The sequence below is a fragment of the Pogoniulus pusillus genome, chromosome 15, assembly GCF_015220805.1.
Source record: "Pogoniulus pusillus isolate bPogPus1 chromosome 15, bPogPus1.pri, whole genome shotgun sequence".
In the NCBI taxonomy this organism is placed as follows: domain Eukaryota; kingdom Metazoa; phylum Chordata; class Aves; order Piciformes; family Lybiidae; genus Pogoniulus; species Pogoniulus pusillus.
Window position 1 is genome coordinate 458,282 of NC_087278.1, and position 105,719 is coordinate 564,000.

Below are 105,719 nucleotides of genomic sequence, written 5' to 3' on the forward strand. Positions count from 1 at the left end.
GCCTGGCCTCAAACACCTCCAGCCATGGGGCCTCAACCACCTCCCTGGGCAACCCATTCCAGCCTCTCACCACTCTCCTGCTCAACAACTTCCTCCTCACCTCCAGCCTCACTCTCCCCACCTCCAGCTTTGCTCCATTCCCCCCATGCTTGGTGCTCCCTGACAGCCTCAAAAGTCCCTCCCCAGCTTTTTTGGAGCCCACTTCAGATCCTGGGAGGCCACAAGAAGGTCCCCTGGGAGCCTCCTTTGCTCCAGCCTGCACAGCCCCAACTCTTTCAGTCTGTGCTCACAGCAGAGCTGCTGCAGCCTCTGAGCATCCTCCTGGCCCTGCTCTGGACATGTTCCAGCATCTCCACATCCCTCTTGTAGTGGGGGGTCCCCAAGAGGAGGCTGCAGTGAGTTCAGGTTGGGCTCTGCTGCCTAGGAACGGGACAGGAGCACAGGAAATGGCCTCAAGCTGCACCTGGGTCTGGATTGGCTTCTAGAAGAAGCTTCTCCACTGGAAAGGTTCTCAGTCGCTGGAGCAGGCTCCCTGGGGGCGTTTCAAAGGGTAGGGCAGTGCCTTTGTGCAAACCTCCTTTCCTCAGTACTTTAAATGTCCTGGCAGGCTGTGGCCTGGCACAACGAGGGTATTGCCCCCCCCCCCGTTGCCTTCTGCCCCACCACACAGTGGTGGCTGGCAGAGAGCTGCTTGCCTTCATCCGCCCCTTGCCAGCAGGTTCTTGTTTGATTGCTTCTCCTTCTCTCCACAGCACCACCCTGGCCATTGTCAGGCCCTGCAGCACCAGGGTTTGGAAGAGCGCCGTGACAGGAAAGAAAAGGTTACAGAGCAGTTGAAAAGAAGAAGAGAAAAAAGCTTTTAATTATAACTGTGCCCAAAAGAGGCTTGAGGTCAGATGCAGTCACACGCCAGGAGCGTTCTCCCTTCTTCCCGAGCAGCACAGTTTGCTTCTGCTTTGCTTTTCTCTTTTCCCTCTCATTTTATTTGCAGAGGCAGCTGGAACAGGAGAATGACTTCAAACCTTTCCCACTCTTGCTTCCCAGCTTGAGAAGGGCCCAGGACTTGCCAGCTGGGGACCTGTGGTGAGCATGCTTTGGTCAGACGCTCTGCCTCCCGCGGGCGGTGAAGTTCCTGCTGCTTTGGCAAGGAGCAGCTCAGGTCCTGGTTTGCGTCAGGGCAGCCCGAGGGCAGCTGCTTACGGCAGTTAGCCTGATGCAAAGAAGCAGCTGGCAGCAGCAGGGCTGTGGAACAGAAGCTCTGCCCAGTTTGCTTCCTTCTGCATTGGATTTCCTTCATTTCGGTGCTGCAGCTGAATCGAGCGAGGTGGTGAACACAGCCTCAAAAGCCTCTGAAGGAGGACAGGATCTGTAGTGAGAGACTCAAAGTCCCTTCTCTCCCACAGAATCAAGAGCTAAAGCAGCTTTCCCAAGGGTCTAAACCTTTGAAGCTCAGGAACCTGGAGCACGACCTCCTTCCTGCCTTCTCATCTTAATATGTGCTCTAGGTTCAGAGATTCATGGAATGTTTTGGCTTGGGAGGGACCCCAGAGATCATCCAGTCCCCTTGCCCTGGGCAGGGACACAGGTTGCTCAAGGCCTCATCCAGCCTGGCTTTCAACACCTCCCTGGGCAACTTGTGCCAGCCTCTCCCCACCCTCACTCTCAACAATTTCTTCCTCCTCTCCACTCTCCCCTCTCCCAGCACACAGCCATTGTCCCTCATCCTGGCACTCCCAGCCCTTGTCCAATGCCCCTCCCCAGCTCTCCTGGAGCCCCTCCAGGTACTGGAAGGCTGCTCTAAGGTCTCCCTGGAGCCTTCTCTTCTCCAGGCTGTCCCCACAGGGGAGGTTCTGCAGCCTCTGATCACCTTTGTGGCCTCCTCAGGACCGTCTCCAGCAGGTCCATGTCTGTCTTGGGTTGGGGCCCCCAGAACTGGATGCAGTACTGCAGGTGAGGTCTCCCCAGAGGGGTAAAATCCCCTGAGCTGCTGGCAGTGTTTTAGTAGGAAAATAATGATGTTCAGCCCTTAAATGAGCTCAGCAAATACACCCCAAGAGAAGCAAAGGGACACCAATGCCTGGGGTTGTGTCACTCTGCTAATCTCCAGCTTCATCAGTGGACACCCCAAATCTCCCCATGTGTGAGCAGTGTTGGTGAGCACACAGCTGTGCTTACACAGAGGGACTTGGCTTGGCTGATGAAGAAAGAGAGGCAAGTTTAGATCTGAAGCACTGATGCTGATCTGGAACCTGGCTTGGTCCCAGCCAGCAGTGACTCTGAGGCTTGGACTGTTTGGTCTTCCCTCCCTAGAAGTCTGCAATCTTTTCCATGTGACTGAGTTGGATCAGATGGATTTTCTGGAAGCTGAGCTGTGATCCATGCACCAAGGAGAGTGCTCCAAGCAGGGGTTTATGGAACTGTGTTCTTGGAACAAAAGTGTTGTGATGCTTCCCAAACTAATTCCACAGGGGTAGGGAGAGGAGATGCAGGGATGCTGATGGGACTGGAACAGCTCTGCTGGGAAGAAAGGCTGAGAGCCCTGGAGCTGGTTAGCCTGCAGAGGAGAAGGCTGAGAGGGGACCTGAGCAGTGTCTACAAATACCTGAGGGGTGGGTGCCAGGGTGAAGGTGCCAGGCTCTGTGTGGTGGTGCCCAGGGATAGGACAAGGCACAACAGGTACAGGCTGCACCTCAGCCTGAGGAGAAAGTTGTTTGGTGTGAGGGTGCTGGAGCCTGGAGCAGGCTGCCCAGAGAGGCTGTGGAGTCTCCTTATCTGCAGACTTTCCAGACCCACCTGGTTGTGCTCCTGTGTGCCCTGCCCTGGGCGCTGCTGCTCTGGCAGGGGGGTGGATGATCTCTGGAGGGCCCTTCCAGCCCCTACCATTCTATGGTCCTATGATCCTATGCCTCCCATTCCCAGCACATTCCTCTCTCCATCTCTTTCCCTAGAGGGCCTTCACTTAGCATCTGTGGTGGTGACAGCCTAATGAGTTCTCAGGGCTAAGCCCAGGTACTGCAGGTGAGACTCAACCCTGCTGCTGTTGCAGAAAGCAAAGCAACTCTGTTCAGGTCCTAACTGACGAAGCACAAATGCAAGCACTGCAGGCTGGTGCTGAGAGCATTTCCCTGGCAGGGGCCTTTCAGACTGTCTCTGCAGTTCTCTGCTCTGTTCTGAGCCTCGCAGCTGAGCCACAGCTTCCACTCTCCCAGAGCAGCTTTCTTTGCACATCCTGCACTGCTGAAGGGAAGCTGGGAACGTGCTGGGCTAGCCCTAGTTGTGTTTGCTTTGGTACCACTGCTCGTGATCAACGAAAGACGGGGAGAGGAGCAACAACTCTCCACAAGAAAGGGCTTTGGCTGCTGACTAACCGTAGCAAATTACCTGGTAACCTTCCCAGGGCAGTGCCCCCCAAGCCCCTTGTGACCTTTACAGCCACTGGAGAGTCGCAGGGGTCTGCATTTGACAGTGCTGTGATTGTCCTCCTCAACCTGCACCCAGGCTGCTGCTGGCCTGTTGGACTGCAGATGTGTGTGAGAAGAGCAGAGATTTAGCTGTGGTTTAAGGGACACAGAAGCAGAGGCTTGCTTTGAGAGGAGGATGCTTCTCTGGATTCTCTAGGAGGGAGGTGGTGGAGTCCCCAGCCCCAGAGATGCTCAAGAAATGTGTGGTCATGGCACCTGGGGACATGGTTTGGTGGCCATGGTGGTGCTGGGTTGATGGTTGGACTGGATGACCTTAGAGGGCTTTTCCTACCGAAATGGGTCTATGAATCCATGGTTGATCCTGTGAGTGACTTTCATGGAACTAGGATCCTATCTGCTGCTTCCGTTCACCCTTTGCCTTGGTATCACACACGGGCTGGGCACATGGGCACAGAAGACAAAAGCAGTGCTGTCGACGCTCGCTGTGTTCTCAGCTCTGTGCAAGCTTCTCTGCATGTTGTGAAGGAACAGAAAGTGTTGAGGCTGAGATCTGTCAAGAGGCCCAAGAGAACTGTTTTGCCCTTGAGGTGCTTGGGTTTGGTAGCGTCCTCTGTCCTGGAGCAGAAAGCTTGCTCACTGTGAGGCATTTCGTTTGGAGGAGGGGAGTGCACTGGTCCCCTGTGCCCCACAGAATTCAAGTGGTACTCGTTTCAGCAAGAGGAGCCAGGAGAAGGAACAAAAGCTCTTTGCTGGGACAGGAGGAGAGATGCAATGATCTGTCTTGTACAGAGCTGTCAGGCCAGGTGTCTGCTTTTACCGACATCCCCCTTGGGAAGGAGCTGCAGAGATCAGCCGCTTCGGCAGGGTGTCCAGCAGGAGACTGCCGCTGCCAGGGGAGCCTTCCCTGCCACAGCTGGCTGGAGAAGCACCACACCACCCACCACTGCACAGACACACGCTGCCAGCACTGCGACTCATCTCCGCCTAGCTGCGGCCCCATCTCTTGTCACCACACACCGCTCAGCGCTTCACACCTCCTGCTGAGGCTTTGTTCTCTGCAGTCCAGGAGAGCTCCCTTACAGAGAGAAGAGAGTAAAAAAGGAGCTCGAAGGCTCAGGAGAGGTTTGAGAACTTTGCATTTGTATAAAATTCAAAACTTCACCAAGGAAGGCTTAGTGTGCTGCCTGGCCAAGCCAGTACAAAACGACCCCCCCGCCCGCTCTGTCCGTTGCCCAGGGGCTCCGCGCCTCCAGGAGGGCTGCGAGCGCCGGCTGCGGCGGCGAATGGCACCAGCTGCGGTACAGCTGACTGAATGCCCACGGCACCTTCGGAGGTGGCTTTATGGGTTTGGGGTCTGAGAAGTCCAGATGCTAATGCTCCTAATGATCAGCCACTCCTTCTGGCTTTTGGTGACAACTATTCTCACGCAGCTAACATCAAACAGGACCTTGTGCTCTACGTCTGTCACTTCAAACTTCCCGTTCCTGAACTCCCCCAGTCTCAGGTACGTGCTGCATTGCCTCCCTTTCTTACTCCCCACCACCTTTTCCCCTACTTCCAGGGCCCCGTGGTGCAAAATGTCATTTTGCCTGTCTTCGGTCCCCGTCACCACTTTGATTTTGCTGATTTTTATGGGCTTTTCAAACACAGCCCCATAGAAGTCCCCCGTGGCAGGGGCTTTGCCCCAGAAGTACTCGTCGCCGCTGCTGTACGCCTTGCTGGCCTCGTAGTTCTCAAAGACGTTCATGTTGGTGTGCAGGTTGGCCGGGGGGTTGTCGGGGAGATCGAAGGACTCCTCCTCGAAGTCATCATCCTTGAGCTTGTTCTCAGCTCCCCTGTAAGAGGAGTAGTATCCCATGTGCTGGAACAGAGAGGGCTTGAAGCGGATCACCTCCTTCTGCGCCAGCAGCCCGCGGAAGTGGATGAGCAGCCAGTCGCAGGGCATCTCCTGGTAGAACATCAGCAGGAAGTGTGCCAGGCGCGGCAGGTCATGGGAGTGGTAAAGCTTCCCGATGTAGCCCAGCTTGGAGAACTCCAGGGTCACCCAGTAGGAGCCCTCTCGGGAGGTGATCACTTTCTTAACAGCAGTCAGGAAGTTCCTGGAGCAGCGGACGTCGTCCTCCAGCATGACGTAGTAGTCGGAGAGGTTGGCGCAGAAGTTGAGCAGGAAGGCGTAGTCCACGTTCTGCTTGGAGCGGAACTTCACCCGCTCCACGGGGTCGTTGTAGTTCCTCTTGAGGCCCTCCAGCGCGGGGTAGTGCTCCTCCGGCACGTGGATGACCAGCAGCCTGCCGGCGATGATGTGGTGAGCGAACCTCTGCGAGATGTCCTGCGCCATGCCGGCGCACCAGGCCCAGTCGAAGTCTGCCAGCTGCACCACCACCGCGATCTCCTTCAGCTCCTCGTAGCTCGACTGCTCGAAGATGGACTTGATGGTCTCCAGCAGGTAGTTGCCCTTTTTCCTTTTCACAGAGGAGAGCCCAATTGTCAGGTACCCTGCAGAGGAGAGTTCAAATGGACCCGAGTGGGCACTTGCAACCCGCGCTGCCAGCCTGCAGAGCTGTGCTCAGAGCAACCGAGCCTTTGGGAGGGGAAGGCTGAGAGCTTTGCCCTGTGCACTCACAGAGCTGCATGCAACAAAGGATGGCTGTGGCCTTTCCGTCAGAGAAGAGCCCTGCTGCAAGCAGAGAGACACAGGGAAGCCACTGCAAGCCTGCAAGGAATGTGGTGGAGAAAAGCCAAAGCAAGGAGAGCAGAACAGCAAAGCCAAGGCTGGGATGTCCTGCTGAGAGGAGGAGGAAGATCGGAGACAGCCACATCAGGGCCTCAGAGCAAGGGACTACAGCATGCAGCACAAAGCTGTGAGGGAGGGGGGCAGTGTCCAAGCACTGTCGCTTCGAGCTCTCTGCAGCACTGGCTGGACTCAAGCGTAAAGGTTGGGCTGAGTGAGCTTGAAGAGCTCTTCCAAACAAAACAGTTCTATGACTCTGAGTCCCCGTGTGTGAGTCCCTGTCTGTCCCTCTGAGTCCCTGTGTGTCCCTACACCTATGCATAACTCCAGTTGCATGGATTTTGTTCTCTGCTGTTCTGTTAATTTTTAACTGATGTCCAATTTTCCCTTGCTTCTTGTTGTTCCTCTGCCCCTTGCTATGGTCTCGATGCGCTTCGTATAGGGAGCTCCCTATTGCCAGAGTGGATGTAGAGGTTATTTGAAAGTAGAGTGAAAGCAAAGAACTCTTTGAAAGCAGAAGAGCTGCTCTTGCTCACCTGTGCTGCTAGAAAGAATTCGTTACTGCTGCTCCATCTTTCTAGGGAGAGATTCATCCTAATTATAAGGGACAAATTTCCATCTCTGCTGTTCTGGAGTCACTGCCATTGCATTTTCCCCAGCAGACTAAGTCATTCTATTTTCTCAGCTGCTACTACAGCTCCCTTTGCCTAACTTTAGATGTGACACAAGTTTCTGCCTGACAGGGCATGCCTCAGCCGACCCTGCCCCAGCTTTCTTGAAGCATCTGGCTTAGTACAAGACTGCTAAAGTGATCCAGAGCTTCTTGTGAAGCTTAATTCTGCTTACAATGTGGTTGTAGGGTGAAGTACAAGCCCCAGGAGCCAGCCACACTGCCTGCAGAGCCTGCAGTTCCCCACATCTCATTGCAGCAACCTTTGCTGGCTCCTATCACAGCCAGCAACTCACAGAGGGTTTTGTTTTACCTTCTCTGCTTGGACTTCTGAGGCTTGTTGAGCTGTGTGCAGTGATTGGTTTGGAAGGCAGAGGACACCTGTCTGAAGGCCACATTTCACTTGAAGATGAAGTCCTAAGCCCTGCCTGGAGCCAGAACAAGCAGAGTGTCTGCTGCAGATGGCTGAGAGAAGGCTCCTGTGCTGCCTCACAACAGCACCATTCACCTGAAATCGTGCCAGGGGAGGTCTAGGTCTGGATTGGAACAGGCTGCCCAGGGAGGCGGTGGAGTCCCCATCCCTGGGGGCATTCAAGAGGCTGCAGGTGTGGTGCTCCAGGATGTGGTTTAGTGCTGGTGGCAGCGGGGTCGTGGCTGGATGTGGTGATCTTAAAGGCCTTTCCCAACCCTAATTCTGTGCTTTGGCCAGGAGGTGACCAGGCTGCAGGGCAGCCACTTCTGGGGCTGAAGTAGCAGTTGCCCAGGCACAGCCTACACCAAGCAGGGCTGACCGCGGGACTCTGAGCTCCTCACTGCCCCGCAGCCCCTCCCAGAGCCCCCGGAGACTCTGCCCAGGTCACCCCTGTGCAGTGCCCCCGTGCCAGGGCACCCAGGTGGCAGGTACTTACTCTTCCTCAGCAGAGGTGTGCCAGCCAGGTAGTGATAGGAGACGTTCCTGGCTGCGGAGAAGTTGGACACAGGCCGAGCGGCGTGCGGGGGGCGCTCGGCGCCCGGCGGGTGCGTGGCTGCCTCGCTCAGCGCCTGCTTGTCCCCGTCCTGCTGCGGAGAGAGCGAGACACGGACCGGGAGAGGGGAGAGGCAGACAGACAGTGCCGAGTGCCAGCCGCAGAGGAATCACGGCCGGGCAGCTTCCCGGGGACAGCATTCCCCGGCGGCAGCTCTTGGCAAAGGTGGAGAGGTCACCTCGGGTCTGTGGTAACTCGGTGCTGGGCACTGCTGGCTGCAGAGAATCTGCCAGAGCCCTTCAGGTTGTAGTCACAGGGAAAGAAAGGGAGAGAGGAGTTCTGGAAGCTGATTCTAAGTTCATTTAAGGTTATTATTTTTCTTTGCTAGAATTAGTAAATAATCAACTTCTGAGCTTACTACATATCCTTGGTGGGCATACTGGGGCATCTACCTGCCCTGGTTTAGGCCTCTTCACTTGCCCTATTTGCCCTCTTCACTCTGCCCTGTTTGCCCTCTCCACCTGCAGTGTCTCTCCAGGAACTTCTTGTGCTTGTCTGCTACTTTGCCTCTGCTTCTAAGTTATGAGAGGAAAGTTTCTGCTGATCAGAATCCAGATTAAAATGCAAGCTCAAAAGGCTAGGAAGGCTTCCCCTCTTCTCTGCCCTGCTGAGCCCACACCTGCAATACTGTACCCAGTTCTGGGCTCCCCAGTTCCAGAGAGACAGGAACCTGCTGGGGAGAGTTCAGCAGAGAGCTAGAAGGGTGATGAAGGGACTGGAACAGCTCTGCTGGGAAGAAGGGCTGAGAGCCCTGGTGCTGGTTAGCCTGCAGAGGAGAAGACTGAGAGGGGCCCTGAGCAGTGTCTGAATATCTGAGGGGTGGGGTCAGAATGGTGCTAGGTGCCAGGCTCTGTGTGGTGGTGCCCAGGGACAGCACAAGGAACCCAGGAGGTTCCACCTCAACATGAGGAGGTTCTTTGGTGTGAGGGTGCTGGAGCCTGGAGCAGGCTGCCCAGAGAGGCTGTGGAGTCTCTTTCTCTGCAGACTTCCCAGCCCCGCCTGGCTGTGCTCCTGTGTGCCCTGCCCTGGGTGCTGCTGCTCTGGCAGGGGCTGGAGTGGATGATCTCTGGATGCCCCTTCCCACCCCTCCCATGGTGTGACTCTGTGATCAGCTGGGGCTGGCTCCTGTTGTCGCTCCGTGGCCATTTCTCCCGCCTGAGGGACTCACCAGCACGTGCCCATCCTCCATGTAGAGGTTCACGAAGAGCAGGCAGAGGACGAGCAGCCCTAGGCAGGGCACCGCCGAGCGCTTCCGCAGGCATCGCATCTTCTCCAGCTGCTTCAGGCTGTGCCTGCTGGGAGACAAACGGCAGCGTCACCCTGGGAGGGGAGCGCAGCTCTGGCACGGCCTCACCTCCCTCGCTGCGACGCATTTCTCCCTAATCCGCAGCCTCAATCTGCTCTCCAGCTCCAAACCGGTGCCTGCTTGGCAGCTTCAGAGCGGCACAAAGCGCAGGCCGAGCGCTGCTGCGCCCGCGGTGTGCCGAGCACCGCGCGGTGATCTCCTCTGCCGCGCAGGAGTCAGCTCTAATCCAGGGGCAGAGGTGACCAAGAGGTGTGCAGACCTACTGACTCGGCAGCAGGGCTCCAGCTCGGCCCTCAGCGGCTGCCTGGCTGTGTGTGCTGCTGGCAGAGCTCACCAGACAGGCTGCGGTGTAAAGATGAGCTCCGGAGACACTGAGCTCCTGGCACCGGGGAAGAAAAGGACAAGGACGTCTGAAACGGCCCCAGGCCTTTCCCGAGCTAGGAAATGCCGGAGCAGAGGAGGTCTGCGGTCCCTTCCCAGCAGAGCCATTCCGTGAGCAGCCTCCAGCGTTTGCTGCTGCCTTGCTGCTTCTGCCAAGCCACAGGAAACCCTCCCGTGGTGCTGCCTTGCAGCGCGCAGCGACCGCCAAAGCAGTGCAGATGTGGCAATGGCTTCATTTGTTGTTATCCATCCCTAAAAGGAGCAGCCTCTGGGGCCGAGTGGGAAGCAGAGCACCTCTGAGTGCAGAGGGGTGTAGCCAAAAGCAAAATGGGTCGCAGGAGTTCCCCCAGGAGTGGCATTTGACCGAGCAGAATGGAAATGAGCTGTGCCCAGCTCCTCAGCTGAGCGCTGCAGCCTGGCGCGCTGGGAGCCGGGGACTGGACCTGCTGCTTCCAAAGGCAAGATCTGGAGCATAAAGAAGATAAGAAAAAAAGGGAGGGGAAGGAAAGATAAAATAGGTGGAAGATGGAGAGAACAGAAGGTGTGCTTTGATTACTGGAAAGGTTAATTACTGCAAAGCTTCCTCTGTGCAGCACCCTGCTAATTAGAGGGGCTGAGTGCTGTGACTTCAGCGAACACTGCCAAAGGCCAGCAGGAGACAGTCGACTGCTTGGTCCTTGTGGCCAGGAGGGCCAAGGGCATCCTGGGGTGCAGCAGGAACAGTGGCCAGCAGGGCTAAGGAGGGTCTCCTGCCCCTCTGCCCTGCCCTGCTGAGCCCACACCTGCAGCACTGTGCCCAGCTCTGGGCTGCCCAGCTGCAGAGGGACACAGACCTGCTGTGGAGAGTGCAGAGGAGGCTGTGAGGATGCTGAAGGGACTGGAACAGCTCTGCTGGGAAGAAAGGCTGAGAGCCCTGGGGCTGCTGAGCCTGCAGAGGAGAAGGCTGAGAGGGGACATGAGCAGTGGCCATGAATACCTGAGGGGTGGGTGCCAAGGTGAAGGTGCCAGGCTCTGTGTGGTGGTGCCCAGGGACAGGACAAGGCACAACAGGTACAGGCTGGAACCCAGGAGGCTGCACCTCAGCCTGAGGAGAAAGTTGTTTGGTGTGAGGGTGCTGGAGCCTGGAGCAGGCTGCCCAGAGAGGCTGTGGAGTCTCCTCCTCTGCAGACTTTCCAGACCCACCTGGCTGTGCTCCTGTGTGCCCTGCTCTTAGTGAGCCACTCCAACCCCTCCATTCTGTGACTGTGATGTTACTCAGTTGAGTCTCTGCATAAAGTGAAGTGCTGAGGTAGAGAGTGGTGAAGGTCCTACAAGCATCATTCATCCTCCTGTTCTCTTCAGGGGGGTGCCAGGAGCCTTGGCTACGAGGTGCTACTTCTGCTGATCAAGCAACCCCTCCGTGCAAGGATCAAAGTTTCAGGTAACAGCAGTCTCAGTCCAGTGCCATCTCTGTTGTACTTTGTGTTTCATCTCTGTTCCCACAGCTGAATCCCCTTTCTGTGTCCTGCTGCCCTGCTGGGCGGGTCCTGTTGCCTGCAGGTTGGGCAGCTCAGCGAGGGCCAGGCCCCAGGGCTGGTGGCAGCCTTGGGAAGCAGCTGAGTCTGTACTGGGGCTCACCTTGTGGGCAGAGCTTTCCCAGCCTCACCTCCTTCCGTGGGAGGGTGTCCAGCAGGCAGGACGTAAAGAACACTGCAGTGCTCGGAGGGAACTCTTGACAGCTTCCAGGCCAGAGAAGGGTCTCCAATTCTTAGTGCAGTGCTCTAAGTGTATCTAACAGCCCCACAGCTGCTGCAGCACAGCTTTGCTCTTCAGCAGAGCTGTTTACAGGCTGCCATCTCCTTTTGTGTCCCCTGCCGGCACAGCACTCTGCAGAAGGCTGCTCCTCACGTGGACAAAGGGACAGAGGAATGGAGCAAGCCAATGACAGCTGCATGAGTTAGCTGGAGCCACAGGCAGGCACAGACACCTACCCAGTTGCCATGGTGATTACAGTGTCTGCTGCAGACAGAGATCTCCAGTGGCTCCTGGCTGAGTGCTGCTGGACCCACTGAAGGGCAGGGATCCAGCCAGAAGGATCTTGACAGGCCCAGAGCCAACTGCACAAGGTTCAACAAGTCCAAGGGCAAAAGTCTGCAGCTAGGTCAGGCCAGACCCTGGCACCCGACCAGGCTGGGTGCAGAGGAGGCTGAGAGCAGCTCTGAACAAAGAGCCTTGGGGGTGCTGGGTGCTGAGCAGCTCCCCAGCAGTGCCCTCCTGCAGCCCAGCAGGCAGCTGTGTGCTGGCTGCAGCCAGAGCAGTGTGGGCAGAGGGCAAGAGAGGGCATTGTGCCCCTTGGCTCTGCTCTGCTCAGACCTCACCTCCAATCCTGCCTCCAGGGCTGCTGGCCCCAGCAGCAGGAGGACACAGAGCTGTGGAGAGAGCCCAGAGCAGGCCACAAAGGTGCTGGCAGGGCTGGAGCAGCTCTGCTGTGAGCACAGGCTGAGGGAGGGGCAGCCTGCAGAGGAGAAGGCTCCAGGGCACCTCAGAGCTGCTGCCAAGAGCTGAAGGCATCCTGCAGGAAGGCTGCAGAGGGAGCTGTGCTGAGGGGGTGTGAGGCAGGCCAAGGGGCAATGGTTTGGAGCTGAGGCAGAGCAGGCTGAGAGTGAAGCTGAGGCAGAAGCTGTTGAGTGTGAGGGTGGTGAGAGCCTGGCCCAGGCTGCCCAGGGAGGCTGTGGCTGCCTCCTTGCTGGGGGTGTTGCAGGCCAGGCTGGGTGAGGCCTTGAGCAGCTGAGTGTAGCTGAGAGGTGTCCCTGGGCATGGCAGGAGGCTGGAGCAGCTGAGCTCTGAGCTCCCTGCCAGCCTGAGCCAGTCTAAGTGTCTGAGCCTGGCTGCATCACCTCCTCTGGTCTGCCAAGCCTGGGCTCTGCTGGAGCAGAGCTGCCTGGAGATAGGCAGGTCAGGTTCTGCCCAGGCTGGGGCCATGCCCAGCTCTGCACAAATCCACCTGTGACTGTGGCTAGTCAAGGCTTGACAGACTCCTAATTGCTGGAGGAGGGGAGAGGCTGAGCTAAAGGAGGCAGTTCCTCCATCTGAGGAGCTCAGATCTGCTGCTGCAGCCCTGCAGTACCTGGAGGGACCCACAGGCAGGCTGGGCAGGGCTGTTCAGAAGGGCCTGTGGGGATGGGATGAGGGCAATGGTTTGGAACTGGAGCAGGGCAGAGATAGGTTGGGCATCAGGAGGGAGTTGTGCACAGTGAGGGTGAGGAGAGACTGGCACAGGCTGCCCAGGGAGATGGTGGAGGCTCCATCCCTGGGGACATCCAGGGGCAGACTTGAGTGTCTGAGCAACCTGGTCCAGCTGGGGATGTCCCTGAAGGAGGTGGCCTGCATGACCTTTAAAGGTCACTTCCAAGCAGTGCATCACACTGCAGCAGGCTGCCCAGGGGCTGTGGAGTCTCCCTCTCTGGGGATATTCAGGACCTGCCTGGATGTGTTCCTGTGTGATCTGGTACAGGTGATCCTGCTCTGGCAGGGGGATTGGACTGGATGATCTCTGGAGGTCCCTTCCAGCCCCTGACACTCTATGGCTGTGAAAATCTTGATGGGCACTCCTGGGCACTGCCTGTCTGGGCAGCTCCTTGCATTGCTCCATGGCCCTTGCAGTGGACGTTTCTTTCCCAGGTGGCTCCCCTGAAGGTCTCAGGCTGGAACCCCTGCCATGAGCAGGGAGCTAGATCTGCCACTGTGCCACCCAAGTTAAACAGAAGAGCTGCCACATTAATAAAGCCACTTACATCATCTCCTCTGGGCCACCAGGTGCAGGGACTGAGACCTTCAGTGCAAAGCCTTTTCCCAGCAGCTCACAAGGAGGACAGGAAGATGCTCCTAGCAGGAGCTGGTGCCATTGATGGGCCAAGCCAGAAACTGAAAGACAAGAAGTGAAAACAGACTTCTGAGATCTGGCCAGCTTCACAGGGTGTCTGTGGGAATGGCTGACAACTCCACTGGGAAGGACACTGAGCACCCCAAATGCCACTGGAACACAGGGACTGTTCAGTCACCTCTGCTTTAGAATCCAACAATCAAGGCCCATCAATAACCATGCTCAGTTAGAAGCACAACCTCACCTTGCTGCCTGCTGGAGAGCGTCAGCAGTGCTACAGGCAGTGGCACTGAGCCACCCTCAGCAGGTTTGCAGGTGGCACCAGGCTGAGTGGTGCTGCTGACAAGACTGAAGGGTGGGATGGAGATAGCCAGGGGGTCCTGTAACAGGCTGCAGAGGTGGCCGAGGAGAACCTCATGAGGTTCAATAAGGCCAAGTGCAAGGTCCTGCACTTGGGTCAGGGCAACCCTGGAGTGCAGGTGATGAGATGAGAGCAGAGAAGGACCTGGGGTGCAGGGGGGGTGTACAGCGGCTCTGGGAGAGCTGGAGGGGGACTTTGGACAAGGGCTGGGAGTGACAGGATGAGGGACAGGGAGGCCGCCCAGAGAGGCTGTGGATGCCCCTCCCTGGAGGTGTTCCAGGCCAGGCTGGATGAGCCTTGAGCAGCCTGTGCTGGAGGGAGGTGTCCCATGGCAGGGGGCTGGCACTGAATGTCTTCAAGGCCCCTTCCAACTGTAAATTCACAGTGAAGGATTCCTTGTAAAAGACAGGATTTAGCATGAGGACACAACAGCAGAAAGATGTGGGGGGGAGGTGTCCCCTGGGTGCTGCTGATTCCAGACGTGGTTTGGTGGCCATGGTGGTGCTGGGCTCAGGGTTGGACTCGATGACCTTGGAGGTCTTTCCCAACCCAAACAACTCTATGACTCAGAAGGAAATGAAAGATGAGACCTCCCACAGTGACGACCTCCACTTGCAGCTGCAAAGAAGTAGGTAAGTGACGATAAAGACTTGAGCTGGGAGCAGATAGGATTCCGCTGCCAGAGGCGAGCTGGAGAGCCCTGGAGAGAATGACTGACAAAGCAGTAAGAGAGAGAAGGACACCGCAGCATCGGAGAGGGGAAGCCGAGAGGGACAGCAAATGGAGGGACCGCTGCAGCTGTGCTGAGCTGTCCTGCTTTAAGGACAGCAACCAGAGAGCAGCAAGGCAGCGAAGCCAATTCCTCACATCACAGCAGCGTCGCTGCCGGCGCCGAGAGCCAAGCGGGCGGCAGCCAGCAGCAGCTCGGCGGTGCCTGCCTACTGACTCAGCTCGGCCCGGGGCAGCCCCAGCACCGCCGCGCTTCGCTCGCAAGCGGTTTGCTTCCCTGCGCCCCGGGCAGCTCCGTGCTGCTGCTTCGCTCGCAAGAGGTGCGCAGGCAGCTGCCGAGGGCTGCGGCAGGCAGGTGAGGGAGCCCCTGCGCGCCTGCTGCGCATGTCTGCGCGGTGCGGGGCACCTGCGGGCAGCCGGGCAGCTCCGCGGGCACCCACGCACAGCTGCTCCACCCGCTCAGGCGTTGGTGCTGGGTCAGTAAGGTGCCGTGTGGGGCTGCCTCAGCAGAAGCTAGAAGAGCAGCACCCCTGAGCCCCACGTTGTGCAGGGGACTCACTGGCTGGGTTCGCAGAGTGGTGGAATGGCTTGGAAGGGAGCTCAGAGCTCCTCTGCTCCAACCTGCCACTGGAGCAGGCTGCTGACGGCCCCGTCCACCACGGAAGTTCTGTGCTGCTCTGTGCACGGGGAGAGGTGCTGCCGTGCTCACCTGCTGAGCTGTGCCGTGGCAGAGAAGGTGAGAACCTATCCCAGCAGGCTCAAGGCTTCCGTCTCCCTGCGGAGGGCTCCGCGGCGGCAGCGCACGGCCAGGCAGCACCCCGGGGGAGTCCAGCCCCAGCCTGCAGCGCTCCTGAGTGCCTACAAAGACAGGGAATCAATAAGGCTCCTAATTATTGGCACGGAGGTTTAATGAAGTGGAAAACTTCGGTGTAGCAACAAATTAAAACTCCATTAATGTCCAGGGGTAATGAGGAACAAAAACTGATGAGGACGAGGAGGCAGCGCTGGCCGCGGCTGCTTTCCCCTCCGCCTCATTCACGACTGGGCTCTTCTGCCTGTGACAAACAGCTGAGCAGGACTGAAACTGCGATTTTAATGCAAAGTAGCACTTACTAGGGCACAGCAGCTCCAGTGCTGCAGGTGGGGTCCCGGCAGAACAGAGCAGAGGGGCAGAATCCCCTCCCTGCCCTGCTGCGCTCCGTGCCTTGGCCAGCACGCAGCTGGCTCTGGGCTGCCAGTGGCCAGAGCTGGCTCCTGGGCAGTCTGGCACCAACTGACACCCCCAAGGCCTTCCCAAGGCTCCTCTAGAGCCATTCCTGTTTGGGATTGCCCCAGCCTAGCTGTAGGGCATTACACCTGGCCTTGTGGAACTTCATGAGCTTGGCTTGAGCCCACGTTAGTTTGTCATTATCAGCTCTTCATTCCTAACTTTCAGTGTATAGCCTGGCACTGCCGGCTGCCTGTTTATCTGCCCTGGGCAGTTGCTCCTGGGATTGCCAGTGTCTCTCCAAGAGCTCTCCTGCTGCTGTGAGGTTTGCTTACAGCTGAGCTCCCAAGGGATTGGTTTCCTTAGTTCCAGTGTGTGCTGGTTTGAGGCGAGTTGGAACATTGGACTGAGAGGAACTGGATCATTGGTTGTGCAAAGAAAATGCTGGTGAGGTCTGTGTCCTTCATGGGTGTGCTGGGAGGGATAAAAAGCCCAAATGTAAACAATCTCCACCTGTTCTGTGTCTGGATCAAATCACTTAACTCTGCTCTCACCTTGGCTTACACATAACAGCCTAAGCTTTGCTGCTGCTTTTGTTTGGCTGGGAGAAAGGAGAGAGAAGGAGAGTGGGAGCCTTGAGCCCCTTCTGAGCAGTCTCCTTTGTCTGGAAGGAAGCTTGGATTCTGTCTGACTTGTAACTGCTGTGCACTGGGTTCTGTCTGACTTGTCAGCAGCTGTAACTGCTGCGCATTGCTGCCTGTGAGCTCTGCCCTGCTGGAAGCAGAGCTGCAGCTCATTTCCAGACCCTCTGAGCTGTGCTGGTAAATTCCCATAGTGTGTGCGGGGGAGATTCCTAATCCACCTCACAGTGAGTGGACAGGAGACTCCTGATCTGCTCCCCAGATCTGCAGCTGTAGCACAAAGAGCCTGGAAGGGTACCCTGGAAGAAGGCCACACTGGAAAAGCCACCGGCATGGAGCCAGTGGGCACCCCAGGGCCAGGCAAGCTGAGCTCTGCACTGCTCCACAGCTGCACTGCAGGAAAAGCTTTGAGCCAGTGCCAGAGGCTGTGGGGAAGGGCTGCAAGTGGGCATTTCCAGTGGTCTTAGGGCCACTTCTGCTCTGCACTTGCAGAGGGAGAAGGGAGAACTGCAGAACACACCAGCAGCCTCAGGAAGTGTCTCAAAAACACTGAGATGCTGCAGAGAAATGCATGGTTGGGGCTGCAGCACAGAGTCTGCTCAGCAGAGAAATGCATGGTTGGGGCTGCAGCACAGAGTCTGCTCAGCAGAGAAATGCATGGTTGGAGCTGCAGCACAGAGTCTGCTCAGCAGAGAAATGCATGGTTGGAGCTGCAGCACAGAGTCTGCTCAGCAGAGAAATGCATGGTTGGGGCTGCAGCACAGAGTCTGCTCAGCAGAGAAATGCATGGTTGGGGCTGCAGCACAGAGTCTGCTCAGCAGAGAAATGCATGGTTGGAGCTGCAGCACAGAGTCTGCTCAGCAGAGAAATGCATGGTTGGAGCTGCAGCACAGAGTCTGCTCAGCAGAGAAATGCATGGTTGGAGCTGCAGCAGAGTCTGCTCTGCCTGCTGCTGAGCTTCAGGGCAGTGGAACTGGGGAAGTTCTCAGCACCTCAACAGCCTATGGGGACATATGGCAGTGGTGAGGTCACACCTCTAATCCTGGGGTCAGTTTTGTCCCCTCACTCCCAGAAGGACATCAAGGGGCTGGAACAGGTCCAGAGAAGGGCGACAAAGCTGGGAAAGGGTCTGGAGAACGGGGCTGGGCAGGAGCAGCTGAGGGAGCTGGGGGTGGGTTAGTGTGTAGAAGAAGAGGCTGAGGGCAGAGCTTATTGCTCTCTGCAGCTCCCTGAGAGGAGACTGGAGCCAGCTGGGGGTTGGGCTCTGCTCCCCAGACTCAGGTGATAGGAGAGGAAATGTCCTGAAATTCTGCCAGGGGAGGGCTAGGTCGGAGACGAGGAAAAGTTTTTTTGCTGACAGAGTGGTCAGGGACTGGCACAGGCTGCCCGGGGAGGTGGAGGAGTCCCCATGCCTGGAGATGTCCCAGAACCCTGTGGCCATGGCCCCTGGTGGCCATGGTGGGGTTGAGTTGCTGGTTGGACTGGGTGATCTCAGAGGTCTTTGTGGCCTCCTCTGCATTCACTCCAGCAGGTCCTTGTCCCTTGTGCTGGGGGTCCCAGAGCTGGCCACAGCAGTCCAGTGTCACTCTGCTGTCAGGAGTCAGTAAGAGTGGGATGGGGCTGAGGGTAGCTGCTCCTGCCCTGCCTCACTGAGGCCAGCAGGGAAGCACTGAGCTGACGGACACATTGCCCTCTGCAGCCACAGCTCGGTGTGCAGTCAGCTAATTAACTGCCCTCTTCTCCCGCTCTTTAGGGCACGAAGCCTCCCATTCACTGCAGCTGTTTCCTCAGCAAGTGCCTGTGGCAATCCCACTGCAGTGCCCTGCAGCTATTCAGAGAGGCATGGAAAGGGCTGGGTTGGAAACGCCCTTAAAGGTCCTCCGGCTCCAGCACCCCACCACGGGCAGGGCCAGCTCCACTAGACCAGGCTGCTCAGGGCCCCATCCAGGCTGACTCTGGGGACCACCAGGGCTGATCTGGATGTGGCAGTCAGGGGTGCTGCCTGCTCTCTGCTAATGCTCTCTGTCTTCCACCTGCTGCTGCTGACACAGATTGCATTTTCTGTTCCAGCAGCAGGGGCACCTAAGGTCAGTATTTTACCATTTTGCTCTTATCCTTAGCTGGAGAATTTCTGCACTGATAGTGTCACAGCCAATATCTGCTGGCAATGGAGTGTAATTCGTCATGCCCCACAGCCTCTCTCTCCCACCCAGCAGTGTGACTCCACCAGCTCCAAAGAGCCACGGCCAGGTGTCCCGTGGGGCTGCCCTGTGCAAGCAGGGGCTGGCTTGCAGCTGTGCTCTCAATATCCCAACTTCCACACCACCTCCTTCCTTTAGCTTCTAATTCCACCCACCAGACTGCTCTGGAGTTCAGAGACGAGCCCCCAGACCCAGCTGTCATTAGACTGCTTAGGGCCCCAAACATCTTCCAGTTCCAGCTCCCTGCCATGGGCAGGGACACCTCCCACCAGCACAGGTTGCACAGGGCCTCATCCAGCCTGGTCCTGAACACCTCCCTGGGCAGCCTGTGCCAGTGTCTCACCACCCTCACTGTCAGGAATTTCTTCCTCTCCCCTCAGTCTTTCCCCTCTCCCAGCTCACAGCCACTGTCCCTCACCCTGGCACTCCCAGCCCTTGTCCCAAGTCCCTCCCCAGCTCTCCTGCAGCACCTGCAGGCACAGAAAGGCTGCTCCAAGGTCTCCCTGTAACCAGGCTGAGCAACCCCAGCTCCCTCAGCCCTATCCTCACAGCAGAGGTTCTCCAGCTCTCTGATCACCTTCGTGGCCTCCTCTGGACCCCCTCCAGCAGCTCCATTCCCTCCCTGTGCTGGAGGCACCAGACCTGGATGCGGTGCTCCAGATGGGGTCAGAGCAGAAGGGCAGGATCCGCCCCCTGTGCTGCTGCTCTCCCTGCTCTGGCTGCAGCCCAGGGTCTGGTTGTGATCTCTTTTCTGGAGTCACATTTTGCCAACCACCTTCTCTGCTGTGAACTCTCCAGAGCCAGGAGTGTCTGCAGGAGCTGCCTGCCAGATGACATGGTTGTAACTGGTTACTGTCTCCTGGAGGGGACACCACCTACCCTTCAGCAGGTGCAAACCCAGCAGTCACCCCCGCGGCCATCGCCAGGTTTGGTTCGTGCAGCTTTACAGCTCTGTGTCCTGCTTCAGCCAAGCTGGCAGCCTCCTCATGCCATGGGTTTGCTCTGGACTGCTTCCTTTTGCGCTTAAAGTGCTCAAATATTTATCCTGCTGTCACAGCCCACGTCCCCAGCAAGGCTGAGGTCCTGCTGTGTTAATTGCCAGGCACAGTGCAAACACAGAGCTCCATCACCTTCATTACTCAGGAAGAATGTGGGTAGCTTTGTGTGAAGGGCTCCTGGCTCTAGGACATACCTGACAGGAACAGGACCCTGCTCATGGAGATGGCTTCCTGCTGAAGGGAAAAGGATGGTCTGGATTGTCAGGGTGTGGGCTGGCTGCGTGTGGCAGCAGCCACAGCCTCCCACCTGCTGGTTAGGAGCATGCCTCTGCCCCATGGCCAGCAGCCACTGGCACTGCAAGGTGTGCAGTGAGCAGCACAAAGCTGTCCCTGGGTGCCTGGCAGCAGAGCCCAACCCCAGCTGGTTACAGCCTCCCTTCAGGGAGCTGCAGGCAGCAATGAGCTCTGCCCTGAGCCTCCATGTGTCCCTGTGTGCCCTGCCCTGGGTGCTGCTGCTCTGCAGGGGGCTGGACTCAATCTCTAAAGGTCCTTTCCAACCCCTAACATTCTCTGCCTGCCTCTGCCAGCAGCCATTTGGTCCAAGACCTCTCTGAGAGGGAGGCTGAGGTGCAAGTAGCTCGCAGCAAGGAGCAGCTGAGGGGGAGATGAGCTGCAAAGCTCGTTTGGGGTGCCTTAGAAAGCAGTTAAAGGCTTCTGTTTCTAACTGACTGCTGCTGAGATGGGGTAAGGGTTTGGAGTGTAAAGTGTGTGGAGATGGCTGAGGCAAATGAAATTCATGAATGAGTAACTGATCAGTTCCAGACAGGAGTGTGTAAATCTGTGCCTCTGGGCATGGCAAACTGAATTCACCTCCACTGCTGCTTCACCCAGAGGGGAGCTCACACTGGCACCCAAAGTGGCACTGCGCAGGAGGCGTTTCCAGAGCAGTGCTTCTGACAGCCCTGCAGCTGCATGGCAGTGAGAACGGTGCTGGGAGCCAGCCAGGGGATTCCACCTGACAGCTGCTGCTGCAAGCACCTTGCTGCAGGAGCAGGCACCCCTGCTCCTAGGGGACCCCACTCGTGTGAGCCAGCAGATGGGAAACAAACAGCAATGCCAAATGCACCCCCAGCACGTGTGGGGGTGGCACTGAGCTCTGGGGCACATCCAGCAGGCACGCTGAAGGGAAGGGATCCACCCAGAGGGACTTGGGAAGGCTTTAGAGGTGGGCCCAAGGCAGCCTCATGAAGCTGCACAAGGCTGAGTCTGAGGACCTCACAGACCATTCTTCTCACCCCCTGCCACGGGCAGGGACATCTCTCGCCAGCACAGCTAGCTCAGGGCCTCACCCAGCCTGGCCTGGAACATCCCCAGGGAGGTTGTGGATCACAGAAGCACAGAATATGGTTGAAGATCACATTCTGTGCTGTGCTCCACAGCCTCCCTGGGCAGCCTGTGCCAGTCCCTCCCCACCCTCACTGCCAAGAATTTCTTCCTCTCCTGTCCCCTCTCTCCTCTCCCAGCTCACAGCCATTGTCCCCCGTCCTGGCACTCCCAGCACTTGTCCAAAATCCCTCCTCAGCTCTCCTCTAGCCCCTCCAGGTACTGGAAGCTGCTCTGAGGTCTCCCTGGAGCCTTTTCCTCTGCAGGCTGAGCGCCCCTGTGCTGCAGGGCAGTGTGACTCTGGAGCAGGCACACAGGCTGGCAGTCTCTGAAGACATCTGGAGGCACAGAGCAGGGGGGCCTGGGCCATTATCTCCTCTCATTCCTGTGACTAAACATCATTACTCAGTGGCTCAGTAACTGTCTGTCCCAGTCCCAGTGATCCCCCAGCTCCTGACACTCCAGAGTCACTCCAACCACTCCTTGCAGTGGAAGTCTCCTGAAATATTGGGAGGCCCAGGAGGGAATTCGGTGCCAGGCTGCAGGGAGCTGATGTCTGCTCTCCCTGGCACAGGAAAGGAGCTAACAAGCCCCTTGGGAGCTGGGGCTGCTCATTCTCTTGTCTGCTTCTCATTTAGAAGCAACCTGAAGGTCTCTGTCAGATACCAGGCAGAAACAATTCCCCTGCTGGGACTGAAACATTTACCTGCTAAAACTTCTGGTGGACCCAAAGAAATGAATCTGCTTAGAGACCTGCATAAAGCCTGAGCTGGAGACAGGGCCCTGAGCTGTTGCTGCTTCTGACCCCTGGAGAGGGTTTGGTGTTGAGCATGGAGAAGAGAAGGCTCCAGGGAGACCTTACAGGGAGATAAACCAGAAACCTGGACCCAGGATGGAGCACGGAGGAGCTCCTTTGTCTCCTGCACCTCCTCTAAGCTGAATGCAGAAGCAGCTGAGTTGCTGCAGTTGCACTTCAATTTGCATCTGCTAAGGATCGCTCTCCTTTGCCAGCTCCAGGGGAAGAGCTCCCTTTATTTTCTGTGACTCCTGGTGGCATGGATACTCCTCCAGCACTCCAGCTAATTATCATATTTCTGCTTAGCTGACAGCTTTATTCTCCTTCAGAAATATCAAATGCTTTGAATTTATACATGTGGAGAAAAAAACAATCCCCATTTGTCACTCCACTCCAAACCACCTGACAAAAGAAGTGTCTGCTGTAGGAGGGATGACTCAGAGCCTCGTTGTGAGGGCTGCTACCTGATAGCAGTGTGAAATGTGTGACCTGACTCATTCATAGAGCTCAGGCAAACCAAATGAGCTGCTCTTGCCGCCAGGCACCCTGCTGCTGCCTCCCCCCCTCCCGAACACGGATGGGCTCTGGACTGCACAGGGTTGCTCTGTGGACATGGCAGGCACGGCAGGAGGGGGACCAGGCCAAGGGACAGCCTGCTCTGCAGCCCCCGTGGGGGGGCTCATGTGCAGCCTGTTAAAGGCAAAGGCTGCGACTCTCTGACCCAGGAAATGAGATGGAAGAGAAACTCAAGGTCTGAGTGAAGCTAAGCACAGCCCCCACCCATATTTTTCCTGGGAGATGGCCCTGCAGGAATGATTTCTCTCCCCTTTGAAGGATGAAACTAGAAAGTCTCATTTCCTAGCAGAACGTGATTGTTATCTCTCTGGATTATCATCTCATTGAGCTTGCTTGGCTTGCCTGGCTCTGTGATTACTATCTAATAAAGCAATACTTGCAGGGACTCCTGTACTGGGAGCAGCCTGGGAACACTGGGCACAGAAGAAGGTGAGAGTGTGGTAAAGCAGCCTGAAATCTGTGTTAGAGCCACCAGCCCCTGTCTGAGCAGAGGCAGCAGAGAGCCTGCTCACAGGTCAGCTTTGGCTGAATGGAGCAGCAGGAACACCGTGAGACATGCGTGGCATGCAGGGAGGAGGCACTGGCAGGTGGCATGGCCCTGTGCAATGTGTGGGCATCAGGCCTGGGCCAGACACCACAGAGCTTCCTCTCTCTGACTGGAAGCGGCAAAGGGGTGAGGCTGCCTGAAGCTACCCTTTAGTTTAGTCAGATCATGCAGGGAGAGCAAAGCACTAAAATGCCAAGCACTCCCTGCCTGCCAGGCCACGGGCAGCTCACGTCTGAGCTGGAGCATCTGCCTCTTGTCAGCAGGCAGGCAACAAAACAGAAGGAAGCTTTCGCCTTCACAAAAAGCTCTTGTTCGGGTCCCAGCCCCCTGGGCCAGTGGCCACGGTGGGGTCATGCAGTGGCTCGCCTGGATGATCTTAGAGGTCTTGCCCAGTCCAAACAGTTCTATGCTTCCACGATTTAATAGAAGCTTGGGATTGTTTGGGAATGTTGAAATCCAGAGCTGAACTAACACTGGCAAATGCCAGGAGCTGCACAGACAAGGCTGCAGCAGCAAGGAGTACAGAGCCAAGAAACCCTCCCAGGTCTTGACTGTTTTGCTGCCAGTGATCAGAGCAGACCTGGCCACAGCTGGGCTGAGGGCAAGGCTCAGCTTTGCAAAGCTCCCTGCACAGGACCTTATTTCAGCTTCGTGTCTGTAGTCATCTGAAATAAACAGAGAGAGGTCCCCGGGGACCTGGGCTGGGAGAGAATCCCAATCGCCGTGAAACAAACATCCTCAAGCGTCCCAATTAACGGCAGCCTGCTGGTTATGGCTTCCCATTAGGCACCACTTAAACTGGTTATGGCTCCTAAGCTGGTTAGTGGCTTCTAAACTGCTTAGTGGCCTCTTCAGACAGTAGCCCCTGAACTCCTCCAGTCGATGGAATCCTTTATTGCAGCTGATTTGTCACTGTCGGCGACACTTCTAATCTCTTAAATCCACACCGGTTCCAGAGCTTTAAGCCTGCCGATTCTGGTGCAAACCCAGGAAGTTAGTCCTCTCCCTCCTCCTCTTCTGCAAAGCCAAAGCTGCTAACAACGTGAAAGACAAAACCCCTGCTCCGTGTGCACAGAGCTACAGAACGAGACAGGTTTTAGTATGAGCTACAGGATGCAAAGAGGAGAAAGAAACCAACCAAGCTGTGCAGGGTGCTCTGCTCCCAGCAACACTGCACAGGGACCACCTTGGCTCGGTTTGTTACTGCTCTGAATCCGACAGATTGGCAGAACAAAGCAAAAGGAACTATTCCCAGAGCTGGGAACTTGCACATCCTGGGATTAATCTTCTCAGATTTGTGACCTAGACCGGCAAAAGTTTTCCAGATCTTTTATGAAGTTGGCATGCAAGCTTAGGACAGCCTCTGCTGACAGCTCTCCAGCTCTCTGCCCACCACCCAGCTGGGTCTGAAGGGGAAGCACAGGTGGAAGAGAAAGGGGAAGAGCACAGGGGAAAGAAACACGGGGGAAAGGGGAAAAGAGGAAAAAGCACAAGTTAAAAGGGGGTAGAAGAAAGGGGAAATACAGGGTAAAGGGAAGAGAGAGCTAAACCAGAGGGAAAGGGGAGAGAAAGGGGAACGCCCCCCAGGTTAAGGAGCAAACGAGAGGCTGGAAAAAGGAAAGCAGAGGCCAAGAACGCAAGCAGAGGGCAGAGGGGCCGGCGGCAGGAGCAGGGCGTGCGGCGCTGGCTCCGTGCCGGGGCTCGGCGCAGTGCCCCCGGGCTCAGCCGGCGAGCAGCCGAAGCATGCAGGTGATCGATTCCCGTGCGCTAGAGCAGAGTTCGCGGCCACAGACCTGTTTCTGCTCCCCAGCATCGTCTCCTCCTCGCCAGCAAAAGCCTCTCCTCGCACACCGCAAGCCCCTGGCGTCGGCGAGCGCTGAGCAGCGCGGGTGGGCTCCGGCCCTGCCCTACCGGAGCCGGGCCCGGGCAAGCGGCGCTCGGCCGAGCCTCAGGCGTGCGCCGGAGGATCCGCTCCCGGCGGCGAGCTGCGGCCGTCGCCAGCATCCATCAGCGGCTGGGAGCTGCCGCCCGGGCTGGGGGCTCCGGGACGGATGATGTCAGACACCACCCGGCTGCAATCTCATTGGCTTCCCTCACCTGGAATCATCTCTTAACCCTCAGCTGCCAGACGCTCCGCAGGCAGCCGCCGAGCCGCGGGCAGATGCGCGCAGCCTGCCCCTTGCTGCTTCTTTAACTCTTTGCTCTCCTCCGGCTTTCCTTTTTCCCTCACAGAATCAGCCAGGATGGAAGAGGGCTCCAGGCTCACCCAGCCCAGCCTAGCACCCTGCCCTGGCCAAGCAACCAGACCATGGCACTAAGTGCCCCAGCCAGGCTTGGCTGCAACACCTCCAGCCATAGAGACTCCACCACCTCCCTGGGCAGCCCATTCCACTCTCTCTGCCAACAACTTTCTCCTCACATCCAGCCTAGACCTGCCCTGGCACAGCTTGAGGCTGTGTCCCCTTCTTCTGTCCCTGTGTGCCTGGCAGCAGAGCCCAACCCCAGCTGGCTACAGCCTCCCTGCAGGCAGCTGCAGACAGCCAGGAGGTCATCCTCTACCCCTTCCCCATTCTTTTCTTCCTTTCCCCTCTCCGTTTTTTCCCCACAGAATCACAGAATGGTAGGGACTGGGAAGGACCTCCAGAGATTATCCAGTCCAAACCCCCTGTCAGAGCAGCAGCACCCAGGGCAGGGCACACAAGAGCACAACCAGGAGGGTTTGGAAAGTCTGCAGAGAAGGAGACTCCACAGCCTCTCTGGGCAGCCTGCTCCAGGCTCCAGCACCCTCACACCAAACAACTTTCTCCTCAGGCTGAGGTGCAGCCTCCTGGGTTCCTTGTGCTGTACCTGTTGTGCCTTGTCCTGTCCCTGGGCACCTAGCACTGGGTGACCCTGCTCTGGCAGGGGAGTTGCACTCCAGGTCTCCCCCAGCCCTGCTGCTTTGTGAGTCTATGATTGTGTCTTTTTAAGCCCTTCAAACTAGCAGGAAAACTAAAGAGCTGCACAAGTGCAGCTGCCAACCTGCTCTTTGCATGCTGAGCAGCAGCCCAGACCTTCTGTGGGAAATGAGGCATAAAGCACATGGGCAGATAGCTGCTGTCCTGACTCCAGTGGCACTGCCAGCTGTGCTGTGTCACAGGCAACATCATCAATCCTGGGAGCTGGTACAGGAGGCAGATTCACTGCTTAAAGAATTGATTTGTTTTCAGTAAATGGACATTTTCATCATGTTCAGCCTGGGGAAGGCTCCAGGGAGACCTCAGAGCAGCCTTCCTGTACCTGAGTGGGCTACAGGAGAGCTGGACAGGGACTGCTGATGAGGGCTAGGAGTGCCAGGACAAGGGGCAATGGCTGTGAGCTGGAAGAGGGCAGATTGAGACTGGATATTAGCCAGGTTCTTTACAGGAGCCCCCCCTTGGCTGTGCTCCTGTGTGGCCTGTGCTGGCAGGGCTGGGACTGGATGCCCTCCAGAGGTGCCACCCGAGGCCTGCCATGCTGTGATTGCATGGTGGGGGAAGTCAGGGCACGTTCCGGCCAGGTGGAGCAATGCAGCCAAACTGCTGTTTGGTCTGGGCTATTGCTGGCTCTAAGTGCCAGGAGCACACACCCTGTGGGTGTGACACCTGTCACCACACCCCACACCAGCCACCGTGCTGCTGCTCAAGGCTCCTACCCCCTCAGCAATTCCTGCTGCTTACCTGTGCCATCAATCACACAGCAGCAAAGCTGCCTGCCCCACTGTCCAAATCCATCTCTCCTGCTCTGCAATTCAGTTTTGTCACTTTGCATGGCAATGAGCCTCCTTTTGATACCCACTTCCAGCTGCACTGCTGTGCCTTCTGAGCAGAAAGAAATGGCCAGAGGCTTTTGCTCCAGCCTGCAGTACAGTCTGACTAATGGCTCACCCTCCAGATCCCCACTGGCAGGAGCTGTGCTCTGAGTCCCCAGGATTTAATCTCCTGAGCCTCCACAAGCCTGACAGAGACAGAGGGCAACAGCAGAGCTGTTCATCAGGCTGCTTCTAGAGACCTGCTGGCTCCTGCCCTGCGCATGGAGCTCACCGCCTCAGATGCCCTTTCCTTGGGCTCCCCCTGTGTGCTGGACTGGCTGTAGCTGGCTCCTTCCTCTCACTTCGTTTTCTCCAGGGAACAGACTGAGGCAGTCTGTAAAAATAAATCATGTGCTGGAGTTGGGTTTTTGTTGTTGTTTTGTTTCCTGGTTGTGGTTTTTCAGCCAAGTGGGGTATGAGTTTACTGTAAATAAACACGCAGCCACCTTGCTCTCCAGTGAGAGGGAAAATTCCTTTCCCTAGGTGAAAGAAACCCCAAGAGGACAAAAGCTGCAATCCAGCAGGTGCCTTCTGCACAGAGCAAGAGGATGTGGGAATGGGGCTGAAATACCTGAGAGGAGGCTGCGGGGAGCTGGGGCTGGGCTCTGCCCCCAGGTGCAGGTGATGGGAGGAAAGGAAATGTCCTGAAGTCGTGCCAGGGGAGGCTTAGGTTGGAGATCAGGAACGATGTCTTTGCTGCAGGAGTGGTCAGGGGCTGGCACAGGGAGCTGGTGGAGTGCCTATGCCTGCAGGTGTTCCAGAGCTGTGTGGCCATGCCCTTGGGGCCATGGCTTAGCGGTGCTGGGCTGCTGGTTGGACTGGGTGACCTCAGAGGCCTTTTCCAACCCAAAGCATTCTCTGGTTGCATGAGAGTGGATATTTTCGTTGCCAGCAAAGCAGAACTCAGGTTTATTGGTGTGGATTTCCCAGGAGCTGCAATCATGACTGCATTTAATTGCTTGACAATTATTTCTGTCACATCAGTTTAATGGTTAAAGCAATTATTTATACTACAAACCAGAGCTCTGCACCAGGCACTAATTGAAACCCACAAGTGGCTGCTTCAGGCTTGCTGAACCTCTGCATTATTGATGTGGACAGGGCTAGGTCTGGAGATCTGGGGAGGACCAGAACTCAGCCAGGGGAGGAGAGGGCTCAGACACTCAGTGTGCAAGCTCCCAGCTGCAGCTCCCAGTGCCGGGACTGAGCTGAAGGCCAAGCCAGGCACAGCAGAGCACTGCTGCAAAGGTGATTTGCTTCTGCTCCCTGGCAACCTGAGCCACCTACTCTGGGGAAGCTTCATCCAGGAGATGGCAGCTCTGTTGGCATGGCCACTTCTGGCACTCCTCCAGCTGGACATCACAGCAAGCTCCTGCTGCTCCCAGAGGGGAGAGAGTGCAGAGGAGGAAGAGATTCCTGCCAGTGAGGGTGGGCAGACACTGGCACAAGCTGCCCAGGGAGGCTGTGGGTGTTCCCTGCCTGGAGCTGTTCAAGGCCAGGCTGGATGAGGCCCTGAGCAGCCTGTGCTGGTGGAGGTGTCCCTGCCCAAGGCAGGGGCTGGCACTGGGTGACCTCTGAGGTCCCTTCCAACACAACCCATCCTGTGACTCTTTGATATCTGAGACGTAACCTTTCCTGCTGCCTAAGCCCAGAGATTGCTGCGGTGGCTGTGCAGGCACCAGGATGCTCTTACAGGGAAGGGGGAAGCATGGAGGTGCTCCTGCAGTGAGCAAGGCAGGTGCCTGTGCTGTGTGCCCCGTGAGGAGCAGTGCGACCTCTACTCAGGGCACAGCCTGGCCCTCCTGTGCAAGTTGGGCACCGTGGCAGCTGGCTGAGCTCCAGAGGAGTGTGACACAGACACCCTCTGGGCAGTTTCAAAGAGAGGTGAAGATGCCTGAAGCATGGAACGACCTCCTGCTGCCCTGAGGGTCGCAGCAGCACAGCGCTTCAGCCCCGCAGCTCTGCTCAGCAGCACTCTGGGCTCTGCCGGCGGTGACGGCGCAGCTCCTGCTCCTCCTGCGCCAGCCTCAGGGGCTCTCATCACTGCATCCTGGGAAAACCGAAGCCAGAAATGGTAGGATGCAGGCAGCCACAGTCTGTGCATGAGCTGAGCTGCTCAGCCCTCTGCAGTCACCCCCCGGCACCCAGCCCCAAAGGGGATGGACACTCTGTTACTCGCTTGTGTTTGGACTAATCAATAACTTCATTATTGACTCCTGAAGAAGCCGTTCAAAGTTTAGAAGCTAAGATGAGATCGAGGTAGGACAAACATCAGAGGAAAGTCTCCTAACGACTTCACACCCAGAAGCCAGAACACAGCCACCACTTCGCAGCTCTTTCCCCCCTAATTTCTGTTTAATTAACACTGCCTCTGGTTGTCAGCTGCAGCGCAAATAGAGATCAGAAACAGTCCTGAGAGACACAGCTGCTGTGCTACAGCTGGGCCAGGGCACAGGGACCAAAGGATGAGGAGAGCTGCAGAAAACAGAGTTCTGAACAGTAAACACTCAAAGGTGAGCAGCCTGCCCTGGGGCACAGTTGACCATCCTGGAGCAGCCTTTGCAGCTACCACTGCAGCAGAGCTCAAACCAGCAGGCAAAGAGCAGTTTGTGCAGCCCCCAGCCTGAGACCCTGAACACTGCACATCACGACGCAAGCATCCTGCACCTCAGCTCCAGCTTTCCCTCCTGGGAGTGCCAGCTGCCAATTCACAGGGCATGTGGAAGGCAGCAGGCACCAATGCCAGCTCCCGAAGGGCACACACTAGGTGAGAATGTGTCAGATGGCAGAGGATCACAGAAGTGTTTGGCTTGGCAGAGCCTCTGAGACCATCCAGTCCAACCAGCAGCCCAGCACCACCATGGGCACCAAACCATGCCCCCAGGTGCCATGGCCACACCTTTCTGGAGCACCTCCAGGCATGGGGACTCCACCAGCTCCCTGGGCAGCCTGTGCCAGTCCCTGACCACTCTTGCAGCAAAGAAATTGTTCCAACCTAACCGTACCCTGCACAAGTTCAGGACATTCCCTCTTCTTCTGTCCAGTTCTGGGCTCTTAGTTCAAGAGGGACACAGAACTCCCTTCAGTCAGTTTGTCCCCAGTTGTAGTGAAATGAGAGAGTTCTGTGCCACTTCCCTTGCCCTCACCCCCTGCTTTCAGTGAGGGTCTAAAAGCAACTTGCTAACAGCCACATCCCTTTAGACTTGCCTGCTGCCCAGTGTCTTGCTTTGCACTTTCTCTTGCCTCACTGTCCCCTCCCCATCCCCTTGCCCCCTTCCCAACCCCCTACGACCCCCAACCCGCTGTCCCTTTCCCAACCCTCTGCCCCCTTCCCAACCCCCTGTCCCTCTCCCAACCCCCTGTGCCCTTCCCACCTCCCTGTCCCTCTCCCATCCCCCTGTCCCTTTCCCAGCCCCCTACCCCCTTCCCAGCCCAAATGTCTTTGCAGCTCCCAAGTCCTGCCTTGTCACTGCCTGACTTCTGTGAACTTCCAGAGCTGATGCAAAAGCTTTATCTAAGAACTAAGCCACCAACCAAAGCTTGCCAGTGCTTGGCAGTCTCCTCCCTGGCAAGGCTGCCTTCTTGGCTTGTGCTGTGATGTGTTCATTTGCTGTGGAGTCGTTGGCAGGAGCTCAATTTCTTTGTGCTTTCCTCGTTTGTTTCTGTCTTGTCTCTGCAAGGTGCAGGCTGAGCCTGGAGCTGCACAGCTCTCCCCCAGCTCCTCTCTCTGCACATTTGCAGCCTGGCTGGAATTTATCCCTGTGGCAAAAGGTAAGAACAAAGTCTCTGAATCACCTCAGTCCAGATGAAGCCTCCAAACAGGCTTTATCTCATCACTCTGCATACAAATGAGTTTTATCAGCAGAGCTTCCCCCAGCTTATTTGTGTGTAGCTGTTTGATATGTGCAGAACTCCCCACGGGAGATAAAAAAGCAGCAGAGAACAACCAAAACTGCCTCACTTTAATGAACTTCCAGAGCTGCTGTACATGATTTGTCTTAAAACATGTAATAACAGCAAAGTCACAGACCCCAGGAATGGCTCAGGCTGGCAGGGAGCTCAGAGCTCAGCCCCTCCAGCCTCCTGCCATGCCCCAGGGACACCTCCCAGCTACACTCAGCTGCTCAGGGCCTCACCCAGCCTGGCCTGCAACACCCCCAGCAAGGAGGAAGCACAGCCTAAGTGAACCTGGCAGGAGCCGTCCCTGCTGGCTGTGGGTCAGCCTTGCAGCTCTGAACCCACCTGTCTCATAGAGCCCTTTCTGGACTCCACTGAGCCATCGGCACCTTCAGGGGCTGCAGCAGGTCCAGAGAAGGGCAACCGAGCCTGGGGAGGGTCTGCAGCGCAGGGCTGGGGAGTGCAGCTGAGGCAGCTGGGGGTGTGCAGCCCGGAGCTGAAGAGGCTGAGGGCAGAGCTCTCTGCAGCTCCCTCTTCTGTGGTCGCTATTTCTCAGCCTCCTCTCTCCTCCTCAGCTGCCTTATCTCAGCCCAGCAATCGGCTCTGCTTCCCCTCACTGTGTGGCGTCTCCCTGCCTGGCACAGCAGCTGGGATTAACCAACCCACCCCGGAGCTCTCACATCATTTATTCCAAAAGCTGATGGCTTTGTCATCTCTGCTCCGAGAGATTCCACCTAGGCAGTGAGATCTCTGCTCGTGAGCAGCCAGCTCTCGGTAAACAACCCTTCTGCCCGAGCAGAGGGATTGCCAGCAAGGGACCTGCCTCCTGGGAGGATGCTCGGGGCTGGAACTGTGCCTCCAGTGCTGGAGCCTGCTCCACGCTGCCCTGGCCAGCAGGCTGGGCTGCTTGGCCCCCCGGGGGCGAGGGGCGGAGGTCCTGAAGGCAGCTGAAAAGCTTTCTGGTGCGACAGGAAGGGCAAAGCCCTGCACCTGGGGAGGAGCAGCACCAAGCACCAGCACCTGCTGGAGAGCAGGGGTGGAACTGGATGATCTTTAAGGTCCCCTCCAAGCCAACCCACTCTGCAGCTGTGAGCCAAGTCCCTCTCAGCTGCTTAGCCACTCTGGAGCTGCACGGAATGGGGGAGCAGAAAACGTGTCCTGAACTGCCCTTCATCAGCCTCCAAAGCTGCGGGATCAATTGTCTAGCAAAAGGTCATTTCTACCTGCCCAGCACAAAATCAGCCACAGACTGCACTGGCTTGGAAGAGACCCTCCCAGGGCATCCTGCCCAGCCCCCAGCATCCGGCAGGGACCCCCCAGCCAGAGCAGGCTGCTCTGGGTGCAGCCCAGGCTGCCCTTGGCCTGCTGGGCTGGCAGTGCCCATGGCTGGCTCCTGCCCAGCTTCTCCCCCACCAGCAGCCCCAGGCTCTCCTCTGCAGGGCTGCTCTCAGTCTCCTCGCCCCAGCCCTGCACTGATGTCCAGGACTGCCCTGGCCCAGGTGCAGGACCTTGCACTTGGCCGTATTGGTCCTCAGGAGGTTCTCCTCAGCCCCCTCTGCAGCCTGCCCAGGTCTCCCTGGATGGCTCCATCCCATCCTTCAGTCTTGTCAGTAGCACCACTCAGCCTGGTGCCATCTGGTGCAGAACAGGTTCTGCATGGCACAGCAATGTGCCCTGGGGGCCAAGAGGCAATGGGGTCCTGGGGGGCATTGAGCAGAGTGTGTCCAGCAGAGCCAGGGAGGTTCTCCTGCCCCTCTGCTCTGCCCTGCTGAGACCTCATCCTGAGCACTGCCTTCAGCTTGGGGCTCCCCAGTTGCAGAGGGACAGGAACTGCTGGAGAGAGTCCAAGGGAGGCTGTGAGGATGCTGAGGGGCCTGGAGCAGTGCCTGGTGAGGAGAGGCTGAGGGGCCTGGGGCTGCTTAGTCTGGAGAAGAGAAGACTGAGAGGAGATTGAATCAATGTCTCTAAATCTCTGAGGGCTGGGGGTCAGGAGGGGGGGACAGGCTCTGCTCACTGCTGCCTGGCACAGGACAAGCAGCAATGGGTGGAAGCTGCAGCACAGAAGGCTCCAGCTCAACACAAGAGGAACTTCTTGCCTGGAAGGGTCCCAGAGCCTGGCACAGGCTGCCCAGAGAGGCTGTGGAGTCTCCTTCTGTGGAGCCTTCTCAGGCCTGTCTGGATGTGTTGCTGTGTGCCCTGAGCTGGATTGTGTGGTCCTGCTCTGGCAGGGGGTTGGACTGGATGAGCTCTTTGGGTCCCCTCCAACCCCTGACACCTGTGAGCTGCACCCTTGCTGGGAGGTCATCCTGGCCAGCTCCCAGTCTCCATCAATGCTTTTTTGTTCTGAGGAGAAAAGAACAGAGCAAGTCCCAGTGCCTCTAGGAGCCTACCTGGAGATGACTCAGGCTGAGGGCTGGAGCAGCTGCAGTGCCCCTGGCAGCCTGGAACTCACAGAGGCTCTCCCTGCCTCCACTGCTTTCCACCCCGAGTGCTGCTCCGCCCTTAATGAGGACACCTGGCAGCAGTTCCAGAGCTGCACACCACTTCCCTCAGGTACTGAGAGCTTCCCTGGCAGAAGGAAAATGGAACAGCAGCTGGGAGCTCTCTGTTAACAGTGAGGGAAGAGGAAAGTGAAAGCAAAGACTCTTGGGAGACTTCAGGGCTCTTAGGGTGCTGGTAATGAATGAGTAATGTGCTCTGAGGGGAGCTCACTGCTCCCAAGGGCAGCAGCAGGCAGGATCAGTGTGGCATAGGAACTGGAGATCTTTAGGAAATCACATGGCTGCCAGGAAAAGTGTCAGAGCTGGAGAGTGGGAACCCTCTGTGTGTGGCATCAACCTGGGCACAGCTGCCAGGGCATCGGCATGCACAGCAGAGATGGGCTGGGTTGGGAGGGACCTCAAAGCTCCAGGGAGGCGAATGGAGCCCAGGAGCAGCTCCAGCTGCTGCTGGGGACAAGGGAAGTCCTTGGGGCTCCTCTGCCTTGCACTCCCACTTTGTGTCTTGGGCACGGCTTGGCTTGGTGCTGGAAGCAGCTGGGCTGGCAGTGCTGGGTGGGCACAGGCAGCAGGCAAGTCACCTCCTGCCTTCCACTGGTCTGCCCTCCACACACCTCCTGCCCTCCACACACCTCCTGCCCTCCACAGAGCTGTATTCATAGAATCACACAATCACAGAATGCAGCAGGCTAGCAGAGAGCTCCAAGCTCAGCCAGCCCAGCCTAGCACCCAGCCCTGCCCAACCAACCAGACCATGGCACTAAGTGCCCCAGCCAGGCTTGGCTGCAACACCTCCAGGGATGGGGACTCCATCACCTCCCTGGGCAGCCCATTCCAATGCCAATCACTCTCTCTGCCAACAACCTCCTCCTGACATCCACCCTATTCCACAGGCCTCCTGCCTTCCACAGACCCCTTGATTCCAAAGACTTTCCTCCAGCAGCTTTAAGGGGCACCAACCCCCGAGCTCAGTGGAGGACAGGTGCTGCCTTTGCAGGAGCCCAGCCTGGGGGGCACACCAGTGAGGTGCTTTGGGTTTGTTGCTTTGGGGCTTTTTCTTCTTTCATTTCCTGTTTGTTTTTCTCTTCTATCCCCTTTTAGCTTCTCCCAGACAGTGGAGCCTGCTGAATCCAGATTATCAGAGCTTGAACTAAATGGCCACAAAGAGCTTCTCAGTCTCTCTCTGGCCTCTTTCCCCCTCCCTGCAGTGGCAGCCACTCAGCACTGAGGATCCTACGCATTCCTCATGCTCCAGATCTGCCTGCCTAAGCACATTAGGGATGGATGGATGGATGGATGCTCTTCCCTACCTTTGCTTCAGTGTGAACCCTCTTGGTCTTCCCTCATGGAATTGAGAAGCTGGCTTCATTTGTCAGCTCCTCCTCGCCTGCTTCCAAGCAGATGTCAGCAGACAGCAAATCAAGCTGGAGTTCACTGTGGAAGCCATGGACCAAACTTCCCTTGTGGGGCCAGAGCAGGCACAAAGGTGTCCCAGAGCCATGGCAGCTGCCAGCACAGCAGGAGATGCAGCAGCAATCCCTAAGTACAGCTGGGAGCAGGCTGTGACACCCCAGAGCCTTGCTGCTCCCTTGCACTCTCCCCAGCACATCCTGGCCCTCTGATCTGGACACAGCACTCCAGGTGTGCTCACACCAGGGCAGAGCAGGGGAGAACCTCCCTGCACCTCCCTTTGCCTTTCTCCTGCAGGGAACTGTTCATTTCCACCACTGCCTCCCATGCCAGAGCCAGCAGCTCTGCTGGGAGCAATCAGCTCTGCCTCAGCCTCCTCTTCACCAGGCTAACCCCCCCAGCTCCCTCAGCTGCTCCTCCCCAGCCCTCTTCTCCAGACCCTTCCCCAGCTTGGTTGCCCTTCTCTGGACCTGCTCCAGCCCCTCAATGTCCCTCTTGGAGTGAGGGGCCCAAAGCTGAACCCAGCACTCAAGCTGTGTCCTCAGCAGTGCCCAGTCCAGGGGCACAATCTCTGCCCTGCTCCTGCTGCCCCACCACTGCTGATCCAGGCCAGGCTGCTGGTGCCCCTCTTGGCCACCTGGGCACTGCTGGCTCATCTCCAGCTGCTGTCACCCAGCACCCCCAGGTACTTTCCTGCTGGGCAGTTTCCAGCCTCTCTGCCTCCAGCCTGGAGCATTCCAGGGGTTGTTTTGCCCCAAGTGCAGGAGGCAGCACTCGGCCTTGTTGAAGCTGACACAGCTGAGCTCAGCACATGGATGCAGCCTGCCAGGAAACAATGCTCCTCACAGCCAGGGGCACACACATCAGCATGTGCCAGCAGGGACATCCCCCATGCACTGCTGCTCTGCCTCCTCCCTGCACTGCTGTTCTCTGCCCCCTTCCAGGGCACCACCAGACACAGGGGTCAAGGATGCAGAAAGGGCTGAGGACCTCCACCCCTGCTCTACCTCCATCAGCAGGAGAGGCAATGGCCTGAAATTGTGCCAGAGGAGGCCTAGGTCGGAGATGAGGAACAATGTCTTTGCTGCAGGAGTGGCCAGGGACTGGCACAGGCTGCCCAGGTGGTGCAGTCCCCATGCCTGCAGGTGTCCCAGAAAGCTGTAGCCATTGCCCCTGGGGCCAGAGTTTGGTGGCCAGGTGGGGCTGGGTGGATGCTGGCTTGGATGACCTCAGAGGTCACTACAGGATGAGTTTCTGAGCTTTACTAGAGGATCATTATGGTCTGTACACCTCTCTTAACGATAACTCAGTTTTGCTCTGTCAGAGTGGCACTGGTGGAGCACTTGGGAGCAGCCTGTGGGGGGACAGGAGACAGAGAGGAGACAGAGAACAGAGCCAGGATCTGCCCTGGGCTGGCTGCAGGCAGAGCCAGTGGTGGTAGAGCAGAGTCCTCTGCTGCTCCTGCCGGAGCTGCAGGAGACCAGGAGGGACTGCAGCGCTCACAGCCTGCCCGAGGAGCGCAGTGCAGCTCCACAGCCCCCGCGAGACAGCAGCAGCCCTGGCAGGGCACCAGCAGGAAGGGGCTGAGCTCTTGCCCTGCTTTCTCTGCCAGGCTACCACAGACAAGGACAAACCACAGCAGTGCAGGCAGGGCTCTGGTTGCCCTCCTCTGCAGCAGGGGTGCAGTGCCGGGGCCCTGCCCTGCCCCTCTCTGCTCTCTCCACACGCAGCAGGGCCATGGCAGTGCATGGGAGGCGTTGCCTGGCAACAGCACCGTGCCAGTATCTCTGCAGCCTGCGGTGTGTGCCCGTGGCCAGAGTGCTCCTCATCTTCATTAGACCAGAGCCACCTGGGCTGCCAGGCCCCTGGTGCCAAGAGCTGTGTGCTCACAGCCTGCTCCCTGCAGCCAGCTGCACTCACGGGCAACACAGAGCCAGCAGCAGCTCTGCCCCTCCCTGCCAGCCACAGCCTCGCTAACAGGGCACTGCTGCCTCCCCTGGCACTGCTCACTGCTCTGACTGGCACCCACCAACTCCACCATGCCCACAGACAGGGAAGGCCAACCTTGATTCCCAGCCCTCCTTTGGGAGTGGCACTCTTCCTCCCTGCCACAACCATGGCTCTGGCACTCCAGCCACAACTTCTTCAGGTGCTTTTTGCCCACCCCCAGGCACTGGAGGCCAGGCTGGGTCACTGCTGCACAGCTCCACTCTGCTGCGAGAGGAAACAAACAAACAGGCAAGATCCAGCCCCAGACAGCAGCAACAGAGGTGCTGCAGGGCTGGGCAGGGCTGGGCACAGCTGGGTATGGCTGGGCAGGGCTGGGCACCTTCCACCAGCACAGCTTGCTCAGGGTCTCATCCAGCCTGGCCTTGAGCACCTCCAGGGAGGGGGCAGCCACAGCCTCCCCGGGCAGCCTGTGCCAGGGTCTCACCACCCTCACTGCAAAGAATTTCTTCCTCCTCTCCACTCTCATCTCCCCTCTCCCAGCCATTGTCCCTCATCCTGGCACTCCCAGCCTTTGACACAAGTCCCTCCCTGGCTCTCCTGGAGCCCCTTCAGGCACTGGAAGGCTGCTCTGAGGTCTGCCTGGAGCCTTCTCGTCTGCAGGCTGAGCAGCCCCAACTCTCCCAGCCTGTCCCCACGGGGGAGGTTCTGCAGCCCTCTCGTCACACCTGTGGCCTCCTCTGGACCCTCCCCAGCAGCCCCAGGCCCTGGTGCTGTGTTCCCCAGAGCTGGAGGCAGTGCTGCAGGTGAGGTCTGAGCAGAGGGGCAGGACCCCCTCCCCGTGTGCTGCTCTCCTGCTTTGGCTGCAGCCAGCACACAGCTGGCTCCGGGCTGCCGCTGCCCAGTGCCGGCTGCATCCCTGCTGGAGCTGCTGCAGGTGACTCTGCCTTGGCAGGGCTCCTCTAGAGGTCCCTGCCAGGGCTGTCCTTGTGTGGCTCTGTGGTGCCAGGCTCAGCAGCAGCAGGTCTCTGAGTCCCACCACTGCTTTGGCTCAAAGGCTGCCGCAGAAGGGGTTTTTGTTTCTTACCTCCTGTCCCTCTCCAGTGGACGTGCAGCAACCTTGGCAGGACAGCAGCCTTTGACTGCTGCACCTACATGTCCAGGTCCTGCTCCAGAGAATTTCCACTTCTCATTTTGCAACATTTGAGGCTTGTCTCCAGTCACCTGCAGCTGGCACAGTGTCCTGGCTTCAAAAGGAGGGGAAATCAGATGTTAATTTATTCACAGCCAGGTGGGGTGGAGGTTTCAGGCTCCAGAGGCCCTTCCCTGTGATGAAGCTGTCAGAGACCTGCTGGAGTTTCTCCACCCCTGGAGGAATGCTGATGCCTCTGACCAAGTCAGACTGCATTTGTGCTGGGAAGACTTTGCCAAGGCAGCAGGAGGCTCGCTGGGCTTCCTCTCCACCTTGCCAGCCTCTCTGAAGAGATGTGCAGGTATTTGTCTGTCTAGTTGTGCCTTGTCCTGCCCCTGGGCACCACCACACAGAGCCTGGCACCTTCACCCTGGCACCCACCCCTCAGGTATTCATGGCCACTGCTCAGGTCCCCTCTCAGCCTTCTCCTCTGCAGGCTCAGCAGCCCCAGGGCTCTCAGCCTTTCTTCCCAGCAGAGCTGTCCCAGTCCCTTCAGCATCCTCACAGCCACCTCTGCACTCTCCCAGCAGGTCTGTGTCCCTCTGCAGCTGGGCAGCCCAGAGCTGGGCACAGTGCTGCAGGTGTGGGCTCAGCAGGGCAGAGCAGAGGGCAGGAGAGCCTCTCTGGCCCTGCTGGCCACACTCTGGCTGCACCCCAGGCTATCTCTTGGCCCCAGGGGCACTTTGCTGCCCCATGGAGGGTTTGCTGCCCACCAGGACCCCAAGGTCCTTCTCCACGGAGCTGCTCCCCAGCAGGCAGTCACCAGCAGAAAGGTCTCCATGGGTCACCTGCTCATTTAAATCCGCAGGGGGGAGGACAGGGCAGAATGTGCTCTGTGCTGCAGGGTGTGTGGCCGGGCTGAGAGGAATGCAAGGCAGCTGTTACAAATAAGCCCTCAAGCCTCGTTCCTTCTGTGGCAGAGTCCCTAGCACAGCCTCTGGTGCTGCATCTTGGGGAGATTTATGACAAGCAGCCTTCCCTCTTGAAATTTATCACCTAATTACAGGAGGAAATGAATGGGGACACTGTCCTGGAGCATGTAAGTTGTGGGTACCAGCTCTGCCTCTCCCACACATCATCCCCAGCTGCGGACTTCCCCCCGCAGATCTCAAGAAGAAATGAAGTGGTAATTACCCTGGCGTCAAGCTGCTGCCGGAGGGACAGGACAGGCTGCTAACGTCCTGCTTTGTTTGCTTCTGCTCCGCTCTCACCGGCAGTGATGGCAGGAAGGGGGAAAGGAGGAGAGGCAGAACCGCTCTAAGACCTCTGCTGGACGTGGGAGAGGATGAGAGCAGCCAGAAGTGCAGCTCTGGGTTCTGCCGGGAGATGAAGGGACACAGGGCAGCTCAGCCCCTCAGGTGACACAGGGCAGCTCAGCCCCTCAGGTGACACAGGGCAGCTCAGCCCCTCAGGTGACACAGGGCAGCTCAGTCCCTCAGATGCACGCAGCAGGTTGGGCTGCAAGGGACCCTAAAGCTCAGCCGGTGGCAGCCCTGCCGTGGGCACAGACACCTGCCTCCAGCCCAGGCTGCCCGGGGATGGTGACTCCTCCACCCCCTGGGCAGCCTCTCCCAATGCCTGGAGCAAAGGACTGCTTCCCAGCGCCCAGCTCCAGCGCGGTGCAGCCCGGCCCCACGGGGGCAGGGTCTGAGCGGCTGTGTGGAGGGGCTTAGGCTGCCTGAGTGCTGGCTCCTGCTGTCTGTTTTGCCCCAGGCTGATTCCACATCCCAGCTGCTGCCAAAAACAGCTCTGCAGAGCTTCTCCCTTACAAACCTCAGGCCAAAACACATTCTGAAGCCCTGTCTTGCAAAATGGAAGCAAGGTTGGGGGTGGTGAGTCTGAGAGCAGCCCTGCAGAGAAGGGCCTGGGGGTGCCGGTTGGGGAGAAGCTGGGCAGGAGCCAGCCACGGGCACTGCCAGCCCAGAGGCCAAGGGCAGCCTGGGCTGCATCCAAAGCAACTTTGGCAGAGATGGAGAGAGGGGATGCTGCCCCTCTGCTCTGCTCTGGGCAGACCTCACCTGCAGAGCTGGGGCCAGCTGTGGGCGCCCAGCACAAGAGGGACATGGACCTGAAGGAGCAGGTCCAGAGGAGACCACAAAAGTGCTCAGTGGGGCCAGGCTGAGCTGGGGGTGTTCAGCCTGGAGAAGAGAAGGCTCCAGCAGAGCTCAGAGCTGCATTTCAGTGTCTGCAGGGAGCTGCAGGCAGGCTGGGAGGGACTGCTCAGAAGGGGCTGTGGGGACAGGCTGAAGGCAGTGGTTTGCAACTGGAGCAGAGTTAGGTTGGGCATGAGGAGGGAGTTGTGCACAGTGAGGGTGGGCAGAGACTGGCACAGGCTGGCCAGGGAGGGGGCTGAGGCTCCATACCTGGAGGCATTCAAGGTCATCCTGGCTGTGTCCCTGTGCAGCCTGCTCTGGCTGGAGGTGTCCCTGCTGCCTGCAGGGGCTGGACTAGATGCCCTGGGAGGGTCCCTTCCAAGCTGATGCACTCTGAAGCTGTGAGCCTGTGAAGTGGCAGGAGCACAGATGAAATGTGTGAGACTTGCAGGCAACTGCCCACGAAGGCTGAATCAGTAAATGGCACTAGAATGCCCCAGCAAGGGACAGGCCCAGAGCCGTCTGCTGACAGCACACAAGACCTGGAGTGTGGCAGACGGAGCTGGAAGGAGGATCAGCCTGAGGGGAGATCCCGAGGGCAGTGCCCGTGTGCAGTGCAGCTGCCTGGGGAGCCACACTGCCGGGAGAAGGGGCAGGGGCAGCCTGTGCCAGCCTCTCCCCATCTCTATTTCCTCCTCCTCTCTCATCTCCCCTCTCCCAGCTCACAGCCACTGTCCCTCGTCCTGGCACTCCCAGCCCTCCCCAGAAGCCCCTCCCCAGCTTTCCTGTAGACCTCTTCCAGCGCTAGAGGGCTGCTCTAGGGCCAAGTTTTGACTACCAGACCTACTTTTGCCTTTAATGGTTGGGGGGTTTGATTTTATTTTAACCTCTCCTGTAACAAAACTCAACTAAATACCAGATGCAGAGTCCCAGGGGGCCCTTCCTCAAGGCTGACTTCTCAAGGAGCAAAAAGAGAAAACCAAGTCCCTCTCATGAATACAGGAGCAGCCTTGGCAATGCCATCTTCTTCACCCCCCAGCAAGGGTGCCAGCAGCTGCAGTTACAGGGATTTTCTGGCTTGCAAACTTAAGCTGGAGCTTAACTCATCTTCGAGCACAAAATCAATCAAGAATAAGAATGGTCACAAGGAGAGCAAATTTTCTTTTCAGATCTGCTTGGCCCCAAGGCAGCAGAGGGAGGGAGATTAATTTAGGGAGCTAAATTATTCACAGGAGTTTCACTGAGCAGACTGGATCCAATCGAAGGGAAAAGAAAACTTCCGATAGGATAAGGTCTAAAAATGGATGCTGGAAGTGTCCTAGAGCTGTCCAGGGGCTGGAGAGCCTCCCCTTGGAACAGGCTGGGAGCTGGAGCTGCTCAGCATGGAGCAGAGCAGGCTCTGGGCAGACCTCAGAGCAGCCTTTTGACAGGAAGGTGACTCCAAAGCCCCTCTGGGCAGCCCCAGTTGCCCTCACGGCCAAATGTGCAGAACCCCCAGGGGTCCACCTTGTCCGTCCTGCCTCTGCTCCTGTCCCCCTGTGCTCCTTGCATTCCTCTTTCAGACACTCAGACCCTTCAGCCACTTTGTGCAGCCCCCTGAGGCTGGACACCAGGAGCAGTTTCTCTGCTGCAGGAGTGGTGAGGCATTGGCACAGGCTGCCCAGGGAGGTGGTGCAGTCCCCACCCCTGGAGGTGTCCCAGGAGCTGCAGGTGTGGTGCTCCAGGGTACAGTTCATTGGCCACGGGTGCTGGGCTGGGGGGGGGCTGGATGTTCTGGAGGGCCTTCTCCAGCCTTATGATTCCAGGGGTCTGTGGAATTGTCTGGGATGAGCTTCCTGCCAGCCTGCCAGGCCTCTCTGGGCTGCAGCACAGCCCAGATGTTTGGGTAACACCTGAACACTTCTGGAATGCTCTTTATGGCACCCAAGAGCAAACCTCCCCAGCTCGAAAGCAGGACATAGATCAAGCCTGCTGGGTCTGTGTGCACTGACGTTGGGAGGCCTGTGGAGAAGGGGCACAAGCAATGAAGACAGCAGAAGAGAAGTCCTCTAATTGAAGCTGGAGGTGATGTACAGGTGAGAGTGTTTGCTCCCAGCACAGCATCACAGCCTGCTGCAAACCAGGGCTGTGCAGCACCGCAGCTCCTCAGCGCCAGCAGCTAAAGACAGGGGGATGTGACTGACCTCTGCCACTGCAGCTGTTTGTCGAAGCTCCACACCAAAGCCACAGCTCGCCACAGCTCCCCGCAGCTGTGCTGTGCTCCTCCGGAGCTGCTGCAGCCCCTCAGCGCCCCAGGCAGCCCAGCACCTGAGGTGTGCCCCAGCAGCGCACACTCAGTGGCGCCTCTGAGCGCTGCAGTCTCAAGCCACTCTCAGGTCCCTACAACAGAAGAGGAGCATCCCAAGCCAAGAGTGTGGGATCCTCTCCCTTCCCTAGGCAAGTTCTGCTGGAGGGTGAGCACTGCCACCCTGGCTGGCACTGCCCTTGTGATGCACAGAGCATCAGAATGGGTTGGGTTAGAAAGAGGCCTTAAAGCTTATCCAGTTCCAACCTCCTTCCACCAGCCTGGGTTGCTCAGGGCCTCGTCCAGCCTGGCCCTGAACAGCTCCAAATCTTTGATCCCATTCCGTGCTTCTGAGATCCACAACCTCCCTGGGCATCCTGTGCCAGTGTCTGCCCACCCTGACTCCTCCTCTCCAGCCCAACCTCCCCTTTGGTTACCTTTTTTCTCCCTTTCCAGCTCAATTCCTTTTTCCCCTGTGATGAAAACAGCAGCCTGGAAATAAAGGCTCTCTTGAAGCTCTGATGTCTGAGTGAGCAAACACATTTAGACTAAATTCAATTCCAAGCCAACACTTAGTGAGCCAAATAAACTCAATGTGGATAAGCTCTAATGCCCTGCTTTTGAAATGGAGCCTTTGCCATATTCAGAAGAACTCATGCATGAGAAAAGCAGGGGGTGGCCTGAGCACACTGCTATGGCACTGGGGCACCAATCAGATCACACACAGCGGCCTACAGAGGCTCCACAGCCTGGGAAAGGCTCCAGGGGCAGCATCAGGAAGGTGCTGCTGGTGCTGTGTCCTGCAGCTACTTGCTCCTCACTCAGACCTGGCAGCTGCAAGCAAGGGAGTAGCTTGGCTGGGTGCAGGCACAAGAGTCACAGAATGGGTTGGGCTGGAAGGGACCTTAGAAATCACAGAATGCCAGGGGCTGGAGGGCACCTCCAAAGCTCATCCAGCCCATAAGGAAAGCTCTTTGCCAGCAGGTGATAAAATCTGGGAACTATGATGAGTGAAGTGACAGAATGGCAGAGGCTGGCAGGGGCCACAGAGGATCATCTGGCCCAGCCCAAGCCCTGCCAGAGCAACACCACCCAGAGCAGCTCACACAGAACACATCCAGGTGGTTATTGAGTATCTCCAGAGAGGGAGACTCCATAGCCCCCCTGGGCAGCCTGTGCCAGGCTTCTGGCACCCCCACAGGGAAAAAAATCCTCCACACATTTAAATGATACTCCCCTCAGCTCCCACCCCCTTGTGCTGGCACTGGCATCCCCCAGCAGAGCCTGGCTGCAGCTCCTGCCACTCACCTGCACACACTGATAACCATTGCTGAGGTCCCCTCTCAGCTCCTCCTCTCCCAGCACACAGCCCCAGCTCCCTCAGGCTGTGCTCCTAACAGAGCTGTGCCATTCCCTTCAGCATCTCTGTGGCTCTGTGCTGGACTTTCTCCAGCAGTTCTCTGTCCCTCTTGAACTGGGGGGCCCAGAACTGGGCACAGTACTGCAGATGTGGCATCAGCAGAGGCAGAGCAGAGCAGAGGGGCAGGAGAACCTCTCTCGATCTACTGAGCACAGCCCTTCTGACCCACCCCAGAATGGCATTGCCCTTCCTGGACCCCAGAGCACATTGCTGGCTCCTGCCCATCCTCCCATCCACCAGGACCCCCAGAGCCTTTTCCCCTTCACTGCCTTCCAGCAGGTCAGTCCCCATCCTACCCTGATCCTTGGGGTTGCTCTTTGCCAGGTGCCAGACTCTGCCCTTGCTGAATTCCATTCCATTTCTCCCTGCCCACCTCTCCAGCCTGTCCCAGTCTGGCTGGATGCCAGCACAGCCTGCTGCTTGGTGCCATCAGCAAACTTGCTGCCAGTGCCCTCTGTGCCCTCAGCCAGGTCACTGATGTGCCTTTGTGGCTGTTCTGCTCTGGACAACTTCTGCCTCAGTATTCTGCTGTGCTTCTTCACCAGAACCTCTGCCCTGGATGCCTCTCTCTGGCAGGGGCTGGACTGGATGACCTCCAGAGGTCCCTTCCAGCCCTGTCCATTCCGTGAGCCTGTGGCTCAGGGACAGCTGTCAGCAGCAACCAGAGGAGACACCAAACAAATCCTCCACACCAAGAGCTGAACTTTCTGCAGCTCCACACAAAGGTGATCCAGCACAGGCAGAGGCATTTTGCCTTCATCCTGTGCTTGAGTAAGAGCAGGAAAAGCTGAAGAAAGTATTTCACTGCTTGTTTTGATAGAACCTGAGCCAATATTTGCTGCTGGGAGAGCTTTGAGCCTGTGCCCCTGAGGCTGCTGTATTCAAGGCAAACTGGAGAGCATCTGCTCCAGGCTCTGCAGTGCAGGGGCAGGCTGCCCAGGGAGGCTGTGGGTGTCCCCTCCCAGGAGGTGTTCAAGGCCAGGCTGGATGAGGCCCTGAGCAGCCATCCAGCAGGGCACAGGAGAGGAAACAGGCTCTGAGCAGGAACATTCTGAGCCCTGCACAAACACTGCAGCTCAAAGTGAAGCCGAAGAGTGAGCTGTGAGGACATGCAGCAGAGCCGTCCCCGGCAGCTCCTCTCCTCCACCCCCAGCCAAGGACAGCCTTCTCCCCCGCGGCTCCTGGGAGCTTAGCAATTACTTGCAGCTCTAACACCAACCAATTTCTTCTGGGACTGCAATCTGTTAGAGTTCAATTTTCTCAGCCAGAGATGAAATGATCAGAATGAATTTGTTCCTTCAGAGTGAATAAACTAAATGTGATTGAAATGAACTCGGGAGCAGTCCTGCCTCAGCTGCCTGCAGCAGACACACGTCCCGCGGCCGCTGCAGCTGCTGCAGCTGCCTGCTCCCCGCTCCTGCCGCTGCCTGCCCCCACACCTCCCCTCACACGAGGAAGAAGACCCTTAGGAGTGGCAGCAAAAAAGTCCTGGCTCGACTCGGCGGGGCAAGATCAGGAGGCCACAAGGGACACATCCAGGTGGGGCTGGAGAGGCTGCAGAGCAGGAGACTGCACAGCCCCTCTGGGCAGCCTGCCCCAGGCCTCAGCCCCCTCACATGGAAGAAGCTTTTTCTTATGCTGGGGTGGAGCCTCCTGGACACACAGCTTGTGTCCATCGGGGGAGGGTTGGGCTGGATAGGAAACATTCCTTTGCTGCCAGAGGAGCCAGGGACTGGCACAGACTGCCCAGGGACTGGCACAGGCTGCCCAGGGAGGTGCTGGGGTGTTGCAGAAAGGTGTGGGCATGGCACCTGGGGACAGGTTTTGGTGGCCATGATAGTGTTGGGTTGTTGGTTGGGCTTCATCATCTTGTCCTTTCCAGTCCAAGACTTGCATGGCCCTGGCAGGTGCAGGCAGGGCAGCAGCTCCTGTAGCTGCTGCCTGCTGCTGCCTGGAACGTCAGCTGCATGGGGCTAACCCTTCCTTCTGCGAGACGAGAAGGGGACATTATTCATTCATAAGGTATGGCACCAAATTCGTTAGCACAGCTGTCAGTGCCTGCACAAAGCATTCCAAACGAACCTGCTGCCTCATAAATTTCAGTTAGAATTGATTAGTAATGCAAATCCTAATGGCTGCAGCAGCAGAGCTGGGAGCTCCCTGCCCCGCTGCACGGGCACCGCTCCCACCCGCTGCTGCTGCCTGGCGCCCGCTCTGCCCAGGCAGGAGTCCTGGGTCTGCACTCATGGGAAGAAAGAGACAAACAAGCAGTGTAGGCACCGAGTAAAGAAAGGTGCAAAACCCCTCTACATGGAGCAGGACAAGGGAGGGGGTTCTGCCCCTCTGTGCCCATCTGCAGCACTGTGCCCAGATCTGCTGCTCCCAGCAGCAGGAGGACATGCAACTGCTGGAGCAGGTCCAGAGGAGGCGCCAAGGTGATCAGAGGGCTGCAGAACCTCCCCTGTGGGGACAGGCTGGGAGAGCTGGGGCTGTGCAGCCTGGAGAAGAGAGGCTCCAGGGACACCTCAGAGCAGCCTTCCAGTGCCTGCAGGGGCTTCTAGAGAGCTGGGGAGGGACTTGGGATAAGGGCAGGGAGTGCCAGGATGAGGCACTGCTCAGAGTCAAGTGGATGGCAAAGCTACTGTGAGAGCTGAAGCCAGATCAGCTGTTAGAGGACATGAGCAAAGGGCCTGGCAGATATTAATCTCTGTTTATGTTCGTGGCAGCCAAAGACCAAAGCAGTTCTAAAGCTCCTACAGGCAATTACCGGAGCTGCTTCGGGAGGAAACGCCCAGGGAGCAGAGCGGAGCTGCTGAACAGCTCCCGAGCGCTCCTTAAACACTCCAGGGGAGGCACTGACACCTCCCCGCCACGGCCACGCTTCCCCAGCGAGCGGGGAGGAGGGGAAGCTGAGCAAGGCGCCCCTGAAACGCTGCCCGCGGCTCACAGCTCCGAAGGCAGCAGAGAGGCTCCGCGCACGGCGCCGCCCCAGTGCCCTCCTGCGCAGAAAGCGGCGCCGGCTGCAGCTGCTGCGGGACGGCACCGAGCCCCGGCCCGCAGCCGACCCCCGCGCCTCAGGAGGGCCCGCAACCGGCACCGGCTCAGCGCATCACGGCATGGGCTGGGCTGGAAGGGACCTCAAAGCTCATCCAGTGCCGGCCCCTGCCCTGGGCAGGGACACCTCCACCAGCACAGCTTGCTCAGGGCCTCATCCAGCCTGGCTCCCTCCAGGCAGGGAGCATCCACAGCCTCCCTGGGCAGCCTGTGCCAGTGCCTGCCCATCCTCACTGCCAAGGACTTCTTGCTCATCTCCAGCCTCAACCTCCCCTCCTCCAGCTTCAATCCATGGCCTCTCGCCCTGTCCCCACAGCTCTCTGCTCTCTTCCTGCCCTTAGCAGTGGCCTGGGGGGGGGAGGTGTTATTTTTGGGAGGAGGGGTTGGGGCAAAGAATTTTCTGAAGCTCTGCTGGTTTAAGAATGAGTTCTGTGGGCAGGCTGGAGGCTCCCAGCTGGAGGAGCTGCCACAGCCCTGCCTGCAGCCACTCTGCCAGCAGCAGGAAGGTGAGGATGCAAAGCTGCCAGCCCTCGATTCTGCTCCTTGTGGGCTGGCCAGAGGCAAGGGGAGAAGCCTCATGCTTAATGCATCACTGCAGGGCTGGCTGTGAGGAGCTGAGGCTCGTTGGCAGCTGGGGAGGAAAGGAAAAATCACGATTCCAGCATCAGGGGAGAGAAGAATTCGGAACTCCGTGAGGGGGATCTGAGTGCTGAGTGTTTGCAACACAAAGCCTTTGGAAAGGAAGGGCAGCTGAGAGCCAGGAAGCAGAGTGCTGCCATAGCCTGAGAGCAGGCAGGCAGCCAGCAGCAGTGACAGGCCACAGAACCACTTCTGCTCACGTGCCACAAGGCACAGGACAACAGGGAACAGCCTCAGGCTGGGGGCCAGGAAAGGGCTCCCAGGCACTGGCACAGGCTGCCCAGGAAGGCGTCTGACAGAGGCAGAGATGTGGTGCTGAGGGATGGTGCAGTGGCAGTGGTGGGACTGGGAGCCCCAGGGGAGCTGCTGGGCTTGGTGGTCTCAGTGGTCTCTCCCAGCCTCACCAGTTCCACGGCTCTGTGATTCCACAGCAAGCTCCAGAGCAGCCCTGGGAGAGCAGCTCTGACCGTGTCTGCACCTCGGAAACCAGCGGTGCTCCAGGACTGGCTGGCACAGGGAGGGAGCAACTGCAGAGGGGTTTGGTCTGGCCCTGCAGGTCCCTGAAGCCATGCTCCTGGCTGCAGCTGTGCAGCTGCACGGGTGGGGCTGGGAGGTTGCAGCTGCACTCCCACAGTGCTGGACGTGGGCAGCTTCTGCCCTAGCTTCAGATCCAGCTTCCAGTGCAGCTACTGACAGCTCCTGCTCTGTCTGGTCCTGGCAGCAGCTTGGGCAGCTCAGATCTGAGGATGTGCAGATCTTTGCTGAACTCTGCAGCACAGGAACTGTCAGTAGCCTGGAATGGCTGACAGCAAGGGAAGGGAAACCAGGAATGATGGCTCCAGCTGGATTGCTGGCTTCAAGCAAGAGAGATCTGAGGCTGCAGGAGGTTCCTCAGAACCAGACCAGCTGGGGAGAAGCAGAAGAGATCTTCACCTATTTCCATTTCAAGAGATGCTGAGATGGATTCAGTCATCTGCTCAGTCACCCTCCTGCAGGGAGACTTCCTCACCCAGACCTCTGCACTGAACTTCAGCCAAACCACAAACAACCAAACCACAGCCAAATTAACCAAACCACTGCCAAATTAACCACTTAACTAAACCTCAGCCAAACCACAAACAACCAAACTATAACTGAGTTAACCAAACCACTTGACCCAACCTCAACCAAACCATAACAACTAAAAGCAAAGGATTGACAGCTTCACAGACTGCACTGGCTTGGAAGGGACCCTCCCAGCGCATCTTGGCCAACCCCCTGCAGGCAGCAGGGACACCTCCAGCCTGTGCCAGTCCCTGCCCACCTTCACTGTGCACAACTCCCTCCTGATGCCCAACCTAACTCTGCTCCAGTTGCAAACCACTGCCCTCAGCCTGTCCCCACAGCCCCTTCTGAGCAGTCCCTCCCCAGCCTGCCTGTGGGCCTCCTTCTGATCCTGAAGCCCCAAGAGCCTTTTCACTCTCTGTGCCTTCTGCAGGACATGTCCCATCCTTTCCCTTTTCTCTGAACCATCCAAGCTCTGCAGATGCAATGTGAGCCCCAGCAGATTCCACTCACTGTGGCAGTGAGCCTGAGTCCAGCCAGAGCCCTGCTGGCACCATTTCCAGCAGCAGCCTGCTCCACCCTGGCAAACATTCTCCCATGTGCCAGGCTGCAGATCAGCTGCCCCCTGTGAGCTGAGACAAACCCCAGGTTAAGAATCAGCTTTTCTTGATCCTGAATTACTCAGTGCATAATGACCCTTAATTGGCAGAATCATCTTCTTGCCTCCAGTCCCTAACAGCTCAGGAGTCATTAATGGGCAGGATTATTCTTTGTTCCTGGCAGATCTTGCACAGCAAGGCTGCAGCTGGCCCTGTGAGAGCACAGCTGGCAACAGACCAGCAGCTCCTGCAGCCTCTGCCTCAGCGAAGGAGAAGGTCCCAGTCAGAGAAGTTACTCCGAGGCTGAACCCACTGGGTCTGTGCTCTGGCTGCTCCCTCAGCCTCAGCTGGTGCCCTGATCTCAGTGAGAAGAGCAAGCAGCAAAGAGAAGGGAAATGGAACTCTTGGCATGGCCTTTTCTTGCCACGCTCACGCCCCCTGGCAGCAGGCACCAGTGGGGCTGGCTCCGAGTCCTACCAGGGCTGCTTAGGCTGCTGTGAGGTTCAGGTACTCCTTCCAGAGCCACTCTGCTGCCCCTCTGTCCAGAGCCAGCCCAGAGTCCTGACTCTGCCTAGGGCAGGCTGAAGGGTTGAGTTGTTTGGGGCTTTCCCCTCACCAGAAGCTGGGTCTGCAGCCTTGGTACAGAACACATGGAGCTGCCACACAGCCCCTGGCACAGGAACCCCTCAGGCACTCCAACCAACCCTCTTTGATGAGGGAAACTGCTCCTCCCTTAACAAATCCAGCCCCCAGCGTCTGCACTGCACAGGATCAGGGAATGCTTTGGGCTGGAAAAGCGCTCCCAGACCACCCAGTCCAACCAGCAACCCAACCCCACCATGGCCACAGGGTTCTGGAACACCTCCAGGCATGGGCACTCCACCACCTCCCCGGGCAGCCTGTGCCACTCCCTGACCACTCCTACAGCAAAGACATTTCCCCTCCTCTCCCAGCTCACCTTGCTGCTGGCTCATCTGCAGCTGCTGCCACCCAGCACCCCCAGGGCCTTCTCTGCTGGCAGCCTCCAGCCTCTCTGCCCCCAGCCTGGAGCACTCCTGGGGCTGTTGTGAGCCAAGTGCAGCATCCAGCACTTGGCTTTGTTAAGCCTCACCCCACTGGCCCCTGCCCATGGCTGCAGCCTGGCCAGGTCTCTGCAGAGCCTTGCTGCCCTCCAACACCCACACTGCCACCCAGCTTGGTGCCATCTGGAGACTGACTGAGGGAGCCTCCCTCCCCTCACCCACATCGCTGATGGGGATGTTAAACAGACCTGGCCCAGCACTGGGCCCTGGGGAGCTCCACTGGTGCCTGGCAGCCAACTGGAGTCATCTCCATGGCTCAGCACTCTCTGGGCCTGGCCAGCAGCCAGCTCTGCCCCCAGAGACCTGTGCCCTTCATCCGAGCCAGCAGCCTGTCTGCAGCAGCACTTGCCCGAGATGGGACCCCGAGGGTGGGAGCCGCGGGGGCACCTCCAGCAGCTGGGAGCTATCCAGCGTTTACAGCCATGGTTTTCTCCTTGCAAACTCTCCTGCTCTTTCCTATTAATTAGGGTAATTGATAAGAGTTATAAAGAGATCTGGCATTTTAATCATGCAGATATGTCTTCTGCTGTCAGAGGAGAAAATTAAAGCAGCCCAGAGTCCTTTCTTTGCAGGGTGAGCTGGAGGGGAACTTAAACCAGAGCTGACCAGAAATGGGAGAGCGATGCAGCCACAGAGCCCACGGCTGTGGGGCAGAGGGGCAAGAGAAGACCTAGAGGAACATCAGGGGGGTCGTAGAACTGTTTCTCTGTAGACATCACAAGCAACCTGAAACTCATCCTGATGGCCTGGGCAGCTCCTGATGTGCAAAGGGTTCCAGACAATGGTGCTGTCCCCACTGAGGAACAGGGAAAAGAGCAAAGCAGCCACTGGGCAAGTTCTGCTTTAGCAGAGAGGTGGCTTTAGTTCAGTGCACTTAGAAGCACAGAACTGAGAGGGCTGGGAAAGCCCTCTGAGGTCTTCCAGTCCAAACAGGAGCCCAGCACTTGTGACGAGGGCTGAGAGTGACAGGATGAGGAACAATGGCTTTGAGCTGGGAGAGGAGGAAGAAATCTCTGACAATGAGGGTGGTGAGACACTGGCACAGGTTGAGGGTGGTGAGACACTGGCACAGGCTGCCCAGGGAGGTGATCAGGACCAGGCTGGATGAGTCCCTGAGCAAGCTGTGCTGGTGGGAGGTGTCCCTGCCCATGGGGTCCCTTCCAGCCCAAGCCCTTCCATGACTCTGAGGTTCTCAGGTGGCTCTGGAGGACAGCAGAGAGCTTCCTGTGCATGCACTGCCTACGGCTCCATTCCATGTAAACAGGCACCCAGGGTCTGCTCTCCCCTGAGCAGCACTGAGCAAATAGACTATAAAGGATAATTTGGCATGCACTTATGATGGGATTATGAGTCAGCACAAGCTGGTGAGGAACATAATCACCCTGCTGCCTCCTCTGTTGTTCCTGGAGAGGAGCTTGACAAAAGGCAAGCAAAGGTTTGGAAACTCTGCGGTTAGGTTTGGTTAAACAACAGAAAAACACTGATGTGGAGGGGAGCTGTGGAAATAAAGGCAGGAGGCAGCTGCTGAGACCTGACAGGAGTGGGAACTCAGCTCTCTCCAGCTGTTTGGAGCAGGAAATGTCCCTCCCTTGATTCCTTCTTTCCATGCCAGCAACTTTCTTTGGTTCTGAGAGATGAAAGTTTCCATCTTACCTCCTGGAGTCCCCCCACAGAAGTTGGCTCCTGCCTGTGACCTGCCAGCTGAGAAGCTACCCTGCTCCTGTCAGGAACCTCCCAGCCTCTGACTCTGCAAGGCTCAGACACACAGCAGAGATGGGACCTTGGCCCCTGACTGAAGTCCTTTGTGCTCTCTGCCCCCCTGGAGGGCCCACAGAGGAGCTCCTCTCACCTGCCTGTCTGGCCCAGGGGCACCCCAAGGCTGCAGCCGGCTCAGACCTCACATGCAGAAGGTCTGAACAGGTTGCCCAGGGAGGTGGTGCAGGACCCATCCTTGGAGACGTTCAGGGTCAGGCTGATGAGGCTCTGAGTGCTCTGCTCTAGCTGGGGATGTCCCTGGGGCTGGACTGGAAGACCTTTAAAGGGCCCCTCCAGGCAGTGCATTCCAGCATCCCACATCCAATCCACTCCGGGGCTGTCCTCTCGCTGCCTTTTCACCCTGCCCGCCTCGGGTTACACTCCAGAAGCTCTTCTGAGCTCAGTGTGGAGAGCGAAGGGCGAAGCGTCCCCTGCAGGAGCAGTGACTCGCTGGGAGCGCACGGGGCGCGGTGCCAGCAGCAGCAGCTCTCCGTGGCCCCGGCACTCCAGCACCGAGCGCTCGGACAGCAAACCGAAGCGGCAGACTCGCAGAGCTGCTCAGGCTGCAAAAGCTCTCCAAGCTCCTTGGGTCCAGTCGTGAGTTTCACACTGGCAAGGCCCTGGCGAAAGCAAATCCCTCGGCACATCTCACCACTGCGACCCGCTGCGGTTGGAAAGGAGCACCAGGAGCACCCAGTCCAGCCTTCGTCCCAGCATCCTTCCTCACTAGAGCACGGCAGAGCAGGCGCTGCAGGCAGCCCTCCTGCCGGTGCCACAGCAGCCCCGAGATGCCAGCCGTGCGTGCTTTAGGAAGGATTTGCACTGCAGGACACTGAGCAGAAATCTGCAGGAAAGGAAGCACCTGGGCAGAGTTCACTGCAAACAGGACACAATCAGGCTCCCTTCTTTCTCCCTCAGCTTTTCCAAGGCTCTGGAGGGAAGGAAGCTTCCAGGGCTGCATGCAGGAGCAGATCCTGCAGCCTTTGTTAGCAATGCCTCGAACACACCGAGCCCAGGGGCAGAGAAACCTCAGCAGCCTTCCCCAGGGCCCCCAGCTCAGACCTGCTGCTCTTAACCCCTCTGGGCTTCCAGAACCTCCTTCTGCCCCTCTGCTGCTGGCACTGCCTGGCTGCGCTCTCTCAGCAGCACGCTCAGCAGAGAGGACAACCACCTGGCACCAGGCACCCAGCAGGGCTTACCTGCTGCACCCCCTGGCAGGCCATGCCCAGGCTCGTTCGGATGAGCAGCTGCAGGGCTGGGGTTGGACTGTCTGCGGCTCGCCAGGATGTAACCCTTGTGTAGCCTCTCTGTTTGTGCCCAAGCCTCAGGACTCGCTGCCAGGTGCGGTGCCAGCCGAGTGGAGCAAGACCTGGCCTGCCGCTGGAACGTGGCAGTGCCTTGGCAGGGCTGCAGCACTTCAAAAGTGCCTGCCAGCTCTCGGGGCTGTGCCAGCCTGCCCCCGAGCAGCGCAGAGCAGCAGCTAGGTGCCACTCCTGCTGCTGAAACTCGGCACTCCAGAGGCTAACAACTCTTCTCTGGAGCTTCACTGTGCAGCTCCCAGAGCCTGGCAGCAACAGCTGCACCAACAACAGGCTGACACCAGGGACAGGCACAAGGCAGCACCTCGACTGCCTGTGCACAAGCCAGACTGCCTGTGCACACCTGGCACCAGACACTGGCACAGGGCAGCACCCTGACTGTCTGTGCACACCTGGCATGGGAGACTGGCACAACGCAACGTGCCAACTGCCTGTGCTAAAAGGTGGAACATCAGAGCAAGCACCCAAACATCCCAACTCGACAACTCGGTCGCAGTACCCCGGGGACAGTTGTGCCCACATCCAGGTTTGAAGGAGGTTTTGCAGGATCGGTGCTGCCCTACAGCAACCCAAACTCACCAACAGCCTCTTCTGGCTGCTTATTGATCATTGCTTCAGGAAACAAACCCAGCCAAAGCGGTAAGAGCAGAAAAGGCTTTGCAGAACGATGCTAAAGGTCAGACCAGAAGCAGGATTTCTGCTGGTTTTGCTATTACTTGCTGTGATCCTTCACTGCTCGAGGGAAAAGCCCGAACGCAGGGAAGCACTCGGCGCAGCAGCTCTGAGAGAAGGAAGGCAGCAGCGTGCCCTCTGGTCCTCACCCAGTGCTCGGGGAAAGCAAGGGCTCTGCAAAGCCACTGCCCCAAACAACCTGGGGCTGGGATTGGAAATATTTGGCACAGTCATTCCCTATAACAGAGTCCAAATCAGGATTATCTCCCCCCACCCCCGGTCGTTATTGGTTGCCTCAGAGAAGAAAAAGCAGACCCAAACCACCCTAGGTTCAGGTTCAGCAAAGCGATCATAGCAAACAGATTTCACACCAGAAGTAACATTTTTGCCCTTCATTATTCATTGCCTCAGGAAAATAAAACCCAAACAAGACCAGCACCGGGCAAGGTCTGGCAAAGTAATTCTCTCCAAGGAGATGCCCATCGGAAGCCGGCGTGGTTTCGCTGCCGTGACCGGCAGAGCCCAGCACGCCCTGCCCAACACGCCTCACCCCGGGCGCTCTGCGGCACAGGATCTGCCTCTCCCCCCGCAGGTTGGGGCCGGTTCCCGCCCGGCGGCGGCGGACTGCTGACACAGCACTTCCCCGGCCGCGGCTCACCGCTTCACCTGCAAGCCTGCGGCACCGGAGCGCCATCGCTCAGCCCGTGCCCAGCACTCCGCTGCCATCCCGCCCGCGCCCCCGGATCGCTGCCCCCCCAGCCCCCGCCCGGCGAGCGGTGCGGGCAGCACCTACCTTCAGCCACAGCCCGCTCCGCGCCGGGGATCCATCGGCACGGCTGGAGACATCCTCTGCCCTACTGCCCGCGCAGCCGGCGCTCGGCGCAGCCTTCCGTGCCCCCCGCTCAGCACCATTCCAGCATCCCCCGGGACGAGGCAGCTCTCGGGGTCCCTGCGCGCAGCCTGCTCCCGGGGGCCGGCAGCTGCTGCTGCGCTGCGCGCACGGCGCCGAGGATCAGCCGAGGGCGGAAGAGAACAGCTGGAGAGAGAGACGAGAGATGGCCAAGTTGGAATAGCCTCCGCTGCCGACTCTCCTCCGCAGGCTGCCAGCCTGTTCGCTGGGCAGAAGCTAGACGGCAGAGCGCCTCCGCCGGGCTGCGGCCGCGGGCAGCGCTGGCAGGAGCGAAACCCTCTCCCATTAGCTGAGCTAATGTGGCTGCGGCTCAGACTGGGCTGCAAACTGCCTGCCAGCAGCATTCCCTCTGCTGCTTGCTTCGGAACCACAGGTTAGGAAAGGCGCCAAAAAAACCCAAAAACCAAAAGGGAAGAGAAAACCACACAGCACCCACAGCACCAGCCCAGGACCTCCTGCTGCCCGAGAGCAACACCCAAGCTTCCAAGCTGCCAGATGTCAGCACCTTCCATCATGGAATGCTTTGGCTTGGAAGGGACCTCCAAGACCACCCAAGGACACCTCCACCGGCCCAGGCTGCTTAAAGCCTTGTCCAGCCTGGGCTTGAACACTTCCAGGGAGAAGGGGTTAGAAGGGATGTGGAAGGCCATCTAGTCCCAGGCCCCCTGCATGGGCACAGCCCATGGAACTAGATGATCTTCAAACTTGCATTTCAGTTATTGGGTAATAGAACCAAGCAGGTTGGAAGGGACCTCCAAGCTCATCCAGTCCAACCTAGCATCCAGCACTAGCCAATCAACCAGACCATGGCACTAGCTGCTCAAAGTTCCATCCAGCCTGGCCTTGAGCACCTGCAGGCAGGGCACATCCACAGCCTCCCTGGGCATCTTGTGCCAGTGTCTTCTCACCCTCATTTGTGCAGAACTTCCTCCTGATGTCCAACCCAAACCTGACCTGCTCTAGTTTCAATCCATTGCCCCAGGTCCTATCCCCACAGGCCCTTCTGAAAAGGCAGAGAAACAACAAAAGGTCCTTCAGAATTGCTGCTTTCTGCCTGCTAAGAAAACAGAAATTGCATCGTGGTCCAAAAGCTCTGACTGGGAGCTTATAACAAATGAACCTAGGAAAGATCAATCCTGGGGCATGAGGAACTGCCTCCCTCCCTCTGATGCAAGCAGGGGCAGGTGCCCAGACCCCTGCAGGCACTTGGCTGGATCCACTGCTGGGAACTTCTGTCCCAGACAGGGATCCAGGGAAATGAATCCTAAACTCCTCTGTAAAGGTCTCCTACTCTATTTTCCAATGCTGCCAGGGCTGGAGCAGCTCTGCTGTGAGCACAGGCTGAGGGAGCTGGGGGGATGCAGCCTGCAGAGGAGAAGGCTCCAGGGCACCTCAGAGCTGCTGCCAAGAGCTGAAGGCATCCTGCAGGAAGGCTGCAGAGGGAGCTGTGCTGAGGGGGTGTGAGGCAGGCCAAGGGGCAATGGTTTGGAGCTGAGGCAGAGCAGGCTGAGAGTGGAGCTGAGGCAGAAGCTGTTGAGTGTGAGGGTGGTGAGAGCCTGGCCCAGGCTGCCCAGGGAGGCTGTGGCTGCCTCCTTGCTGGGGGTGTTGCAGGCCAGGCTGGGTGAGGCCTTGAGCAGCTGAGTGTAGCTGAGAGGTGTCCCTGGGCATGGCAGGAGGCTGGAGCAGCTGAGCTCTGAGCTTCCCTCCACCCTGAGCCAGTCTCTGCAAAGCAGGGAGGTGCTGGCTGGAGCTCAGGAGAACTCTGGCCCAAGGAAGCCCTGCCTGGGGTGCCTGCCTCTGGGCACAGCTCCCCTCCTGTGCTGCCTGGATCTGATTCTGGCTGGTTCCAGAGGCAGGCACCAAGGCGCAGTGGCAGCCTGCACACAGAGCTCTCTGGATTCTCACATCTGTCATTTCAGACAAATGAGTGACAAAGCCAAAAAGCAAAGCAAGCTTCCTCCCAGCTGCCTGCCTTTGTCTTCTAGAGGAAAACAACTGGAGAGAGTCACGAAGGCTCAGCCTCCTCCCCACCTGTCATGTCAGAGGAAATTGTCACTTGTCCCAGGAGCAGTGTGAAGGTGGATTCAGGAGCCTTAATTAGTGCACTGAAGCACTGCCAGCTCAGAAAGCTCGGTGGGCAAAAGCAGCAGCACTGCACCAAGGGCCAGGGGTGGGCACCTGCTCCTGGGATGAAAACCACATCCAGGTGTGGATGACAAAGGAGCTGACTGCAGCCAGATGAAAACAAAGCTGCAACCTGACTGCACAGCTGAGGACATTCCCTTTGTGTCACAGAACACGGAATGCCTTGGGTTGGAAGGGTCCCCAAAGCTCAACCAGTGCCAGCCCCCTGCCACGGGCAGGGACACCTCCCACCAGCCCAGGCTGCTCAAAGCTCATTCAGCCTGGCCTGGAACACCTCCTGGGAGGGGGCAGCCACAGCCTCCCTGGGCAGCCTGTGCCAGTGTCTGCTCACCCTCACTGTGAAGAATTTCTTCCCCCTCTCCACTCTCATCTCCCCTCTCCCAGCTCACAGCCACTGTCCCTCACTCTGGCACTGCCAGCCCTTGTCCAAAGTCCCTCCCCCAGCTCTCCTGCAGCCCCTTCAGGCACTGGCAGGCTGCTCTGAAGTCTCCCTGCAGCCTTCTCTTCTCCAGGCTGCTCAGCCCCAGCTCTCCCAGCCTGTCCCCACAGGGGAGGTTCTGCAGCCTCCATCACCTTGGTGGCCTCCTCCACACCCACTCCAGCAGCTCCAGGCCCTTCTTGTATGCCACAGAAGAAGTTAAGTCCAAATGAACAGACAACCCCCCCAGGACTGCTGCAGCTCCTGGTCCCTGGCATTTCTCTCTCAAAGCCTGCACAAGATCAGTGGCTCCAGGATCAGCTCAGGCTGAAATCCAGTGAGATTCTGTGCTGGAGTAGCAACCAGGTCAGCTCAGCCTCTGTCTCCTAGGCTGGGCACCATGCAGCTCTCTGGCTTGGAAAAGGCCCCTGAGGTCACCCAGTCCAGACAGCAACCCAGTGCCACATGGGCACAAACCATGGCCCCAGGTGCCACAGCCACACCTTTCTGGGACACCTCCTGGCATGGACACTCCACCACCTCCCTGGGCAGCCTCTGCCAATCCCTGGCCACTCTTGCAGCAAAGACATTTTTCCTCCTCTCCAGCCTAACCCTCCCCTGGCACAGTTTCAGGACGTTTCCTCTCCTATCCCCTGAGCCTAGGGAGCAGAGCTCAGACCCAGCTCCCTGCAGCCTCCTTTCCTCTTTGCCACGTTCTGCCCATCCAGCTCATGTCTGGCACAGCTCCAGCAGGCTCCAGTGTGCCCTGCACAGAGTGGGCAGAACAGAATGATGTTATCCTTCCCTTCTGAAGACCACGGCAGAGAGCATGGATAACAGGAACCCTAAACAACCTTATCTGAAGAGGTTTGGCCCCTCTGCCTTTCAGCCCAACCCCCTTCTTTTTCAAGCCTCAAGTCCTCTGTTAGCAGTAGTTAATATAATGACAAAAAGCCCCCACAACAATAAAAAATGACTTGAAAAGGCCTTTAAAATGCTGTGGTTTAATCTCGTGGTAGTCTCTTTTAAATATTTAAGTACCAGCACCCTGTATTTACCCTACATTTCACCGGAGTTACAGGAGATGATCCTCACTTTGTTAGCTTGCATCATCCCGAACCATTTCCTGCAACGCACCGAAGCAGCGCAAGTGGAACCACCTCATCCCCGAGGCGTTTCACAGCACACATCATTGTTCTCCTCTCAAAGCAGCTTTGCCCCTTCCTTTTTGCCTCCTTTAGTCCCAGTTAGCGCAGCAGCTCAGTGGGGGAATCTGCTGCTACCTGCCAGCTAACACCGCCGATGCATCACTGCCAGTAGCGCTGCTCAGCATCTCCCAGCCCCGCGCAGCGCTCTTAAGCAAAGGGCTTCGTTAATGGCACATTCCAGGCGACATCCTGGGGCAGTGTCCCCGCACGAAACAGGAATGCAAAACGGCCCAGGCTGAGCCTTCCCTCCCGCGCAGCCAGGAGCCCTAATCGCAGATTGGGTTGGCTTGGGAGGGACCTTGAAGACCACCCAGCGCCAAGCCCCTGCCCTGGGCAGGGACATCTCCCACCAGCCCAGCCTGCTCCGGCCCTCAGCCAGCCTGGCCTTGAACATCTCCAGCGAGAGGGCATCCACAGCCTCCCCTGGCAGCCTGTGCCAGCGTCTCACCTCTCTGACAGCAAAGACATTGTTCCTCCCCTGGCACAATTTCAGGCCATTGCCTCTCCTATCACCTGAGCCTAGGGAGCAGAGTCCAAACCCCTCTCAGGGAGCTGCAGAGAGCAATGAGATCTCCCTCAGCCTCCTCTTCTCCACACCAACCCCCCCCAGCTCTGCTCTTCAGACCCCTCCCCAGCTTCGTCGCCCCTCTCTGGGCCCCCAGATCCGCAGCTCAGCACCGTTCATGTGCACAGAGACTAAGGCAGAGCTTACTGAGGGCTTGCTCACTGTGGGGACGCTTCCAGCACCAGAGGTGGGGGAAACAGAAGCAGAAGAGATCAGAGCTCAGTGCTGAGCAGCCTTACAGGGTTTATGAACAGCTGTTCCTTTGTCCAACTGTTTCAGAAGTTCCCCCTGGGCCTCCATCGCCAAAGGCAGCTTTAGTGACCCAGAAGGTGACCTTGTGGCACCGCACTGACACCACAACCTCCACACCTTTCACCTGGGAAGGTGCCCAAAGCTCTGCTGGAAGACATAAGCAGGACACAGAGCAGCAATGCTCCTGGGGCTCACTCGCCCTGTGGCAGCACAAACTGATCACAGCTCTGCCTCGTTTTCCTGGCAGCACACGTGGACCTTTGCCCTGACCCTGGCTGCAGAGACAAAGTTCCTCTCCTTCCTTCTCTCCTACCCCATTCCTTCTCCCCTGCCTCCTTCCCTCACTGCTCCTTGCCTCTCACTCAGCATTTCTCACACCCTCAGTAACCGGAGGGCTGCAGCAGACTAAACCTGGATCAAACGGATCAGGAGCTGCAAAGCACTCACTGGCTTAGCGCTGCTCTGAGCTGGGCAGGGTAATGGGACTCTGGCAGCCACTCGAAATCCTTTGCCCACGAGAGCAGAGCCTGCTGCTGGCACGGGCAGAACACTGCCACCCAGGCCACGTTACTGGGAGACCCCCCTCCCCCAGATACAGAGTTCCTGAGGGAAGCAAAAGCAAAGAGAGGTTCAGCAGCAGCCTTTGAATCATAGGAGCAACCAGGCTGGAAGAGACCTCCAAGCTCACCCAGCCCAGGTCCAGTCAGGAGACCATGGCACTAAGTGCCAACCTAGCACCCAGCCCTGCCCAACCAACCACACCATGGCACTAAGTGCCCCAGCCAGCCTTGGCTTCAACACCTCCAGCCATGGGCACTCCACCACCTCCCTGGGCAGCCCATTCCAATGCCAATCACTCTCTCTGACAACAACTTCCTCCTCACATCCAGCCTAGACCTGCCCTGCCACAGCTTCAGGCTCTGTCCCCTTCTTCTGTTGCTGGCTGCCTGGCAGCAGAGCCCAACCCCACCTGGCTACAGCCTCCCTGCAGGGAGCTGCAGGCAGCAATGAGCTCTGCCTTGAGCCTCTTTAGGTAATTTATTTCCTCCCTTTTCACTTTTCCCCTGCTTCCCTGGGCAGATTCTTTTTCCTCTTTTCATTTTCTCTCCTCTTTAATTTTCCCCTCACTCTTCACTGTTTCTCTTCATTCCTGCAGGTCAGAGAACTGCTTAGCAGAGGAAGCAGCAGGAATTTGCTCACGTAGGAAGGGAAGTTTTCATCTTACCTGCATCCTGGAAGGACCACCTGGCTCTGGGAGTTCCAACAAAGACAGAAGAATATCAGCCCCGGGGGATGCTGCTCCACTGCTTGATGTCTGACACAGAAACCCCCTGGGAGAGGTGTTCACAGAAGCCCCCGGGAGAGTGCTCAGCTCATTAGGCTGTAATATACCACGAAAAAGAAGTTGTTTGTGCTACTAAAGCTCGGGGGAGGTCTGGCTCAGCAGCCAAGCCCAGCTGCTGCTTCTCACTCCGCCACTCAAAGCTAAAGGGATGCAGCTGGGAGCTGCTCTGACCAGTAATGGTTTGTACCTGGGTGATGGAGCACCTGGAGCTGAGCTGCTGCTCTCGGCTTCTCCCTTGCCAGCAGACCTGTGGCGAGCAGAAAGCTGCTGCCTGGTCACTGACACTGGCCCTGAACAGGACAAGCTGCTGCCAGAAAAGGTTCCTCTGAGCTCTCCTTTGGCTGCTGATGATAGAATCTTAGAATCACACAAGTGCTTGGGCTGGAGGAGCCCTCTGAGACCACCCAGTCCAGACAGCAACCCAGCACCACCACAGCCACCAAACCATGGCCCCAAGGCCATGGCCACACAGTTCTGGGACACCTCCAGGCGTGGGCACTCCACCACCTCCTTGGGCAGCCTGTGCCAGTCCCTGACCACTCTTGCAGCAAACAAATTGCTCCTTCTCTCCAACCTAAGGCTGCCCTGGCACAATTTCTGGCCACTTCACCTCCTCCTATCCCCTGATCCTAGGGAGCAGAGCCCAATCCCACCTGAGTGCAGCCTGCTGCAGAGATCCCAGAGCTCTGTAGCTGCAGAAGCTGAGCTGAGGTTGGTGTCTCAACTGTTCCGCCTGCACATGAACTCCTGTGCCATAGCCCTTGGGGGCTCACAGTGATACCCAGAAGCACACAGCCTTCCAGCCCTTCCCCTGTGAGGCTCTTTCCCAGGCACCAGCGACACACACCAAAACCTCTGTCCAGTAGCTCCAAGACTCAAAGGCTGGAGACCAAACTCCACAAGCTAGAATTTGCTCTGTTCTTATCTCTCTATGTGTTGCAGACTTTGCCACCTGCCAGAGCAAGGCACCAAGAGGAAAATGTCTTCCCAGCAAGGGGCCTGGGGCCTGGCCCAGCTGCCCAGGGAGGTGGTGCAGTCCCCATCCCTGGAGGGCTTTCAGACTCTGGATGTGGTGCTGGGGACCTGTTTGGTGGTAGTAGCTCAGCAGCAGTGGTGGCACTGAGCTGTAGGCCAGCAGCTGGGCTTGGTGATCTCAGAGGTCTCTTCCAGTCTTGACAGTTGTGTGAGCCTGAGACAGGACTAATTAAGCAGAGTCTAAGTGATTTAAGTGAAGGAGCCAGAGCTGAAGCTCTTTCCACCCGAGGTCTCCCACTAGGAACTTGCAGGCTGCAGACCTGCATCCACGGAGAAGCGGCTCAGGCTCAGGACAGATTAATCAACCTTTCCCCTAATTAAAAGAGCTGCTGCCCCTGCTAGCCACAGAGAGCCTCCCGGGGCACAGCCACCCGGGGCACCTCCCTCCCTGCTCCCCACACCGGGCACTGGGGTGAGAACCTTGAGCAGCCTTGGAATCAGATACCTTACAAGGAGACACAGAAGCTGAGTTAACAACCACTGTATTAGTCAGACCTTCATCATCACCATCACCATCAGTGGCAGGCTGCTGGAAAGCAGAGAGAGAGACCTCAGAGCAGTCTTCCAGTGCCTGAAGGATCCTTGCTCTTATGTATTAGGTGTCAGGACTGCCTCTGCAGCCTGTGCAGCTCCTCTGCAAACAGTGAAGTGGTTTTGTGACAGCAAGCAAGAGGAAACTCACAGACCTGCTCTGGGGGCCCGGGTGCCAGCTGCCAATGCCACTGGATTCACAGGGAGCTTTTCACCCTGTTCCAGTCCTGCACAGTGGCTTGAGGCCTCACCCTGCAGCCTGAGTGCTGAGCAGCTCCATCCCTGCCTGCCTGCCGAGCAGCTCCATCCCTGCCTGCCTGCCGAGCAGCTCCATCCCTGCCTGCCTGCCGAGCAGCTCCATCCCTGCCTGCCTGCCGAGCAGCTCCATCCCTGCCTGCCTGCCGAGCAGCTCCATCCCTGCCTGCCTGCTGAGCAGCTCCATCCCTGCCTGCCTGCCGAGCAGCTCCATCTCTGCCTGCTCCTGTGGCAGGATGATGCTCACTGACGAGCACAGCACCAGAGCCTCATCATTAGGAAGGGTGAAAGAAGCTGCATTCAAATTACCCCTGAGCCTAAATGCTTGGCTCTGTATAATTACCTCCAAATTATTCCTGTCAAACACACATTAGAGCTGAGTTGGTAATTTATGTTTTAAAAAGAAAATTAAGAAAGCCAAGGCAGAACTAACTCAGAATTTTTAATGAGCAGAGCTGCTTCCTGAACAAAAGAAACATCAGCTTTGTCAGGCAAGGGCTGGGCACAGGGTGACAGAACGGGGCTGGGGTGGAAGGGACATCAGAGCTCATCCCATGCCAAGCCCCTGCCATGGGCAGGGACAGCTCCCACCAGCACAGGTTGCTCAGGGACTCATCCAGCCTGGTCCTGGTCACATTCTCCCAGCCTGTCTTCAAAGGACAGCAGCTCCAGCCTCATCTTTGTGGCCTCCTCTGGACCCTCTCCATCAGCTCCATGTCTCTGCTGGGGCTCTGGAGCTGGCCCCAGCCCTGCAGGTGAGGACTTCCCAGAGCAGAGCAGAGTGGGCAGGATCCCCTCACTCCATCTCTGGCCACACTGCTTTGGCCTTCTGGGCTGGCAGTGCCCATTGCTGGCTCCTGCCCAGCTTTTCTTCACAAATGTGGGTTTATAATCACCACAAGCAGCTGTTCTGTGAGCCCCAGAGCAGTCTGAGAGGGGATAGTTGCCAGCCCTTGGTCAGGATGCACAGGAGTGGGTTTCCCCCCCAGCAAACAGCCTTTTCTCTTCACTAGCAAACACCTTCAGGCTTGCAAGGATAAAGTGAGAAGAATCACATCAAAGCAACCTTTTACACCTGGCTTCACTGCAATAAACCTGTGGCACAGACAAACCCAGAGCTGCCACCAGCTGTCTTGCCCTTGAGGACAGCTGCTTTAGAGCTGACCAGAACACGGCTTTGATCTGTTGCCCTGCAGCTTTCATTTGCCTGTCATTCATTAGGAGGAAGAAAACGATTCCAAACCACCACAGGATCATCATCGGGGCCCTGTGGGGTTCACCCACTCGGTACTGCCCCAGGGAATAAAGCAAATACTCATTATCAGAGCCAAAAAACAGCTGAGGGGAGGCTGAGGATGGAGAGGAGGAAGTTGTTTGCAGTGAGGGTGGTGAGACTCTGGCATAGGCTGCCCAGGGAGGTGGTGGTGATCTTTGATCACCTTCTGTGCTTCTGTGCTCCACCACCTCCCTGGAGGTGTTTAAGGTCAGGCTGGATGAGGCCCTGAGCAGGCTGTGCTGGTGGGAGGTGTCCCTGCCCATGGCAGGAGGCTGGCACTGGGTGATCTTTCAGGTCCCTTCCAACCCATTCTGTGATTCCAGTGTCCATAGAGCTGGGATTTATGACTGATTGTTCTATAACCCAAGCAAGTTTCCCACCATGAAGGTTTCTGCCACTAAGCTTTTCTCACAAGGCTACCAGCAAAGCCCCTCCTGTGCCATTCTCCAGCACAAAGTGCTGCTCTGGCTCACATCAGTTATTTCTGGGAGCTCCTGCTGTGCCTCCTTTCTCTCTGGTCTGCTTTTGGCTTTGTTTCAGTCATTTTTGTTTGCCTTCCTTCTGCAAAGATGTTTCTGTGCCCTGGATCAGGAACATGCTCAGGAGCACCGCCAGAATCTGGGTCAGGCTATAAATAAGGTGAATGCTTGGGAAGAATTTAGAATGAGTGCAGATGAATTGGGCACGGAGGAGGTCTCAGAGCTTCCACAGCCTGCTGCAGTGGAGGTCTCAGAGCTTCCACAGCCTGCTGCAGTGGAGGTCTCAGAGCTTCCATAGCCTGCTGCAGTGGAGGTCTCAGAGCTTCCATAGCCTGCTGCAGTGGAGGAGGTCTCTGAGGGTGACAGAATAACAGAAACATTCCAGCTGGAAAAGCCCTTTCAGATCATCCAGACCAGCCAGCCTCTACCTCTGCTAAGGCTGGGGCCAAACCATGGCCCTCAGCACCACATCCCTGCCTTGTGGGAATACCTCCAGGGATGGGGATTCAGCCACCTCCCTGGGCAGCCTGTGCCAGGCTTGGAGAACCCTTTCAGTGAAGGAATTTCTTATGTCCAACCTGAACCTCCCCATGTGCAACCTGAGGCCATTGCTTCTAGCCCTGGTGCTGGTTAAAGATGCTCACACAGACACAGAGCCATAAAGTCTGGAGGCCATTGCCTCTCCTATCACCTGCTGCTAGGGAGCAGTGTCCAACCCCACCTGACTGCAGCCTGCCTTCAGGGAGCTGCAGAGAGCGAAGAGCTCTGCCCCAGGCTCCTCTCCCGAGCCCCTGCTGCCCCAGGCTGGGCAGTGCTGAAGCTCTGCTGTCACTCAGACCTTTTCCTCCCTGAGCAGGCACTGCCAAGCAGCAGAGGAGCATCACTGGGTGGTATCCTCACAGACTGTGTCTATTCAAGGCTGCCTAACACAGAACAACTGCTGAGCAGGCATGGCCAGACCCTGGGCTTCAGTCTCCAAGGCACCTCTGGAGCTGTGTGAAAGGATTGCTGGTTTCTGAGCCCCTTTTCACACTCCATCACTACTGACCTCAGCATGCAATTAAAGATGCCTCAGCCCTGTTCTCCTGAGAAAGCTGCCCCAGGACTGTGTGTGAGAGGATTCTGCCCCTGCACTCTGAGAGCCCAGCTGGCAGGCTGTGCCCAGACACTCCTTGCTAAGGGCTTTCCAGAGCCAGCACAGTGAATTCAGGAAGGACTTCAGCTCCTCTCAGAGCTTTTAAACTAAACTCCTGCTTCATGTAGACCCAACTGGACACTCTCAGGTTGCTTCTTGGCTTTCCCCCTCAGCTTTAAAGACAGGATTGCAGAAGCAGAGAGATCAGCTGCCAGAGCTAACCCTGCCGTGGCAGTGGGTGCTGGGCACGCAGGGAGCTTTGCACAAAGGGCAAACAGAGCTCAGAGAAGAGCCCCCCCAGTGCCCTGCCTCTGCCTGCTCCCGGGGTTGTTCACCACACACGAGACAAAGCAGAGCTGCAGATCACTGCCAAGAGCCCTGCACTGCCTCTCTGCAGGCTGGGAACTCCGAAGTGCAGAGCATCTGCTTACGGAAGCAGCACTGGGTGGGACCTCAGCAGATCCCCTCCTGGCGCAGCAGGCACTGGAGGTTCTTCCTCTGACATCAGCTGCTGAGGAGCCCTTTAAATCAGTCTGGGCTGGAACCTTCCAAAGGCAGCCCAGCCTGGCCGAAGGGGCAATGAAATGCTTCCTTTATTCCCCTCACAGCTGGCTGCTCCATGGCTGGGCTCAGGGCAGCCCCTGCAGAGGAAACACAACCACCCAGATCCTTTTTCTCCCACCCTCTGAGCCCAGGTGGATGCATCTCTCTCCACTGCACACCTCTTTGTGAGAGACAGGTAAGTGCTCTGCACCCTGCTGCTCCCAGGCCAGCAGCTGCTGAGGCACACCGGGGGCACTGCACAGCACTCAGCTGCACCTCCAGAGGATTCTGCACTGAGCTTGTCCCTGGCTGTCCAGAGCCATGCACCAGGTTTAACCTCAGAGCAGCTTGGGTTGGAGGGGAGCTGAAAGGCCATCCAGCTCCAACAGGCAGGGACACTTCCCACCAGCTCAAGGCCTCATCCAGTCTGGCCTTGGACACCTCCAGAGAGGTTGTGGAGCACAGAAGCACCCAATGTGATCTTAGATCTTAGATCACGTTTGGTGCTTCTGTGCTCCACAACCTCCCTGGGCAACCTCTGCCAGCACCTCCCCACTCTCAAGAATTTCTTCCCCACCTCCAGCTCAGTCTGCCCTCACCCAGCCTCAGTCCAGAGCCAGGCAAAGGTGCTGGAGCCCCTTCTCTTGTTCCAGAGCTCAGCAGGCTGAAAGGGCAGGACCTGGGACCCACTGCGGCGCTGGCGCTGAGTGCGACTTCTGCCGAACAGGGCTGGAAGCAGGCAGGGTGGGGGACAGGAATGGAGGCAGAGGTCTCTGCTCTGAGCTCAGCACCGTGGCACACGGCGTGGGGGCTGCACTCTGATGTGAATGCAAATGGATCTTGCTGGCAAATTGGATTCTGCCATGCCTCATGAGAAGAGATCTCACCAAGGCAGCAGAACTGCCCTACCTTTCAAAGTGACACGGATCAGGAGAGAGACTTCATTTCATGCAGCCCTGGAAATACCCACACAGAAAGCTGCCACTTACTCTGGCAAGTCTCCTGTGGCACCAAGGCACTGCTAAGTGTTTGTTTTATCTCACCAGAAGCAAGAGCTTTCTTTTTTATTTGCCAGATTCCTGCTTAGCACTTTCCTTCTTCTTCATCATCACATTTTTATCCATCACATTTTCCCTCATCACATCTTTATTCATCCTATTTCTATTTGCCTGGAAGGAGACTGAACAAGGCCAAGTGCAGGGTTCTGCACTTTGGCCACAACAACCCCAAGCAGCACTACAGGCTGGGGCCAGAGTGGCTGAGAGCAGCCAGGCAGAGAGGGAGCTGGGGGTGGTGGCAGAGAGGAGCTGCAGAGGAGGCAGCAGTGCCCAGGTGGGCAGCAGAGCCAATGGCATCCTGGGCTGGCTCAGGAGCAGTGTGGGCAGCAGGACAAGGGAGCTGCTTCTGCCCCTGTGCTCAGCACTGCTCAGGACACCCCTGCAGTGCTGTGTCCAGTTCTGGGCTCCTCCACTGCAGAGAGATGCTGAGGTGCTGGAAGGTGCCCAGAGAAGGGCAGCAAGGCTGGGGAGGGGCCTGGAGCACAGCCCTGTGAGGAGAGGCTGAGGGAGCTGGGGGGGTGCAGCCTGCAGCAGAGAAGGCTCAGGGCAGAGCTCATTGCTGCCTGCAGCTCCCTGCAGGGAGGCTGTAGCCAGGTGGGGTTGGGCTCTGCTGCCAGGCAGCCAGCAACAGAAGAAGGGGACAGAGCCTGAAGCTGTGCCAGGGCAGGTCTAGGCTGGATGTGAGGAGGAAGTTGTTGTCAGAGAGAGTGATTGGCATTGGAATGGGCTGCCCAGGGAGGTGGTGCAGTGCCCATGGCTGGAGGTGTTGAAGCCAAGGCTGGCTGGGGCACTTAGTGCCATGGTCTGGTTGGTTGGGCAGGGCTGGGTGCTAGGCTGGGCTGGCTGAGCTTGGAGCTCTCTGCCAGCCTGCTGGAGTCTGTGCTTCTGTGACATTGTTATTTATCCTATTTTTATTCCTCATCTCTCTATCCATCACCTCATTTCCATCACATTTTATCTGTCACATTATTATTCATCATCTTTTTATCCATCCTATTATTATTTATCATCTTTTCATTTGCCATGGTTTTGCTTATCACAGTTTTATTTACCTTTTTGCCTATGATCCTCTTCTGGCTCATGCTTCCAGCTGCTGCCTTTCCTCTCTGCTATCAAGTGCTGTGTTAAAGATAATCTCCTTACATTCCTGAAAACGCTGCAATTATTTCCCCTGTAATTCCCCTCACTCTCACTGTGCCTCCATTTCCTGCTTTATTCCCCTGATGCCTCTGTCAAGTTAATCTTTTTGCAGGTAATCTGCAATGACTCCTTGCTCCTGAGGTGCTGAAAATGAACTTCATGAGGAAGGAGAACTCCGTTTGGGGTTTTCTCTTCTGGAAGGTTCAATAAAGCAGCATTTGCCTGCTCCATTCCATACTTCTCACAGGGCTCAGCAGAGAATGCTCTGCACTGCCTCGCTCAGAGCACAACACTCAGAGAGCAAATAAGCTTATCTTAAACCTCTCCTGCCACTCAAACCTGTTAGTTACAAACCTCTGAGATGCTCCTTTGGAGAAGAAAACATTCAGCTTCGCAGAAAAGGCAATAGCCAATAACCTTTGCAGGCAGCCAGGGGAAGGGAAGGCTGCAGGCAGAGCTCAGAGCTGCATTTCAGTGTCTGCAGGGAGCTGCAGGCAGGCTGGGGAGGCTCAGAAGGGGCTGTGGGGACAGGCTGAGGGCAGTGGTTTGCAACTGGAGCAGAGTTAGGTTGGGCATGAGGAGGGAGCTGCGCACAGTGAGGGTGGGCAGAGACTGGCACAGGCTGCCCGGGGAGGGAGTTGAGGCCCCATCCTAGAGACATCTGAGGTCAGCCTGGCTGTGTCCCTGTGCAGCCTGCTCCGGCTGTGTCCCTGTGACTGCAGGGTGTGGACAAGATGCCCTGGGAGGGTCCCTTCCAAGGCAGTGCAGTCTGTGGCTCTGCGAAGCATTTCAGTTAAGATGGAACGACAGTGGGGAGGAAGATTTCTGTGCAGGACTTCCCAAGGCACTTTGCTGAGGTGACTGTTTTGCTCCAATCCAGGGAGTGCTCTGCATGCTGAAGCCCTCTCTATTACTCATACATTTCAGCATATTTTACTCCAGATCCTATATTTAGCCCCTCAGCATACCCACATCTCCCAGTGTTAGCTGTGCATTAATATCTCCTCTTGTAAATCATCTCCTGACAAAAATATCACAATACTCCCACGGCAGCCTGAAGCTATAAAGCCAGAAAGCAGAACTCAGAAGCAGGCTGCAGGCTGCAAGGTAGCCTTGCTGAAAACCCAGCAGCCCCACAGACAGAGCTGCTGGCCTGGGACACTGCCCCCAGCACACAGGAGAGAAGTACTCAGCTGAAAGCGTTCTCTTTTGTCTGCTATAGCATGGACCTCACCAGCTGCAGCTCCAGCTTGTCCCTCAGTGCTGTGCAGCACAGAACCAGGGACTTGCTTCAGCTGGAGAAGCCCTCTGGGATCATCCACTCCAGCATCAGCCTAGCACCACCATGGCCACCAAACCCAAGTGCCGTGGCCACAGGGTTCTGGAACACCTCCAGGCATGGGCACTCCACCACCTCCTGGGCAGCCTGGGCCAGTCCCTGACCACTCTCGAAGCAAAGGCATTTTTCCTCCTCTCCAACCTAACCCTCCCCTGGCACAAGTCCAGACCATGTGTTGCAAGAAGGCTTCTGCAAGGAGCAGAAGAAGGAAAAAGGGAATGTTGGGTTGGCATCCATATGGAAAAGGAGGTTGGGAAGGAAAAAAGAGATTGGGAAGAAGAGAGATTGGGAAGAGAAAAGGAGACTGGGAAGAAAAAAATGATTGGGAAGAGAAAAAAGAAGCTAGGAAGGAAAAAGGCTGGGAAGAAGAACGCTGGGAAGAGGGAAAAGGGCTGTGAAAAACAATGGGAGGTGTGAAGAAAAGAAGAGGCTGGGGGAGGTCAGGATGAGATCCACGCTGGTGCCAGGTCTTGCTCCTGTCAAAGGGGGAGCCTGGGTAGACTTTGGGCACAGTTCTGGGTTTGGTGACTCTCAAAGCTTTCCAGGTGAGGGAGCCTGAGTGGCAGCCAGTGCCAGAGCTTGGCCTTGCCCCTCCTTTCCTACGCCCTTTGGAACAGCCAAGCAGCACTTAGCTGCCTTCGCTGCCACAGCCCAACCCAAACCTGCTGCTTCTCTTCCTCACCCCAGGCAGCCAAAGCATGGCAGAGGCCTCAGGCTGGGCAAAGCAGCCAAGGCTCCAAGCCACTTTCTGCTCAGATACTGGAGGTGCATTTGCCTTAGTGAAAAGTGACCTTGCTGTGGAGTAAAGGCAGAGCAGCCTGAGCTAAGGAGGGACCTTGCTGTGGAGTAAAGGCAGAGCAGCCTGAGCTAAGGAGGGACCTTGCTGTGGAGCAAAGGCAGAGCAGCCTGAGCTAAGGAGGGACCTTGCTGTGGAGCAAAGGCAGAGCAGCCTGAGCTAAGGAGGGACCTTGCTGTGGAGCCAGGGCAGAGCAGCCTGAGCTAAGGAGGGACCTTGCTGTGGAGTAAAGGCAGAGCAGCCTGAGCTAAGGAGGGACCTTGCTGTGGAGTAAAGGCAGAGCAGCCTGAGCTAAGGAGGGACCTTGCTGTGGAGTAAAGGCAGAGCAGCCTGAGCTAAGGAGGGACCCTGCTGTGGAGCCAGGGCAGAGCAGCCTGAGCTAAGGAGGGACCTTGCTGTGGAGCCAGGGCAGAGCAGCCTGAGCTAAGGAGAGACCTTGCTGTGGAGTAAAGGCAGAGCAGCCTGAGCTAAGGAGGGACCTTGCTGTGGAGCCAGGGCAGAGCAGCCGAGCAGAGGGCTCCGGCAGCAGCCAGCTTTGTCCCGGTGCCACAGCTGCCTCCCGGGGTGTAAGGCTGGCGTCTGCCTTCCTCCGAAGAGACAAACGAGAAGGAATCCTTCTTCCTGAGAGCACACAGCGCTGCGCTGGCAGCCAACAAAGCATCGGGAGTGCTGTTGCCTGGCAACCCTCGGGTGGGCAAAAGGAGATTCCCGAGCAGAGTTCCCACTTAACGGCAGAGCCTGGGATCCCTGTGAGAGCTGCAGTGCTGCTCCCAGAGCATGAGCTCAGCAGCTACAGAGCATCCTCTGACAAACGAGAGGCAGCCCCAGCGTTTGTGGTGTTTGCTGAACGAAATGAGCCCAGATGTAAAAGCAGGAAATAGTGTGTGTGTGGGGGATGGGACTGATGCAAATAATCATGTCCTGACCCCAGGGGAGCACACATCCATCATCGGCACTGCGCTCTGGGTTACTCCCGAAATCATGCCAGGACTGTCCTGGAAGGCTCTTAGGCCTATTAGATGGACAGCCCTGCCCTGCCCTTCTGCTGGTGGGGGAGCAAGAGTGGAAGAGAAAGGCTTGGGCCACGATGTCCCCTCCCAAAGTGATAGGCAGGCACCCACAGGTGTTTAGGTACTTTGAGTGTCTCGTCCAAGCAAGGCAGAGCTCTGCCTCAGAGTGCACTGCTCTGCTCTGCCTCACTGCTCTGCCTCAGTGTGTGCTGCTCTGCCTCTCTGCTCTGCCTCTCTGCTCTGCCTGCTCTGCCTCAGTGTGTGCTGCTCTGCCTCTCTGCTCTGCCTCTCTGCTCTGCCTCTCTGCTCTGCCTGCTCTGCCTCAGTGTGTGCTGCTCTGCCTCTCTGCTCTGCCTCACTGCTCTGCCTCAGTGTGTGCTGCTCTGCCTCTCTGCTCTGCCTCACTGCTCTGCCTCAGTGTGTGCTGCTCTGCCTCTCTGCTCTGCCTGCTCTGCCTCAGTGTGCGCAATTAGGTGTCCCTGCAGCCTTCTCCTCTCCAGGCTGAGCAGCCCCAGCTCAGCCTAGCCCCACAGCAGAGCTTCTCCAGCCCTCTGAACATTCTCATGGCCTCCTCTGGACCCTCTCCAGCAGCTCCAGGTCTCTCTTGTGCTGGGGGTCCCACAGCTGACCCCAGCCCTGCAGGTGAGGTCTCAGCAGAGCAGAGGGGCAGGATCCCCTCTCTCCATCTCTGCCCACGCTGCTTTGTATGCAGCCCAGGCTGCCCTTGGCCTTCTGGACTGGCTGTGCCCAGGGCTGGCTCCTGCCCAGTCCCTCTGCCACCAGCACCCCCAGGCCCTTCTCTGCAGGGCTGCTGTTGTGGCAGTTCAGCCTCATCTGCAGCCTGTTAGAAAGGGAGAAGTGGATCTAAGGTGGAACAGGTCAGTGCTGTGGCAGCCCACAGGAGGCTGCCCTGAGGAGAGGGTTTCCAGCAGCTTTCCTTTCCCAGCTCCAAGTCAGATGTGTGCTTTGCCTTGCCCTTCACTGAGGCAGTTCCTCTGGGCTTCAGGCACAGCTGCTGCCATTCCAGTCAGCTTCCTCCCCCTTCTGCTCGGACGATTCTGCAGGAGGGGGCTGGTGGGTCAGCTCTGCTGCAAAATGCTCTGGAGCTGCGGCTGAGCTCATTAGAATACAGCAGTGGGGACCTGCTGAGCAGCAGGAGAACTGCTCCATGCAAATGAGGCCATGGAGGAGTTCCACTGTGGAGCTGATGATTAAGAATTCTCATCATCTGAAACTCCACACTCCACGGGGGCTGCTCTGATGCCTCCATAATTCTGCACATCAGAGGGGGATGGCATTAGAATACTGAGAGCCTTCCTGGCCACAGAGGAGCCAGGCCTTCCTGCTGCCTCCTGCACTTGGGGCACAACAACCTCATGACTGCTCCAGGCTGGGGGGAGAGATGCTGGAAACTGCCCAGGACCTGGGGGTGCTGGGGGGCAGCAGCTGAACATGAGCCAGCAGTGCCCAGGTGCCCAAGAAAGCTACCAGCAGCCTGGCCTGGATCAGCAGTGGTGTGGGCAGCAGGAGCAGGGCAGGGACTGCGCCCCTGGACTGGGCACTGCTGAGGCTGCACCTCGAGTGCTGGGTTCAGCTTTGGGCTCCTCACTCCAAGAAGGACACTGAGGAGCTGGAGCAGGTCCAGAGAAGGGCAACCAAGCTGGGGAAGGGTCTGAAGAAGAGGGCTGGGGAGGAGCAGCTGAGGGAGCTGGGGGGGTTCAGCCTGGAGAAGAGGAGGCTGAGGCAGAGCTGATTGCTGTCTAGCACTGTCTGAGGGAGGGCAGAAGAAGGGACTCGGTGCAGCAATTTCCTGCTCTCAAGCTCACAGCATCGATTAGCAGAGCCCCAGCCTTGCCCTGGGAGGCAGAATGGTCAACACTGAAGGTTCCTCTGGGATTAATTTAAACAGAAGGTTTCAGGGGGTCTGCTGCCAGGAGGCAGCTGCCAGCCCCTGCCCTTCCCTGCTCGGCACAGACAAAGCAGCCTCCCAGCAGAGCCCTTGCTTGGAGCAAGGCTCAGCCACAGAAGATCTCTTTCTTCCCAAAGAGCTGTGCCTTAAGGCAGCATTTTGGGCCCAGTGAAAGGTTTACAAATTGGGAGTGAAAATCCTATTAGCATATTTCATTTGAGTCCTGTCCCTGCTGCCTTTTCATGGAAGCCAAACCCCTCCTGGCTCAGGGGCAGCTAAAAGCGCAGTGCCAACAGCTGGGGCACCAGGGCTGTGCCCAGCAAGAGTGTGCAGGAGGAGAGGGGAGCCCAGGAACCCATCCTAAATGCTCCTTCTTCAACTTTACAGAAGCCATGGAACTGCAGAGCCCAGGGGCAGTAAGGAGCTGGGTAGGTAATACTCAGCACAGGCTCCCCAGTGCCCAGGCTGAGAAACCAGAGCCTGCTCCTTCCTGCTCCCCTCTGCCTTCCAAAAGCTGCTTCTGGACAGATCACTCGGGAGTGGGTTGCGTTGGAGGGGACCTCAGAGATCATCCAGTTCCAGCCTCCCTGCAGCTGGCAGGGATGCCTCCCTCTAGGCCAGCTTGCTCAGGGCCTCGTCCCAGAGGGACAGGCTGAGGGAGCTGGGGGTGCACAGCCTGGAGAAGAGAAAACTGGGCAGAGCTCGGAGCGGGCTTCCAGCTCCTGCAGGGGCTGCCAGCTGGGCTCCATGACCCTGGAGGCCTTTTGCAGCCTGGCTCATCGGTGAGTCTGGGAAAATCAGAGCTCACTCTCTTCAGTGCTGTCTGGCAGGGACTGTGTGACACTTGTGGCAGTTACTGCCAGGAGTCTAAGTGGCAGAAACCTGATACCACAGCAGGAGGCTGGCACAGCCCCGGCAGCCACAGGGGCGCACCGCAGCCCTGCCTGCGCCTCCAGGCCAAGGAGCCCAGCGCCAGCCCTCGGGCTTCGGGGTCCTGCCTGGGTGGGAAACACAGAACTACAGCAGCACTTTGGTTGGGAAAGACCTTTCAGATCCAGCCCAGCCCTTCGGGAAGCCAAGCCCAGTGCTCTCCTGCTGCATCCCGGTTCCACAGCTGGCACAGCAGGCTTCAGGAGCATGAGGCTGCGGTGGCGACCAGGGACCAGAGCACAGCAAGTTCTCAGCCACAGACTGCACTGCTTGGAAGGGACCCTCCAGGGTCCTCTTGTCCAACCTCTCTGCAGGCTGACCTTGAATGTCCCCAGGGATGGGGTCTCAACCACCTCCCTGGGCAGCCTGTGCCACCCCCTGACCACTCTTAGAATCACAAAATGGTTTATGTTGGAAGGGACCTCAAAGCTCAGCCAGTTCCAAACCACTGCCATGGGCAGAGACACTTCCCACTAGAACAGGTCACTCAAGGCCTCATCCAGCCTGGTCCTGCACACCTCCAGGGGCTGGAGGTTCTCCAGGTGTTCCTCAGCTTGCCAGAGCTGCATTACCTGCACAAAGGAAGCCAACAGTGTCTGACCTTTCTTTTGCAGACCTCTCCAGCCCCATCTGCCAGCACCACTCTGCCTTTCTCCTCTTGCCTGCCTCCCTTCCTGCTCTCCTTTCCCCTCTCCAAGGTGTGAGTTCCCACCCATTGATCGCTCCTTGCAGGCAGGCAGTGTCAGGACACAGCAGAGCTGAGCCTGAGATGTGACTTCACGAGAGAGGATGAGAAATGGAAACCCTGACTGCTCCTAGGGGCTCCTCAGGATTCTTTATCATCTCCCCAAACACATAACTAATCTCCATCCCCAGCACTGTGCTGCCTGATTTAAGCAGCCTAAGATTAATGCAGGGCTGCTTTGTTACCTGACACACACTGAGCTAAGCTGCCTGCCAGTGCAATCCAGTGCCACAGAGATCTAAGCTGTGCAATCCAGTGGCACAGAGATCTAAGCTGCCTGTTAGGGCAATCCAGTGGCACAGAGGTCTGATCTCTGGACCTAAACCATTAACTGTGCAGTTAAAAACGAGCACTTGAACTGGACTTTGCAGTTTTGCTGTGGTGAGGTCACCTGAGTTTGGCTGCAGAAGGAAGTCAGTGCTGACTCAGGTTACTTACTGGAGCATTTCACACCAGTTCCAGCAGTCTGACTTGTAGAACATGAGGAGCTGTGCAGTGAAGCTGTGCAGTATTTGCTGCTCGACCAGAGGAAACATCACTACAGCAGGCACCAGAACAGGCTGAGGCTGATCCTGCTGGAAAGCAGCTCCATGGAGAAGGACCTTGGGGACCTGGTGGGCAGCAAACCCTCCATGGGGCAGCAAAGTGCCCCTGGGGCCAAGAGATAGCCTGGGGTGCAGCCAGAGGAGTGTGGCCAGCAGGACCAGGGAGGCTCTCCTGCCCTCTGCTCTGCCCTGCTGAGCCCACACCTGCAGCACTGTGCCCAGCTCTGGGCTGCCCAGCTGCAGAGGGACACAGACCTGCTGGGGAGAGTGCAGAGGAGGCTGTGAGGATGCTGAAGGGACTGGAACAGCTCTGCTGGAAAGAAAGGCTGAGAGCCCTGGGGCTGCTGAGCCTGCAGAGGAGAAGGCTGAGAGGGGACCTGAGCAGTGGCCAGGAATACCTGAGGGGTGGGTGCCAGGGTGAAGGTGCCAGGCTCTGTGTGGTGGTGCCCAGGGACAGGACAAGGCACAACAGGTACAGGCTGGAACCCAGGAGGCTGCACCTCAGCCTGAGGAGAAAGTTGTTTGGTGTGAGGGTGCTGGAGCCTGGAGCAGGCTGCCCAGAGAGGCTGTGGAGTCTCCTCCTCTGCAGACTTCCCAGCCCCACCTGGCTGTGCTCCTGTGTGCCCTGCCCTGGGTGCTGCTGCTCTGGCATGGGCTGGAGTGGGTGATCCCCAGAGGTGCCTCCCAGCCCCTGTAGTCTGGGACTCTCTGGTTCCACTGTAGATTACAGCTAACTGCAGGAGAAATGCTGCTCAGCCACAGTCAGTGTCAAGGACCAACAGACAGCAAGGGTCCAGGCCACCAGCCAGGTAACTCCATGCTTACAAGTAGGAGCAGGTGGATGAGTGCTGCAGGAGTTGGCACACTGCTCCCCCACACAGGCAGCTGAAGGATGCTGTGTATCTGGAGGGGAGTGTGCCAGGATAATTTACATGCTAAGGTCTTGCACTGCTGGAGAAGTTATTAAAGAACCTCATAAACTTCCCTTCTGAGAGATATATGGAGCAGTGCATCGTGGAGAAGGGCAGGCAGGATGGAAATACCTCCATGCATCCTGATCCCTGCTCTCTGGACAAGCTGTTACAGCTCCACTGCAGACAGTATTTCTTGCCACAATTGTGAAGCAGAATCCAGATGACAGCCTGACAAATCCCCCAGCAGCATTTCAACAGCCAAGGCCAACTGTGCTGGGCTGCATCCAGGGCAGGGTGCAAGGGAGGGCATTCTGCCCCTCTGCTCTGCTCAGACCTCACCTGCAGCACTGCCTCCAGTTCTGGGTTCCCCAGGGACTTGGAGCTGCTGGAGAGGGGCCAGAGGTGGCCACAAAGGCGATCAGAGGGCTGGAGAACCTCCCCTGTGGGGACAGGCTGGGAAGGGAGAAGGCTCCAGGGAGAAGTTAGAGCAGCCTTCCAGTACCCAAGGGGCTCCAGGAGAGCTGGGGAGGGACTTTTGGCAAGAGCTGGGAGTGCCAGGATGGGGGAGAATGGCTTTGAACTGGGAGAGGGAAGAGTGAGAGTGGAGATGGGGAAGAAATCCCTGCCAGTGAGGGTGGGCAGGCACTGGCAGAGGCTGCCCAGGGAGGCTGTGGATGTCCCTTCCCTGGACGAGGTCTTGAGCAGCCTGGGGCAGTGAGAGGTGTCCCTGCCCGTGGCAGAGGGCTGGCACTGGATGATCTTTGGGGTCCCTTCCAGCCCAAGGCATCCTGTGATTCCATGGCAAACATTCAGCAGGACATGCTGGGAGCTGAGCAGCACAGCAAGAAATGCTGCCAGGGGAGTGAGCTGCAGGCAGCTGCCTTGGGCTGCTGCGAGAGCTGCCAGCACACGGGACCCCGGCTGGCCCTCGGATGCCGCCGCAGAGGTGTTTGCACTTCGTGCTCAGGAGAGCTCAGCCAGAAGTGGTCGCTGTCGCCAGCCCCATCCCTCCTGCTGCAGGCAGCACTCAGCGCTGCCTGATGTAAACAGAGGAGCCAGAAGTGCCCCAGGCCATTTCAGATCCATTTGGAAGCTTTTACTGGTAACAGGGTAGGAGCAGATGGGTTTTCAGCTACAGTGTTTTGCAAGTTGGTGGTTCTCTCTTTCCCCAAACCCCAAACCCAGTCAAATAACCCAGAAAGCTTTACCTGACAAGTCCCAATTAAACGCAAGCCTCTCTGTTTCCTTAGCAACCACTCACAGCAGCACCAGCACTGGAGAGGGAGCAGCAGGTGCAAGAAGCCATCAGAATGAAACATTTTCTTGTGCCAATTACTTGTTGAAATGTTAGACTGAAGTAGTTGGTGCTGGCTCCCTGCTGCTTCCTGAGCACAATCCTCTACCATCCTTTCAATAACTACACACTCCTGAAGGAGAGTGGGGGTGGGAGGTGGCACTCCACACCCCTGGCTTACAGCAGCTCTTGCATCCCTCCCCGAGGCCTGGCACAACTGCTGGCTCCAGAGCCAAGTGGACCCTCTAGCGTCACTCTGACATTCTTCATGGGCTGGGCTTGGGCTCTGGAGACTGCACCTTGGGGTCTGTCAGAAGGGCTCTGGAGAGCGGGTCCAGAGAGGCTCTCCTGCCCCTCTGCTCTGCCCTGCTGAGGCCACCGCTGGGATACCAAGTCCAGTTCTGGGCCCCTCAGCTCAAGAAGGACCTCAGAGAATTGCCTGAGAGAGCCCAGCCCAGAGCCAAAGCTGCTGCAGGCAGTGAGCATCTCCTGTGAGCACAAGCTGAGGGAGCTGGGAGCAGAGGAGCCTGAGGCTGCCCCCAGTGCCGTGCTAAAGATGTGCAGGGCTGGAGCCAGGCTCTGCTCAGGGATGGCCAAGGACAGCACAAGGGGCACTGGGTGCCAGCTGGAGCAGAGGAGGTGCCAGGGGAACAGGAGGAAAAACTTTGTCACTGTGAGGGTGCTGGAGCCTGGAGCAGGCTGCCCAGAGAGGCTGTGGAGTCTCCTCCTCTGCAGACTTTCCAGACCCACCTGGCTGTGTTGTGTGTGCCCTGCCCTGGGTGCTGCTGCTCTGGCAGGAGTTGCACTGGATGATCTCCAGAGGTCCCTTTCATGCCCTACCATTCTGTGACTGTGAGAGTATTTATGCTGTGGAAACTGGGAAGACAGCTTGGAGCTGAGCTTTCCAGGGGAAAGAGGCTTGGAGCAGGGAAACAAAGTTATGGACTGGGGATCACAAGCAAGAAGCTGTGAGGCAGAGCTGCCAGCAGAAGGGTGTCCAGCAGGCTTCTTTCCTGTTTACACTGTTCCCGTGGGACTCCTTTAGCTCTGCCCAATCTCTGCTGTCCAGGTGAAGTCAGCTTACATCAAAAGGATGTCTTAAAACAGGAAGGTTGCCCAGCAAGGGCAGCTGGGTGGGGATGAAAGAACCAAGTTCGTCTGCTCCAGCAACTCTGCTCAAGGGATGAACATGACCCAGGCTTAAAGGGACAACCAGAGGGAGACCAAGCACTTAACCAGGGCTGGGAGCTCTCTGCCCTCGCATCACCTTGGAACTTTTAGCTCCTACTCTCACTTTTACAGCCCAAGTTACTTTCAGCCCTTTGCTCAGCACTGAGGCCTTCCCCAGGCACCTTTGCCATGGTAAGGTGTGGAAATGCAGGTGGCTAAAACCACCTTAGAATCATAGACTCCGAATCAACCAGGTTGGCAGAGAGCTCCAAGCTCAGCCAGCCCAACCTAGCACCCAGCCCTGCCCAACCAACCAGACCATGGCACTAAGTGCCCCAGCCAGCCTTGGCTGCAACACCTCCAGCCATGGGCACTCCACCACCTCCCTGGGCAGCCCATTCCAATGCCAATCACTCTCTCTGACAACAACTTCCTCCTAACATCCAGCCTGAACCTGCCCTGGCACAGCTTGAGGCTGTGTCCCCTTCTTCTGTCCTTGGCTGCCTGGCAGCAGAGCCCAACCCCACCAGGCTACAGCCTCTAGCCAGAGCAGCAGCTCTGCTGCTCTAGCTCTCAGAGGTCTTTTCCCACCAAACCAGTTCTGATTCCCACTGCTTCCTGTTAAATGCTCAGGCTGGAAGTCAGCTCCCACCATAATCATCTCCACAGGCAAGCAAACAGTGCCAAAAGGACTCTCCTACAAAGTAGGGTGGCACGGCCCAGGGCTGGTGGTCAGGACCAGTTCCCAGCCGGAGCAGCCACATGTCTCTGCACAGCTACAGCAGCCACAGCAAGCTCTGACTCCCTTTCTCACCACACTTGTTTCTTGCCAACCCTTCCAAATAAAGTCCAACAGCTAAAGCAGCCCCAAGACATGAAGCCTCGGTCAGGCTGCCTGGTGCCACCTGCTTGCTGGGCTCTGACTGCTTACAGCTGCGGGCTGCAGGCACTGGGGCAGCAATGCCACTGGGCACACAACTACTCAGGACGCTTCAAAGGTCCAGGCAAGGACACAGACTCTTACCTGCTGTGGTCTGGGCTCTGCAGCTGCCTCAGGGCAGTGGCAACCTTTCCCCGGGGCCCCTTCACGACCTTTTCTCCTTGCTTATCATAGAGGCTAACTAGAGAAGGGTTTGCTGTATTACGGCCTCCAAGGCTGTGCTACCTGAGCTGCCAGCAGGATGCAGCTGAGCTGTGCTGAGCACCACAGGAGAGCAGGAATTGACCAGAATCACTTTCGTGTCCCTTGTTTTAATCTCTTGCACCCTACTGACACAGAGCTGCTGTCCACAGTGCTGTGCTGCTCCCAGCTACACATCCATCTGCAGAGCTGGAGCTTCCTCCCCAGCTCTGCTGCTAAGAGGGAGAGTGTAGGGTGGGTGAAGAGGTCACCCCAGCTCACAAACCACACTCCTGGCATGTTGGAATTGACTGGAATTCTGTCCTCCTGAAAACCACCATGGCAGAACTTTTGGCACTAATTTCTGTCAGTCCATTTTTGTCTCCTGCTTCAAACTTCACTATCAGCAACTTTAGATGGAAGAAAGAAAGAGAGAAAGAAAGCAAGCAAAGAAAAGTGTCAGGTAGCCACAAGGCCTTTAAAATGCTCCAGCCTGAGAGATGGCCACTCCTGCCACGGCTCAGTACACTCTAATAACTGTTCTTTGCAACAGGGGCAATACAGAGTTAGATTATTACTAATGGAGATTCATGCTCTCCTGATGGGGATGCATTAAAAACAGCAGCAACAAAAATCAGAGCAGGGCAGGCTGAAGGAATAATTGATTGTACATTATTTTTAAGCAATAAATGTTCCCAATTACTGCTCAGAGTTCATTAGCAGTTAAATATATTATGATTAAATAGGGAGAAGACAACAAAAAAAATAGGTCTTGCCAGTAGAGGAAGGAATGATCAAGAGCTAATCATCAGCACACAGGGAAGGAAGCAGATGCTGCAGAGATGGTGGGCAGAGGCCAGAGGGACCTGGCCAGGCTGGATGGGTGGGCAGAGGCCAAGGGGATGAGACTGAACAAGGCCAAGGGCAGGGTTCTGCACTTCGGCCACAACAACCCCAAGCAGCACTGCAGGCTGGGGCCAGAGTGGCTGAGAGCAGGCAGGCAGAGAGGGCCCTGGGGGTACTGGGAGAGAGGAGCTGCAGAGGAGGCAGCAGTGCCCAGGTGGGCAGGAGATGATCCACAATCTCCCTGGGCAACCTGTGCCAATGTCTCCCCACCCTCCCTCTCAGGAATTTCTTCCTCCTCTCCACCCTCCATCTCCCCTCTCCCAGCTCAAAGCCATTGCCCCTCATCCTGTCCCTCCCAGCCCTTGTCACAAGTCCCTCCCCAGCTCTCCTGCCAGCACAGCAGGCTGGCTGAATGCCCTGAAGCTGAGGAAATGTTGGTGCAAAGCCTGAGCTTTCCCACAGCCCTGTGAGATAGAAATGATTTAATTCCTCGGATGGAGATGGTGAGTTACAGGCATGGTCCAACAGCAGTTACCAGCAGCCAGTTTACAGCCAGAGCTCTGCATTCCACGAGCTCTCTCACGCCTAAATGAGTGCTTCAGTAAGAGACTGCCTCTGAGAATGAAGATAAATGTGGCAGCTACCAGGCCTGGGTAATGAGAGCTGCACTGGAGCAACACTGAGTGAAATGGAAATGGCCTTATGATCAGAGAAGAGAGCAGTGACAGCTTCCTGCAGCTTCCCCGCAAACTCTGCTAGAGAAAAGGGTTCAGAGCAGTGAGAAGAGTGAACACCTACAGGAGACATCACCACTGCCCCCGAGGCTGAAGCCATTGGTGTCCTGCTGCTGTAGAGAGAGATGGAAGCGAGGAGATGCAGAACCACTCTTGGAGTGATTCTGTTAATAGCTGTTGTGCTGTTCCTGAGGTGACTCCTCAGGCTGCAGGAACCCACCTGAGGATCTGCTGCCCCTGGGCTCCTGGCTGGCGCTGGCAGTGCAGAGGACGCTGTGGGTTGCTCTGTGGGGCTCTGCAGGGCTCCACTCGCTGCTCCTTCTGCTTTCCTCCACAGGGGGACGAGGAGAAGCAGGCTCACTGCTGTTCCTTTGACCCCTTTGCTGGCAAGCTGGGGTTACTTTGGGGTCTGAAGGGTGAATTCCTGAAAGTGAACAAAAAACCAGCTTGAGGAGGGCAGACTGAGACTGCAGGAAGAAATTCCTGACAGTGAGGGTGGGCAGACACTGGCACAGGCTGCCCAGGGAGGCTGTGGAGCACAGAGAGTGAGGGTGGTGAGACACTGGCACAGGCTGCCCAGGGAGGCTGTGGAGCACAGAAGCACAGAATGGGATCTTTGATCTTTATCACCTTCTGTGCCTCTGTGCTCCACAACCTCCCTTGCCTTGCCCTGGGCTGTTCCTTTGCACCTCCTGCCCTGCTGTGCTGGGCTCCAGCCTGTTCTCTGTTTACTCTGTGCTGTGATTTGGCCTTTTCTAGGTTGTTTTGCTGTTTTTTTGCTGCTGTGTTCCAGCCTTTTCTCTTCCTTTTTCTTTGTCTTTTCATTCTGAGTGGGGAGGGGACTGGGGTCTTTTTTTTCCCTTTCTTTTTTCCCCTTCTTCCCCACTAGGTTCAGGCTTTTGTTTTGTTTTGTGCTGGCTTTGGGCTCTAATTCGGTCAGCTTCCTCTCAGGCCTGTTCACACATTTCAATTCAGCTTGTCTAGAAGTAAAGGACAGGGCTGCAAGAGTGCTAAGAACAGTTAAATCCATCTCCTTGTCAGCGTGGAATGGATTCTTTTCAGGACCCATTGTTGTTTCCCAGGCAGTAATAGGCTGCAAATAAACACATCAAATGAGTCCCTGAGTGAGGAGGAATGAACCGGAACAGACCTATCAGACAGGGTGCAGTGAGGAGCCTGAGCCGTTCTGGGCACCACTGATTCTCATCCATCCTAATTGTCCTCCTTCGGGCCCTTGGTGTGGAAATCCATCTGCAAATGCCTGAGAGCAGGTGGCTGGAGAGGAGCCGAAAGAGAGGCTGGTGAGAAAGGGAACACTCAAGGGGAACTGCAGCCTGTGAACTCGAAGGAGGACTTCCCCAAGGGAACGGCCTCGGAAGCTGTGGCTGCACACTCCAGAGCCTGAGCCCAGCCAGCAGGAGGCTGGATGCTGACAAAGGGCCTGCTGCAGCTTGGTAGCCTTTAGTGAAGCCACAGGGTGAGGCTCCAGGGGGGGCATCAGGAAGGTGTCATGAAGATACATGCCTGCAGCCCCCCCTGCCCCTCTACAGGAGGTCACAGCGTGGCCTGAAACGGTGCCAGGGGAGGGTCAGGCTGGAGATGAGCAAAAACTTGTTTGCTGCAAGAGTGGTCAGGGACTGGCACAGGCTGCCCAGGGAGGTGGTGGAGTGCCCAGCCCTGGAGGTGTCCGTGGCACCTGGGGCATGGTTTGGTGGCTGTGGTGGGGTTGGGTTGCTGGTTAGCCTGGGGGATCTCAGAGGGCTTTTCCGACCCAAACACTTCTGTGGTTCATCATCCACCTGGCAGCAGGAGGAGTCATGCAGGACAGGGAGAAGCCACAGGAATGCACAGTGACTGCAGAGGCTGCCATGCAGAGCTGTGCTCTGTCCCCAGCCTGCAGAGCAGGAGGGGCTGGGCTCGCTGCCCCTCACGCCTCGAGAACATCGGAGCAGAGGTGGTTTGACATCTGGCTCAGGGGGAGCTGCTAAGTTACAACCAAGCTGTCTTCAGCTGCCTGAGTTAAAACCAAGAAACATTCTCCTTCTTGGGAGAAAAAAGAGTTCTCAGGGTCAGCATCAGCTTAGTGAACACAACAGCTAAAGCAGGGGAGGGGCTGCCCTTGGTGCCCTCTGCAGGCGGCCTGGGCTTTGACAAGGGCTGGTAAAGGGTCTAAGGAAACGTCCTGCAACAGCCTCTGCTGGGCAGGGGAGGAGTTCACAGCCTGCACTGGCATGGAAGGGACCTTCCCAGGGCATCTTGGCCAACCCCCTGCAGTCACAGGGACACCTCCAGCCGGAGCAGGCTGCACAGGGACACAGCCAGGCTGACCTCGGATGTCTCCAGGATGGGGCCTCAACCCCCTCCCTGGGCAGCCTGTGCCAGTCCCTGCCCACCCTCACTGTGCACAACTCCCTCCTCATGCCCAACCTAACTCTGCTCCAGTTGCAAACCACTGCCCTCAGCCTGACCCCACAGCCCCTTCTGAGCCTCCCCAGCCTGCCTGCAGCTCCCTGCAGACACTGAAATGCAGCTCTGAGCTCTGCTGGAGCCTTCTCTTCTCCAGGCTGTGCAGCCACAGCTCCCTCAGCCTCTACCCCACAGCAGAGCTTCTCCAGCCCTTGGAGCATATTTGTGGCCTCCTCTCTTGTTCTGGGGGCCCAAGAGCTGGCCCCAGCCCTGCCGGTGAGGTCTCCCCAGAGCAGAGCAGAAAGGCAGAATCAGTTCTCTTGACCCCAGACAGACATCCCAGTGAGCCCTGCAGACAGACAGACAGACAGGCAGGTGTCCCAGTGAGCCCTGCAGACAGCAGAGGTCTCTCAGGCCAAACCATGTGGCTCTGTAAGCAGCTGAGCTGCAGGCAGCTCTGTCCCTTGCTGCCAATCAGTCACCTGTGCCATGCAGCTGCCATCAGTGCTCCTCTAAGGCCTCCCCAAGTGCTGATGCCCTGCAGCTGATGCCCTGCAGCTGTCCCCCTGGCTGGAAGGAGCCTGGCAGGGGTCACCCCTGGCTGAAATGATGGCTTCACACCAGTGAGATGCTGGCACAGCCCAGGCAGCATCCTTCTGAGAACCAGGGAACCGTGGAGCCTGAGAGAGCCCTTTGGGGTCACGGAGCCCAAGTGCTGACCAAGGGCTCCCAAGCCCAGCACTGCTGCTAAGCCAGCACCACTGACCACAGCCCCCAGCACCACTGAACCACAGCCCCCAGCACCACCTCCAGCCCCCTGGGCAGCCTGCTGCCGTGGGTGCAAGGTTGCCAGCTCCTTTGGGCAGGTGGTCTGGTAAAAGCTTGATGTGGAGGCCATACAGGAGGGCCCAGCTGGAGGGCCCCAGGTGCCAGCACCAATGCCTAATGGAGAGATGATCATCCCTCCTTTTACTTTAGTTCAAACTCTGTTTGCTGCCAGAAGCACTGAGAGCAGTAATAAATATTTTACTGCATGACTCAGGCTGCCTTGAACAAACTGTAATGAATTACAGCTTAATGCTGCAATCCCAGCACTGAGCTGCCACAGGGATGATTAACTGAGTTGCATTTTAATAAGGGGGGGGGAAATCTTCATTGTGGGAAGAAAATGTTGTTCCTTCCTATGGCAGTGGCACAAGAAGGGTACTGCAGCTCCAAATGACTTCTGATAATAGAAGTGCAGAGGAAATGCACTCAGTGGAAGAAGAGCTGGACCACAGCCCCTCCAAAAGCTGTGTCTAGGGCAGTGGCAACCTCCTGAGTACTGCCATAAAGTGAGGGAGCATCAGATCTCCACACTGGGGTCGTGGAAGGACTATTTGCTACCACCTTAGAATCACAGAATGGCTCAGGTTGGAAGGGACCTTAAAGATCCCAGGATCCCAGGGTGTTAGGGGTTGTAAGGGACCTCTGGAGATCAGCTCCAACCCTCCTGCCAGAGCAGGATCATAATCTGGTGCAGGTCACACAGGAACACATCCAGATGGGTCCTGAAATCTCCAGAGAAAGCACTCAGCTGCTCAAGGCCTCACCCAGCCTGGCCTGCAACACCCCCAGCAAGGAGGCAGCCACAGCCTCCCTGGGCAGCCTGGGCCAGGCTCTCACCACCCTCACACTCAACAGCTTCTGCCTCAGCTCCACTCTCAGCCTGCTCTGCCTCAGCTCCAAACCATTGCCCCTTGGCCTGCCTCACACCCCCTCAGCACAGGGCCCTCTGCAGCCTTCCTGCAGGATGCCTTCAGCTCTTGGCAGCAGCTCTGAGGTGCCCTGGAGCCTTCTCCTCTGCAGGCTGCACCCCCCCAGCTCCCTCAGCCTGTGCTCACAGCAGAGCTGCTCCAGCCCTGACAGCATCTTTGTGGCCTCCTCTGGGCTCTCTCCACAGCTCTGTGTCCTCCTGCTGCTGGGGACAGCAGCCCTGGAAGCAGGATTGGAGGTGAGGACTGAGCAGAGCCAAGGGGCACAATGCCCTCTCCTGCCCTCTGCCCACACTGCTCTGGCTGCAGCCAGCACACAGCTGCCTGCTGGGCTGCAGGAGGGCACTGCTGGCTGCTGGGAGCTGCTCAGCACCCAGCACCCCCAAGGCTCTTTGTTCAGAACTGCTCAACCCGAGCACCCCCTGAGACCAAGCACTGCCCCTGAGCAGGTGCTGCAGAGCCTCTGCACGGCACTTCTCTTACCACTCACCCAGCAAGGCAGGCAGGAGGAGGCCTGCACGACCTAATCACGACCCCCACTCTACCGAGACCCTCAGCAGGCCACCTCTGCAGGGCTGGGGCCTGCAGCACCTCCCTGGGCAGGCTGCTCCAGCGCCCGAGCACTCCTGCAGGGAAAACTGCTTTCCCCAGGCCCAGCCTAGGGCTGCCCTGGCGCAGCTGGAGGCTGCTCCCTCTTGCTCTCTCCCCTGCTGCTGCCAGCTTACACCGCCTGATGCTCCCTTCCCCTCCAGCTGCACTGGCTCTCTGCTGGCTATGCCAGACTTAGGAATGTCATTTGCAAGTCACAAAGAGATGAACCCTTCTGGCTCTCTGCACCCTGCTCTTTCTTCCTTCTCTCCTCAGCGCATTGCTCCCTTTTCTACTGCAGCATTGTTCCAGGTTACTTCCTTCCCTTCATGCTCTCCAGGACTTCCAGGGCAAGGAGCTGAACTGGATGTTTGCTCAGCTGCAGTACAACAGTTTAGCTTTAGACAGGGAAGTCATAGCTCTTCCTGAGAGTCCCAAATGCTTTTTAGTCACAAACTTTAATTGCTTCTTGGCACTTGTTGGGCTTAATAAGCTGCATAAGGATAAATTAAAGAGCAGCACTGTCATTTCTAGGTCACTGTGACTCCTGTTCTGAGCAAGGCACTCAGGCAGCTCACAGTGTGCACCTTCATCACGCCCAGGATTCCTGCATCTTCATGCATCTGCTGGATGCTTCCCTGCATGCACACATTTCACCTCAGAACACCTCCCTGCTCACTTTTCCTCCCTCTGTTCTGCCCTGGCAAAGCACTCTTACCATAGTCTCTCCTACAACATTATCAGGCAGGAAATAGAGAGGAGCTCAGGCTGCCCTGCTCACCTGCCAGCCCTTCTGTTCAGCTGCTGCTTCCCTCTTCTGCCCTCCTTCCAGCTCCAGCTCCCCAGTTCTGCTCAGCTGCAGGTTTTATCACACCCTTTACATGGGCTCTGCTTTCCTACCGAGGCAGGAGTCCAACGAGTCATTCCTGCTCTGAGCAGGGAGAGAAGGCAAAGGTGCTGGTGGGTGAGCTCCTGCTGCTGCCAGCACTAACAGAGGAGAAGAATGTGCTCAGACAAGCAGAGAAGATAAAGTGCAGCAGCTCTGTTCAAGGATGAAGTAGCACCAAATGGCTCTGCATCGGCTGGGACAGGAGGGCGTAGAAGCTGCTGGGGATGAAGGAGGGTGGATGGGCAGAGCAACTGAACCTGATGAAAGACATTTTTCCCCAAGACAATCAAGAGGTGTTTCTATTAAAGTCCCTTTTAAGAGCCACTGTGAACTCAGCACTTCACAAGAAGAATTCCTGCAGACTCCTTCCTTCATTCCCAGTCCCCAGTGCAGAGTTGTTATGCCCTTAGGACGGTTAAGCTGCTGAGGCACTCAGTGGGAGCTCACACAGGCTAGGGCAAGCAGCAACGCTGGAGGGAAGCAACCAAAGGCAGTGCAACACTGAAGACAATGCAGTAGCCAGCAGTACAGCAAAGTCTTGGGCAAGGGACAAGAGTGAGCCGTGTGTCACAGGGCAGCCTGCTGGTGCTGCCACACCTGAACTGCAGCCCAGCACTCACACGCAGCATGAAGCACAGCCTGGACTCTGAACCGCCTCCCTCTGACCTGGCCTGTTCGCGCTGAGCTCCCATGCGGCAGCTACAAACTGGGCTGGAAGGAACTTACTCCTTGGGACATCTCTGTCTGTTTCACATGGCACACAGAGACAGAGGAAGCGTGGCTAGCACTGCTTCTGCTGTTCCCATGGTCGTTACACTCTGCTCAGGATGTCCAAGCACAGGACAGGGGGCAGTGGATGCCAGCTGGAGCAGAGGAGGTGCCGGGGGAACAGAAGGGAAAACTCACTGGAGTGCTGGAGCCTGGAGCAGGCTGCCCAGAGGGGCTGTGGAGTCTCCTCCTCTGCAGACTTTCCAGCCCCACCTGGCTGTGTTCCTGTGTGCCCTGCCCTGGGTGCTGCTGCTCTGGCAAGGGGTTGGACTCAGAGATCTCTGGAGGCCCAGTCCAACCCCTGCCAGTCTATGACCTTGCAGCCAAAACGATCATGTCTCAGGCTGCTGTGTATCTGAGGAGGCTTTGCCATCCATGCTCCCTTGCTGCCAGGTGGGGAAGGACTATTTGGGTAGGAAAAAGTGACCAGAATTCTACATCTGGAAAGAGAACTGTGCCAAGCCTGAGCAGACAGAGCCGAAAGGAAGAGATACTCAACCACAGATCTTTCTCAGAAGGCTTTTTTGGAGAGCTTAACCACCTTCAATAATGAAATCATGAACTACTCTTAAAGTAGCAGTGAGAAGCTGAGATTGTTTTTGTGCCCTCAGATACCACAATAAAAGGCAGAGCTGCTTTACTAGCACAAGACACTTCAGCCTGGCTGGGAGCTCAGTAAAAGACATATCTGGAGGGGATTTCTCCAGCTACTGCATCTTGTTCTCTTTACAGAGTGACTAAACTCTCACAAAGTCCTTTCTGGAGAGGAGGAAATTGCTTTATACTGGAGCTGAATCATTTAGCAGGAGTTCTGAATTTTAACAGGCTTTGGACAGAGAAATAAAACCACTTCAGGATTTCACCCATTGTTTGCTCATCTTTCTGAAAGTCTGCCCCAATGAAACTTGTATTTCACACCCCAGCACTGCCTGTAGTGGATGCATCTTGATGGAGAACAGCTACACAGTCTGTGCATATGCCCAAAGTCTGAGCAGCAGCACACATCCTGCAGAGAGGCTCAGAGGGCTCCTGCAGAAGACAGAGATGAGTGTCCTAAAGATGTGAATGTTGGAGTAGCACTGTGAGGATCAGCAGAGTAAGCACAAAGCCTGAGGTCTGCCACATTCTACAGCAGACATTCACACAATGGGCTGGGTTGGAAGGATCCCCAAAGACTATCCAGTGCCAAGCCCCTGCCATGGGCAGGGACACCTCCCACCAGCACAGGTTGCTCAGGGCCTCATCCAGCCTGGCCTTGAACACTTCCAGGGAGGTTGTGGATCACAGAAGCACAGAATGTGATTTAAGATCTGATTCTGTGATCCACAGCCTCCTGTGCCAGTCTCTCCCCACCCTCACTCTCAACAATTTCTTCCTCCTCTCCACTCTCACTCTCCCCAGCTCACAGCCATTGTCCTTCATCCTGGCACTCCCAGCCCTTGTCGGAACTTCCTTCCCAGCTCTCCTGGAGCCCCTTCAGGTACTGGAAGGCTGCTCAGAGGTCTCCCTGGAGCCTTCTCTTCTCCAGGCCTGCATGGTTGCCAGACTTACAGCAGAGTAAACCCTAAGCCAGAGGCCCCACTGCTGGGAATATTGAAGGTCAAGGCTGATGGAGCCCTGAGAAACCTGATCTAATTGGAGGTGTCCCTCACTGCAAGGGGCTCAGGCAAACAGACCTGCAGGGGAGAGGCTTTGTCCTGATGCTTTCCTTTGTGTCCTATAGAAGTGACAGAATTAGCACCAGGAATGCTCAGTGATGGGAGAAATCACAGAATCATGCAATCCAGCAGGCTGGCAGAGAGCTCCAAGCTCAGCCAGCCCAACCCAGCACCCAGCCCCAGCCAAGCAACCAGACCATGGCACTAAGTGCCCCAGCCAGGCTTGGCTTCAACACCTCCAGCCATGGGCACTCCACCACCTCTCTGGGCAGCCCATTCCAATGCCAATCACTCTCCAACGGCAAACCACTCTCAAATGGAGCAGAGCAGAGGCAGTGTGCATCACCCAGAACACAGCCTGAGCTCAGCAGCTTGGCAGGACCTTAGCCAGTGTCTGGCTGCTCCCGTGGGCAGCCAGCAGCTCCCAGGAGCAGCACACTGCATGCTGCTGCACTGCCAGCACAGCCGAACTGAGTCCACCTCCACTCCCACTGTCCAACCAGCCACTGAACCCTGCTGAGGTGTTAACCAAAGAGGCTTTGCTGCTCCAGGGTGAGGTTGATTACTACCTGGGCAAATGAGAACTCAAAGGGATGAGCATACAGTGAGAGCAATAAGCAGGCTCCTGCAAGCGCTAAGCCCACACTAGCACTGCCTGCTCAGGCAGCAGGGCTCAGACTAAGCTTGCCATTTCTAAGCACAGATTGGAGCTGGGAAGCTGAAAGCTGCTGGCTGCTGCTCCTCAGAGACAGGATTCAAGGCTGGATGCCCCAGCACCAGGCACTGACATTTAGAACACTGAGCACCAACTGCAGCAGCGACAACAGCTGCTGAGCTCTGCCTCTGGGGGCCGACCTACAGCTTCTTATGCACTCCTGAAGCCAACCCTCGATGGTTTCATGGACAAAAAGCTGATCTCTCTTTGTTCACCTTCTGAGCAATGAACCCAGTGCAGGTTGTGGCTAATCCCACAGCAGCAGGACAGCATCAGCAAGCACTGTGCCGAGAGGGCCTGAGTGGTGCTCACACAATGGCCCTGGGGAGCTCTGGAATGGATTAGGAACAATGGGGATCATGTAGGGCAGCATTTAGGGGTAACCTTCAGTGTGTCAGAGCAGAGCCAGGAAGACCTTAGGCTCTAACTGCAGCTGTCCTGTCACAGAACAACAGGGGCTGGAAGGGAGCTCAGGAGGCTGAGTCCAACCCCCCCAGCCACCACCACAGCAGGGCACAGAGGAACCCAGGTGGGTCTGGAGTGTCTCCAGAGATGGACTCCACCACCTCTGCGGGCAGCCTGCCCCAGTGCTCCCTCACCCCGGTGCCACAGAAGCTCCTCCTCGTGTTTAGATGGAACTTCTGACGTGCAAATTTGTGCCAGCTGCCCCTTGGCCTGTCCCTGGGCACCACTGAGCTGCAGCAGAGGAGCTGCCATTTCCAGCCCAGCAGACACACTACCAGCCTGGAGAGCAGCAGCAGCCAACATCTGCTGCTGTTAGACTCTTCTGTGGGCCTCAGTCACCACGCAGAGAGGCTGAGGGGAAAGGCAAACCTGGGCAGGAACAGCAGAGCTCGTTCCGAGGCTGCTCACTGCCTCCAAAGGCACCGAAGCCTGCCAGAAGATGCTGCACAGCACAAGCAGCCAGCAGCAGAGAGACAGCAGAGACACAGCCTGGCGTGGGCTCAGAGCAGCACCACTCGGTCAGCACAGGATCACCTCTGTGCTGAGAGACCCTGCCTGGCCTGGGCACTGACCACAGAGACAGCAGAGCTGCTGGGGTGGGCCCGGAGGAGGCCACGGAGACAGTCAGAGGCTGCAGAAGCTCTGCTAAGGCTGGGGGAGTTGGGGCTGTTCAGCCTGGAGAACAGAAGGCTCCAGGGACACCTCAGAGCTGCCTGCCACCACTCCAAGGGGACTAGGAGGAGCTAGGAAGGGACTGTTGAAAAGAGCTTGGAGTGACAGGATGAGGAGCAATGGTTTGAAACTGGAGCAGGGCAGACTTAGGTTGCCCAAGGAGGCTGTGGATGTGCCCTCCCTGCAGGTGTTCAAGGCCAGGCTGGATGAGGCCTTGAGCAACCTGTGCTGGTGGGAGGTGTCCCTGCCCACAGCAGGGGCTGAAGGTCCCTTCCAACCCATTGTGTGACTCTGAACCTTGATTCCAGGAAACTGGAGAGAGCAGGGAGGTGACTACAACAGCAGGCAGCTCTGGAACGCGAGGGGCTTGCCCCCGTCCCTGCTGCCAAGTCCCTTCCTGTGCCCCAGCAGCATGCCCCACTCCCTGCGTCCTGCCCAGGCTGCCTCTCACCACCTCTCTGCCTCCTCTGTTTGCTGAAGGGATGCAGGCAGCTGCTAGGCAATAAAGACTGAGAGTTACCAGCTTCTTTTCTGCTTCCCATGCCTTCAGGATTAGGCTGCACAGAGACAGGTACAGAAACCTATAATTTATGACTCCCACTGCAGCTTAGGCAGCAGACAGCTCCCAAACAGATTAATGTTGTCAGAATCTCAAGTCTGCTCCTGCCCTGCAGCAGAAAAATGAGATAACTCCAGCATTCTGCCGGGAGACGTTTACATGGCCCAGGAGCTGAGCTGCCTTCACACCAGACAGGGATTCTGAGGGGCTCCATTTGAGATGTCATTGTCTAAATCCTCTCCTCGATTTGCAGAGGCACAGCGGAGGCACAGCAAGTAAAGCTCTCCAGTTTCACGCGTCCAGTGAGCTGCAGCCCCAGCCAGGTGCAGCTCAGTGCCCACCACCAGCAGCAGACCCTCCATGCTCGACTAACTCTTGCCTAGGTTTTTTCTTCCCAGTTTATCACTTAAGCCTAAGAGCAAATCCTGGAGAGGATTTGGGTCTCACTTAGCACTTGTGGCAAGAAATGACCCAGGCTCTGCTGTAAACACGATGAGAAATGCAATGTTTGTCTGAGAGAAGAAACTGACCTACAGGTCAGGGCAAAATCGCAGCACGGCTCAGGCTGGCAGGGAGCTCAGAGCTCAGCCCCTCCAGCCTCCTGCCATGCCCAGGGACACCTCTCACCTACACTCAGCTGCTCAAGGCCTCACCCAGCCTGGCCTGCAACACCCCCAGCAAGGAGGCAGCCACAGCCTCCCTGGGCAGCCTGGGCCAGGCTCTCACCACCCTCCTGCTGAACAACTTCTGCCTCAGCTCCACTCTCAGCCTGCTCTGACCCGAGCCACTCAGTGATTACTCTCTGGCACCTCTCACACCAAGTCCAAGTGATGCACTTGAAATCTTTTCCTTCCTTCACGACTTTGTCCTGAAGAATTTCTCTTTTTAACTAATTCTGTCTAAATTCTGTACCTCTGCACTGGCATTTCCCTGGTGCCCTGCTATGGCACACTGGCACTGGAGAGGATGTCCCCCTGGCCATGCCTGGGGTCCTGAAAACAAGAGGGCTTTAATCAGAATTCTGCCTCAAACCTAACTGTGCTTCCTGCAGTTATTTTGGCTTCCCTTGTGCGTTCTCATGCTTGCTGCCAGCACCTGCCTGAAGGAGGTCCAAGGGCACCAATCACTTCTCCTTTGGTAACAGGCAGGAACAAAATGGTTTGTAGCTCTGCAGAGAAGCAGAGGGAAGGAGATGAAGAGTGTGTGTATGAGAAGCTGTAGCTGTCACTCATGAAACAAACCTGTCATTCTGCACACGAGAGAAACCAGCTCCACTGCACACAGCAACCCTGACAGCTTGGGAGCTGCAGCCCCAGCAGAAGTCATTTCCCTGTTGCTCAAGGATGAAATACTCCTGGGACCCCTGCAACATCAGCATCTCCTCTAACATGCCTGAAGGCCTCTCCTGAGTGGTTTCAAACCACAAAGCTCTTCCCAAAGCTCTCAAACTGAAGCACATTTTCATGGCTTCAGTAGAACAGCTCTGGCTGCCAGGCACTCTGCTACTGCTGGCCTGGGGTGCTGCTCAAAACTGGGATGTGCCTTCCTCAAACCTGGCCTTAAGGGATTCAGATTTGGAGTCTATGGAGGAAAGGAATTGGGAATTCTTTGAACTTCTTGCAGTGAAATCTGGGGGTCCCAGAAGGAGCTTATGTGGAACTCCAGATTCTTCAGGCAATGTGGTTTAAACCAAGCTCCCAGCAGAGCAACATCCACCAGGCTGCCCAGCCAGCTGTAAGGCACAGGCTCAGCTGCAGCAGTAGGCTGTCAGAGCCATCATTCAGCATCGCTGTGCTGTTTTCTTCCCTTGCTGTCCTGCTCATGCTCTGCACTCCCCTTGGCAACGCTTTTCCAGCAGGCAGCTTGCCTCTCCTGCCCGAGCCTGCCCACTCAGCATGCCACTGCCTGGTGTCACTGCTGACCTCCCCTCCCTGATTATCCTGCATTAAACTGCTGCCAAGTGCCAGCCAGGGCCCGCAGCTCCTCTGGTCCAGCCGTGCCCAGCTGCCAGCAGACACAGAGCAGGTGACCTTGATGTGCACTGAGCTGTGCCCAGCTCTGCTCCCCACTGCTTCGTGCCACTCACTTCCCTTCGTCTATCCTCAGAGGCCACAGCCCTTGGGGTGGGTATTGCTCTCCAGCACAGACCAAAGGCACCTGGACAGCAGACTGACACAAACCCTGGCCTGCTCTCCGCTGGAGCAGCAGAGGTGCAGACCTGCCACGCTCACACAGCACCCGGGACTGGGCCAGCCTCAGCCTGCAGCCCCAGGGATGCACTGAGCACCAGGCAGCGGCGCCGCCACAGGGCAGCACTCGGCCTGCCTGCTGACAGCACCCACCAGGTGCCCATCAGTGTGTGTCTGCAGCACAGGGCTGCAGCAGCCAGCAGTGCCTCCTAACAGCACAGAGCCACAGAATTCTTCAGGCTGGGGAAGCCCTCCCAGATCAGCAACCCACACCATGGTGCCCTAGATGCCATGGCCACACCTTTCTGGAACACCTCCAGGGATGGGGACTCCACCACCTCCCTGGGCAGCCGGTGCCAGTGTCTGACCACTCTTGCAGCAAAGACATTTTCCCTCATCTCCAACCTGTCTCTCCCCTGGCACAAGTTCAGGCCACTTCTTCTCCTCCTATCACCTGAGACCAGGGAGAAGAGGCCAGCCCCCACCTGCCTGCAGCGTCCTTTCAGGGAGCTGCAGAGAGCAGTGAGCTCTCCCCTCAGCCTCCTCCTCTCCAGGCAAAACAGCCCCAGGTCCCTCAGGCAGTTCTTGTTCGAAACCAGAGCAGGGCAGATTGACACTGGACACTAGGAAGAAGTTCTTTACTAGGTGGGTGGTGAAACACGGCACAGGTTGCCCAGGAAGCTGTGGATGCTTCTTCCTTGGAAGTGCTTAAGAGCTGTCTGGATCAGGCTTCAAGCCACCAGGTCTGGTAAGGGGCATGTCCATGGCAGAAGGCTTGGAGCTAGGTGATGCTGAAGGTCCCTTCCAACCCAAAGCTTCTGTAATTCCACACCTGGTTGTTCAGGAGCTCTGTCTCTCTGGCACAAGCCATCTCTTCTCACCTGGGCAGTAAGTATTCACTCTGTACCCTCCTATGCAGGTCACTCCCTGTGATGGTGAAGCACTTTGTTCCTACTCCTGCTCTGAACCAAGTGCAGAAGGATCCCACAGCTTCCCAGCTCTTCATGGCTGCCTCATCCAACAGGCTCCAGATCCCTTTCTGCTGGGACCAGCAACACCTGTGCAGGCAGCAGGCAGATGGCAGTTCCAGGATGTCCTTGCTGCTGTCACTGCACTTCTGCAGCAGCCCCCAGTTAAGGGATCCAAGTGATGCTCCACTCAGCATCAGGGAATTGCTTTGCTTGGAAAAGACCTCTAAGACCATCAAGTCCAACCATCACCCTAAGCCCATCACAGCCATAAAAGGAGGCAGTAGTGCAGCATTCCTCTGAGCCCTGCCCTCCACGTGCCTGGTCCAGCATCCATGCCTGCTGTGCTGCAAATGCAGGGGAATGGATGCCTGAGGAAGCTCTCCAAGGCCTAGTGGTTGGCTTACTGAGAATCCTTCCCACAAACACTCAGCAGAGGAACATTTCATATCCATCCAACAATCTCTGATATGAAAATGAGCTCATTAGAATTCAACTCAGGCCACAGGAATGCCAAAGTGATGTCCTGACAGAGCATGCAGGGCAGAGCCTTTGCAGATTCAGCTTTCCCCACGAGATGTTCACACTCCTCAGTGCAGACACCTCCAGTGCAGCTCAGGCTGCAGACACCTTTGCTAATGCAGCCTGACAGCGCCAGCATCATTTATGTTACTGGAGCCATTAGCTAAGCAAAACAGGAACTGCAAACACGTTGGGAGGGGGTTCCACTCCGATTAATTTCCTTAGTACTTTCATCAGTGAGGTTTCAGAGCTCTCACCTGTTTCCAGTGACTAAAAATACTTCATTTAACACTTCCATGCTTTGAATTGCAGAATCTTGCACTCCATTGCTGATGCACTGTGGTAGGAGGAAAACATTCTCAGCCTGTCTGTTTTACCCCTGAAGTATCCTGAGGCACAGCCTAGCAGAGGGGCTCATAGGTGACCGTGGAAGTCACCAACCATAGAGTGAGTTGGGTTGGCAGGGACCATAAAGCTTATCCTGTTCCAATCTCCTGCCATGGGCATGGACAGCTCCCACCGGCACAGGTTGCTCAGGGCCTCACCCAGCCTGCCCTGGAACAGCTCCGGGGAGGTTGTGGAGCACAGAAGCACAGAACATGATTAAGGATGTGACCAAAGATCCCATTCTGTGCTTCTGTGCTCCACAACCTCCCTGGGCAACCTGTGCCAGTGTCTGCCCACCCTCACGCTGAAGAATTTCTCCCTCCTCTCCAGTCTAACTCTACCCTTTCCAACTTGTTCCTTTCAGGAGGCAAACCCCAGAACACATCAGCTCTCCAAACTGAGGGCTTCTCTGAGATCTCAGCCGAAATAACAGTCTATAAGCAAAGCTCTTTGCAGAAAGACACTTTCAGGTTTTCCAGCTGGGATGCATTAATATTTCAGTCAAGCCTTTGCTAGTATTTAGTGCAGCATCTCTAATGCAGCCTTTGAAAAGTTGCCTGCCTCTCTTAGGACCAGCACCATCCCTGTAATTTTGAGACGTGGTAGGAGCAGGGTAACTGCAGTAATTATAGGCCAATTTTCTTAATTAATGCAGTCTGCAAAATACTCAGACGAGCAGTGGCAAAACCCAAAATGATTAGGATTGATTCCTACCAAAATGAATTCATACAGGAGAGAGGCTCCAACAACAGCAGAAGGCTCTTCCCTGACCTCACTATTGGGATTTACAGTAAAAGCATTCACAGAACCCAGCAGGCTGGCAGAGAGCTCCAAGCTCACCCAGCCCAACCCAGCACCCTGCCCTGCCCAACCAACCAGACCATGGCACTAAGTGCCCCAGCCAGCCTTGGCTTCAACACCTCAAAGGCATGAGCACTCCACCTCCCTGAGCAGCCCTTTCCAATGCCAATCACTCTCTCTGCCAACAACTTTCTCCTCACATCCAGCCTAGACCTGCCCTGGCACAGCTTCAGGCTCTGTCCCCTTCTTCTGTTGCTGGCTGCCTGGCAGCAGAGCCCAACCCCACCTGGCTACAGCCTCCCTGCAGGCAGCTGCAGGCAGCAATGAGCTCTGCCCTGAGCCTCCTCTGCTGCAGGCTGCACCCCCCCAGCTCCCTCAGCCTCTCCTCACAGGGCTGTGCTCCAGGCCCCTCCCCAGCCTTGCTGCCCTTCTCTCAACACCTTCCAGCACCAGATCACATTCTGTACTTCTGTGCTCCACAACCTCCCCAGAGGTGTTCAGAGTCAGGCTGGATGAGGCCTTGAGCAACCTGTTCTAGTGGGAGGTGTCCCTGCCTATGGCAGGGGGTTGGAGCTGGATGATCCTTGAGGTCCCTTCCAAGCTACACCATTCTCTACACAGACCTTGGGTGGGCTGCTCCCAGTCGCTCCCTGGCGCCAGCGCCGAGCAGCCCTCACTGCTGCAGTGCTCACTGACTGCAGTGCACTGCACAGCCCGAGGTGAGCAGAGGGCCTTGGTGGTGCATTAACAACAACAGAACACTCCCAGGTAGTGAGCTTTGAGATTTCCCAGGCTGTCAAATCGTCCTGACAGCACTCATGCCCAGTTACCCTGGCATGGTTGGCGAGCGCCAAAAGCAGAAGGCAGGACAGGCCACTTAGCCCAGCCCCAGCCCAGCATTTCTCCAGGATTAGCACACCTCACACCAAATAAAACCTAAAAGTTGCATTGTTCTGTCTGTGCTGGCTCAGAGGCTCCTACAGACCACCCAGCTGAGGATTTATTTCCTGGAGCACCAATCTTGCAGCTCATGGCCACACCTCACCACAGGTACTTCACGTTTTGCAGCACCTCACTTCACCCAGGAGATTTGTTTCTGTCACTTGGAACCTCAAAACACTGAACAGAAAAGCTCATCCTAGTCATAGCATGGGGGGGGGGGCTGGAACTAGATGATCATCCTGGAGAAGAGAAGGCTCAGGGCAGACCTCATGGCTCTCTATAGCTACCCGAAGGGAGGTTGTGGCCAGGTGGGGTTGGGCTCTGCTGCCAGGCAACCAGAGACAGAACAAGGAGACACAGCCTCAACCCCAGGGCAGGGTCAGCCTGGATGTGAGGAGGAAGCTGTTGCCAGAGAGAGTGATTGGCTCCGGAATGGGCTGCCCAGGGAAGTGGTGGAGTGCCCAATCCTGGCGATGTTCAGGAGGAGGCTGCAGGAGGCACTTCGTGCCTGAAGCTGTTAATTAGAAGGGTTGGGTGATAGGTTGGACTCGATGATCCTGGAGGTCTTTTCCAACTTGTTTGATTCTATCATTCTGTGATCTTTGAGGTCCCTTCCAGCCTAAACCATCCTACGGAAAACTCAGGCTGGATGAGGCCCTGAGTAGCCTGCTCCAGTGGGAAGGGTCTTTGCCCATGGCAGGGGGGTTGGAACTGGATGATGTTTGAGGTCCCTTCCAGCCCAAGCCATTCTATGAATGAACCTTTCAGCACTATGCAATACTTGCTCCCTGAACCTGCCATCCCAGTACCAGACAACCTGGACAGGAGGGACAGGACAGCTCAGCTCCATCACCACCCTGAGAACCTCCCCTTACAGCTGTGGCTTTCTCATCAGGCCCCTTCCTCTTGCTGAAGGTGAGCCTCTTACACAAGAGGATCAACAACATGACAATGTTGTCTTCTCAAATAGAAGGTATAGAATAAACAAACATCCCCCAAAATATATACCCAGAGACACTGAAGCCTGAAAGCTTCTTCTGTTCATATTCCAAGCAGTGCATTCCCTAAGGTGCAGGCTTCAGGAGCGCACAAAGACTGCAATGGCAGCAACAGCAGCTGAAGTTGTGCTTCTGTGTAGATGCAGTGGGTGCTCAGCTAAGATATTATTGAGATGACTTGGAGATTATTCATTAGCAACAACAAGCTACAATAAAACAGGAGAAAAGGACCAATTAATCATCTTTAAGGGTGATGACAAAAGCACAACAGTAGCTCTTCCTCTGTTTGATGTTTGTCATCAATAACATGCAGTCAGCTCCTCACACTTGCCTGGATGTGCTTCTCAGCAGCGGGATCAATGCAAGCAGAATGAACAACTCCTTGGATGAAGTTGCTTAAAGCCTTCCTGCCAAGCTCATTTCCCACACTCAGCTCAAATCCAACCATTCCCCCCATTTCCAAAGTGAGAGGGGATCATACAGGGCATAACACAGAACTGTTTGGGCTGGAAAAGCCCCCTGAGATCTCTTCCAACTTGAACAATTCTATGATCCTATGTAAGAAGCTTCCAGCTGATTTTGTCATGTTTTGCTCATTGGGTGCTGCCTCAGGAGGATCAGAGATACGGAGGAACATTTTCATCACCATCTCTCCTCTCACTCTACCACTGCCAGTGTCTATTTGTTAGAGTCTCTTATACCTGCATTTTCTTCCCTGATCAAGGTGGTAAGCTTCCAAAGGTAGAGATGCAGAGGAACACAGCTGAATTGCTGCACACCCTGCAGCAAAGGGACCCTCCAAGTACACCCAGGCTCTGCTTGGCAGAGCTGACTAGGAAATGGAGCCCCCAGATTTTGTTTCAGGATCAGGATACTGTAAACTCAGTGTACATTTAGTGGCTACCAGTGTCAGGAGTTGTTCTGCACCTCCTGTGTATAGCTGGCAGCTGTACAAGCCGACACGCAGGCTCTGAGTAGCACACAAAAAAGATGCTGCTGGCAGGGCCTAGGCAGTGTATGGGTTTGGAATCCTGCATCAGTTAGGAGGAGAGCTAAGAGAAGATCTGCAAAGAGCCTGAGACACCTGATGGGAGTTGAGCTGCAATCCTTCTGGCATGCTAACTCGTGACAGTCAGCTCAGAGGAGAGGAGTGCTGAAGGCTCCTCTGCTAGGCCATCAGCGTCTGAGAGCAGCCATTCCCCCCCAGACACTGCCCTCTGCCATCCCAGAGCCTGCCAGAAACAGAGCTCAAGGTCTTTTTTGCATGAGTTATTGCAGTTCCTCCCCAGTAAACTGTGAAATGACTTGTCAAGATTTGAGAGCCCTTGGAAGGTGGCAGAAGAGAGCTGCACTAACCCAGCTTGCTTCTCCCTAGCAAAACCAAGGCACCCCAGGAGCGCACAACAGCCAGCCAGGTGCTGATCCTCCTGCAGAGCTCTGCTGCAGTTTCTGCTTCCCAAAGCCCACAGTAGCTGCTTCCCTTGTCATGAGGCCAGCATCTCTTCCAGGCCAAACTGTGACGTTACTGTGACAGTGGTTTCCTGGGGCACACTGTGTCCAGCAAGCTGAGGGAGATTCTTCTCCCTCTCTGCTCTGCCCTGGTGAGGCCACATCGGGAGTAGTGTGCCCAGTTCTGGGCTCCCCAGTTCCAGAGAGATGGGGATATACTGGAAAAGAGTCCAATGGAGGCTAGCAGGATGCTGGAGGGACTGGAACCTCTGTGTAATGAGGAAGGGCTGAGAGCCTGGAGAGTAGAAGGCTAAGAGGGGAGCTGAGCAATGGTTACAGACACCTTAGAGGTGGGCATCAGGAGCAAGGGGCCAGGCTCTGTGCAGTGCTGTGCTAGCACAAGGAACGAGGGGCACAAACTGGAACTCAGGAGGTTCCACCTCAACATTCTGCACTTGAAGGCCTTCATTTGCACCGAGAGGCTGATGCTACCATTAAGGCCTCCCTTTGCTCCCCAGTGAGCCCCCCAGCACTTTGCTTTTCTCAGCAATTAGGCACTGCAGTCACTGCTGCTCTCATCTCTAAATGTTAGGGTGCGCTGCAAGGGAGAACAGAACCACCACAGCCTGAGAATTAACTTGATTTGCATTAATTCATCTGTCTAATTCAGAGGGAGAAATGCTCTTTATTATCTTCTTCACCTAGAAAAACACTGCCTCATTAATTTTAAGCACATCAATCTGCAACTGCTGTCCGTGTCAGCCAGAATAACGCCTGACATTAGAGGGAGCACAGTGAACTGCAAGGAGAATAGGAGGAACCATTCCTCACTGCCAGAGGGACTCAGGCTCACGTGTGTGAGCACACAGGGGTGCTGGGGAGCCTCCGCAGAGCACAGACCCTCACAGCAGCTGCGAGAGAAAGAGCCACGGAATAGCAGAATCACCAGGGCTGGAGAAGCCCTCTGAGGTCACCCAGTCCCACATCAGCCCAGCACCTCCATGGCCACCAAACCAGGGCCCCAGGTGCCATGCCCACACCTTTCCAGAACACCTCCAGGCATGGGCACTCCAGCACCTCCCTGGGCACCCTGTGCCAGTCCCTGACCACTCTCGCAGCAAAGACATTTTCCTCCTCTCCAACCTAACCCTTCCCTGGCAGAACTTCAGGCCATGTCCTCTCCTCCTGTCACCTGCTACCAGGGAGTCTTCAAACAAGGGAAGGAGGACACTGCTTCCATTTCTACCTCTTTGCAGGCTATCTGCTCAGAGCCTTTTGCTGTCTTTCCCTCAAGCTTTCCAGACTAAAGGCAAAGGGAGAAGATTGATACCCAAAGTTACTTTGTGGTTGTAAAGGGAAGATGCTGTGCTCGAAAAAGAGGCAAAGAATTGCATGTCCCTGACCACCTCAGCACCCCCAGCCTGAAAGGCCAAGCACTCCCCTCCCTGGGGTGAATACACTCTGGACTAATAATTACTTTACCCAATTACCCCTGCTCAAAGCAACAGTGCAATTAGTAAAGCTGGGCCGGAGTGCTGGAACAACCTCTGGCACAAGCCTTGCTCACAGCAGGCAATGTGAGGCTTTCAGAGGCTCAAGTGAGCTGAATGAGTCCAGCTCCATTCCTGCTCCTCAGCCCCGGATGAGCTCTTCAACGGAACCACACAGCCAGCAGCACAGCTGGAGGGCAAGGCCAGGCAAGATCAGCATCCTCTCTAAAGACTCCTTGGCTTCCCCTCACCCAGTCCTGCTGCTCAGGGCTTGGTTTCAAACCGAGGCTGAACCTCCCTGTGGCAGATACAGTAACTGTGTCCCGGGAGGACAGAATTGTTTGGGTTAAAAAAGACCTCTAAGACCATCGAGTCCACCCCAGGCCTGACCACTCTTGCAGCAAAGACTTCTTTCTGAATCAAACTGTTAGCAAGGCTCAGGGTGAGAGCTGCTGAAAGAAGTCAGAAGGTGTGGCAGAGTACTGGGACAAGAGCTTTGGAGATGCCTGAAATGGGAACTGTGTTGGGAGGGACCTTAAAGCTCATTTGGTCTCAGTCCCCTGCATGGGCAGGGACACCTCCCACCAGCACAGGTTGCTCAAGGTTTATCCAGCCTGGCCTTCAACACCTCCAGGGAGGAAGCATCCAAGCCTGTGTCAGTGCCTGCCCACCCTCACCGTGAAGAATTTCTTCCTCATCCCCAGTCTCAATCTGCCCTCTTCCAGCCTGATGCCTTTAGGGATGTAGCGAGGCAGGAGGAGGGAGGCCTCTCCACGCAGCCTGATCTCTCTGCTGCTCAAACATGCTAATTTGCAGCTTCCTTAAAATGCAAGAACTAATTGGATGAATTATGCCATTGCAACAACAAAGCCAGGGATGGGTAATTACTCCATGGTGTGTGTGGTGGCTGTCAGATAACTCTAACGCCTCTCTTGTGCAATGTGATGAAACCATGTGCTGCAGAGAACAACCTCGCATCAGTGCTCTGATGCTGCTAACTTCAGCCAGGCCACTACTCATCACACACCTTAGGGACCATCACTCCTCCTTGGCAAGACAGCCCAGAGCTGGCAGAAGAATCATGGAATCAACCAGGTTGGAAGAGAGCTCCAAGCTCAGCCAGCCCAACCCAGCACCCAGCCCCGGCCAAGCAACCAGACCATGGCACTAAGTGCCCCAGCCAGCCTTGGCTTCAACATCTCCAGCCATGGGCACTCCACCACCTCCCTGGGCAGCCCATTCCAATGCCAATCACTCTCTCTGACAACAACTTCCTCCTAACATCCAGCCTAGACCTGCCCTGGCACAGCTTAAGGCTGTGTCCCCTTCTTCTGTCCCTGGCTGCCTGGCAGCAGAGCCCAACCCCACCTGGCTACAGCCTCCCTGCAGGGAGCTGCAGACAGCAATGAGCTCTGCCCTGAGCCTCCTCTGCTGCAGGCTGCACCCCCCCAGCTCCCTCAGCCTCTCCTCACAGGGCTGTGCTCCAGGCCCCTCCCCAGCCTTGCTGCCCTTCTCCAAACACCTTCCAGCACCTCAACAGCTCTCTGCAATGGAGGAGCCCAGGACTGGACACAGCACTGCAGGGGTGGCCTGAGCAGTGCTGAGCACAGGGGCACAAGAACCTCCCTTGGTCTGCTGCCCACATTGCTCCTGAGCCAGCCCAGGATGCCATTGGCTCTGCTGCCCACCTGGGCACTGCTGCCTCCTCTGCAGCTCCTCTCTGCCACCACCCCCAGCTCCCTCTCTGCCTGGCTGCTCTCAGCCACTCTGGCCCCAGCCTGTAGTGCTGCTTGGGGTTGTTGTGGCCAAAGTGCAGAACCCTGCACTTGGCCTTGTTCAGTCTCATCCCATTGGCCTCTGCCCACCCATGCAGCCTGGCCAGGTCCCTCTGCAGGAGGTAACTGCTGGCATGCAGAGCTGTGACTGACAACTTCGCTGCTTCTGCACACTCCTCAGTGCTGATCCCTGTAGCGAGCCCCAGCGATGTGCTGCTGCTGACTCTCCCAGGTGCAGGGGGATTCACAGGAAAGGGAACACTTAGCTCTGCTGCTGTTAGAAACCGCTTTACCCAACTGCAAACCACAACCATTTCACAGCACGAGTGGATCTTCGAGGTAGGCTACAGCACAGGCAACCCTCGGCAGGAAGATTCCTCACTGCGTGCTCCTGCAATGAAGCCTTCAGTTGCATCAGGCCCCCGCACCTCGCATCCCAGCGGCTGTGGGGTCACCTAGCGGCGGCCAGGCACGCTTAGGGGTGAAGCCGATGCTAACCAGCAGCAATCCACTCTTCTTCCAGCGGACTGTCCTCTCCCTCGCACAGCAAACCCTCCCCGTGCAAGACTGATTTCAACACAAAGAGCATCCGGCGAGCCTGGGCGGCGCGGGGGGGTCCCTGCTGGCTGCGGGGAGGTTGGAAGGGGCCTCAGAGCGCCTCTGCTCCGAGCTCCTGCCATGCCCAGGGACACCTCTCAGCTGCTCCAGGCCTCACCCAGCCTGGCCTGCAGCACCCCCAGCAAGGAGGCAGCCACAGCCTCCCTGGGCAGCCTGGGCCAGGCTCTCACCACCCTCACGCTCAACAACTCCTTCCTCAGCTCCAAACTGTCCTTACAGAACGGCACCAGAGAAGGGAAGGATCTTTGCCACCTACAGTGCTGCCCCAGCATGGGAAGGCACAAGAAGCTGCAAGTCCAAAGCAGCAAACGTAATGACATACCTCAGAATGCCGCTGGGATCCGCGGGAGCTCTTCCCACCGCTGCTGGAGATTGCTCTTCCCTCCTCACCTTCTCTTCTCTACCCTAAGTTAGAATCCTGGAGCTGCTTCGGTTGGAGAAGCCCTCCCGGAGGAGAAGAAGCTGCTCCTGGTGCCCCACCTAAGCCTCCCCTGCTGCGGCGTGAGGCCTTCTGCCCTCCCCTACCGCCTCGTTCCTCGGCACCAGAGCCCAGCCCCACCTGGCCGCAGCCGCACCTGGCCCCAGCCCCTGCCGGGCAGCTGCCGAGCGCCATGAGGTCGGCGTCAGAGCAGCGCCCAGGCCCCGAGCCCCGCGGGGCACTCACCCGGTGCCAACCCACAGCCCGCGGCTCTGCCCCGCCGGGAAACCACCTCCGGGGCTGGCACGGGAACTCCCGGGCAGCGCCCCCCGAGCGCCTCACCGCAGGCAATACCCCCCCGAGCGCCTCACCGCAGGCAATACCCCCCCGAGCGCCTCACCGCAGGCAGTGCCCCCCGAGCGCCTCACCGCAGGCAGTGCCCCCCGAGCGCCTCACCGCAGGCAATACCCCCCCCGAGCGCCTCACCGCAGGCAGCGCCCCCCCGAGCGCCTCACCGCAGGCAATACCCCCCCGAGCGCCTCACCGCAGGCAGTGCCCCCCGAGCGCCTCACCGCAGGCAATACCCCCCCCGAGCGCCTCACCGCAGGCAGCGCCCCCCCCGAGCGCCTCACCGCAGGCAATACCCCCCCCGAGCGCCTCACCGCAGGCAGTGCCCCCCGAGCGCCTCACCGCAGGCAGTGCCCCCCGAGCGCCTCACCGCAGGCAGTGCCCCCCGAGCGCCTCACCGCAGGCAGTGCCCCCGAGCGCCTCACCGCAGGCAATACCCCCCCGAGCGCCTCACCGCAGGCAGTGCCCCCCGAGCGCCTCACCGCAGGCAGTGCCCCCCGAGCGCCTCACCGCAGGCAGCGCCCCCGAGCGCCTCACCGCAGGCAATACCCCCCCGAGCGCCTCACCGCAGGCAATACCCCCCCGAGCGCCTCACCGCAGGCAGCGCCCCCGAGCGCCTCACCGCAGGCAGTGCCCCCGAGCGCCTCACCGCAGGCAATACCCCCCCCGAGCGCCTCACTGCAGGCAATACCCCCCCCCGAGCGCCTCACCGCAGGCAGTGCCCCCCGAGCGCCTCACCGCAGGCAGTGCCCCCGAGCGCCTCACCGCAGGCAGTGCCCCCCGAGCGCCTCACCGCAGGCAGTGCCCCCCCGAGCGCCTCACTGCAGGCAGTGCCCCCGAGCGCCTCACTGCAGGCAGTGCCCCCGAGCGCCTCACTGCAGGCAATACCCCCCCGAGCGCCTCACCGCAGGCAATACCCCCCCGAGCGCCTCACCGCAGGCAATACCCCCCCGAGCGCCTCACTGCAGGCAGTGCCCCCGAGCGCCTCACTGCAGGCAATACCCCCCCGTGCCGTGCGTCCTGGCGCTGCGGGCAGCAGCGAGCTGGGGCCGGGGCCGGCAGCCGGAGCAAGGGGCTGGGACGGATGTTTGTTTTGAGCGGGGAAGCTTCTTTTGGTGATTCT

At 57.2% G+C, this 105,719-nt stretch overlaps 1 protein-coding gene across 8 annotated transcripts; it reads right to left on the reverse strand.

Annotated features, from left to right (window-relative positions):
• Nucleotides 1–833: 833 nt before the first annotated feature.
• MGAT4C (MGAT4 family member C) lies at nt 834–104,351 on the reverse strand. 8 transcript variants are annotated; one of them, XM_064154869.1, is made up of 11 exons: nt 104,153–104,351; nt 82,368–82,492; nt 81,282–81,641; nt 30,200–30,424; nt 26,898–26,999; nt 15,197–15,345; nt 13,309–13,438; nt 10,512–10,619; nt 9,017–9,143; nt 7,732–7,882; nt 834–5,918 (listed from the first exon to the last, which is right to left on the reverse strand). In XM_064154869.1, the coding sequence occupies exons 7-11, from the start codon at nt 13,311–13,313 to the stop codon at nt 4,762–4,764; spliced, it is 1,548 nt and encodes a 515-aa protein (XP_064010939.1). In that variant the 5' UTR covers nt 13,314–13,438; nt 15,197–15,345; nt 26,898–26,999; nt 30,200–30,424; nt 81,282–81,641; nt 82,368–82,492; nt 104,153–104,351; the 3' UTR covers nt 834–4,761. The 8 variants fall into 8 exon arrangements, with proteins under 8 accessions (XP_064010939.1, XP_064010941.1, XP_064010943.1 ...); XM_064154871.1 differs by lacking the exons at nt 81,282–81,641; nt 82,368–82,492; nt 104,153–104,351 and adding exons at nt 54,364–54,606; nt 60,294–60,449; nt 60,601–60,679; XM_064154873.1 differs by lacking the exons at nt 81,282–81,641; nt 82,368–82,492; nt 104,153–104,351 and adding an exon at nt 37,505–37,596.
• Nucleotides 104,352–105,719: the final 1,368 nt, after the last annotated feature.

What these genes read in the sequence shown, in the direction of transcription:
- MGAT4C (XM_064154869.1), bottom strand. An exon ending in CCTTGGCACCCACCCCTCAG is followed by an intron (nt 9,144 to 10,511) that starts GTATTCATGGCC and finishes TTTGTCTCCCAG; the next exon opens with CAGGCACAGCCTGAAGCAGC. An exon ending in TGGAGGATGGGCACGTGCTG is followed by an intron (nt 7,883 to 9,016) that starts GTGAGTCCCTCA and finishes CTCTCTCCGCAG; the next exon opens with CAGGACGGGGACAAGCAGGC.